A 115,592-nucleotide genomic window follows, 5' to 3' on the forward strand; every position below is an offset into this window, starting at 1 on the left:
ACTTCTCAACTGCAACATAGAAATAGAAAAAAAAAAAAAAAAAAAAAAAAAAAGTTACCAGCCAGAAAAGCAAAAGTGGTCTTTAGAAATGTGTGCTTCTGCAGTGGATATATAAATAGATTAACTATGGGCGACAAAGCAATATGCTACCTAGATTCTTTATGAAAATTATTAGTATTTCTATTCTAATTTATTAATCCTCATATATTACTATCGGAGTTTTCAACATTTTCCATACACATTGCAGAAAGTTCTGCAATACACAATATATTTTCCTCTGCCGTACAACTGTAATTTGGTAGCATGATTTTAAAGGTAGAATGTGCTTAAAACATGGTTTCTAAATACAGTTTTAACAAGACTATGAGTAAAAAAGAAAAACGAAAACCTACAATTGCAGTTCAGCATCCACTAAATGTTAAAAAAGCCGATAAGAGGCATCAGAACTGACCCAATCACAACTTCCCATCTTTATCTTCCACTTCACTTATGAACTTCACGCTTTTTCCCTCGCACTAAAATGACTTCATCTTAGCAAAATGACAATGCCATATGCTGCATGCTGCATATACGGGAGTGCTAGTCATTTGGAACTTGGGTTTGGGTTTTCAACACAGATTGGCGTAAGGCCTAAAGCCCATAATAAGAAGTTTATGGGCTTCTGAAAAATAAATAAATAAATAGATGGTGCTTTAGTAATGTGTGCTTGGATATGTAAAAGGGTTTTTTTGAAAATTAGTCTTTTTTTTTTTTGAAAAATAGTAAAAAAAAATTTTTTTGGAAAAAATTAGTCATTTTAGGACAAAAATATTCTTGACCAAATTGAAAATTATGCAATATGTTTTTTTTTTATCCTTTCATTCTTTTTCTACACACCCGTTCATGTTTTGTGTAAAACATTCTCTAACAGACCACAAACACTCTTTGCATTTTATCTACTCTCATTTTCTTTTTCTTGTATTTTCTAATTTCTAAAATTAAACTCAGCAAAAAATTTTCTCTTTTTTCTTATTAGATGAAACTGAGGAAATATGGGTATGTATTTTTTTTTCTCTTTTTTCTTGTATTTTTTGTTAGTTTTGTATTTTTTAAGATTTTTATTTAATATGGGTATGTAAGAAATTAATTTATGAGCTGTTATATATAAGTTTAAAGATACTTAGGTGACATATGGTTTCAAAATGGTGAAAAATTTGTGTAAAACTAAAAAATGGTGAAAAACAGTAAAAACAGAAGAAATTTGACAAAAAAGATGAACTTCCACCATTTTCCTCCAGTTTGTCAGTTTTTGCAAGTTTTCTGCTAACTTTTTTGCTAGTTTTCACTAGTTTTCCGCCAGTAGGAAAACATTATATTTGGCTAAAAAAAAAACAGAATCGATTTTTTTAATACAGTTAATATGTTTGTTTAGTATTATTCAAATTTTTGTATATTTATTGATTTAGTTTAACATTATTCATTTAATTTTATAGTAAAATGGAAGATAATGATATTGTAATTACGGTTTTATACAATGGAACATTGATACAAAATGATGGTAGTAATTGGGAATATCAAAATGGTAAAAATATAATGGTTTTCATCGGCAAGAAATGCATAAAATCAGAGTTAGAGAATAAGATTTTGAATTCTATTGAAATAGATCGAAATGAAAATTTGTTAAAGCTAAAATGGATATATGGACGATGTGCAGAAAAGTTGGATCCTACAGAAATACGTTATGATAAGGATGTGAAATGCTTTCTTCAAGAAATGAGGAATGGAGAGATGAAAATTATGCGGCCTCCATTGTATGTTGAGGTGATTTCGAAAGTTGAACATGTATCTAGAAATGTTCATCAAATAGCCTTTGCTTCGGATAGTGGGAGTAATCTTCATTCTATTGCTTGTCCTCCAATTGGTGTTTGTCTACCACAAGTTTTCGGTACTAAACCTATTCAGCCTATATCTCAGAAAATTATGGTTCACGAAACTCAGTTTAGAGATCAAGTTGATGTTCGTGGGGCCTAAACATCATTTCACATCTACAAAGGAGTTGATGTTGAAGGTGACTATGCTGAATGGTTTCCTAACGATGAGGAGTATGAGCAGCTGCATAATATTGATCATTATGAGAATTACAATGTAGCAGGGGGTGATGTTGATCATAATGATGTAGATTTTGATCATGAGTTGCCTGACAATGATAATGATATGCAGCCTGAAATAAACAATGAAGGAGTTGATGATGTTAGGGTTCATCGTGCTACAAGTGACCACGTATCATCGAGCAACCGAAATGGTTCTATGGCCATATTTTCGTCAAAGTTCATTGGTTGTGAGAGCATAGTAGTTGGATAATTATTTCGCAACAAACGTGACTTACAGAATAAATTGAGTATCTATTGCATGCATGAAAATAAGGAGTTCAAGGTGACACGGTCAACTACATAACGGTATGAGTTTGTATGCTTGGAAAATACTTGTAAATGGTGACTACATGTAACCACATTTAAAAATGGAGAAATATTTGTTGTGTGAAATTTTGATAATGTACACAGTTGCTCGTTAGATATCGTGCATCGAGAACATAAGTAGGCCAGTAGCCGGATTATCAGGCAATGTATCAAATCTAAATATGAAGGGATTGCACGTGTTACAAATCCAAAGATGATTTTTTGCAGAAATATGGGGTGAATATAAGCTACAACAAAGCATGGAGAGGTAAAGAGTATACACTTAACAGTGTTAGGAGATCTCTAGAGGAGAATTTTGCTAAGTTGCCTACCTACTATTATGAGTTAGTGTCGAAAAATCCTGGGACTCTTATACGTATTAAAACAGACGATAATAACAATTTTGTATATTTCTTTATGACGATTGGAGCAAGCACTAAGGGATTTACATCCCACATAAGACCCATGTTAGCTGTTGATGCAACTACATTGAAAGGAAAATACAAAGGGTACATTTATATTGCATCGGGCATGGATGGCTATAAGCAAATATATCCTTTAGCTTTTGGCATTGGAGATGGAAAGAACGAGCAAGCATATACATGGTTTTTCCAAAACCTCAAGGATGCTATTGGAGATTTTCCGGATTTGGTATCTGTGAGTGATAGACACCCCGCTATTAAAAAGACATTACACAAATTTTTTCCAATGCATATCATGTTCTGTGCACGTAAGATATAAGCAGAAATATTAAAGCAGATGGACATGCGAATGATGAAACAATTATACAATATTTCATGCTCGCAGCTAATGCATATTTGGTTGAAGATTTTGAGTTTTATATGGGGCAAATTGAGGTAAAAAACAGTAGGACTGCCTAGTATATTCGATCATGTGACCCTACAAGATGGGCACGTTCTATTTCTCCATATAGAAGGTACACTATCATGACCACCAATATTGTAGAAAGCTTGAATGATATTTTACTATATGCTAGAGAGATGCCAATAGTAGCATTAATTGAGCACATATGGGATTTACTGCAAATGTGGTTTTATGAGCGACATACTGTAGATGCAAAAGTGATGAAGCATGTGATTGACCATATGGAAAAGCAACTCAAACTCCAAAATTTGGAGTCTATTGGACTACGTGTGAAGGCCGTTAATATGCATGAATTTCTTGTGGAAGGTGGGAGTTTGAGGGGTATAGTTAATCTCACATATGGGATTTACTACAAATGTAGTTTTATGAGCGACATACTGTAGATGCAAAAGTGATGAAGCATGTGATTGACCATATGGAAAAGCAACTCAAACTCCAAAATTTGGAGTCTATTGGACTACGTGTGAAGGTCGTTAATATGCATGAATTTCTTATGGGAGTTTGAGGGGTATAGTTAATCTCCAATAAAAAACATGCTCATGTAAAGTCTTCGATTTTGATAAATATCCTTGTGATCATTGTATTACCGCTTGCAGAGAACGCAAAATTGCTCCTTATGGCATGTGTTCTCATTACTACACCGCAAATGCATATCGTGCAGCGTATGCTGAGTCCATTTATTATTTGTTAGATGAAAAACAGTGGCATGCTACGAATGACGTGGTGCAACGGATACCATCCGAATGTGAAGATGTTATTGGACGTAGATGTAGCCGATGCGATGGTGTTGGACATTATAGGCAAAGATGTACGAATCCATTTTCTTATGCTTCGAATTAGGAAGTTTTAATTTAGTGTTATGGTTTAATATGTTTTGATAATTATTTCATATCTTGGATATTATATTTTCTACTCAATGGTGGAAGATTTATTAGCAATTTTTTTTTTTAGAATTTAATCCCAAATGAAAAGAGGTTTTTTGGAGTTGATTTGAAATCTTTAGTTTATATCTTATTTTATGAAATGCCCAAATAATTTTGATAGAAAAACAGATATATCATTTTTTCTTTTCTTTAAAATGGTTATTGATTTTAAACGTCAATACATTTTTTCTTAAATTCATCTTCGTCTTATATAATATTTGTCTCCACTCTCAATTTTTTACCCCACTATTAACTTAAATAATTTATTAGAAATTGATTTTTCAAGTGGAGGAAATTAGTTTCGATAGGAGTAAATATTATTCAACAATTTCCGCTTGGAGGAAATTTTTTCCAATAGGAGGAAAAATTTTCCAACAGGAGTAAAACAATTTCCGCTTGGAGGAAAACGATTTCTGCGTAGCGAAAAATTATCCAGAAGCTTCAATTGACCTCTATATGGGATTTCCGACTGGAGGAAAATATTTCCGCTTGGAGGAAAAATTTTCCGACAAACTAAAAAATTTACAGAAGCTGCAATTGAACTAGATGTAAGAGGTTTGTGCATAATGGAATTCTAATAAATAAACATGGTACATTTTTTATAAAGTAAATTAGTGATCCTTACATCAAAACACATCATTATCTTCGTTAAATGAATATTACAAGCCATTATTGTCTTTACATTTAAAAGACTAATATAATAAAAAAAAATGCATCTATAGACATGAAAAAAGTAAAGAAAATAAATTATTAGTTACCCAAAATCACAAGACAAATATAGGACAGTGCCTTTAAGACTTCTTTACACCCAAAATCCTCTATCTATCACCTCGAAACTAGGATAAAAAACCCATCATTATCATTATTAAATGAACATCAAAACTCATCATTATCTTTATATTCAAAAGGCTAATGGAAGAAAAAATATGCATGTATGAACATGATGAAGTAAAAAAAACAAAGCAGTAAAAACTCGCATTCCAATTTCCTTTTCTCTTTTTCAGCTTTTCATTTATTTTTCTCCAGTTGTTTGATTAGCAATTTTTCTTCCCTTTTTGCTTCCTTTTGAGCTCTATTAACATAAAAAGAATATTCAATGTAAGAAAATGAGAATAAAATTAAAAAAGAACAAAATCACCACAACCAAAAAAGTTACTACAAATACATACAAGTATGTACGATTCTTCTACAGCTAGCCATTAACCAACAAATGAATCTTTGACCCACATAATACTTTACCAAGCTTTTCTGATGCCTTCATGAGGTCATATTTGTAATTTTGATCACCCTCCAACTTTTGTAATGCCATTATCATTTTTAAAACAAACTACAAACATTAGTGATCTAGTTTAGAAATAAAAACCAAATGAACTATTAGAGATAAAAGCACATAATTGAAAAAAGTACACAATAAATCTTGTTCATTGTAATCACGGCACAACATTGAATAGAAACATTAAGACAAAAGACATGATTGCCAAAACAAGACATAGAACTGATTTATTTGATAAATAGATACAATGAAAAAACCATGCAAAATAACTTTATATTTTTAGCAAATTTTCATTTAGGCAGTAGTTTAGACGAGAGAAATGAGCAACAATTGACAAAAGATAAACTATAGCCGGTATGCTTTATGGGGAATTGACAACTATTTTTACTATTTCCAATTAGAGCATATGTTGGTTAGACAATGCCACCTATTTTTTACGGCTAATTATCTCATGATATAAAAAGTATAATAGACAACAAGAACCATCTATATAGCATAGGAAGTAAACTTACTAGAAACAGCTGTAATCCTCCCATGGATTTTTTTTTGACAAGTGTGCCTATACTATTCAATATTTCACGTGCAAATTCTAGCATCAGCTCTGGTTGATCAACCTAACAAAAACACTTTTTACAAGCATAGAATTTGATATGCTTTTCTATCTCTCTATTATGTAACTTTATTCTTTTATTTTATTTCTGTAAAATTTTAATACACTAATTTAATAAAATATATGATTCCAAATTATAAATATCTCAACATACAGTCATTATTTAATAGAACCAAATTAAGCAAAATGGACGAATCTCCAGTCAGTCTAAATCCATCTATTTTATTCATATGCTTCTAAATGCATTTCCCTTTTTTTTTTTACTATCACCATTTATCAACTTTACATCCAAAGTGTATAGAATATAGCTGAAGAAAATCATAATCCCTAAGCTTGAAGAGAAACACATTCCCAAATCACAAACAATCATCAATCTAATCTGACTTTAATCACAGAAAATCACAACCCAAATCACCAATGTTAGTAGCTAATAACAAATTGAATCAAATTAAGCAACATGGCTCAACCCATAGTGAAGTTATATTATTATTATTTTTTTATTCATATGCTTCAAAATGTATTCCTCTGTTTTTTTTTTCCTAATCACCATTTACCAATTTTACAACCAAAAAGTGTACAAAATATTGCTAAAGAAAATTATAATCCCCAAGCGTGAAGAAAAAATACATCCTCAAAATCAATTAAACAATCTTCAATCCAATCAAACTTTAATCGTTGAAATTCAAAACCCCCAAAATAACAAATAAATATTAGCAGCAAGATAACAAATTGCATCACAAATAGAATCATTATATGTGAAATTCGTACAAATAGGAGGAATAAAAAAGAAATTGACTGTTAAGAGATTATAGTAGAGATTGAAGTTAGAAAAAGCTTTTATGGGTCATAAACAATATTTGAATATTAGTTGGAAAAGAGAGATTCATCAATTTCAATCTTCACAACTTCATCGTATTCATACTTATCTTTTCTAGGTGGAGATGGAGGAATGATAGCCTTGGTGGTCCTCTACCTTTCTTCTTGTTCCTTGGCCTCGCCTAAATTTAATCTCTCAACAAAAAGAATAATAAATTTAATTGGTAGCCTTGATGGCGAACGGGATGGTGTATTTCAAAAGGGAAAGTGAAAGGGAAAGCCTTAGCTGCGTTTTGATATGGAAAGAGAAAGTAGACAAAAAAACCAAAAACAAGAAAAGAAAAGAAGCTCTATCAAAAACACCAGCGAACAGAATGGTGTTTTTTGGAAAGGAAAGTAAAAGGGAAAGCCCTAGCTGCATTTCAAAAGAGAAAGGGAAAGTAGAGAAAAAAAAAATGAAAAACAAGAAAAGAAAAAAAGTTGCATTTTGATAGAGGAAAAAACAAAAAAAATAAGAAAAGAAAAAAACATAATGAAGGGTATTTGGTCTGAATATATTAAAAATTGGCTAGTTTTTAAAACAAATAAAAAATTTTGCTATTTTTTAATTTTTAAAACAATTAAAACCCTATAAAATAGATTGAATATGGGCTACAAAGCAATATGCTACGTAGATTCTTTATAAAAATTAATATTTCTGTTCTAATAATATAGGAGCTTCCAACATCTTACGCGCACATTGCAGAAAGTTCTACAATACACAATATATTTTCCTCTGCAATGCAACTCTTATTTGGTTGCATGATTTTGGAGGTAGCTCAAAACATGGTTTCTAAATATAATTTCTACAAGACTATGAGGATAAAAGGAAAAAGAAACAAAGCTACAATTGCAATTCAGGGTCCCACTAAATGTTAAAAATGCCTATGAAAGGCATTAGAACTGACCCAATCCACAGCTTCCCATCTTTCTCTTCCACTTCACTTATAAACTTCATGCTTTTTCCCTCACAGTCTTCTAAAACTTCTAAAATTTCTCCATTCTCGCTCAATTTGATAGCACTTGCATGAGCCTTTCCTCCTACTAAGAGGGAATGCAATCGCTTGAAGCTAAGAGGAAGCTTCAGCAATGAATTTCCAGCCCAAGTGTTAGATACAACCCATTTTGAAAGAAGTCCCCTTTTGGCATGTAATGCAACCCAAAACTCCCCTTTGGAGTTCCTCCTTATGTTGTCAGGGAATCCCGGAAGCTCGGCAAAAATGTCGACTTTTCCAGCATTTGGACCATGAAGCCAGAGTCTATGGATCCTGCAAGTTGTTGTTTCAGCGACTAGCACAAAGGACCGGTCTTTGCTCAATGCAACACCATTGGCAAAGGCAAGGCCTCTCAGTAAGACTGTCACTTGTTTGCTTGATATATCGAATTTCAGTAATCTTCCTGTCTTGTCTCCACTCAAGATGGATGACATGAATTGCCTGCAATCACACATCAGAGAAGGACAATCTTTCAGAACTTGAATTATTAGTTCTCTTCAAGCATTTTCTCTTTTTGATGACTGTGAATTATATTAATAACGAACAACAAGGAGAAAGCAAAGCAAAGCATTTATAAAGCTGCCAACAAGAGCTACAACACTAAACTGAACTGAAATATTATTAATGATCATTTGAAATTTTGAAAAGAAACGAGCTTACTTTAGTACGGAATAACAGTATATTAGTTGTTAAATGCACTGTGTTTAACAAAACTAATTTGTTATGTCTAAGTGCGAAAAACTTGTTGGCATGTCCTACCATTCATTTGAGTTTCCACCTCAACATATTTTCTACTAAAAAAGAAGACAAGCAAAAGTTTGAGTCACTTAAAGGGAATATTGATGGCAATCAAATTTACCTTCTTTGGAAGTTTGTACTAGAATCTGAGAAGTAAATCACATCCTCTTGCTCATCAATGTCCATATCATTGGTAAAGCGAAGAGGGTGACCTTCGACTTCACTGACCACTTGAGTTGCCAAACCTCCATCAGGGCCTACTACTTGAAGCCCTAAATAGGCATCAGCAATGTAGAGTTCTCCAGTTTTCTTATGAAAGCGTAGCCCTAAAGGCCTCCCACATACATGCTCCAATTCTGGAGCAAAAGGGCGATCACACTCCTTCCTTCAAAATTGTATAGTTTTATCAAGCAAGAAACTAGCTAGTAGAATATAACCAAATAAAATTCTTGCTGTGGAAAAATAAAGCTATTAGCAATTCAATCAATAGTGGTGTGGTGCTATAAATATTAATGGGAATCTCTGCCCTGCCCTGCCCTGCAACTTTTGGAAATTTTTGTCCCAACAGAACAATGATAGTAAAATTAAATCCATCTCATTTACCAACAAAATTTTAAAAAGAATATAGTGTAGTGCTCCAAAATTCATTCTTAATATCTTATTATTATAAATCATGTATAAATTAACCTAGACCACCACCAAATTGATGCGGAGAAAGAAACCAAAAAAATTTTAAAAAAATAAATAAATGTTGTTGTTACCTCTGAGAAGCGGTTGAAGCAAAATCAGTCCAACCACCACCATTTCCCTGCCACTTGAGAATCCGACCATCGGCGACCCCAGTATACGGTCCATCTCCATTCGGGTCGAAAACGATGCTCTCGGGTCCGACCGCCCCACCTACTCTGATAATCTCAGCTCTGTTGAGGTGGTCACGTGAGCCTGGTATGGCCGGCGGCGCATAGATATTGAAGCTCTCTGGATAAGGATAGGTAGCCAACAATATCGCCGCCACTGCCGCCGTGAACAGCAGCTTCGAGTTCATTTTTATGGCCGTTTGATTGATTGATTGATTTCTTTGGAAGCTGAAGCTAACTCTGAAGCTGTACGCGGTCTGTGGGAGAGTTGGACCAGACCTTGTGTTACACGTGCTGTATCTGCCAAAACCGTTGGACTTGGAATGCAAATATATAAACCCAATAATAAAAAATAAATAAATTTAAAAACTTTATTTGGGGGTTTTGTGAGGCCCTGATAAATAACCCAAGTGAGCCCATTTTTCTCATAAGCTTAGCCCATATTTTTTTGAATCTTAGGCTTTGGCCCATAAAGTTCAGTAATTATCAAGGTCGGCCCTCAAGGTTGGACCAGGATGGGCAGTATAGTGTTCAGTCATATTTCTTTATTTTTAATTTTATACATTAGAAATTATATACTAAACAGTTCTGTTAATAATAATTAAAACACCCTTACCGATGGTGGCCAAGGTAATAACAGATAATAGGATCCTCCAATTCTAGTAAGGAGAACATATTCTAAGTTTTATGTATATAATTTAATATTTTACGAATTAATAATTATTATTAATATTCCATGATACAATACCTGATACATATAAATTACTTTTTAAATTTATGCATAACTAAGTTTAACAAACTCGTTATATATATATATATATATATGCACACACAGACAGACACAATCATGGCAAACAATAACACGAGGCATCCACTAAACTCTAAAGCAAAACAATGTGGATCAACCTATATTGACTTATGAGTTTCGACTTTTTTCTGGTCCTGGAGACTTGTGGCTGGGGGTCTGTATTTGGGTTCAAAAAGTGCGATAAAATGGTCTAAGACCATCAAATTCTTGACTCATTTTCACACTTGCTTTTCTTTTTTCGTTCTTTTTTTTTTTTTTGATTTTTTATTATTATTATTATTTTTTTTTATGTAGAGTGATAAATAGTATACAAAACACAAAATATTACCATGATTTAGACAAAAAGAAGAATAAAAAAAAAAAGGAGAAAATTTTCTAACAAACTATGATAGAAAGATAATTCAAACCAACATGCATTTGAGGGGGAGCTTTATTGGATTGGGATAGATCCCATTAAAAAGTTAATATTTTGAGTTGTATTTTTAGGAATCGGAGCAAATGAGACTTTCTTATCAATACTTCAATTAATCATTATCTATATTGCCAATCAAGGAAGCAACACCAGACTTAACACCTTTCAAACCTACTATTTTGGGTTGCAATATTAAGAAAACCATCTACCTTTCTTTTCAAAAGGCATCTTTAAAGTTTGATTATTCTCTTTCCTTTTCTCTATATAGATATGCGATTTATGTGGTAGTAATTAAGCAACTAATACATCACTCCTGCAATGAGGATGACAAATGGGCCTCAAATCATGTACAAACTAACATGTTAATATATATATATATATATATAACCTATTGAATAATAATGACTAAACATATTTTGTAGAGGACAGAGTTAAATTGTAACGTAATTAATCATAAGATGGGTTTGTGTATTGTTTAGACATTGTTATGTAATGCTCCCACGGAAAAATCATGAAATCTCCTACGCCGGTAACACATAGAAATCAAAACAAACTTTATTTTATTAGTTTCTTGATTTTTACTTGATTAATAGGGTGCCCGCAGCCTTATTCCTTGTAGCCCACACTCAAATTTCGACTAAAACTTCTCATGGCCGAAGGAGCTCAGCTTATGGGTTACAAAGCTTAAGCTCACAACAGCTTCCTCTCTCTTTTCTTTTTTTTCATTTTTTTTTAATTGAAAAAAAAAAAATGGGGAGTAGCATAAAGCTTTCAAGCAGTGATGAAGATAAGTGATGAAACTTGTTCACATATCCCTATTAGATGAAGCAGAGATTGGTCTTTCTTCAGTACTTCGCCGTTTAGTAACGCCTAAAAACCTTTCAAAATAAATAAATAAATGGATAAAGTGACATCTAATAAATTTACTTCTATCAAATTCAAGTTTCATCAAAACCATCTAAATAGACAATGTATCTTGATTTAATAAAGTGTAGCAGTCGTCTAATAATTTGTTTATATCTCTACTTCCAAAGTTGTTTTTGTTTCTTTGTAGCTAAATTAAAAAGTTTTAGTACATTTTTTTTTTAAAAAGTCATTTACGTTGATTATTGATTTGGTGATTCATGATTTCATATATATGATTCTAAAGCAAGAAAGGATTTAGGGACCTGTCACATGACCCATTAGGATCCTTTAAGGCCATATTCACTTCCACTAAAATGGCTTTGCACCTCACCATATTCTAAAGAATCTCTCAGTTTCATTTTGGTTCCAATACTCCTATTCATTTTAATCTTCTGTTTAATATTCCACAAAACCCATTAAAGTATCATATAAAATGCTAAATTACATACAAAATGCACAAAATTACCAATCGAAAAAACATACAAAATGCACAAGATATTATTTTGTATGCACTACAAACTTCCTAACTAACATGTAACTCTAGGCTGGCAATGGCAGCAACACTTTTGTTTTCAAAGAATAAAAAATAAAATGAAAATTTGTTCAGCTTTTTACTCGTGAATTATTCAAAACTATTAATGGGTTCATTCAGTCATTAATATTCATCTGTACATTAAGTCTTTGAGGCTGTGAAAATTAAAATTAAATATTTATCATGGGGATTTTATCCAAAATGTAACGAGGAAATTTATCAGAAAATAAATTAGCCTCAGAAAAGTTTGCCTGTATTCCATTGAAATTGTATTAAATCTTTGCATTTTGTTGTTGGAAATTACAGGTGGCCGCAAGCAAGGAAATGAACCCCACAAAAGGCTTCTTTATTTATTTATTTATTTATTTTCAAAATTAAAAAAATAAAAAGGATTAATTTTAGTTTTTTAAATTTTGCATTTGTTTCTTTATAAAAGCAGGGCCTGACCCACAAAACCCGGCAGGAATCATTGATATTGAAAACTTCCAACATATGAAGGATCCTTGTTTTGAATAGCAAATCTATTTTTTTCGTTTTATTTTTATTGGAAGCACAGAGAGAGACTGAGGGGACCAGCTTCTCCATCATCCCACCCGGCCCATTAAAATCACACATTACGCCACCACATTTTGTCACTGTAATTGAATTGATTGGTATTTGTTCTTGGACTTATTTTATTTTATTTTATTTTTTTCACAAACTCTCTCTCTCTCTCTCTCTCTATATTTTTTGGGTGAATACTCTCTCTATAATATTATTATTACTCGGATCATACCTCCCAAATCTCAAAATGGGTCTCTATGTATATGACCACTTCGCATCTGGGTCTGCTATGTTTTCACATCTCCAAAGAATATTTGACCCTCCTTTTACAAACAACACATATATTCCTTTAGATTCACCTTTAAGTAACATATATTCACAAATCATATAATAGTTTGGTCAAAAAAGTGTTTTTTTTTTTTTTTTTGGTAGAATTTGGTTACTGTTTTTATTGGAGAAGCACTAAGCGCAAAAATATTTATAATTGAATTCTTATTAATATATCTAAACAACCTATTAATAACATAAATGCTCGTAAGATAATTTCAAAAATTAATGCTTTTGAAAATATTACATAGAAAAGAGACAAGAATATATGCATGATTAATAAACTGTCAATCAGCAAATACATACAGTCAAATTCTGTTCTTCTTTCTAATTTCTATGGTGGCATGGTGGTAGCTAGACTTTCCAAGTGCCTTTTCTTTTTCATCTTTTCATTTTTCTTTGTTTTATCATTTGGTTTCTCTTTCTTCTACTTTCTTAGTTCGAATATTTTAGATGACCATCTACGATCCCAAAACTGCTACTTTTCTTTACCAACAAAAGGCAAGCAGTGGTTTTTAACAATTTTTTCCGACACCTAAAAAAGGGATTAGTGGGGTTTATCTTAGAGTTTCTTTTTGCACTGTCTTCAAAATTACAAGTAGTTTGGGTTTAGGTTGTTAAAAATTTATATAATTCATCCTTGATTATATATGCCTTTTTACTTGAATTGCATATTCTCAAAAAAGATCTCTAACCCACAAAGCATCTCTTGGAATTGCTGCCTCTCTGGCCCTGTTCAAGTGCACTGGATCTGTTCACATAATGCCATGTATAAAAGACATAAATAAATACACGTTTTTTGTATGCTAAGCAAATGTATACACAATTTTATTTTAAGTTTTGATAGTAATTAAGCAAGCTAAACTAACAGATGAATACAATTTGAAGTATATATTATGCAAAAAATTATATTTTTAAAAATTAGTAGCTCCTATGAAAAGAACATGATTAGGGTTAGGTGTGACTTTTGCAAAGTACCTGCATTATGAAAGATATTTAACTTTTTTAAGTATATATTAAGGTTCAGTTCGTTACCCCAAGTCCCCAATATAATTGTTCTCAACAACCTATAATATATAATTAAATAAAGTCAAATCATAAAATTTAGCATTGAAGGTTGCAACAAATAGCAAATAAGGTGTACATAAATATATATATATATATTACCGATATTGATTGAGGAAAGGTCCATCGTATCTCCTTCATGAGTTAAAGAAGATCTAATTAGATCTATTTTATCATTTCATGGAGGGTTGACCTACCCATGATTTATTCTGGTTCATAAAATGATTTCTATATATTTTCTTCGGTAGGTTGGAATTTATGAATTTCCCAGTCAATTTATTCATCCAATTAGCTAATTAGCATAAGTAACCTTGGTCTCCAATAAATTTTATTTCCAATTATTTGGAAAAGCCCTAAATTTTAACAGATGATATATAGTAATCTGGTACAATTTTTTTTGCCCCCCGTATTTCCCTTATGTTTTATTATATTCTTTGCCCTTGGCCATTTTTTGATTCAGCTTCTAGCTGGCCCACCCAAATTCTTTCAACCATATACACGTTGTAGAATTAATGGAAAGGGTGGATTCGTGCTTATCAAAGGTATCCCTTTATGTTTCCCCAAAAAAAAAAAAAAAAAAAAAAAGGGTATCCCTTTATGTATATATTAAACCAATTTTGACTTCAGTAGTTATTTTAAGAAAAAGTGTTTATCTTGAAAATTCAGGTTTCGAAATGTAATTTCTGACATAATTTTGCATCATACAAATCTAAATGCATATTCTCGTTTTTCATTTTCATCGCATTTTCGAAACCAATTCTTATAATTCCTCTCAATTAAATATCCTAGATAATTTCTTAAAACTTTAAACTCCAAACCATGTTTTGTGAAAAAAATTCAAAATCTAACAACCAATTCATGCTATATAAGTTGTGCATGACCAGAAGCAATCGGTGGGTAAACTTATCAAAACCATGAATCAATTTGTTATATAAGCAAGTATCTAACTAGTTTTGAATGCCATAAGGTTTTGAATATTGAAAGTCCTACTATTAGCTTAATTCCTTAATTTGTGCTTTTGCTTGTAAAATAATAATTCAAAAACAAATAAATGTATGTATATATGTATAAATATATATTGCTTTCCAACTTTGGCAAATGGGTTTAGGGTTAATTTTATAATAAGAATATTCTTATCTTACTTTTGGTGAGCATGATTTGTCCATGATATACACCTAAGACCTAATTTTTATGAGTAATGCAATAAAGAATTTGATCCAATCTTTGAAACTATTTGTATATATATATTCTCAAAGATCTCAAAGTACACCCGTATCTCTAAAAACTAAAACCCTCGGTTGTGGGTTCACTGTATGTGGTGCTAAACTCTCTTTATTTTATGCTTCCATTTTAATTCATGATATGATTGGTTGCACCTGCTCTCTGCTCATTAAACTTTTTAATTATCAGGTTAATTAATCTAACCCTTTCTTAATTAATTTCTTTATTTCTTCATTACTATTTTATTCCCTATTCTGTTCCCTTCATGTTATCATGTGGTCACACATATATAAATAATATATAATTCATTTTAAGCAAAAAGCCGAAAAAAGTCTTTTTTAAAATTCCAGGTACCAAATAATTAATTTAATGGATTAACTCAATTAATCTCTTTGTCACCATTACTTTCTGTATACACACGATGACAATGAAATTGCAAGCACGAGTTGCGTTCCAAATTTATTAAGAAAATGTAATGTATGGAAAAAGGCGTCTTTGTTTGAGAAATTATATATCTATATTATCAATAAATGGGGGTTTGGTGCTATTAGCAAATTTTTTTGTCGGTTATGTATTCCAATTTGATCAATGAATTAATGGTCTAAGGACCACCAAACCTATAGCAATAGTCACATTAATTTATTTTTTTTAGCATGTCCATTTTGTGATTTTGGTTGACATTGACCAAAAAATTGATATTTCCATCGGTACATGCTAGTCAAATGCTAATTAAATTACAACTTTTTTTTTTTTGATAAGTGTAATTAAATTACCACTTCTTGCTTCTTTCGTATGCCAAATTAAATTCATAGATTTTATTGGTCAAATGATTTACGTACCAAAAGATCCATTGAATTTCCATCAATATATGACACATTTTGTGAACAAAAGCTGTAATTGAAGTTTGGTAAATGACTTTTCATTCGATACTTATTATAGCTAAGTTTATGTTGTTTAAACTTTTATCTCGCAATAATTAATTTAAGTACTTTTTTTTTTTTTTTAAGTAATTGAACTTTCTGGTGGATGACTTTGGATGCTTCTTATGATTCCGTCTATGATTTAAAAATATAAACGATAAAAGATAATCAATTAAGTACCATCTTTTATTATGTTATAACTAATTTGAGTATACACATGCATGCACAAGCAATATATACACAAAATTTAATTTTCAGCAAAAGAGTGAGAAATTTAAACTCAGGATCATAATTTGAAAATTCAAATGGTTATGTCTTCATTAATTTTTGGCTTGATTTTAGTCCATCTTATATATTCTAATCAACCAAATAATAGTAAAAGCTGATTCGGTAAGTAGGAGGAGTTTCCCTACTGAAGAGTTTCAGCTAGTAAATATAAAATGTGGAACCAATATCATTTAAAAATAAGGTAATGGTTTTTGTAGTAATAATTGATCATAATGAGTGCCCACTTACCTACGTGATGTGGTACCCAAATTGAACTTTTTAAGCAACTTTATTTAGATATGGAAATGAGGAGAGGAGGGGGTGGTTTGGGGGGACCATGAAAGCATGAGCTAGAAAGCTTTAGACAGGGAAGAAGAGAAGGGACCATAAAATAAAACATATGAATATATTTGTATCCCCCATATTCACACATATATAATCTAGTATATTTATGCCATGCAAAAAAAGCCAATGCTAATCAGTATTCACGCTGTCAATCTCTACTTGACAAGCCATGTGGTGAGTGAAATTTAGAAAGATGTTTCTCTTCCTCTCTCTCCCTTTAAAACTTTGTTCTTTCTGTGCAATATAACCTCTTCAAACCTACTTATCATTTCCCTTCTTTACCCCAAAACAACCGAAAAAAAAAAAAAAATCCAATTGTCTAATAATTTGATATATATTGATCCAACAACCCAAAAAAAGGCATTTTTTCCCCTTTCTTTTTTTTTTTTTTGGCTGAAAATTTTCCCCCTTTATTTACAAAAAAGGAGTACTATTAATTAGCTATTGTTATATGGATTTGCAAATTAATTTCATATCCTATAATTTTATGATCAAAAAAAATTTTAAAAAAGGGGGGAAAAAAAAAAAAAAAAGAGACAGGATCCCGAGATGGATATATTGGTGTTGGAGCAAAATATGTAGTTGTGGGGTCAAATGATGATGAAATATGAAAGGGGAACATGCAAGGTTTCCTATGCCTTGGACAACCACTCTCTACTCTCTATATCCAATCATAATCCCTTTGCTCTTTAAACTTTGAAACCCCCTCTTTGGCCTTCTCAGTCTTCTCTCTTTATAAATTACTTTCACTCCATTCATTCAAGCCTTCAGCTGTATCCATGTATATGGTATAGCTGTGGCCTCTTTTGTTCACCTCTGAGAGTGTTCCAAGGGGTCCTCTCTAATTATTTTTGTGCCCAATTTATGTCCATCTTCACAATTTGCACTCCTAATTGTGGACCAAAAAATATACATTGATTAAAAAGTGCATGCAAATGCCCCTTTCCTTGACTTCCCAGCTAAATTCATTTACATACACATCTTCTGTCCTCTTCCATCTCTATTTCTATTAGCCAAATTTCAATATTAATATTGGAACAATCATCTATAGTATAATGTTGTGAATACTTTTAATCAACTAAATTTCCATCTTACGGATATAGATAGACCCATGTGAATTCAAACTTAAAAATATATTATTTGATATTTTAATCCCAAATTTTCCATTAGAATAAAGGGAATTTGTGTCCAGGAAATTAATACAAATACTTCATCTTCTTTTTCTTTTTTTTTAGTATTTTAATTCAAATAATTCATGTATAACTAAAAGGCAGAAAAGGGGATGGACCTGAGGTCATTTAGGCAAGGAAAATCAATCAGATAATTATACTGCACACAGCAGAACCCAAGACAACTGGGTTCGTCGATACATGCATATATGGTGGACTTTACCCTACACGATCCAGACAGTACGATCCTACCCTAAAGATTTGTTTTCTGAAATAAAATCCAATCAATAAATAAGGTTGATTATAAAAGACATGGAACAAAAATTCCAATGGCAACCAGACTTGCAGTCCCATGATTAATGGTGGAGATGAGCAGCAGGGAATCAACAACATCTTCTTTTGGAAATGGGTATATTAGCAAACCAAAGGGCATCGCAAAACCAAGTTTATTTATTCATTTATTATATATATATATATATGATGTTTTGGAGTTTAGATTATGTGTGACAGGTTGTACAATAAATAAAAGCGTGTCGGGAATCTTTTGAAGCGAAAATAAAAACAACGGTTACCAAATTATATCTGTTATATGGTTGGCATTAGGCAATATGGTGTTGCACTTTAAGAACAGAACCTTCTTCTTTTTGTTTTTTGTTTTTCCTTTTTTTAGGAAGGGGTTCTTATTCTTTTTTTTTTTTTTTTCTCCTTATTAATTTTATATACAGAATTTATTTGTAAAGAATATTGAACAGCTAGCATATGAACATTTATAATTTTTTTTTACAACCCCATAAAAAAGCAAAAAAGAAAAATCAACCTGGGCTTGTTACCAAGTTTTTGCCTTTTTACACGTTTAGAAAATAAAGATAACTTTAGGGAATAACGTGCCAATTTTTCTTCTTTTTTTTTTTCTAAAAAAAAAAAGCAATGCTTTTTGGCATGTCATGCTATTATTAGGAGATTTTTGGGATTTTTTCTGAACGAAAAAGGAAAAGTAAAAGTAAAAACCAAATAAAAAAAAGAAGAAAAATTGTAATCATTCGTAAAAGATATCTTTTTGTAAGAAAAATAATGTGATGAATATATGATGTATATATGTGTACGTATGCATGTGTATGCACATGGAATTATTTTCCACATAATTTTTTTAAAATTTTTTCCATTTAATGTCTTCATACTTCTAAATAAAGCCAAAAATATTAGTGGTGCAAAAGCATGAAAAGAAAAACACTTCTTTCATAATGTACTACATATATATATATATATATATATATATACCTATATTAAATTAGGATAGGAAAGTGGATAAAAGAGTAGAAAGTCTACTATTAATAGTTCATTTGTATTTTAACCCACTTTGGTACAATTTAAATGCCAACCTAGTTAAAGAGGCCAACCTAACTCAACCACATAATTATTATATTTTACATTTAACAAAAAAATAAAAAATAAAAATGATACGATGGCCTAACCAAAGAAACGCACATGGGAGAGGATTTGTTTTTAATTGAAAGAGTTAATAATCATGCCCAATCTGAAACTTTGTACTTATCTCTTTCATGGAATTTATACAATAAATGTTGATGTTGAATCTTCCTATATGTATATATCCTCTAAAAAGTACAACCAAATTAATATGAATTTTGGTCCAAAATTTAATGTTTTGATTTATAAAATCTTGCTCAATCAATATGGTAGTTGTGTTTACGCGTGTTGCTTCAGTAATCAATCAACTGGTTGGGACGTTGCTCATAATTGGAGAATTAGAAAAATTTCAATGGTATGAGATGGGATTAGAAAAAAGGGCCAAAAAGATTAAGTTTACAAAATAAAATACAATAATTATTTAAAAAGTGTAAGAAAAACTATTCATATGATTATCACTGACTATATGGTTTGCTATTATAATAGTAAATAATTGTCGGAAGACTATTGAGTGAGAAAACTAAAATGCATGATCAGAAACATTGACTGGCTTTTTTGCCGATTCTTTTATAAATGGGTCCTGATTACTCAATCAAAGGAAAAAAGAAAAGAGGAAGGAAAAAAATTAGAAGATTTAGGCCACATTGGCCCACTAATTTGTGCTTTTTATTTTGATTTTTAAAAACATTTTTTTCAATCTTTCAATGTGCTTGATTTTTTTCTTGCACAATGGGTATGTAATTTAGGCAATGGCTAGTTTCATTCAGTTTTTTTAAATTTTGATTTAAATATTATTTTATTTCTTGGTTTAAAAATATTAATAATTTTTTATAAATTAAAAAAAAAAACTTCTTTTTTCTTCTTCTTTATTATTTCATTCATAATTTTCAATTAATATAATCTATAGCTTTAAAAGTATTAATTACAAGATTTCAGATGATATAATGAAACCTTTAGGCAAATAGTAGCAAGAAAACAAAGACTTGAGAAGAGGATCATGAGAATCTGATCGTAATGATATTTTGACAAGGAGACACATGCATGATATCGGTTTGGTTGTATTGCTCTTTTTCTAGAGGGTCAATCCCCATTTTGGACGTAGATCTGACACTATTCTGATGATAATTTTGAAGAAACTTCCTAGGTTAAAGACAAAGTGAAAGGAATCATTTTGAAATGTAAATTCAGAATTCATCAGCTTTGAAAATTGTTAAAAAAAATAAAATAAAAATAAAATTCCCAAAACTCCAACCATACACTATTAATCAAGTAAAATCAAACATTTCCCCTAATTATATCATTTCATATATCTGCGAGACATATTGAAAAGTTCTTCAAAAAGAAAAAAAAAAAAGTTTCAGATAAAGATGTATCCTCCTCATCCAATCAATTCCTTTTTCTCATTTTGTTCTATATATATATATATATATATGTATATATATAGTATCTACCTACCCCAAAAGTTCTGTTGGTTTAGATAAGAAAGAAGAATGCCATATGAGAAAGAAAGTTTTTTTTTTTTTTCTTTTTCAGAAAATTTTTTTGGTTAATATAATCCACTTGAACAAGTTTTTAAAAGGCACCAAATGAATGACATAGCCGATAACACAAAGTAGAAGGGGTTTATATTTGAATGAAATGGAAGTGCGTGAAGCCCATACATATAGGTTTTAATAGTACATGAATGTCTGTATGTATGTATTATGTATATGATGATGATGATGAAAATGATGCTGGGCTAGATGATGGTGTAAGAGATAAGATGGGGCATGCATGGGAAGCAAATCTTAAAAGGGAATCAAAAGAAATTGCCCTCTCTTTGCCACCACTCCCCACCTGCTCAAGATATGGTAAGCGCCACATGATTTCACACCAGGGAAAAAGGCTCCGTTGCTGACATCACCTGTATCTCTTGGGGGGATTTTGCTGGGTCCCACTCTTTCTCTCTCTCTCTCTCTCTCTATCTCTCTCTCTCTCTCTCTAATCCCCCACCTTTTGCCCTTTTGCTTTCATCCAAGACTTTCCTCACTTATTTTCACATTTTTTCTCTTTTTTTTCTCCATTCAAAAACTCTCTCATAGTCTTTCTTGTATAAATAAAACCCACCACCCCCGTCAACTAAAAAATATTCATTCAAGATTTGTTTTGTCTATTTTATTCATTTCTTATTACTATTATTTTTCGTTTCTATTGTTTTTTCTTTTATTTTCTCACTTTGCTTGCCCTGTAATTCAAAAATCAAACTTGGAAAAATTTGCCAAGATTTGGGATGAAATCTGGTCGGATCTTGCTTTGTGGGATGTGGATTTTGGTGGGTCTTATTTCAATACAAAGCTCTTCTTTCCTTTCTTTTCTTCTCCTCCTTCGCCTCCACCTTCACCTCCCATAGCAAACACCAACCCAAACCCTGCAGATAAATCAATAGCTTAGCATAAAGCTTGTTCCTTTGCTATCAATCTCTTCGTCAGCCTTCTTGCTCTGGTAATTTGCTCTGTTCTTGTATCTTCAGCTGGTGCAATGGGCATGGCTACGGAGTCCCAGTTCCATGTTTTAGCCGTTGATGACAGTCTCATAGATAGAAAGCTAATTGAGAGGCTCCTCAAAACCTCATCCTATCAAGGTAAAGTCTTGGTTTAAAAAAATATGAAATTTCTGAATTGAAATTTAATTTCTGGGTTGCCATTCAGAAATTTCATTTCTGGGCTGCCATTGTTTTTATGGAATTTTTTTTTCTCATTTTGGGTGCTGTTGTTATTGGGTTTTGATTGCAATGTGCTTTGTTTCTTTCTCTGTAGTTACTACTGTTGATTCTGGTAGTAAGGCTCTTGAGTTCCTTGGTTTGCATGAGGATGACCAAACAAATCCAGATGCACCTTCTGTTTGCCCAAGCAATCATCATCAGGTACTATATGATTTTTATTTTATTTTATTTTTTTGTCTCTCAATGTCTGAGATTCCAACTTTTTTCTTTGCTATTTTCCCCATCATTTTCTCTGGTTTCTGAAAACTATCTTTGGTTCTTTGTGGTTTTACAGGAAGTGGAAGTGAATCTTATTATTACAGATTACTGTATGCCAGGCATGACAGGCTATGATCTGCTCAAGAAAATCAAAGTATGATTTGTATTTTTATTCCTTTGTCTCTTTGCTCTTTCATCATTATATTCCCTTCTCTTTTCTCAGTCTTTCCCCATTGAGATCATGATCCTCCCTGAAACTCATAGGTCTATGACAGAAATATCCAGATTGAGATGGAAAATTTTGCAATCCAAATTGATGCCATCAGAAAATGTTAACCATTTCAGTCCTTGTCTTGATCACTTGCTTTTAAAATATCTAGGAATATTTTCCTTCATATTTTCCATCAGAACAAATTGGGTCCTTAATATTTATATGTTTTTTTTTTTTTTTTTTTTGGTCCTATTATTATCTGATTCCCAGAAACTTGTTTGGAAATTTTTCTTATATTTTTTATTTCCAAATATCTTAATAGGATTCTGTCTGATATTTGCAGGAATCCTCATCTCTGAGAAACATACCAGTTGTGATTATGTCATCTGAGAATGTGCCTTCAAGAATCAGCAGGTAAAGAGTCAGAAAACCTGATTTGGGGCAGAAAATTCTTCTCTGGAAAGTTATAGGAATCTGGTAATTTCTTATTTTGTATGTGGGACTGATTAATTAGTATGGATTGCTAACAGATGCTTGGAAGAAGGGGCGGAAGAATTTTTCTTGAAGCCAGTGCAACTAGCAGATGTGATTAGGCTTAGACCTCATATGATGAAAACCAAATTCAGGGATGAAAAACAAGAGCAACAAGAAAAGCAAAGAATCCCAGAAGAAAAATTAGACAAACAAGACAAAAAATCAGAACTCCAGAAACTACAGCAAGACCAGCAGCGGCAACAACTGCAAAAACATCATCTAGAACAGCAGCTACCACAACAACCTCAACTGCAGCTACAGCAACAGCAGCAACCACCACCACCACCACCACCACCAACACCAACACCACAACAACAACAAGCCAATAGTAACAAGAGGAAGACCATGGAAGAGGGTCTTTCACCTGATAGAACCAGACCCAGATACAGTGGACTCGCTACTGTTGTTTGATTGATCATGAAAATAAATTTTTTTTTCTTTTCCATCTGAACAATGTAATTTTCATAAACTTTTTTTTTTTTTTTTTCCTTCCTTCCTTATATAAATTTCACTGCTGGGTAATACTGGCTGGATAGGAGTGTAGAGGGAGTTTTCTCATGTATACATTTTACATGGAAATCTTTCATTCAAATTTTGTTTTGCTAATTAAATCACCTAGAAAATGGAGGGGGGAGGTAAAGAACATATATCAAATATGTGCGATTTACTGGATGTTGTAGAGCCATAGAGTTGAGATTTAGCGAAAGCTACAAAATTTTAGTGTCTCTTTTTCCTTTATTTCCTTTTTATTCTTTTTGATGGACACTGTCAGTGTTATGTTGAATATCCCTGTTCTCTATCTAATTCTGCAACCAAGGTGATATTTGGAGGCGTTCTGTATGGAGCGCGTTGAATCTTTATAGCCAAACTAATATAGTCTGGGTAGAAATAGCTTCAAAGACACTCAACTACCGGTTTTTTTTTTTTTTTGTCTTCTTCTTTTCTTTTTCTTTTTTTATTTTTTTATTTTTGGATTGAGTTATATTGGACTTATATTTGAAAACTCTGAAATCGAGTTGGGCAGTGTTGCAAACCTTTTATGTGATTATTTCAGACATCCAATGAGAAAATTTCATGTTAGGTGCTTTTGGTATTTGTACAATTTTGTTTTCAACAAAAAAACAGAGAAAGTGCAAACATTAATTTAACTACTATTTTGCATTTTCCATGACATTGTAGCTATGCAAAAAGCCTAAAAACAAAAATCTCTGAGATGAGACATCATGTACTTTTTTCAGAAGAATTGTTTGACATGTTCATAATACATGGTCTTCCTAGAAAAATATGAATAGGAATAGTTGTTTAAACATATTTTTGGAGGTTGTTTTTTCTTTTTGAAATCATATTAGAAAGGGCTGGCAATAAATTTTCTCAAGGCTCAGCATACAAAAAATATAAAGGGGTATTAAAAAAAAATCTTAAATAAGAATGCAACGAAAAATAAAAGCACTTAACATCATTCAGAGGCATTTTCAAGTACCGCTCTAATGCCTGTTGAGCAGGATTCGAGCATGGGGTAGGGCAAAGCCACACAAGGAAAAAAAAAAAAAAAAAAAAAAAAAAGGTCCTGCAACGATGGTTAGAATAATATATTTTGGGCTCTCAGATACTAGAGTTTGGGCTTTGGTTTGACTTAGAGCACGTATAGGCCTACTTAGTTGTTTGAGAAGCCAATACAGCCCAGACGAATCTGGTTTGGTTTAAAAAAGTTTGGATGATTTTACCATTTTGGCAACCAACTTCCTAAATGTAGTTACAAGAAAATACAATATTGGTTTTCCGATCAATCTACTTGGATTGAAACCAACTTTAGTAGAATTTAGATTACATTATGAGACTTATAGAGATAATTCTCGTGGTGTTGAGATTATTACTTTTAATAAAAATATAAGATATATACAATCGGACTTTTTAAAATGATAAAATCCAAAACTCCACAGCCGAACTAAAACTTTTATAACGGTGCTAATAAGTTAACTGACAATGCGCCATTCATATTGATAAAATAATTAATAAGCTTTTATCATTGTAACTCAGTCTCTATCTAGTAAAGCACTAGTTCATGGATTGGAATCTTCAAAAAAAAAAAAAAAAAAAAAAAGTGTCAATGGTAACCGCACATTCTAGCTAAAACAGCATATGCTAAAATAGTAGATCTGCTTTTTTTTTTTTTTTTTTTTGGGTCCCTATTGATAGGTTATTTACTCATGATAAAAAAAGTTTATTGTATTTCTTTTAAAATGTGAAGACATTCCTACAGTTTAATGGGAATTTTTTGAGTTTCCAAAATATTTGGTCTTATCCATCGGACTCAATCGGACCCTTCGATTTAGCACGGTCAATAAAATGAAAAAAAATAAAATAAAATAAAATAAAAAGTCAGAATTTTCCCAATTACTCCTCCATGTCTTTGACCAAAAATTGACCGCAGCACAAATTAAAAAAAAAAAAAGTCCAATAAAAAGGACCGGAAGCAGAAACATTGTCCCAGTCACATGATCTTCCTTAGTGTGGGTCCCACAAGGTATGTTGCCCAAGACACGTGGCGGTCATAAGGGGCTTGGAGAGTCATATGTCAGGCAAACGAACCCCGCTCCCAAAAGACTATGCCGCAAATACTCAAAAACCGAAAAATCCCCCACTATTCCCAAACAAAAGGTGATCAAAGACTGCCACCATCCAAAAGCAACAACCTCTCTCTCTCTCTCTCTCTCTCTCCCCCTCTCCCCCCCCTCTAATTCTAAATAAAGCTCTCCAACTTTTTCTTTCTCATCTCGAAATTTTCTCGGAATTTTGTGGAACTGCAGGTAAAGATCGCCTCTCAATCTTAATTTTAGAACAAGGCGTTTCTTTTAGGTTTTCTTTATGTGAATGATTCTGCATGGGCCTTTTTTTTTTTTTTTTTTTTTTTTTTTTAAATAATCTGTTTCTTTAATTTTGGGACAATTCTAGTTTTCTTGTTGGTGACTTTGATCTTTGATCGAATTTTTATCGATTCAAAACTTTTTGCGGTGCAAGGTTTGGGAGACAGCAATTGCCCCTATAAAAATTTAAATTATTTATTTATTGTTTAAATCGTTTAAACTGTGTAAAATTTAATTTATGTTCTACAGTTATTTAAAACTGAGTTTGAACTTCTTTATTTTCTATGTTGATTTCATTTTTGTGAAAAATATCTTTATCTGCCTCATTTGCCTACTTTACATTTAATTGAGTTGTCGACCCTACAAACCCTAATGCTCTGTTTGTTTCCAGAGAATTTCAAATGAATTGTTGTTGATTCCTTTCCATTGTTTTGACGTCGAAAAGATTAGACTTTTTATTTTGTGTGAGGACTTGAAATTTTTTCTTTCGTTAACGTTTAGTGTTTGATCACTATAACTGATAATTTAACGATTTCAAACTTTATGTTGTGCAACTGTCTCCTCACGAACTAGCAAATTGAGTCGTAGAGTTTTGGTGTTAATGACTTTTTGAACTGACCAAAACCTGAGGTACCTTTTCTTATAGTGTTTTTGGTTTTTCCTGATTAGCTTTTGAGGGATTTGTAATGCTAATTTTCTTCCTGTGGCTTTTCCCATTTAGGTTACAAGTATATGGTTTTTATTCATAGATGATTATAAAAGCTTAGGTGGAGCATCCGGGTGCAACCTCCACGGGTTAGAAGGCCGTCAATTTAGGTCTCTTATGCAAGTGCCTGTCTGGTGGATAATCTCTAAATATGTCGAGTGGATCTGTGAGACGGGTGTCACGTCAAGATATACAACTGGTAAGCTATTACTGCTGATGGACTGTTGGACTTTTTTTGAGTTATCCACCTGTGTTCTTTTTTCTTCATTAGCGGTGGTTTACTTTAAAATATGGTATAGTAACTAGTGAGTGTACAGAACCAGGGGTTATTTCTAAGAAAATAAAACGGAAAATCAAATTCAAATTGGTAGTATTCTGATCTGCTCAATCTTTTTTCTTTTTCCTTCCTGATTTATGCTAAAATCCAGGTGCAGAATCTTATCGAACGATGTCTGCAGCTGTACATGAATCAGAAGGAAGTTGTGGATACTCTACTGGATCAGGCAAAAATAGAGCCTGGTTTCACAGAACTTGGTAACTATGATTGATGACAAACTTGCTTTTTTTTTTTAATCACTTATGATGCAAATTTTGTGTTCAATTAATGATTTCCTATAAGATATCATGACTATTTACCATACCCTTTTCAGTTTATTTATCTGTAATTTCATTAGGAGAACTAGAATACCTAAAGTCTCTTCCCTGATCAATAATTTAGTGATCTTACTGTCTTAATGTGTCATTTGTTTACTTATTTTATTTGTGAAAATGAATTGCTTCCCAGTCTGGCAGAAGCTTGAAGAGGAAAATCGGGACTTCTTTAAGGCTTATTACCTGAGATTGATGGTGAAGCATCAAATAATGGAATTTAACAGCTTGCTTGAGCAGCAAGTGCGACTGATGCGTCAAGTACACTCAACTGGAGTTGCTTCAATACCTGCTTCAAATGGCTCTCACATTTCATCATGTAAGAATGCTTGATCTAGTTGGATTTTCTTTTTATGCCTAACCTATTTTGGGTTTCCTAGGCATAAGTGGGAGTTTGAGGGGCTGGTTGCAGCAGATTTCAAATATTGTTCTCACAAACATGTTATGGAGCTGATAATATTCTGATGTTTCTTTTTAGATTAAAAAGTGTTTGGAAGGTCATTTCTGAGAGACACTTCTGGAGAATAAAACATTTAAATTATTTTAGATGGATTCCTCAGAATGATACTGTAAGCAATGAAGAAGGGATTGGATTTAGTTTTATGTTATAGAAAATTGTTTCCTTCCAATAACTCTACATGTTTTTGCTGAAACGCTTTCTCTCTCAAGTGGAAGTCATTGGTTGTTCTTTTTTAAATGTTTTAGTTATTGCATCTAACTTGGCTGCGGCTAAAGTAAACCTTAGGATTCTCCATTAAACTCTTGCAGTTGATTCAAGTTTGGCAATGTGTTTATGTTTATCATTAAAGATGTGAAGTTACAATCATACCCATGCTACTGTGACTCTTACCAAGACTTCCCTATATTTCTAGGTCGTCTAACAATCAAAAACAAATGTGGTCTTATACATGCTAAAATGAGAGTTACATGATTCAAATGCAAGAAGAAATACATAATGGAGGCTCTAATATTATGTTAAAAGTCACCGTCAATCCTAAAAACTTAGATAATTTGAAATGGGTCCACCTATATGTATGTATGTGTTTATATATCATCAATCTCTCTTCTTATCAGAAAACAACATTTAAAACTCATCCATTTCAAAAGTAATACCAAATTAAACTTGTAAATTTAAATGCCATGAGTATACATGTCCTTTTGAGTTTGATTCTAGTTTAGAATTTTCCCTTTATTTTACATTTATTTTATTTTACTTTAATCAATAATCAATTTTTATTCTCTAAGAGTGAAGCAATGTTGACATTGCCTTCTGTAGTCTCCACCACGGTTACCTTTTTTTTTTTTTTTTGGGTTGCAACATATGCTAACTTAGCGCATATTTCAATTAACATGGCAACGTTGCATATGAAATGTCGGAAGATTTAGGTAGAAATTCACTGAACTTCGTTTGTCACTTTAAAGAAGAAAGAGAAGAGATGGAAGAAAAAGAATTATGTTAAATGTAAAGGCTTCATCAGTTTATGCTGTTTGTCATGTGGTTCAAGACTATAAGAAAAGAACAAGAATGGACAAGAATGTCCGCAACTGAACGCCTCTGTTTGTGAAATGTCTTGTGAAAATGATCCTTCTTTTTTTTTTTTTTTTCTTTAATTACTTCTTGTGAGATTAAAAAGAAGAAAGTAGATGAGCATTTGGAGGATTAATTGGTTGCATTCATTATTGGTTACCGGTTCTTTTGTTTTTATGGTACTGAAAACTTTTCTTGATTTTTCATTGATTAATATTTCCGTAATGTTTATTCAAATTTCAAATTTGTTAAAAGTACTGGTTTTTCTTTGACTTTTTTTCTTTTCCTTTGAAATGCCACTCTTTGTAAAACTGCAACTCTAGTTCTGGGTAGTTTAGGTAGCATTATAGCTAAACTAAGAAATAATTTAATTGCCAAGTGAAATGGGATTCATATGGTTATGAATTAATGATTGGCTTTTCCAGAAGCTTGACGTGTAGAATCATGATGCATCTACATGCTTGCGCTTGCAAATGTAAAACATATATATGGACATTGTCTGAGAAATAAGTTATATGCTGAAGGCTTGACAAATAATATATATATTTTCCCCAGAATACTGGGTTCTGTTTGATAGTAAGTTCGTTAATCAAGGTTATATATCATTTTTCTTTCTATGGCATGTTTGACCTATTTAAATCACTCCTTGCCAACAGTGCACCAAAACTCGGCATGCTATGCCCCCGAACACGTTGGGCCAGCTTTGAAGGCAGAAAATATGCACCATGGTGTTGGTTCCTGCTTAAATACAACATTCACAAATGGTGGGTCCTCGTTGCATCCAAGTATGCACAATGCTGTTGAGATGTCTGCTCATGCTGGTAGGATTGATGCCCCATCAAATGTGCTTTCAAGTCAGAACACCCACATCAGTTTGATGCAAGGAATAAATGGTGGAATTATCAAATCAGAAGTTGGATATTCAGGCAATTCTCCTTATATTTTTGGTGCTGATAACAATGTTATAGAAGCACGGCCAAATGTTGGAGATTCGTCAGTTGCACCTTTCAGCAGTGTGGATTCTAACTCACAATCCCTGAATGAATCACTTCTTGATGCCGACAATGCTTCATACGGATTTTTAGGTCAGATCCCTCGAAATTTCAGTCTCTCAGATCTGACAGCTGATTTTTCTCAGAGTTCAGGTATCTGTGTGTAGGGGAATGTGTTCATGGTATATTGTTTGGGGGGACGACAATTGAAACTTTACGACAAGTCATTGATCAATTGAAATTTATGAAAGTTTCCTCTCTGAATGTGTGCAGAAAATTATACGCTAATTAATTAATCAAGTCATACTAGATTTAACATATCATTTTGGAATATTTCAGATATAATGGAGTATCCTAGGTCACCCTTCTTGGCAACAGATGCTGAAAATTTCCTGGATTCTCGTGAAAGAGAACATCAGGGTGAGATTTTTTTCTTACCTTTTATGCTTTTCATATTGTGTGTATGGGGTAACTAAATTCATATATTATCTCTCATAGTAGATAATAAAAGATTGGACACCATATCAGAAGGCTTGAGTTATGAAGATTTTGGCAGTGAATAATCAATACAGTTATGATGGTAAGTTATATCTAGCTTTGTTCAAGTAAACACTGCTTTTAATGCCTTTCCCACGTCATGTAGGAGCAAATTGCTTATACGTAAGTAGTCACTGAAACTGCCACACCCGTTTTTAATTCTTTTTATATATTTTGTTTTTGTAATTTTTATTTTTTTTATTTTATTTTCCCTGGTTTGTTCCTGTAGGTCTAATTCCACCCTGGAATAGAAGGGTGTGTACAGATAGAATTTTAGAGCTTGTGCTTTGGAATCACAAATGTAATAATGTGTTGAATGTATTGGCTGCTCCATAGAAGTCTGCTGACATCTTCATATAGTGGATAGTGACGAATATTGACAATAGGAGGTTCATTAGAATGGGGAGAGCTAGTTTTCAAAGTGTTTTATGTGAGACCATGAAATTCGTTGTAGTCATCATCAAGCATTTGATGATAATTTTGTGTGTTCAAGTGTGTTTCTGTTTTGAACAAATGTGTTCGCTTTTGCTTTCATAAGGGATGTGTTCTAGACTTCTTACCAAAAAAAATGATGTGTTGTAGACTTTTACCCAAAAAAAAGGGTAGTGTTGTAGACTCGATTAATAGATGCTTTACTTTTGAGACAGGTTGTGAGAGTTTTATTTTTTGGATGGAATTTATGCAGCTCTTTGTTTTTGGTTTTTTATAGTAAGGTTGTGAAATCAAACATAAATATGTTTAGTTCAATGATGGTAAGTGGTTACGCTTGATGATATTTTACGGTTCACATAAAATAATTGAATAAAGAAATTGTTATCTTGACAGCTTGGGTGATTATGAAATGGAAGCTGCGATTATAAGCTTCGTACTTAAGATACTCGTCTAAGAAGATTAGGTAAGATTAGGCAGTGCTTATTACATCCTTGTCAGAGATGATTTTCAGCATGTAAATTATCAAGGAAGTTAAAAAGAATTATGAAGGAGTCGAAGGAAATCACTTCAAGAAGCAAGTGCCGTTCACTTTCTGTGTTAATCTGTTTGACTAAAATAACTCCATGTGTCCCTTCTCCACTCATCCAGAGACAAGGGACGTTAAGCAAGGCAGCCGATAAGTCACAAATACATTGATTAAGAAAAAGATCTTTAAAGGTATTGAAATTATAACCCAAAAGAAAAACAAAATTGCAATTAATATAAGAAATCAGTTGGAATATCAACTTCGCAATGAAGAAGACACTCTAGGTCGAGTAAAAATGCATTTACATTTCTACTTGCTCGTTTCCTTCATACGACTGGATCAAGGCCTCTTTATTTTTCCTAATCAAAAGAAACACTGAGTAAATGCTTTGTTACTTTCAAGATACAAGTCATAAATCTAAAAATCAATTTTATTTTATTATAAATATCAAATCTTAATATTCCAACTAGGCGTCAACAACCTATAACACCATTCGCATTTTAAAATGGAATCAAATATGCGTAGTCATTAAAAATATTATAGAGGAACTTTAGACTTTTTACAGTTGGGAAACACCTTACAATACTATGGACCAACTAGCTTGATTAATTCAAAAAGTATCCTCAGACACTTATTGAGGCCCCGTTCTAAGTGCATTATCTAAATCAGCAATAAGATCATCCACATCCTCAATCCCCACAGAGATACGAACAAGATCTTCAGTTAGACCTCTTGCCTCACGCACATCAGCTGGTATGCTTGCATGAGACATGAAGCAGGGCATGCTTATGAGGGATTTCACGCTCCCTGTCAACATACAACAATAAAATGATAAGTGCTAAACCAGCAAAAACATGAAAACAAATTGCAACTTTGCCTCCAATACAAAGTGGATTACTCAAAACTCCTTGTGGTTCTGTTGCCTTAATGACAATATACATATATATATGCATTCGAGAAAGGTTGCTGCTAGAGATTCTGAACCAGATAAATTACTAGGAAGGCAAAACATTACCAAAACTGACAGTTATGCTGAAGTACTTTGTAGTTTCAACAATATGCTTTGATAGGGCTAGTGATCCCGTCAAAAAGCTCAGCACAGATCCCGCACCCTTTGCCTGAAATAGGGTCAATATAAATAAAAGTATGACAATTTTTTGCAGATGTTACCATGTGTCTAACATGCCATCTGATGCTGTACCTGAGAATAATGTAAGGCACGCCCAGGATGACCAGGAAGACCTGCATAATTAACCTTCTTTACTCGTGGATGGGAGGTGAGAAACTCAGCAACTTTTTGTGCATTTTCCTGCCAAAGGCACCCAAAGCATGAACAACCTCCCTGTATATTTTAAACAATGCAACTAGCCAAAGTAGCATGAAAGAACAGCAGGCCAGAGGCACTGGAAAATCTTTAAAGTTAGCATGATGTCTAGGTTTTGTATTACAAAGATCTAAATCAACTAGGATGTTCAATACATCAAAGTGAAAGGATACTCAGATGTATCAATATGTATGTACAAGTACAAGCAGATATAGCAATCTTGACTCAACAAGATAGTCTTTTGACTTGTATGGTGAACTAAGCAAACCAACACAGAACATAACATATAATTAATTGTGTTTTTGACCTCCATAAATCTCAGCATTTCAAATTTAATGCAATTAGGTGGGAATTTGGAAACGGAGGATGTAGAGAAGAGCATTTGAGGCATGCATGAAGCTGCACCTGTTGCTTCTCAACTCGTAATGCCATTGTCTTGATTCCTCGTAAACAAAGCCAACAGTCAAATGGAGCTAAACCAGAGCCCTCGGCATTTTGTAGAAAGTACAATTCTTTTGCCAAGCTGATAAAATGGAAACAGGGGAGTCAGAGAGAGAGAAGGTGGAAAAGTTACATGAAAAGATTCTACATGAAGTCCATCCTCCATTGCAAGAAAGCAGTAAAATTTACAACCTTTCCCCTTTCACAGCCAATACACCAGCCATTAAATCACTATGTCCAGCAATGAACTTTGTAGCTGAATGCATAACAATGTCTGGAAGAAAGGACAATTAATCAAAACTAGTGACAAGGAAAATATTGTAAATTTGTACAACATAAAATTCAAAGCAAAACAAAACATACCTGCTCCTAATTCCAACGGCCTTGACAATACAGGAGACATTATACTGTTATCCACCATCAGCAGAGCACCATGTGCATGAGCCATCTCTGCTATTTTCTGAAACGAGATGAATATAAAACAAATACTGCCTTCAGAAATTGGCAAATTGATTATCCCAAAATCATTCAGTAAATAAATATAGGCTTTTCTAGGTTGACCAAAGACCTTTTATTTCATTTATATATAAAAAGCAAATTTCTCATCCAGATAATACACGACAGCTTTACAATGTAGATACCCAATTCCAAAACAATAATTTACTCAAACATGGTCTAAATTGATCAAATATCATAACATGGAAAATGACTGAAATAATACTTCCTTCTCCATTGCTTAGGAGCTGTTCCAAAAACAAAAAATAATAAGGTATATAACAAAGATATCCTACACGAATATCAGAAATTATTAGTCGAGGATTGGTGGGACTCTCCAGCCACACAAGCTTTGTCCACGGGCCAATTGCAGATGCAACCTCATCTAAGTCACTTGTATTCACTCTTCTGCACAAAGTAAAAATTACATTGTAAGCATCACTCAAGCTAAATCAAGATCAATAACGAGGTAAACTATACTAACTTCACCACAACTCCTGTCTTTGGGATTACTTTTGACAGCAACCTATCCGAACCACCGTATAGGTCATCTCCAGCAACAATCTCTTCACCTGTATTATCATAAAGTAATAATATGATTTAGGTCAGATTGCCGCTATCAATTGCAACCAGCAACAAACAATAAGAAAACTAGTGTAATATAAATTTGCCATGAAAGAATTTCTGTCCCTTAAGGACTACAGAACCCAAAGAAACTCAGTCCGTTTCACAATATATGAGCGTATACCAGTATAGCATTAGGTGCTCAACAGCCAACATACATAGAATACGGCAATTGACAGGCAACATATTCAACCTAAGATACCTTCATCATACCTCTAATAATTTGTGGACCCCACTTTATATTATTAACAGTTTAATTAGTAGATTAAATTATGAAACAGCAAACTATACAAAAACAGGACAAAAAAAAGTACCAGTCCCAACAAGATGAGCTACAGCAGCCAAAGCGGCCATTCCACTAGTGAAGCAAAGTGCACGATCAGCTTTATCAAGCTTTGCCAAAAGGCTGAAAATACATATAGTTAAAAAAATTTAGACTACGTAGAAGGAATTCATCAATAACAATAACGAACTAGCAGTATTTAAGGTAGTCAAAACTACTTTAATTGCACTGATCAACTAAAATCAGACCTTTCAAGAAGATCCCGTGTTGGATTTCCACTCCTAGTGTAGTCATATGGTCCATTTTCTAATGCTGAAGGCTGAATAAAAGAGGGAAAAAAAAATAATAAATATAAAAAAGGGGCACATCTGTAATGAGGCACCAAAGGTGAAATTATGGAAAGATAAAGATACACAATATCATACGTTATCACTCAATCAAGAAACAATATAACATCAAGGCACGCATACAAGCACACTTCTCGTACAAAAAGTAGGGTAAAAACTATCCCAGGTTTTCTTCAGAAAAATTGTACTCAGCAGGATCTATTTGGTCAAATCACCAATCCAGTTCTTCCTTCCAAACATACAGAGCCTAATCTATTTGGTCAAATCACCAATCCAGTTCTTCCTTCCATACATACAGAGCCTAATCTATTTGGTCAAATCACCTGCTTAAAAGTAGCAGTCTGGTAAAGCGGGGCATTGACTGCTTCATAAGGATCAAAATCGTTCTCAAGATTCATCAGGATCGTTGATACGCTTGGCTCCTTCAGCCCAATTGCTGCAGCAACCAACATGGGCAAATTAACCACCAGAAATTAGAAAGACACAACATCAAAGCAACAACAACAAAGAAACACAAACCGTTTAAGGAGTCCGCAACACTATCAACCAAAGATGATGATGAGCTCAAATCCATCTCTCTGTCTGCCGAACAACTCAATTTCAATTTCTCCCAAAACAGCAACCTATTTCCCTTCATAGACAATGGCTTGGAGAGCCTGAAAGCATTTGCTAAAGACTTCCCAGTCCCCTTAAACAAACACCAATCGCAACAAAAATCAATATACTTAAAACCTCCACCCCTTTGCCTATAAAGTAGGTAAACCAAAAAAAAAAAAAAAAAAAAAAAAAAACTTGTCCTTTTTTTTTTTACCCAAAATGTGAATTTTATCCAAAGATTTTTAAGATAAAGAACATCGAGATGGAATGAATTCTAATTTCTATATGATTATGATTCTCCTGCATTTTCCGAGAATTGAAGAGAAAATGAAATAGACTGAAGAAGAAAAGAATGAGAAATCTACAAAGCTTACGAGGGCGTCGGGATCAGCGGAAGAGGAGAAGAGCCTGAGAGAGGTAGAAGAAGCAGCCATTGGAGGAGGAGTAGTGGAAGAGAAAGGTAGGGTTTTGGCGGTGGAATTGGAATTGGGTGGGAAATGACTCCATTTTGATTAGGGTGGAATCAGAGTCTATATATAATCAAATTTCATATTTTTCTTTTTTATTTATTTTGAAGTGAAAATATATAATCATATTTTGATTTTATTACATGTACATGGCTGAGTCTGTTGGAAAAATGAAAAATCGAATTGTGGCTTCTACTTTTTAGCTTCTCACGACCTTTTTCTCCTACTAGGCTGCTAGTACAGCGTTGTTTAAGGTAATGCGCACGTGTGTTCTTTTCTTGTCTTTTGGTTTTGGTCCTAATGTTGGCCAAATTCATTTTTGTATTATTACCCCCAAAAAAAAAAAACAAATTTGTATTGAAATTACTTTAAAAAAAATAAAAATAAAACAATTTTTTTTTGAGAAAAAATTAACATATAGGTGTCGTTTTGTAAAAACCCAGTTAATAATTGCTTGAAACAGCAATTTCCAACAAAGGTTGTGACATTATTATCAATTAGATAGATTTTTAATTTATGATGTTTGCACATACAAATTAAAATTTATAATCTTACATCATTTTCTCATTCAATATATTAAAAGTAAAAGAAAAACAACAAATTTTTTTTTTTTAGGAAGTAAAACAACAATCTAAAAGTTTTTATTTTTTAGTGGGCTAGTTAAAAATTCAACGCATTGGATTGATCTTAAAAGAATCTGAAGCTGAAAGTAAAATACTAGTTTAGTCGGATTTTAAGTCTAATATGAAGTGAAAGTAAAATTAAAAAGAAAAAAGAAGAGGAAAAAAAAAATAAAAAAAGGCCAAGTTTTCAATTTGTGGGAATTTGATAAAGGAGTCGAAGAAAACAATCGAGGAAAGGAAAAGAGCGGGTAGAGACAGTGAAGAGCTTTGCTGAAGAGGTTTGGAGAGCAGCAACATATGGCGTCTACTTTACAAAAGATCCAAGGGGACGACTCGGTGCTTTTGCGCGTCACTCATTCAAACCTCAAGACCTTCTCCGCCGATGTCCGCTTCTCTCTGCAGGTAAATTCTCAGCTCAGCCCCCCCCATTTTACCAAAATTTGTTTTTTTAGCTTTTGGTTTTTTTTTTTCTTTTTTTTTTTTTTTTGGGTTAATAATTTTGATGTGCATTATTAGACGACAGTGGAGTCTGTGAAAGAGAAGCTGTGGCGTAAATGCGGGACCTCGGTGAATTCAATGAGCCTGGAGCTCTACGACGACACCAAATCCAAAATAGCTGATTTATCCGATAATTCCAGGCCTCTCGGTTTCTATTCCCCCATTGATGGGTTGGTCTATGAAAATTTTCTTCTTGATATTGTTTTTCAAAGATATAAAAATCAAAACTTGAAGGGAAATGAATAATGGGATTTTTGCTTTTTGTTGGGTGAAAGGTATCGGTTACATGTGGTAGATCTGGATCCTTCGTCGGTAACATCTGGTGGATGGCTGGAGGACACTTCACTGGTCGAGAAATACTCAATTTCTGAAGAAGCTTATAAAAAACGCGATGGTAAATATCTCAAAACTTGATACCAGACTTTACTATATTTTGCAGCTGAGGTAGAAACTATTGGAATTGATTATTGTGCTTTAGGTTTGAGTGCTTGTTTTATTATAAAGTTTGTTATTTTGAAATCTCGTCTGGGATTTTCAACAATATTTATCATATTATAGCATCACTGTGTTGGGAATTGATGATCGTCGTTTTCTATGTAATCTCACTCTCTTCAAGATTTTGAAAATCTCTAGTTCACAAAAGAAATCATAAATGTATAGTTTTTTTTTTTTTTTTCAAAGCTTCTGTGTTTTTGTAACTTAAATCACATCACATGGGCATTTCTTTGCTATTATTTTTATTTGCTTGCGTTTTCTTTTTCTTCTGCTTCAGGCACTTACAGAAAATTTAAGGAAAAATTGGCGTCACAAAACCCATCTGCTCTTGGGGCAAAGGTGAGCCTTCTATATCTTAATATTTTAAACTTTGTTTCTTAGCTTGCTTCTGATATTTTTCGCTGACTTTAATAATCAATTATTTCAATGATCTTTCTTGTTTGCTGTAATAAAATGAAATTCAGTGTTTCTGGCTTCTGTTGGTCTATCTAAGTCTTTCCAACCATGTTATCTTCTTCAGTCATCACTTTTCTTTATGGGACTTTGTGGATCTTGTCTTAATTTTGTTATCCGAAATCTGTTTACAGATATCAGAAAATTACATGGAAGACCTCTGTGCAAATATCAAGGTTCGTTGCTGCATTTTCCTTTTTCTTTTATAGCCGTCTGGAAATTGGTGGAGTATCTTGACAAATTCACATACTTTGAAGAATTATAAGAATGCAATAACTAGTTCCTGTTAACGTTAAGCAAAAGATTATTTTTTAGTTATAAAGTTATTCGGTATTTGCATGATGAAGTAATATTGAAAGTTGTGTTATTAAGTTGCCTAGGTATTGTGGTGTAGTGATCATTTTTTAGAGGTAGTTTGGATCTTCTTGAGCATTGAACTGTAATTTATTTGGATCTTTCGCTTTGTTTGACAATCTTTCCAATCATTAATCACTGAAGGTAGGAGATAGATGTGAAGTTGAACCAGGAGAGAAAAGAGGTGTTGTTAAATTTGTGGGTAGAGCAGAATCTCTGGCACCTGGTTTCTGGGTTGGAGTTCAATATGATGAACCGTTGGGAAAACATGATGGCATGTAAGTGGGATCTTAAATTGTTTGCTTGGTTTTTTACTTGTTTCTTCATATCATTGCATCTAAAATCTAGTTCTTTGTTGTGCCAATGTTGTGAATCTTTCTCATGGTGAAAAACTATGAGGCTTAGAAAGTGTTACCTTATTGTGGATGAATCTGCTCATTGTCTGTTCTAAAATATTTGGCTAGTCAAAATTACCTTACTACTTTTAGATTTCCATGCTGTTTTATATGTATTCATCAGTGGAGTTTTCTGTTGTCCTAGGGTGAAAGGAACACGTTATTTTGAATGCCCCCCACTTCATGGTGCAATGGTTAGGCCAGACAAAGTAAAGGTTTGTATGCAACTTTCTTTATGGTTTAACTTTTTAGATTATGATGGCGAAGACCTATGTTAACATTTTGAGCATTTTTCCGTTTTGGTCCCTTTTGATGCTTATCATCAGCAATCTTAAAACTAAATGCTAGCCAGAAATGACCTTTTCTTGCAGTTCGGCTTTTGTGTTTGTTTCGTTTATTAGTAGAGAATAATTTAACAGAAAGCTTGATTTTAATTCTTATTTCCAAAATTACACATTTATTCTGTTTCTTTTATGTTTTAGATTGGTGACTTCCCTGAAAGAGATCTGTTTGAGGAGGATGAAATCTAAGCAGGTCACAGAAAGGATTTTTCATGTTACTCAAACTGCTATATGACCTTCTGGCTTTAGTCATGAACAAGTTCAACAAATATCTTTATTTCCATTTTGTGGCTGGTTTACATCTTCATAACAGAGTGATGCATGAGAAATTGCCGCTTCTCTCTTTTTTTTAACCCTTTTTAAGGGTTGGAGCAATGTTTTGGAAGAACTATGGGATAAAACTTGGGTTTCTCCCTGCCAGCTGTAATAGGTTGTATATGCTTTATATTATCGCTTTGAGAGGGAAAAAAAAAAAATGTTGATGTTTGCAAAATTCCTATCTTCCATTACTTGCAATCTTCCACATCCTAATTATAAATTCATGCCATACGATATACTGGCTTCTTCCTCCTTTTCCTTATTCTGATTGTCAAACGATTAGTATGTATTTAGTCCTTCGTTTAGAATACTTTTTTTAATCTTTGATATGTAGTTTGGGAAACGGAAGCTAAACAAATGAAAAGTCTTGCATATTACCAATAATAATAAGAAGTCTTGCAGAACCAAATGATATCTTATTGTTACCATTGGTTTATGATTCAACTTTCATCCTCTAGACTAAATTTCACTCGGCTTGAATATCCGGCGGTTATATGATGTTTTTGACTTGTGAAAGTAAAGACAAACATAAAAAGGCTGTGTATTAAGTTAGTGCATGTATTGATGGGGGCCAAGGGATTGAGCTTCTGAAATTGAGCTTGTTTGTAAAAATGGGTCTTCATGTATGTTAAAATCAAAAGTTTATTTCACCGCATTTTAATGTTTTGGTTATCCCACAAATCTATGAATTCTGAACGGGTCGAATAAAACTTGCAGCTGCCTGCTACTATTTTGATTCAACAATCCCATTACAAATAAATGCAAGCTAAATCCATTACTTTATATTCGTAGCCCAATCTTTTTGACAGAGCAATGTGTAATGTAGAATGTGCATGGTCGTGGGGCGTATAGCGGATGTAACTTTTAGACAAATGCTATAATTTCACTCCTGAAGTAACATTGAAATTATTAGAGTGAAAAAGTTAAATAGAAATAGACGGTGAACTTAAAAGGGAGGCTAGCTAGCCTTCGAACTCCACGATTTTGACCACTGACGAGTCCCCTATCTTTTGGAAGACGACCACCTGATCATTGGGTTTGAGTAATCCCACAGATTCACCATACTCAAGGGCAAGTTTTAAGCTAGTTTCTTCAGTAGAACCACCCGAAGTAGCCTGCAATAAAAGTTAGATTTCCAATGTAACAAGATATAACAAACATCGTAAAAGGAAAGAATGGAAAAGCAGAGGGAAAGAAAAAAGAGACAGAAAGGAAAAGGTGTGGAAGAAAAAGCAACAGAGAATGATATTCTTTAAACAAATGCTGTAATCCATTCATTTAAGTAAGGAGCCATTTGCAATGAACTTTTTCTTTGGTAATCCATCAAAAAGTGCTTACCACAATTGGACCAGCCAAAATAGGATAAACTCCTCTTACACCCAGTAAGTGCCTAGCCTGCATCATAATAGTAGGAAATTGCTCAATACAAGTGCTTCTTTGAGTATGCTCAAAGTGTTAGAGAGTGATAAACCTGTGATGAACCCGTGAAAATCCATTTCAGTGAATTTGTTTTGAGACGGGGAATGACAACCGCGAAAACTGGCACTGTTGGCCTGTACTTTGCAATCAACCTGCAAAAACAAACTTGTCAATCAAGTTTAGCCTGTAATTTTCTATTTCTAGTATGATTCTCCATTTTTTTGTTTTTTTTTTCCCCTCTGTTGGATGATAAACATGTAGAGCACCTTGCTGCTCCACCGGAGGAAGTGAAAACGACAATGATTGCAGCCTTAACTGTAAGAGCCGCACGTACCTTGTAAAAGATTAAGAAGAATTCAACTGGTTGCTGTTTGTTTGGTAAGAATGAGAAAGGAAATAAGGAGGGTGAAAAATTTTCACATACCGCTGATGAAGCAACAGATTCGGCATGAGACATAGGCTCTTTCATATATTTTAAAATTGTCTTGAAGTGAAAAAGCTGATTATAAACTCTTTCAGCCTACAAAATATTAACAGTTTCCCCGATACGCTTATTGTCTGATAAACATAAAAGAGAGCTAAAAAAATCCTGCCAAAAGTAACATACTTCAGCACATATGCCGCCAACAATTTTGATAGCCTCAACAGGATATAGGCCATGAAGTGTCTCCGCGCCTAGCAGGATACCATCCGTACCTGATTAATGATGCACAATAAAGATGTGTCTTCAGAAACACAGAAAAGCAGAAACACAGTGAAAGCTCATGATACTGAAATGGATGAATTTACAAACCATCAAGAACAGCATTAGCAACATCAGTTGCTTCTGCACGAGTTGGCCGTAGATTCCCAGTCATACTGTCAACTACCCGAGTAATTATGGCAGGCTTTCCAACCATGTTGCACTTATAAACAGCAGATTTCTGGAATAAGAAAACCTACAATGTACAGAGAGGGAGAGAGAGAGATCTCAACATGGTGACCAGCACAACAAAAGTTCTATCTAGATTCCTGAGAAGTTTTCATTTTCTTGGGTAATTGGCCCAGAAAAATAGATATTTGATTTGTATTTCAAGAGTCTTTATCACGTTCACTGCAATATATATATATATATATATAGGCTTTCTAACCTTTTCTGGGGGGAGGTCAATTCCTAAATTCCCACGAGAAAGGATAACGCCGTCGGCTTCTCGAAGAATCTCATCAAAATGTTTCAAACCCTGTATCAAAAACATTGCTCATATATAGAATGATAATTTCATATGCAGTACAAACATTTTTGGAGACACTGAAAGAAATTTAATAATGCATAGTAGGAAAACAATAAGGATTAAATGCTGCAACTAACTAAAACAAAGAAGAGACCACCACCGGCCCGAACTCCTCTGAACTAAATTCAAATTCATGACAATGCAATAGCCCACCTCCACTGTTTCAATTTTGGCAAATATTCTGGTTTCATTCAGGTTCTGTGTTTTAAGGAATGCTCTAAGCTGCAGAAAAGAGTAAAATTAACAGATTAACCCCCAGAAGTTGCAAGAGATGTACAAATCAAAATAAATTGTACAAAAAGAACATAGAATTTCTCTGCTTATACTAGAACTGAACTTGAAGGTGAAAAGTGAGAACAGAATGATATATCCTCAGTTTAGAAGGCAAAACCAGTTACTGTAACAACAGTAACAACAAAAGGAAAAACATGAACTGACCTCTTGCACATCTTCTACATGGCGTGTATATGAAAGAGAAACGAAGTCAATGTTATTCCGTGAGCCCCAACTTGAAATAACCTATTAATTGGTTGGAAAGGAAAGAAGGAAGAAGTCAAATGTTGGCACTTTTCAGAAACAATTAGTAACATTTGGAAAGGGCTTAATAAGTTCAGTAGTATAGAAGCAGCAATAAGTTAATGATGAAGCGTAAGTATAATTACCTGCTTGTCATAGTCAGTTAAAGTGGGCAAATTGACATGGACTTGGGAAACATGCATGGTAAATATAAAGCCTGAAAGAGTGGCACTGTTTTTCACCAGGCAAATAACATCTTGATTTTTTGTCTCCAGAACCTGCAGACTTATGAATGGACTAGATGAGGAATGAGGAACATGATATACTACTAGAGTATTGATACAAGGCCTTAATTCACATAAATCAAGGCAGAGCTTAGGGTACTTATTTTAAGATCTAATTACCTCAAGCCAAACAGAGGTGGTTTCACTCCCTGTGAAGAGGTACTGCCCAAGAAAAATGGTATCACCCTTCTTTACGGTCTGCAATGATAGGGAAATTAATTATATTAGATTATTAATAAGCAAAATTACACTAAGATACCATCTATTTAGCTAGTTTTGCAGAAATGCATTATCTGTATAACTTAGAAAATAAATTTAACAAGATAAAGAGGACGAACCCGAGCAAGGTCGGCATAACTAACTGGTAAGATATCTGCTGATGGTTGTATAGTAGTATCTGAAGTGATAGTCACATGATCATCAGCCTTCAGCTCTATTAGTTTCCCTGTCTCGTTAGAAACTTGAAGTTCTGGGCCAATAGTGTCTAGCATTACCTGAAATATGAATTAATTGGATGTGAAACCATTCAGAAAATTCAGCTTTTACAATGACTTGTGTTCACTCACAGCACAAAGTTTCTTAGCATTTTTCGCAGCTGTCCTTAAATTATCAATGGTTTCCTGGTGGTAGTCCCCATCAAACCCAGAAAAATCAAACCGGGCAACTGGAAAGTTGGAAAAACAAATATCTTTAGCACTTATAAAACATAAAAATTAGAAGAAAAAAAAAAAAAGTAGAAATGGAGATTGTTACCCGACATTCCTGCCTTTAGACATGCCTCAATTGCCTCGACAGAGCGCGAGTTTGGTCCGAGCGTGCCAACTATTTTGGTAAGTGATGGTATAGAGCTCTGCACACAATTTCAAAACCACATGAACACAAGGAAATGGTCAAAAAAGGTATATGCTTTCTAGGGAATAAGCTAGTTATTACTAATCCATTCTGTTCTTCTAATTGTTTGCTGAAGATTATTAGTTAATTAAAATGTTTTCGTTAGAATTATAAGCTATACTTGACTGAAACTTTGCTATTGTTGTTTCACTGACAGATAAATAATCAAAACTTATAAACATTAGAGCCTCCACTATATAATAAGAAAAAAACACTAGAATTGGTAAAAGGTACAAATGATGATTTCCCAAGAAGTATTAATTGTGAATATCTGTTTGTGTTTCTGATTCTTACTAAATGATGAACAGCAACTGAAACTCATTGCAAAGAAGAAAAATCAAGAAAGAAAACTAGAGAAACAGAAGAAGTTACTATTGTGGAAGAAGTTAGGACCGAAGAGAGCTTGAAAGGCTCTTCAACCACCATTTGACCTCCCTGCATAGATAGATAGAAGCTTAATCCTTTCAGGGACAGAGAAGGGATTGGGGGTTTAGTTTGGTACACAAAGATTTTGGCGGGTAAGTAAGAAAAGGAGACTTGAGGTTTGTTTAGATTTATAGAAGAAACTGTGGTGGGCGTTAGGTAACGAAATTACATAAAAACCCCACCCCCTTCTTACAAATAACACCTCAATTTTCATTTTAAAAAAAAAGGTTTTAACACACTTCAGCTACTACTTCACGAACCCTCAAAAGGTGCAACAGTTGAGACATTAACATAATTATATAATTATATATGGTTATGTGTGAATGAGATCATGAGAAACAAATTGGTAAAGAAATACATAATTTGTTTATTTTATGTTGCCTTTTTTTTTTCTTTTTTTTTTTTTTAAAGCTTATGTTTGCATAGCCTAAGGACTCAAATACTATGAAAGGATGAATAATAGATTTGGGATCATGGGATGGCAAAAAGTAATAGACTATGTAGGGATGCCTTAGAAACTTTTTTAAAATTCAATTTGCATATTATTTCTTAAATATTTTACCTTACTGATTTTTTTTCATTCATTTTTTTAAAAATATTGGATACTGCATCCTTTGATAATTATTCATTAAAAAAATATAAATAAAAATATTTATTTATAATAACGCAAGCATGGCTTGAACCTTTGAGAAATGTTACCATTGCTTTTCTCAGTTCGATCCTTTTGACAATAAGATTGTTGTCGTTATTTTCCCAATAATTTCTTTTTAATTTTATATATTGATGGCTATTCTTTGCATTTAACATGTAAATTGTACGACACATTTTATCCATCGAACAAAAGTAAAAAAGCTAACAATTCTTTGAATATCAGGAAGGAACATATTTCCTTGGCGCTACATCTTATTTTGGAAGATACTATGATTTTGTAACTTTTCATTTTAGTGAAATGGCTTCCATTAAAAAAAAGTCAAAAAAGAAAAAAAGAAAAAAAGAAAACATGAATAATATTTAATTTTCTTCCTTTTCCAAAAAAATCAAAAATATAAAAACAGCAATGAAATATTAAAAAAAAATAAGGTTAACATCGTCACGACGAAATTCAGATTCCGACTGGTAACTAATAGTTGCGATATCCCTCGTGGCCAACTAACTAATTAAAAATAGCGTTCTCAATACGAAAGTCAAAGAATCAGCCATCCTCTACTTTTCAAAAGAAATATAAGACTACATTGCACTTTATCTATGGCCACAAATATAGCTACTAATTTTGTGATTTCAACTTTTTTTTTTTTTTTCCCCTTCCATTTACATCCAAGCAAATTTGTTCCTGAAAATATTAAGAAAAAAAATTTATCCATCGTGGAGCAATAGCACAGATTCGTACACAAATTCACCTATCTGGTAAGCCCAACTTTTTCTAGGTCCAATCGCAAAGCAAGCAGCAGTTACATTTATTTACCCCAAAAAAAAAAAAAAAAAAAAATTACAAAATAATATTTGAACAGTCTCGTCTTCAGACTACCTGCATAATCATAAAGATCTGTTTAATGTTTTCTTCAGCATGTTATGAGAAAAATGATCACTTCCATTTATTTTCCAAGCTGAAATAACTTCAAATCCATTAATAAAAATAAAAAATACCCTTGTATATTTATACAAATCTTTGGAAATATACATACTCTTTTTTCCCCTCATTGTACCTCTAAATATTTTTATGTTGCTGCTAAGGCCGTAGGAAGCTAATTTGTTATGGCTCTTAGATATCTTAGAAATATCGGGTAAAAAAAAGCGCATAGTTGTAATAAGGAGACTGCATTCTAAGGTTGAACTTACTTGCTGGCTTGTGATCGCTTATTTACTAGTGCTTCTTCACTTCAACTACAAGCCTAGTCTGTATAAGTCCGCATATCTCCTTATTACTAAGCTGTTTCATTTTTCTTCTTTTACATCAGCTTACTCTCTTTATTATTTTGCTATTTAATTTTTTACCTCCCTTCTAAGCTACGGGTTCGTCTTTGGTTATCTGTATACCGATTGCTATTCCTTTCTTAATATTTCAACTCATTTGCTAATATTTATTATAAGAAAATTATTAAATTATTTCATCCTTTATTTTAGGGCTCTAAAAGAGGCTGAAGCTATTATTTATACAACACACTACCATGCTCGCACAACAAAGAGCACATATATAGACTCACCTTTGCTTTGACCGCATATTTTTTCTTGTGGATGCAGAAATAGAGCTGTTTTGACCTTTCAGGTTGCTTTTCTTAGCTCTTGATTTTGTGGCTCCTGAAACAGTTTCAAACTTTAGTGCACAAATACAATATATTTGAACTAATGATAAGGTTTTGGTGCTTAAACTACCTCTCTTAGATATTGGTGATTGAACTTCTACATCACCTGGTTCTTGCTCTGTCAACTCACTAGAAGCACCTGAATATTCATCTGACTCGACAGATTTGAAATTTGACACATCATTCAAGGGATGAGTCACTTCTTCACCTGAGGGGTCGATGACTTCACCATCTGTACGTAAGAGAAAATGAAGGTTAGACCAAGTACCCCATTTCAACAACATAAGATTACAAATATAGAACCATCAAAATAGCCTCAGTTATGCAAGCCACAAGAATGGCATCTATGAAGATAAAATCTCATCGGCTTTGGGAAAATTTTGTGAAATATAAACAATTTATAAATATAAAGAATTTTTTGACAAAGAAGGAAATTGCTAAGAAGTTTCCCTGAACATGATAATTATATACTAACAAATAGATGCATCTTGTAAAGAACAATGTAGTTCCCCATTTCTCCAATGTTCCTTCCCCAACATTTCTCACCTGAGGCATAAAGAATGAATCATGCTATGATCTCTGTAAACTACACGTAAATCTCTTTAACTAATTTTCCAAAATATAAGGTTTGAAGTTCCAAGTTGTAAACTTAATGGACTAAGAGAGTGGAAACTTGAAAGCAACAAGAGTTCACTATAAACCATAGCCAAAGTTGATTAAATTGACCTTCAGTAACATCAAATTCAGTTCTATCTTCTTTAGAATTCCTAGCGGTGGCAAAACCTTCCACATGACCAATTTTCTGATGGTGAATCTGGGCATTTCTTGCGGTCACTTCTTGTTCCTTTTTTTCAGCATGGAACTTATTTAACTTATCCTCAAACTCCTCAATGCATAATTTGAGTTCTGGCTTTGCAAATTTCTTGCCCTGTTTCAGTTAATGTAAGCAATTAAATTTATATATGACAAGATGCAAGTAGCCAAGTAGAACTGATAATACCTTGTTTATTATGCTCCTAAAATGGTCCATCACAGAATCCTCAGACAGGGCATGTTCAAATGTCTTCAATAACTCCATGAGCTTTTTCATTCCTTTTTCAGTGAATGCCAGCTGAGATAGACAGTAAGAAATATATTCCCACTGTCTAATATCTGCAGTAATATACTTGTACATGTCATTATTAGAAGAGTAGAAACGGAGAATCAATTTAGCAAACGAGAAAATAGGTATATTTAGGGAATGCATACCTGTAACTCCACTAAACCTGTTACAAAGCTTTTCAACAAGAGCTTCCATTTGTTTGTCCTGGAAAATATTCAAGAGAAATCATGTAATATCATCATGAGAGAACAAATGTTTGCCAACTTAAATCGGCTAAGTAATTTATACCTTCTTGATGGAACCAATTAAAAACTGCATGATATTGCAGAAAGACTCTCTCTTTATATTCTGGTTGGATAATTTGCCCAGTATATCTGGAAGCAAATTATATACCGGATTGCTTCCTGTGGAAAATTGCAAGAATAATATTCAATTGACAGAATGAATCATACAAAAGAAAATTGCTATAATCAGAACAGTATTACTAGAAAAGTGTCAGGGTTTACCTTTCTTAGACAGCTCATGAAAAAACAGTTTAGCCAGATTTGAAATCCTGTCATCTTCATCTTCTAATCTCATAGCCATTTCGTTTATGTAACCTTTAACCTGAGAAAGCAACAGCCAGAATCAGACCCTAATTCATTTTAAGTAAAGAGAAGAACAAGCAGTCTTAGGCAGGCCTCCTCAGACCTTCATCATGTCATTCAGTATGAGATGAGAAAGCACCAAAACGGCATTCTTCCTAACAGAAACTGAAGGGTCCTGTAACCTGGAATACATGTTCTCTGTCCATGGTTCTAAAAGATTAGGAAAGCGTACAGCCAAATCTCCAAGTGCAATACTGCAATTGGAACGAACAACTTCTGATTGTGCATTCTCCACAACCGTGAAGAGAAGCTGGAGGTTCGCATCACTGGAAATCAAAAAGAAAATGTGGATATTGGGTTTTCTCTTTTCAGTATACATAACAGAGATTTATATAATTATGAATTAATAGGTAGGTAGAGTGAGCTTATAAGATCTCACCAAAAATTTGCATCAATAATCATAAACCGACATAAAGCAAGCATTCCAGATGCCTGTAGTTCTGGATACTGCAAAAAGTAGAAAACAATCATTTTGTTGAACAAATTTTAATGCAAATCTAAACATTAATGGTGTTGAGGCTTATAAAACTAAATGTATTGACTGTTTCAAATAAAAATCATAAGTCATGACTAATATGATACTCCTAAAGTTGGCAGAAATGCATTCCTATCTTTAAATGGATGTATTTATCTCGGGTGGGTGGGGGGGATTGAGGCAATCACCTTTTGCATCAAACTGAAGTTTCTACAAAGCTTAGACAGGAAAGTTGCACAATGACCAATCAGATTCTTCTCGTTAAAATCACCAGAAATAATTTCTTTTTCTGCTCTTTCAGAGAGTGTATCAAGAATTGCATCTTCAGACGCAGCAAGGCCAAGCTCAGCATTGATACCATTTTCCTGCAAAATTGAATAGAAGAAATCTTTACATATAACAGGAGAAAAATTTAAAACCAATAGAAATGAAAATCATTAGTAACAAAAAAGAAAAATTTAAACAATGACGACTCCATGTTTCATTGTGATAAGGTATACAGGGTAACATCTCACCTTTGGAGTATCACCAGGCATTGTGACGTTACCATTTGTCTGACTTTCAGATTCCATCTTTTCTTGACCAACTTTCTGCCTCCGGATCTTTCGTAGACATGATTCAATATACACGAGTTGGTTCATTGCAATATGACTTACCACAAATAGATATCTACTAAGTTTTCCTACTTGAGTTGTTGTAAGTATTCCAGCATTACCACTATCAATTTCATTCTGCAACTCCTCACCTCCGTTACAATCAAACAAAGAATTGAGAGATTTCTTTACAAGATCAACAGCTAGGACTTCAGGAGTTGGGTGAATTGTATATATGGCAGCAATAGCTCTATCAGCAGCAGCGTACCATATATTTTCAGGGAGCCAGAAACCAGTAATTAAGCTTTGCAAAATACTAAATACTCTGCTCCCATTACTAGACAATAAGTTTTTCTTGTCCTCTTGAGATAATCTCTGAAGAGCAATACATGCTGTTCTGGCAAGCAAAGATTCCACTTTAGCCCAACGACCAAACCCAATATCGATAATATCCTGCAAGTGGGAGCCAAGTACCTCAGGATGAGACTTGGCTGCCATGCAAAGGACATGTAACGCACCACGACTCTGCTCTGCGGTGGTTCCAGTTACATTAAAGCAAAAGAAATCCCATAATGCTGCTACCTGCAAAAGCAATACTTTGTAAGGACTTTTATTCAAGATCATAGCAGAAACAGAATTTATTAGCTACAGTAATATTAAAGATAACTGTAATTACACAATGAATTACTCAGTAACTGTTGAAAATAAAAAAGGATACCAGAAGCATGTTCCATTACCAGAAGCTTTAGCAGAATTCATCAGCTATAAAAAAGAACTCAACAATCGTACTATTTTATGGTTTTACAATTTTAATAATGTTTGTTTGAATTTTGGATTATAATGGCCATTTATACTCTACTAGGTGGAAGTAAGGCAAAGAGCTGATTTGTTTCCTTAACCACCAAAGGAATCGAGCATATTAAAACCCACCTTTGTTAGGGAAGGAAAAAAAAAACACAAAAAAAAAACAAAAAACAAAAAAGCTTTTGACAGGCTCAAACAAATCAACACTAAATGGATCCTCTGCATGTAAATCCAACCTCGAAGACTAAAAGAATTAGTTTGTTGCCAATATTGTTTAAAAAATTCATCAAAGAGAACTTACCACACTGCTTGATATATCACCTTTGGACACCAGTGCACCAACTATGAACTCCAGAGCTGCTAGATCTCCTATATTTGACTCTATTGCAAGATTCAAAAGATTCTTAGCAGTTTCAACAGGGCTTTTCCTTATATAAATCGTAATGAAAGCGTTTTCTACAGCTTCATATATGGACTTGTCTTGAGAAAATACCTACACAAGGCACATATAGAAGACACCGCACCTCTCATGCATTTAAAATCCATAGTTCTTGCTAATTATTGAACGAAGATAAATAAGTTAAAAAAAAAAAAGTTATGCCAAAAAACTGTGACACTAATATTTCTAATTTGTAGGGGGAAGTAATAAAAGTACCAGTGGCAACATCTTACGGAGACATGCTTCTGAGCCATCAATTTGAAATTGTCTGCACCTCATCAATAAGAGAATCGTGTTCTCCACATCAGTGGCAGAAGATGATGCCATCAATTGGACAAGTATTGGCATCGTCGCAGCCATACACTTGGAAAACCTCAAGCCAGCCTCAAGCGATGCGACCAAGGCCCTTGTTTCCTCCAAGTTCCCAACATCTGGCACAGAGCTATCCATCTGAACAACATTTTCTTTTATATTAGGTAGAGAACTATAAGTCATACTCTCCTGCTGTTCCATGGTCACAGTAAAATCATCTTCATCATCAACCTCATCATCTCCATTACAGGTATCACCATCAGATAGTACCCTGTTCACAACACTTTCTGAAGCGATATCTGGTTCAAGCTCTTTTAGCTTTTTCTGGTACTGTTCCAAGGTTGCTTCAAAGGAAGCTATTCGAAGTTGTGGACCAAATGGATTATGCTGCAACATCGTGATAAGTAAATTTATTGCAGATTTTCTAACTATTGCACTCTTATCCTCCAACCTCCCAGCAGCAACTTCTGCAACCTCATTCCACAAGCCAATTGAAACAGAATGTTCTTCGCACAGTTCAGCCCAAACTTGAAGAACCCGACTCCTAGTATATGCTGAAACATCTCGGCACCTCTCAAGTAATATTTCCAACATAGCTTGCTTGGTTCTGAGGCGAACAGTTTTAGAACTTAATTCACCCTCCACGTCCTTAAATGCCTTTGCAACCAGCTTCCCCAATACTCCAACAAGAGCATTCCTTATCTTATAAGAATCCCCACCAAAGTGCTGCACCAGGACTCCAATGTTAGTAGAAAGCAATTTTGGCAGCCGATCAGCAAGTTCCACCATAAAACGACCAACATTTTCGGCCCCAGCACTGTCCTTCACATAGTCTTTTGGACTAGTCCTCCCTATCTCTCTTATGAGAGAACTAGCCAGGCTCCCATCAGCGTACTTTTTCTCAGCACCAGCGATCGCATCAGCAATGTGGGTAACAACAAAATCGTATTTGTGAATTAGGTGCATGATGGAAGCACATGATTGTGCCATGTATTGGTATTTAGTAGCACAAGCACCAATTATACGACATAAAGCATCTTTTGTATCAGAGTCTTTTAAAAGTGCGGCATTCTCAAACAAAGAAAATGTTTTCCTACAAAGACATGAATCAGGAAATTATCATTTTTAAAATTTACACAAGAAAAAAGAGTAGAAGCAAATTGATTGATAAACATTAGTTACCCAACTTACATTGCAACAAAAGAAATATAGTTTTCATCCAGGCTTGGTGAACCAAAGAGCAACGCGAGGTTGACCTCTAACGAATTTGCTATCACGTTGAGTATCCGGCCTCTCTGTGGCTCCCAATTCCATGCGTTAAGGGGATGTTTCTTCCTAGAACTCGCAGTCACCTAAACCAATGATCAAAAGACTTCACTAACCAATAGCAACATTGCCAATACCAAAATCAAAGCAATTAAATATTGCATTTGAACACATATAGAAATAAATAGTATAAATAAATTGGACAGTGATCCAATTACCTTTGAATTGTTGCTGGTATTGATATTAGACTCCTCAGCTAGAACAACACTAAACAGAAAGAATGTGTAGATTTTAAAGGCATTACGATGTGATGCAATCCGGTCAAGCACAGGTGATTCACCATCCTGACCTTCAGAAAGCCTTGTAAGCGAATCAACATTAGGAAGAAGGACACTGAGATTGGACCGCAGACTCTCAACAAGATTGAATTTACAAGATGATGGTAGAACACTGTAACTGCGGATCAAAGAGTAAACGCGATCAAACACATCTTGTTCTTCCACACAAAACAGCTCCTTATCGGACAGATCAAAGGATACACCTGTTAGAAACAAATTGCATAGCACTGTGAGATTGTGAACCATGTGTAGGCGATGATTTTTCTCTATCATAAAATGAACCAATATGAATCCTCTATGTATATATATATATATATATATATATATATTTTTTTTTTTTCCATTTCCAAACTTCAATTTTAGTTCCTAAATTTTTTATTATGAATTCAAAAGATTATTGTCTAATTTTCGTTTTTCCTATATGCTCTCGCTAAGTAACGAAAATTTAGGGTTCAAGAGAAAAATAAATAAATAAATAAAAGTAGAAATAACATTTACTTATAATTTCTAACAGTTTCCATTTAAAATTTTGTTATGTGCAACAAAATAGAGTGCTAGGATTCGACAATGGAGGAAATCTGTGGAAATAGAGAAGGAGAGGCTAACCTTTGACGAACTCTTCGAGTTCGGAGGAACGAAGGGTGGCGATATCAGTGGTGTTGAGAGCGCAAAGGTGGTTGTCTTCGTATTCTTGCTCAAGCGCTTGAAGAGTTTGAGGGAAGACGAAATGGGGAGCCATTGGAGAGGGAGAGAGACGGAGAGAGCTTCTCTTGCTCTCCTTCGCTTTGTTCTTGCGCTCAGATTTCAAACCCAACTGAAATTTTTGAACGTGCGGAGCGGGAACATAATTTTGTACTTTATATATCTCAGCCTGACGATCCAGGGACAAGATAGGCATTGGGCAGTGTTTACAATTTTGTTTTTTTTAATGGCATAAATAAAATTCTAATAAATATTTTTTAAATAGCAAATGTTTTTTAGTTGAATTTATGTGAAATTTAAATTATTTTTTAAAAATTTCACACATATACTTTATACGGCATATAAGATCCATCAATTTTTTTTAATATAATTTTGTCAAACTTTAATGAAGTATCCAATATATAGACGGAAATTATGTTTTCATTTTTTTTTTTTAAGATACCAAATAATGTTATTAAGCTATAACTCAGGCTATTAAAAGTCTTGCAAGAGAACCAAAAATAGAAGGACCAATTTCGTAAAAACCCAAAAAACTGATTTAGTTTTTTTGACATGTAAAATTTATTTTTGATATTATCTCTCAGAAAAAAATTAATATTATCAAGCATTTAAATTATTATTATTATTATTTTGCACGTTGAAGGTGCTCTTATTCTCTAATTTCTCTATATATTTATTGTTATTATTATTTTCTCTGGCGGGATTGAACAGAGCTTAATCACGAGATTACCAAGTCCATTATCGTATGATTGTCTTAGGATTTTACTCAAAGCGAAGGTATGTGAAGTCAAAGAGAAGTCTTCAACTGAGAGAAGCAAAGCCTAGAACCCAGCTCTATTCGAATAACACATCGTAAAATCTTTTCGTCTTTCTTCCAACATAATTTACTTTTGATTCTCTGATTCCTTTCCCTCAAAAAGGCTCTGCTTGAAATGGGTTTGCTTTGAATCCCTAAAGAATTGTTGGGTTCTGATTTTTTTTTTTTTTTTTCTGGGCTCAATTGAAGGACCAACATCAACAAGAAGGGCACCGACAATGGCTATGCCATGGGGCATGACTCTCTGGATGGCGAAGATGGTCTGGATCGCTCTGGCTGGTTGGGTTTCTTCTTGCTTGACCGTTGCTGACGAGGTTGCCGGTTCTCTAAGAACCGGAGATATTGGCCCTTTTCATGTTGGTTGATTCTACCGTCAAATTCTCACCAACCCAAAATGGCCCTGGTTTGTCTCTCAACAACCAACTATTTGTTCTTTTATTATGTTAAATCTCTGTGCTCCTATTACCTCTAGATGGTACTAGTACGTGCTATTGGTGGTTAGAATTGTGAAAAACCTTTTAAGCCTGCCATGTCAGATAATTGAAATTCATCTAATTGTTTACTGTGGTGGGTTGTTGGGTAGTGTCTGATTTGGTGATTGATTGAATATTCATTTCATCTGTCAAATTAAAGTTCTGTTCTGCCGCTTCTCTGGGAAGTTTATGATCAGCAGTGCATTTGACCATCCATGTACGTTAGAATATGAGTTTATGTTGGTTTTTATTTAACGGAACCTTATCATTGAACTGCTTTGATATTACTTTCAAGGCTGCAATGTTAAATTTAATTTTTTCCACAGGTTAAAAATAGATATATATATATATATATATATATATAAATCATTTAGCTATATATGTATGTTGTTTTAAGTTTTCTTTTATGTTTGAACATTCTTAGACTTCAATTACTTCATTGCCTGATTTGCATATTTCCTAGCTGGTGTTTGGAATCAGTAGCTTCTTCAAAAGAACTTATTTGTGGCTGAAAACTTGAATTGTAACTTTTTATTGTCTAAAAATCTAGCATTCTGATGTATGTGCTATGTTCCTATGCATTTCAATGTCATACAACGTGGATGTCTTGGTTAACTGAGTGAAGGTTTTTATATGACTATCGCAAGGAAATTGAGTTTCGGTTCTTTTCAATCAAGTGAGTTTTATATGTTTGGTACTGCTTATGTAAGTAGTGAGTTTCGTATGTATTACTACATTATTGAGGAGGTTACCTGTTGTACAAGAACTATTGTAATTTCCACTTGGAGAGAGGATCTCAAGAATTCATTGGTATCGATATATGTCCTGAGATTTTGCTATCTTACAACTTCATGTCTGGAGTAACTTTAGATAACTTGAGACCTTACCCTCCTTAAACATAGGAACAAACAAAATGTGATGGAGTTTGTTATAGCATGCATATGAATCCTTTTTGTTGATTAAGGAAAAAGTATCGGTCAAATGCTATGCTGTAAGTTCAAATTGACTGTCATTTAAAGAGGGCTGAGGATATGAAGTGTTTTATTCTCAAATTAAATCCATGCGATCTTAAATCTCCTTTTGCTTCTTAAGCTTTAGCCCTTAAAGTATGTTATCATACTTTTGGTCCTTGGGTAGGTTAAGATAGCTACTTTCTCTCGACTGTAACACATAATGAAGAAAAACTTGGTATCTTTTGGCAATTCAATGTCAAAACGATCTTAAAGATGGAAGTATATCATGATGTAAACTGCTTTTACATGATTATGATGTTGTGTTCGGTTGGACTACGTGAATTTAACTCCACATATGGTGCTATGGGAAATTTCTTGATGATTTCATCCTAATATGTTTTATTCTATTTCCTGCTAAAAGTTTTCCACCTACATATTCTTTCCTTGTTACTTATTTGAAAGGATTTTATTTCATTTTTCCAAAATTTATGTTAAATTTTATATAACGTTTGAGATGTCTTTTGTTCTACAGTGGGTGTTGGTGATTTAATTCTATGGTGCAATAGAAGACCGACTATCTTTCTCCTTCTGCAGATTCGGTACATGCCAAATGTAAGATGAAAGAAGGGAGAATGAAAGTGTCACCTCTACATCTTATGGAGTTTGTTATGTAGTCTCATTAGATGTTAATAATATTTATATAATTTTTCATTTTTATTTTTTACACTGATGGAATTTTTTATTTTTTATTTTTGTATCGTAACAATAAATATGTATTGTTTTCTTTTTTTTTTTTTTGGTGAATAAATATGTATTGTTTTCTATGTTATGATTGGATTGGTGGTTTTGATAGCTGTGGTAAAGCTGGCGACTTTGTAAATCCAACGTTCTGAGCATATGAAAATGTTCATTAATGAGTACAAATTTAATGGTCTTTTTTCTTTCTGCAATTGTCTTTTTTCTACTTCTTTCATGATATATATCCGGGAGAAAAAAATATATATATATAGTTTTTGTAAAGTAAAATTAAAGATTAGGAGTAAAGCTTGCATATGTTGGGTTCGGGGCACTCCTATTTGATTTGGCAAAGAAATAAATGCATAACTCAACTCTTAAACTATTGCCCAAGGAAAAAAAAAAAAAAAAAAAAACTCTTTTAACTCTTAAACAAACAATTTAATGGTTAAGGTGGTTTTCCTTCTTACAAAGCCTTTTTCATTCCTTGAGAATGGTTAAATCCCAGTCAAATCAAAACTTGTTTAATCCGATTAAAAGTCCGATAATGATAAAGAAAAAGATATAAAAATTAAAATGGGAAAGGCCGAAATTTCGTTTTGCGAGAAATTTGGTAAACGAGACGAGTCGAAGAAAAAAAAAAAAAAAAAGAAAACAAAAAAAGAGCGGGTAGAAACAGTGAAGAGCTGTTGAAAGCGATAACAATGGCTTCTACTTTGTAAAATACTGAAACATTCTGTTGGAAAAATTCAATTCTAAGAGTGTTTTGTTTTTTTTTCTCGCGAACCAAACAGGGCGCCAAATGCTAGCAGTGTTTCGAGTGTCAATACTCGCTGTAATAAGCGTTAGCAATAAAAGCACAATACCTCTTCTGAGCTTTGCTCAAAATATCGCCCTCATACCATGCAATGTCAAACTATATCAATCTATAAACTGCGAGAAAACACCTAAAATCGCATTACCCGGAAGAGATTATAGCGCCAATTCTGATGTAGCACGGTCCAATTGGCTGATTACGAAGCTAAGCAAAGATGGTAAACTTTTCGAGGCACGCCAGCAGTTTGATAAGATGCCTGATAAAGACGTGGTCACTTGGACGACGGTTATCACTGGGTATATCAGATGTGGAATGATCGAGGAGGCGAGGAGGCTGTTTGATAGGGTGGATGCTAAGAAGAATGTTATCACTTGGACTGCGATGGTAAGCGGGTATATACGGTTGAAGCGGATTAAGGAAGCAGAGAGGTTGTTTCTTGAGATGCCTGTGAAGAACATGGTTTCTTGGAACACAATGATAGATGGGTACGCGCAAAATGGCCGGGTTGATTTGGCACTCGATTTGTTTGAAAGAATGCCAGAGAAGAATGTGGTTTCTTGGAATACAATCATAACGGCGTTGGCTCAATGCCGGAGGATTGAGCATGCACGTAGACTTTTTGATGAAATGCCTGACAGGGATGTGATTTCTTGGACAGCAATGGTCGCGGGCTTGTCTAGAAACGGGAGGATTGATGAAGCCCGGGAACTTTTTGACAGGATTCCAGTGCGGAATGTGGTTTCCTGGAATGCAATGATTACAGGCTACGCACAAAATATGAGATTGGATGAGGCTTTTGAATTGTTTGAGAGGATGCCGGAGAGAGATATGCCTTCATGGAATACTATGATTACTGGTTTTATTCAGAATGGGGATCTAAAGAGGGCATGGGAATTGTTTAATGAAATGCCCCAAAAGAATGCCATCTCTTGGACCACAATGATCACAGGATATATACAAGACGGGCAAAATGAAGAAGCATTGAAAATCTTTTCGAAAATGGTGGCAGCTGGTGGTGTGAGACCGAATCAAGGAACTTTCGTAAGTATTTTGAGTGCTTGTAGCAACTTAGCTGGCCTTGGTGAGGGACAGCAAATCCATCAGATGATAAGTAAAACAGTCTATCAGGGCTCTGCTTTCTTGGTATCAGCACTCATAAACATGTACTCAAAATGTGGAGAGTTGAGCACTGCAAGGAAAATGTTTGATGATGGCTCTACAAGCCACAGAGATTTGATCTCCTGGAATGGCATGATTGCTGCATATGCACATCATGGATGTGGCATGGAGGCAGTTGACTTGTTTAACGAAATGCAGAAATTAGGCGTCAAACCTGATGATGTCACGTATGTGGGGCTTCTCTCTGCATGCAGCCATGCTGGTTTGGTGGAGGAGGGGTTACAATACTTTAATGAGCTTGTTAGAGACAGGTCAATAAGAGTAAGAGAGGATCACTTTACATGCTTTGTTGATCTTTGTGGTCGTGCAGGGAGGCTCAAAGAGGCTTTTGATTTCATTGCACAACTTGAGACTAAGCCATCAGCATCTGTTTGGGGGGCTCTTCTTGCTGGATGTAATGTTCATGGTAACATGAATATTGGGAAGCTGGCTGCACAGAAGCTTTTAGAAGATGAGCCAGAGAACTCTGGCAGTTACTTGCTGTTATCCAACATCTATGCTTCCTCTGGAAAATGGAGGGAAGCTGCTAAAATGAGGTTAAAAATGAAGGAGAAGGGGTTGAAGAAGCAGCCTGGTTGCAGTTGGATAGAAGTGGGGAATAAGATCCATGTTTTTGTAGTTGGTGATAAGTCACACTGTCAATCTAAAATTATTTGTTCTTTACTTAGTGATCTTCATGAACTGATGAAGAAGATTGGACATGTACCAAATAGTGATTTAACAGTGGAAGAAGAATTTTCAATACCATAAGTTTTGAATTTGCAGATATATCGAGGTACAATAGAAGAAGAAAGGACCTGATATTGAAAACAGAGGATTTGTGTGATTTTGGCTCTATTTTTTTTTTTTAATAATTATTTTTTAATATTGGATGGACATAAATATTTTATTACTAAAATCTAATTTAATAATTCTTTTAGAAGCAGATCTGACTTTATGTAACATACACATTTAGTTAAGTCATAATATAGATCTTTTCGACAAGTCATAAAATTTTAAAATCATTAATTAGTGTTGATTTTTCTACCCACCCACCCCTTCTAAGTTCAAGAAAAAAAGTTTTTTATTTTTTATTTTTTTATTTTTAAAAAGACAGTAAAAAGATGTAAAAGTGAGAGATAAGGGAAATAATAAAGCCGTTCTTTTTACTTCCTTTTATTGTTACCTACAAACAGAAACTTTGAAAATATAGCTGTAAGACATTTTGGATTGCTGTGGGTCGATGGATAGAGTAGACTTTCAATAATAAGTGCACCAAATCCGAGTCTTCAAAGAAATGGACAGCATAAATAATATTTTTAAAGATATTTTGGGTATTGATTTAGCCCATACAAAATTTCATTTTTTGATGAAACGAAGGGACCAAACTGCATTATTGAACAAACACATAAAAACTAATCTCATTAATATGTAAGTCATTCAAATCAAGACCATTTAGAACTTATTTTAATTTTCCTTAAAATTATTTGCTTCAGAGAGCATATTTCCTATTGAGAAAACAATAAAGTTAGCAGGAAAATGACATTGGCAGATCATTTCTACATCAGAAACAATGGAATCGAACTGTATGGGCGGATTTTAGGCCTAAAATTGGTCCTACGGTGGTCCTCTTCATTTATCATATGTCCTTCTCAACCTGCTTGTTGAGGATACATATGATGGCAACTCCTTTATGTCTTTGTTTGGATTCAATATTCTCTACTTCTCTTAGCACAATCTTTTTCACTAGCTAGAAGATAAATATATTTTTACAAAACTAACTTGTTTTTCTTTTTAAATTATTATATATTTGAAGAAGTGAAATTTGAACTTAAGGCACCTAGTTAATAGTTACTTTAGAAGGGCTGAAAAGCTGAAAGGAAAACGAAAAGTGTCTTTTTTTTTCATAACTTTGTTAGAGTGAAAAGTATAAATACACATTTTTCGCTCCTGCTTCAAAACATATTAAACTTTTCCTCTTCTTGTTTGGCTTTTAAGGTACTTTAGATTTTCAAATTTGCGTTTTGAATTTGCATTGTCTCAAAAGAAGAGAAGGAAAAAAAAAACAAAAATGAAAAATTTTTGTATGGTCAACATATGGGTTGCTTTACATGATATCTAACAGATTTTACCGTCCTTAAATTCCTCCATTTAAAGTGAAGTTTAATTTAGTTCGAATATATTGTACAGTGATAAGATATTATAAAATATATCCATATTTATATTATATCACTACAAATGGGGCTGGGAGTTAGAACCATCTACTTTTAATTTCCATTAATTAGAAAAAGTAAAGAATACCCATGTTACCACTTGTATTTTCGGTATCAAAAGTTAATGTTTTCTCAGATTTGGTACTTATTACTGGCATATGCATTGAGAGTTTTTCCCACAAAATTAGCAACCTTGACAATTCATCACTTGACAATGCATAAAAATCTAATAAATGATTTCAACTACCACACTACAACTTGCAGTCTATACGTTGACATTGACACAGATTATATCTAAAACTTCATTGGATTAAGCACAATAACTCACATTTCCCAAGCTGCTAGGCATCAATACAGAATGCTTGAAAAGACTGGCTAGTATTTCTTTTGGCTTTCTTTTTGAGTGATGAAATCTGTCGCTTTGTAAAAAATATCCTTATAAATTGGGCTTTTTATTTCAGTTTCGATGTTCATCAATAGATATTAACTTTTGATTAAACAGCTTGGCAGTTTTACTAATCTCTGTCAGTGAAATATACTTACAATGCTCGAAAAATTCAAGACAAATACTATTTTTAAAAATTAAAAGTGAAAATAATTTATTTATCCCAAAAAAAAAAAGTGAAAATAACTCATATGGATATTAATAATATTCAATGGCTTGTAAGTTACAGAAAATTGATGCTAAAAAATTACAACAACTCTCTCAAGATTACATTCACCCAAAAAACTCTCACAAGATTACAGGTGGATGAATGAACAGTGTTATGATGAGTATAATGCATCGTATATCCAATACATACACAAAGATGGGGCATCATTATTTTGGGAAAGAGTTATGGTTTTCTCTGAATCTGATCAAATAAGCTGCACTCATTTTGATTGTCATTTCCTTTTCTTCCTTGTTTTTTATTATGTTTATTATTCTTTGATTGCTTTTAAGTAATGGTAGGGTTGTTCAGATCATCCAGTTTAAGTGGTATTCGGTAAAAGGAATGCTCAGTTGGACCGACCATTATTAAATATAACAAACTATATCAAGCTCTTAGCCAAAAGAATAAATAATATATTGAAAATTAATAATTGCTGTGAAAACTGTTTTCTAATGTGCCCGCTTCTGATATGGAAAACTTTCATTTAGAAATCACTTTATGATGCATATGGAGTTTACCAAATCTAAAATGTTATCCAACAGGGAAAAAAAAAAAAGAAAAAAAAAAGCAAAAACAAAAAATGAGCTGCAAACATGAGCAAAATGATCACCGCCGAGATCTCAAATTAATATTCTGGTACAGAAGAAATTGAGTTTTGAAAGAAAATTAGTCTAATTAAGGTCTTTTTGGTAATTTTGAATATCCAGGTCATAGTTATTATTTCGACTTCGGAATTGCAGGATTTGTTCGTTAAAGTGTTTTTTTTGTTTTTTTGGCTTAAATGTTCGTTAAAGTATTATCAGTGGATGATACGCAGATAATAATGTCATGTCAAGAAGATTTTTTTAACTGTTGTGGATTACTTGGCTTGGAACTTTCCAAGTTTATTGATGTTCGTTTCCATAACATTAACCATGCAGAAACCTCAAACAGCTCAAAATCTAGTAGGAATTGCCCTCCAAAAAAAGTTTATCAAACTTACAAAAAAATTCAGACAGCTTTCCCACCATAGTCTCATTTTTAAGTGCTATAACCTTAAAAAGGGCATTCATTTTCTTCATCTTCCATCTCCAACCTCTTGAAAGCTCTTCCCCACCCAACACAAATAACATTCTCTCTCTCTCTCTCTCTCTCTCTCACTGCCTTTTCATCCAAGCCTCTAAAAAAGGTCCAAAACCCACCTCTACAATCTTCTTCATTCTCTTCATGTTTCTCTCTCGAAAAGCAATCAAATTCCCACAAAAAGGCCACCCAACAAGACACACAGAGCCAAAACCAAAAAGATTTCTGTGAGAGGGAAGGCAGAGAAAAGAAGCTGTCTTCGAGAGAAAGAGAGAAAAGGAGGGGAATATAAAGCAATACCCATTTTTTTCCCAAAGTCATTATTCATTCATGGGCTGCTCTGCTTCAAAACCCACCACCATTCTCGCCAGAAACCCAGAACAGCGTTCTTTTCCTAGTCCCTGTGCTTCTTCTGGTTCTGCTCCAGACTCTTCCAATTCTTCACCTCCGGTTCCCAGAGCTCTTTCTCTCCCAACTCCTCTCGTTCATCATCCACCTCTCAGAAAGGGTGATACTCACCACCTTGTTTCCCTCACCTCCACAACCTATGGTTCTCTCCTCCTTATCGACCGTACGACCACCCCCAAAGTTTCCAACTTGAATAGCGCTCAGGATCTTCCAAAATCCAAACCCTGCAACACACAGAAGAGTTCGATCCCGACGGACCCAGAACACTCATTGTCACCTGACTCTGTCATCAACACCTGGGAACTCATGGACGGCCTCGATGACTTCGATTTCGAGTTTGAAAGCTCTGCTAAGCCCACCTCGAAATCTTCCATCTTGGACCGTGAAATCGGTTTTCCGAATAAACCCAGTTCGTGTAGGTTCACGAGCTTTGATGGGTCAGCGACGAAGAAACGGTTTGACTCGTTTGGAACAGTGAAGTCTTCCTTGGAAATACTAACAGAGGATTCGCCTTCTTTGTCTTCATGTTCTTCTACAACAAAGCCTCTGTGGCAGCACTTATCCGAGGAATCCTTGCTGTCAAAAATGGATCCGGACGTGGTTTTCACTTACAGAAGAGCTTTATCTTCTAGGCAATTGGGCTTCAATCCATATAATCCCGAAGCTGTAAGATCAACCGGGTCTACTCCTTTAAGCTCTTCATTTACAAATAGTTGCTTACAATTACCCGGCACAGAAGATAAGGTTGTTATCTACTTCACTAGTCTGAGAGGCATTCGAAAGACTTATGAAGACTGTTGTTCGGTTCGGATGATACTGAGAGGCTTCAGAGTTCCTGTAGATGAAAGAGACATTTCAATGGATTCAGAGTTCAAGAAAGAGCTGCAAAATGCGCTTCTAGGAAAAGCATTGACTTTGCCGCAGGTTTTCATTAGAGGAAAGTATGTAGGAGGTGCAGAGGAAGTTAAGCAACTCCATGAAGTTGGAGAATTGGCAAACCTTTTGGAAGGTTTTCCCGTTCAGGATCCTAGGTTTGTATGTCCAGGCTGTGGAGATGCAAGATTTATTCCATGCCTGAATTGTAATGGCAGTCGAAAGGTGTTTAAAGAAGAGGAAGGAGAATTGAGGAGGTGCTTGGACTGCAACGAAAATGGGTTGATACGCTGCCCTGGTTGCTGCTTATGATTATAATATATGTATGTCAATATCTGATGCATATATAATTTTTGTATTTTTGTTATGATAAATTCCAAAACAGTGCCTACTTCTGATGCAGCTACAATTAGGAATGCTGTGAATTACTTTGTTTTTATTTTTATTTTTAATTTTTAATTTTTTGTTTTTTGTTTTTTTTAAAATATTTGAAACCAATGATATGTCAATATTTATTCTGGCCTTCTGCTTTTTATGTTCACTGTCTCCCTGGACAATTTTCAATAATGTTAACATTTTTATAATGATGTTTTTGGCAGCTTTCATATTTGAAAATAGTTGATCCTCCAAATCCTTGAGAGGTGAAAACATCATTTGTATACTTGATTAATTTTGACTGGAGTTGAGTTGTGTGGAAGGTCGGTATCGAAATGGATTCAATCTTGCTGCTTTTTGTTTCATGGTTTTGATGCTTATATTATAGATATTAGATGGTCTTCATATTTTATTGAGTTGTACTTCAGCAGGAATTTTCTATTTAGATTGGCAGGTCATCTAGGAGTGCAAAGCACATTTGTTCATAGAGCTTCTATATGGCCTTAAAATGAAAAATGGCCTAAAAAGTAAACTAAAAAGCTGTATCTATAGTTCATTTCCACAGTGGGACCTTATGGAATTCAAGTGCTGAGTATGTGGCTAAACTTGTACGATCAACATCAGATAACTGGACTAAGCCTGACTCTTGTTCATGTTTATTTTAGTATTCTGCCAAACGATCTGAAGGGTGTTGAGACACGATTTTCTATTTGTTTTGCCCTCATTTTCCAGCATATTCTCCTGCAAATTTATGGTTTGTTGGGGATTTTGAAGGTTAAGTTGATGTAATGATGGATTTGTTTAAAGGTAAAATGGCATCTATACAACGAGGTATGTGCTCCTTGAAGTTTGTAGTTTCCGGGGCCTGATTTGTTCGCAAATGTCAGCCTACAAACTTTTACAGTGTTGATATATTAAGAAGAAATATTTTTAAAGTTTGCATTTTCTCTCTAGAATGGAAACAAAGTATTTCTATGGATCAAGAGACATTTTTTATTGCCAAACTTGTTCTGAATGCTGATAGCTCAGCTCTATTCAAGTCAATGAGCTGCAAAAGTTGGGAAAGTAGCTAGAGAGGAGTATATTTGCTCTTAGCTAGTCATGGCATATCATGGCACTGCAAATTGTAAAACAGATTGAATAATCTGAGGATAAACATTGTCTTTAAGATTTACTGGTTGAGTTTTGCTTGTCAATGGATTGTGCTGTCTAACTAACAGGAACAAGTCCTGAAGAGCATTCAAAAGCCACATCCTTGTGGATGATACTCTCAAATCTCAATCAATAAACAAATTCAAACGCCAATGAATTGTGAATGACCAATTCACATCCAAACGCCAATATATCGTAATTTATTTATTTATTTTTGGTAATTGTGGATGACCAATTCTATATCATTATTATTATAAATAGTATATGTGGATTATTGTAATAATATTCTTTAGGAAAAGAAAAGATGTCCGAAGAAAAACGGGGAAAGAAATAGTGTTACATAAACAATCCCTCAAGCATAAAGAAAGAAGAAAAGTAAGAGGATTTCAAGTAAAAAAAATATAGAAATGTGTATTTTATATATATACATATAGAAAAATTTGTATTTTCATATTATTTTGTGAAATTCTTTAGTAGAAGAGTTTAAAAATCAAAATTTGGTGTTATCAATATTTTATATGTTGTTGTTGTTGTTTTTTATGTTATATTTTTCAATCAATATTTAATATATATTTTTTTTGGTTAATTCAGTATTTTATAAAATCAAGAAGAAAACTTTGATATGAATTGTACTATTTTACTTCTTAATCCAAGGCATTAAAAAAAAAGACTCCCCAGAAACGCACTGGCAAAAATAAAATAAAGAAACAAAGAAAAAGGGAATATAGGAGATTAAAAGAATAATGTGTCCAAAGTCCAAAAAGCTGGTTAACTCGCACAAAGCACAGGCAGTGTGTTGAGTTGAGAGAGAGAGAGAGAGAGAGAGAGAGAGAGATGGAGAGGGAAGGGTTAGGGGAGGCAGTAGTAGGGAGGTGCATGAGTAGCTACGTGGACCAAGGTAGCACGGAGAGTCACAGATACTACCTGTCGCGCAGAACTGCGATGGAGATGCTGAGGGACCGAGGATTTTCTGTTCCCGCCTCCGACCTCGCTCTCACCCTCCCTGAATTTCGAGTCATTCACGGCCCCATTGTCGATTACGACCGCCTCCGCTTCTCCGTTACTCATCGCTCTGACCCTTCCAAAAGGGTATTTAATATTTATTGATCCTCTTCTTCCTTTTTCACTCTTTTTTCTTTCTCTTGTTGTTGTTTGGTTAAAGCTTACAAATTTATTGGGGTTCTTGGCCTTTTCATCTTCTAAACCATATGCTTAATATTATATGGTAAAGTAAACTTCTTAATTTCCATTTGAAAACTTTTGTAGATGTGATTCACAACATCTTGGTTCATTCCTGTTGAAAAGGAGTTCTATTTTCTCCTCTTTTTCTTGTTCATGTGAAATTTTGTCTTGTTAGATACTGAGTTATCCATTATCTTGGCTGCAGATCATGGTCATTTTCCGTGGGCATGGTGTGGTGAAAGTTAACGACGTCCGTAGTATTGCATCTCAGATTGTCAACAAAGACAGTTTAACTGGGCTTATTTTGATTTTGCAAAACCAAATGACAAATCCGGCACAGAAAGCTTTGGATCTTCTCCCTTTTAAAGTGGAAATATTTCAGGTTTTTTTTTCCTGGTTTCTCTTATGTATTGCATTATTTTCTTGTGGTTGATAACCATGCTGTTTTTAGAAAATGTTTTGTATAGAACTGTGTCATTTGTTTGTTATCTTGTTGATCCTGTTATTGACTAGCAAATTAAGCTTAAATTTTCTTTCAAGCTGTCAGTGGTCAATCTACCTTGTAAAAATAAACTAGAGAATCATTTCTGTGGGAATTATTATGATTAGTCAATCAAGTGGTTTTCACTGCTAATTCTACTTGTGGATTTCCATGAGGTTGTGATTCTGATATTTCTGATATGTCTATGATTTTCTTTTTGTCAGATTACGGACTTGCTTGTGAATATCACAAAGCATGTGTTGAAGCCAAAACACCGTATACTAACTGATGAAGAGAAGCAGAAACTTCTAAAGAAACACAGCATTCAAGAAACGCAGGTTAGTGGTTTTAACTAGAGACTGCAAATGCTATTAGTATTTTGCAATCTGCTCTCTCTCTCTCTCTCTCTTCCCCCCAAGTGGTTTTAAGTGGAGACTGTTAATGCTACTAGTATCTTGCAAGTGGCTCTCTCTGTGTGTTTCTTTTCCCCCCTCCTCGTTTTGGACTGATATTTCCATGTCCAGCACTTTCTATATGCTAATGCATATTGAAGTCCAGTGGCCATATTTGGAAAAAGTGCTGTCTATCATGGCTATGTGAAGCTCAACATGTGGACCGGCCCCTGCATTAGGTGGCCACCTATTGTGTGTTGCAGCACCAATGGAAGCTGTCCACATGGACAGTGACCTGTTCATGGCTGTGATGGAGAGCATCACTCTATTTGGACTGATCGACTGGCTTCCCATTTTGGTTCAAGTTAAAACTAGAGGGCGTGATGCCTGGTAAACTTTAGGTGTTTGCTTAACTTCATTTCCTTTTCTTGCTTATGTTGTTTGATGTAGATTGGTTTGTCAAAGTATCAAATCTCGTATAATTGCTTATTGGATAACGAGTATAGCACTATAGCATATTGAGACATAAAAAGCTTGTGCATTCAATCTGGTAAATATGTTTCCTTGAACACTAATAACAGTCATTCCTTCTGCAGCTGCCTCGGATGTCGAGAAAAGATGCAATTGCGCGATACTATGGACTGGAAAGGGGGCAGGTGGTGAAAGTTACTTACAGTAGTGAAATTACGAAATCCCACATCACTTATCGATGCGTCTGGTGATGCCTGTCTTGGTGCTTCTTTTAGTTTCATCGTAGTGATTTTTCCTTTTGTTTTTCTTTTTCGGTTTTCTCTGAGATCTATCTCAGTGCGGTTGTACGACTACTTTTACGTTTAATGCAATTGGTAAGCTGGATGAGAGCTTATTTTGAGCGGTAATTGCTTTTATTGCATTGTGCAGATTGTGTTGTGGTATAGAGAATCTTTATAAAACATTAAGAAAACTAAAATTTGTTCTCGTTTTGTTTGCTGAAAGTTATTTCCCTCCACTTGGGAGTCATGAGTTTTATCAGTAAGAAGTTGAATCCATCTCTAGCATCCGGATCCTACGTGGGTTTTAGGCTATTAACTATTATGTAATGACATCTAAAAACACCTTTGAAAAGGGTGTTGTATGCACTTAATATATTGAGAGATGGATTTGTTTTAAATTGTTTAGTGGTACAAGTTTAACATTTCGGAGCATTATAGAAGTTTCATAAATGAAAAAAGGATGCATAATATGGTGAAGTGAAGAGAGTTTAGTTTTGATTGAAAAAAGAAAAGGTATTCTACCTTTTCTTTTTTTTTTTTTTTTGGTTCCATTTTTCTGTATCAATATTAAATTTGAAATCAATTACATATGGTTGGTGTTTATTAACGATTTGTAAAACTTTGAGAATTTATGTGGGTATAAAATTTGGAAAGAGTTTTTTAAAACTTTTAAAATATTAAAGTAGATTGCATAAAATTTGTCATACGATTGGGCTTCACTTTCTTTTTTCTCGAAAAACAAAAACCCAAATATTCAAAAAGATAATAATAATAATAATAATGAAAAAGACAAAAAAGGCCAAAGCCCATATTGCTTTCTCAATATTCAAATGAAACCGAAACGTTTCTACATAATTGAAACGGAGTTAAAAACCCGGATCCCCATAAAAACGAAGGGCAGCGGGTAAACGTCTTCAAGTTTGAACCAAACGGCAGCAAATTACCGAGCTGGCGAGTCATTGAGTCGACTCAGCAGTGGGCAGTTCTTCATTATTGTTGCAACTCCAATGGGCGATTCGTCAGTAACCGAATCGTCGAAGAGCAGCGGCGGAGGAGGAGGAGGAGGAGGAGGATCCGAGGCGTCTCGGATCGGAGATGTAAAGCAATGGCTGGCCCACGAGTTCGGGCAAGCCGGAAAGGAAGTGCCACAATTCGAATACACCCCTCGATCAGTGGCTTATTTACACAACCTTGCCACTCTCTCTCAAGCCAAGACCCAAGCTTCCAAGATCCTGGCCTCCGATTTCCGCCTCAAAGCCGCCGAGTACCGTTCTCAATGTCAGCTCAGTCTCTATCTATTTGTTTTGTATTTTTATTATTTCTGCTTAATTCATGCAAAAAGGTGATTCGATTTTTATTGAATGTAGCGGCGAGAATTAGGGAGATACTGGAGCATGTTGGGCTGGCGCAGGAGGGTTTGCCGTCTAACGTTGTTGGGTCGGTGCAGGTTCTTGCTAATGTCGCCAATTTGTTGAATATAAGAGATACGGAGCTTAGCAGGTCAGATTATGCTTTTGATAATTTTGCTTCTGGCTTTATTTATTTGGGGCATGATTGGTTTCTCTTTTATTGGGATTTTCCAAGTGTTTTTGAGTAGAAGAAAATGGGATTTTTTAGTTTTCTTGTAGCGATGGGTGACATTTCGTTGAGAAAGACTGGTGTAGAGGAAAAGAGGGCCAAAGTTCAGAAAGAGTCTAAGGTTCTGCTTGATTACACCCGAAAGGCTATTGCAAGGTTGACGTATTTGAAAAGGTAAAAACTTTTTTGTTTTTTATTTATTTTTATTTATTTTAATTTTTGACTGTAGATGTTAGAGGAATGAAGTGTATACTTTTTGGTTGTTTGGATTTTGGAGAATTTATCAAAACGTACTTTTGAATGAGATGCCAATTTTTGTTTGGTCCTTGTAAAATCGACTTTGCTAGGACACTTGCTCAACTGGAGGATGATATAGCACCATGTGAGGCCCAAATGGAAAATTGGAAGACAAACTTGGCGGTTATGGCTGCCAAGGAGAGGCAATACCTCCAACAGTGTGCCAACTACAAGGTACTCATCTTGTCTTCATGCTATAACCATTGTTTTAAGTAATTGCCAGTTGACAAGGCTTATCTGATTCTTTCTGATTTCATTAACATATAAGTTTTTGTTTTTCAAAAATAGTAAATTAAGTTTAGCAAATACTTTTCTATTGGTTTCCTCTTTTACTCCATTCTTGCATGGTTTATTTCTTCCGTGATGGTGTAACTTTTGGTTTTCTTCTGAATGACCATCTAAGCATGCAGAAGAAATAAAGTGGTGTCTAGTGCATTAGTTTTTTTATGGTTACACGATGGAACCTTAGTAAACGGACATAAGACACTCTAAAGGGAAAAATAATATGCCATAAGTCACTCAAAAGGGAAAAACAATGCCTTGAAGGTTTTGCCTAATTTATCTTTGCCGAACAAATCCAAGAGTGCAGTGTTGAAGGAGATTATATAGCTTAAGAGTTCTTATGGGTTTGTTAAATCTTAACATTTTGACTATCTATTATCATGAGCTTGTTATGGCTATAACTATACGATGTTATTACCAGCAGTTGAATTGCCAATAATTGTGTCTGATGATTTCATGAATCGTGTTGGCGAATTCCAATTCTAAAGTTCTTTTGTGTAAGTTTGTAATGATGCGACTTGAACTGTGAACTTTCTGGACAGGCTATGCTGAATCGTGTGGGCTATACCCCAGAGATTAGCCATGGGGTGTTGGTTGAAACAGCTGAACATAGAAAGGAGTTAGAGAAGAAAACAAAGCCCATCCTAGATACTTTGAGAAGCTACCAGGACTTGCCTCCGGTAATTTTCTGTTTCAATCAGTGGATCATTGATTATGCTGAATCCCGTAAAGGTCTTGAGTTATTGTAATTTGTGTTTGTGCAGGATAAAGCTTTGGCTGCGTTAGCAATTGAGGATAAGAAAATGCAGTATGCTGCTGCTGAGAAGTATCTTGAGGATGTATTGCATTCGGCTCTTGCCACTTCTGAGTGATGACCTGTAGATAGAGCGATTGAGATGTATTCATGGTTGCTGCATTCTCTCTGTTCTCTATTTTGTTACTGGAAGTATTTGTAAAGGAATATCCATTCTCTACCTGGTTGCTTTTCTGTAAATTGGGTTCCCATTATATTCTTTACTTTCTTCCTTCTGCAAGGGAACAATTAAAATCTAAATTTTATTGTATTCGAAAATCTCAAGTTTGTGTTGAATCGAAATTCTTCCTATATATCGGAAATCCCATGTTTGTGGTGAATCGAAGTTCTTACTATATACACACTGTATTCTAAAGTCTCAAGTTTATGGTAGTTTCGTGTCTTTTAAGCCTTTCTTTTTTTTAATATACATACATATATATATATATATATATATATATCATACAGTATATAATTGAATAATTCTCAGGAAGGTTCAAGTATTACTGTATGTTTTATGGAGGCTGAAACTGTAATAATAGCAAATCTCATATTCGAATCAATGCCTATGACCAGGGAGAATGGGAGTCTAAAAAAACTCAACTATTGCAATTACTAAACGTTACGTCACAAATACAATATTTCTCAAAATCAATACAGTACACCATAGGATTGCAAAAAGATTAAGAAGAGGTACATATTTGAATACGAGACTATAGCCCTTATTTCTTTTTTGGTTCTTCTTTCTTCTTGTTCTTCTTTTGCAATTACAAATGATTGCCATATTGATGATCATTTTATAGTGCCCGCGAACGTAAGTGTTATAAACAAGGCCGCAAGTGTTACCAAACAAGGTACATATACACTTGGCAATCTGCGAGCTGCAACAATTAGACTTCGAAGTAAGAAGTATAATATGGGGATCATGAAGGAAAGTGAAGCAACATACACAGGGAGACCAACTTGAAAGCCACCATGCGAGGAACTATGTTTATACACCACATTTGCTCCGGTAATAAAAGCCAGTACTGATGAAGTAATGAAGATGGTAGTTAATGCCATCACACAGTGAATTGGATGTGCATACTTAACCTGTAATAACTTTGAAAAAAGTGCAACTCCAAAGTGGATAAACATGGAGGCTGCAGCACAACCAAAAGCCACTGAATCAGTTATCAGAAAAATCTTGAAACCAACATACACAGGGAGACCAACTTGAAAGCCACCATGTGAGGAACTATGTTTATACACCACATTTGCTCCGGTAATAAAAGCCAGTACTGATGAAGTAATGAAGATGGTAGTTAATGCCATCACACAGTGAATTGGATGTGCATACTTAACCTGTAATAACTTTGAAAAAAGTGCAACTCCAAAGTGGATAAACATGGAGGCTGCAGCACAACCAAAAGCCACTGAATCAGTTATCAGAAAAATCTTGAAACCCACAGTTTCCCTTAAATTTGCCATGCCATCACTGCCATAACCTCCAGGCATTTGCATGGCTGCTGCAAATGTGATACTCGCAAAGATTGTGGCTACCATCAAGTTGATAGTGGATATATACTGCTCATATGGCTTTTGTTTGGATTTCGGTTTGCCTGTATCATGCTTTTCCTGATGGTTTTCTTGGGCACGAGTACTTCCTGATGAAGATGCCTCATCAATAACCTTTACAGGCGCATTCACTTTCAGGAGCTGCTTGGTTTGTTCATCTGCAGTTTGATTATGATCTGTCTTAGTTTCTCTGATGACTCTTCTTTCCAGACTCTTGAAATGGCCTTCTCTCTTCATCGTTGACATGAGAAACCTTTGCAAGTGTTTAGTTTAATTAGATTGTCGTTTGTATAACTCAAAACGTGTTGAACATGTTATAGCTTGGTAGCTAGATCTAACATGTTTATGTATTATAAGAATCTAAGATGTGGTTTTGTGGCTTACCTTGTCAACTGTACTATACTGGATGCTTGATTCTATAATGTCAGCAGTAGTCATCCCCTTGTTATTAAGAACTGATTTCTGAACGCTTTGGTCACTTGCCAGCATTATCAGAATTGCATGATGTCCATGGAGAGCAGCTAGATGCAGACATGTATTTCCTTCTCCGTCTTGATCATTTATAAGATCGTCAAAATCAAGCATATCTAACAAAGTCTTTAGTGAATCTTTCTTTCCACATTCCACAGCAACATGAAGGCCCGTTCTGTTTTTATTGTCCAATAATTCACAGACATCCGGACGTTGTTTAACGAGCGTTTTTAGTAGGCCAATCCATCCTTTCTTTGCTGCAATGTGAAGTGCGGACATGTCTTCTTGATTGTCTTTTTCATATGCAAGATTAATGTTTGTTGTTAAGAATAGTTTGACGATTTCCACATGGCCCAATTCTGCAGCATAGTGAAGTGGCAGCCATCCAAAATCATCTTGTACTTCTAAAATCCCATGTCCACATTTTTCCAATACCTTTGGTATAACCTCTAAAAGAAGACATACATATAAACTTACTTTCGGATAGTAATTATTATTGTATAGAATTTTTGAATATATATATATATATATATATGAAATACTGACCTTCTTCTAGGATGAGTTCAAATGGTGATCTTTTGATGCGACCACAAAATTTTTTAAACTTGGTAGAACGCTTGGCAAGCTTTATGCATAGCTTATCCAATATCTGCATAACCTTATTTCCTGATTAAGAGCGTGCATAGAGCAAATCAGAAATCCATATATATATATATATATATTTTTTTTTTTTCAAATTAAAACATGACGCATTCAATCCAAAACATAATATATGAATCTATAAGTTTATATATAGGTTGTGCAGCTAGTAAATTTATATAATTAAGGACTCACTCTTGGACAAGCGAATTACAGCCGCATGCATGGTAGTCATGCCATTTCTTCCCTGAAAGAACAAACCCTCATGGTCATGACATTTTTCTAAGATATGGAGAGAAATTGTGTGGAATTTTCTATCCAAAGCCATGAAGAGAGGGGATTCTCCAGCATCATTTCTCAAAGATGCCAAACTAGGATCTTTCTCAACCAATAACTCCACGATGCCATTGTGGCCATTACACTCGGCTTCATGAAGTGCTGTGTTTTTGGCCATATTCATCATCTGCAATGCAGATGGATTCGTTGTTATTAGAAGAGACACCACCTTCGCATGCCCTAACCTTGCTGCGGTGTGCAGTGGAGTATTGAGTTTCTTGTTTGTCTGGAGCGCAAGTGTGGCTTCTGCTTCAAGGATCTCCCTCGCAATCTTCTCATTTTCGGATTTTGCTGGAACATGAAGTATGGTGTTGTGCTGGCACTTTGTCACTTTGAGAACATCAGAATCCTCAAGACCGCTGAAATTGAACTATGATGTACTATCATTAATCTTGCTATTGCTACTATTAGAACTAGTACTACTTCCATAAAAGGCAGCTTTGTAAAGTTTAGCTTCCATAGCTACCAAGCCAAGCAAACATCCTTCCTTTGATAAACTCTGTAATAAATGTTAGATATATATTTTCGAATGAAGTAAGTATTGACACCGATGAGCATATATGAATTTTATATCAAGATCAAATTTTAAGTTAAGAAAACTTTCTTGTATTAACAAAAGCTGAGTATAGTATATGAATTTTATTTTATTATTATTTTTTTATTAATGCAAATAACATCTCTCTACATATATGATTTATAAAAATTATTAGATAGTTTAAGACAATGTAGACAAGCTATGTTAGTGTAATGTCACTTTTGTTGCTGTCATAAGTTGCTTTGTAATGATTAGTTACTGTACTTTCATTTTTTGATAAAAACACTGTTGTATTAGGTAGCCAAAGTATGGCTTATGTTTTGGCAATATGATTACTGCAGTAGTAGGTGAAAATTAGGTGGTTTAATGTTTCTAAAAACTTGTGGTTATATGTTATGTCCCAAATGAACGAGGGTGGTAGAACACACCAGTTTAAGCTTCTTTCTCTTTCGCTTTTGCTGTGTTTTTTGTTCTAAAAATCCAACAAATGGTATCAGAGCTCTAATAATCTTAGTGGGGCTATGAGTGAAATGGCAAAAAATACAGAAACCTTCCTTCGACCTTTCCTTCCTTTTTAAATGGCTTCAACTTATTTTTCTGCTCCATCACCTCCTATATTTTCTAGAGAAAATTATGCCATGTGGTCTATAAAAATGAAAGCTTACCTTCAAGCTTTTGACTTGTGGGAAGTAGTAGAGACCGAAAGAAATCCTCCCCCTTTGACAACAAATCCCACTATCGCTCAAATAAAGCAACATAGTGAGGAGGTTGCTAAAAAGTTTAAGGCTTTATCTGCCTTACATGCTGATCTTTCAGAAGTGATGTTCACCAGAATTATCGCTTGCACTACAGCTAAAGAGGTCTGGGATAAGCTAAAAGAAGAGTTCCAGGGAAGTACAAGAACAAGACAAATGCAGGTATTGAACTTAAGGAGGGAATTCAAAACTTTAAGAATGAAGGATTCTGAGTTGGTAAAACACTTTATTGACAGACTTATGAAGGTAGTAAACCAGATCAGAATTCTTCAAGAGGAGCTAGGAGATAGAAGAGTGGTGGAGAAAGTGCTAGTCAGCTTACCAGAAAAGTTCGAAGCAAAGATCTCATCCTTGGAGGAGTCAAGAGACCTGAATCAGATTTCTTTGTTAGAGCTTGTTAATGCTTTACAAGTAACTGAACAAAGAAGATCTATAAGATAAGAAGAAACCTCAAAAAGTGCTTTTTTAGCATTACAAAAAGGTAAGGCTCCAGCAAACAATAATCAAAGGAAGAAGTAAGGTGGAGGAAGTAATGTCAAAGGAAAACATGGTGCTGGTACAAGCAGAGAAGGTGAAAGAAAGAAGTTTATGAAATGCTCTCATTGCAAAAAGGACAACCATCCTGAAAAATATTGTTGGTTTAGGCCTAATGTTCAATGTAGAGCTTGCAAACAACTTGGACATATTGAAAAAGTTTGCAAAAACAAAGGAGGACCAGTGCAACAAGCACACCAAGTACAAGTTGCTGATGAAGCACGTCAAAGTGAGGAAAGACTGTTTGTTGCTACATGTTATACAGAAAATGATAGCAAAGAAGCTTGGTTGGTGGATAGTGGCTGCACTCAACATATGACTCATGATGCTGATCTCTTCAAGACCTTGGATAGGAAATGGAGATTTTATTCAAGTTCAAAGCAAAGGAGAAGTGGCTGTGGAAACTTCAACAGGTACTAAACTCATTTCAAATGTGTTATATGTACCCGAAATTAATTAAAGCTTGTTAAGTGTGGGACAAATGCTTGAAAATGGATATTCTTTGAATTTTCAAGATAAGTCTTTCATAATATATGATCAACATGGAAGTGAAATTCTAAATGTTGGAATGAAAGATAAAAGTTTTGTGGTAGAGTGGAACAAGAAGGGAAATAATGTTTTTTATGCCAAAACTAGTGATGAATCTAAGGTGTGGCATAAAAGACTTGGTCATTTTAACTATGACTTTTTGAATCTAATGCATGAAAAGAAATTGGTGGAGAATATGCTTGCTGTTAGCAAAAACCTGGAAATGTGTGAAGTGTGTTAGCTTGGTAAGCAACAAAGGCTGCCATTCCCTTCGAAAGGCGCTTGGAGAGCCTCTGAAAAGCTTCAGTTAATTCATAGTGATGTATGTGGACCTATGAGTGAGAATTCTATCAATGGTAGTAGATATTTTCTCACTTTCGTAGACGATTTCTCCAGAATGTGTTGGGTGTATTTTCTGAACAAAAATTTGAAGTTGCTAAGATTTTCACCAGCTTTAACTCCATGGTAGAAAATCAAGCAAAATGTAGCATCAAGGTGATACAATCTGATAATGGAACTGAATATACATCTCAAAAGTTTGAGTTGCAATGCAAAGAAGCTGGAATTCAACATCAGCTGACCTCTCCCTATACTCCTCAGCAAAATGGGTTAGTGAGAGGAAGAACATGACTATTATGGAGATGTGTAGATACTTGTTGTTTGAGAAGCAATTACCAAAGAATTTTTGGGCTGAAGCAGTGAACACCTCAGTGTATTTGCTAAATAGATTACCAACTAAAGCATTGGAGCTTAAAACTCCATATGAGGTGTGGTATGGGATCAAGCCTACTGTGGAGCATTTGAAGATATTCGGGAGCATTTGTTATACACATGTTCCTGAAATTAAGAGAGATAAGTTGGATCAAAAAGCTGATATAGGAATTTTTGTTGGTTACAGTAGCAACACAAAAGGGTACAGAGTATATCATTTGAAAAATAACAAGCTAATTGTTAGTAGGAATGTTAAAGTAGATGAAGCTGCTGTTTGGAATTGGGAAAAAAAATGAAGTTCAAGCCTCAGAAAAGAATTTTATCTAAGAACATGACGAGATTTAGGAGGAGAATGATTCAAATGATGAAGATGCTGTTGGAATCTGAGGTACAAGATCCTTGACTGATCTATATAAGAAAAGCATCCGAGGTACAAGACCTCTGACTGATGCATCCGAGATAAGCATCCGAGGTACAAGACCCTTCACTGATGCATCCGAGAGAAGTGTCCGAGATACAAGGCACCTATCTGATATCCGAGATATAAGATCCACGTTCGATGTCCGAGATACAAGACCCCTGTCCGATGTCTGAGCTATAAGACCCCTATCCGATGTCCGAGATACAAGATCCCTGTACGATGTCCGAGCTATAAGACCCCTGTCCGATGTTCGAGATACAAGATCCCTATCCGATGTATGAGCTATAAGACCTCTGTCCGATGTTTGAGGTACAAGATCCTTGACTGATGAATATGAAAGATGCAACCTAGCATTGTGTGATCCAATTACTTTCAATGACGCAAATCAGTTCGAGACATGGAGAGATGCCATGAAAACGAAAATCAATATGATAAGCAAAAATAAAACTTGGAAATTCGTGAACAAATCCCAAGGCAAAAAGACCATTGGAGTGAAATGGATCTTTAGGACCAAGGTCAATGCTGATGGTACAATAAATAAGCATAAAGTAAGATTGGTAGTTAAAGGTCATGTGCAGCAACTTGGTATTGATTATGGAGATACGTTTGCACTAGTTGCGAGACATGAAACAATCAGATTTCTACCAGCACTTGCCGCTCAAAAAGGTTGGAAAGTTTACCATTTAGATGTGAAATCTGCATTTCTAAATGGTTACCTGCAGGAAGAAGTATATGTTGAACAACCTGAAGGCTTTGTTGTTCAAGGAAAGGAAGACAAGGTTTATAAATTGCATAAGGCTCTTTATGGCTTGAAACAAGCTCCCAGAGATTGGTAAAGCAGAATAGACTCACACCTTGTTGGAAAAGGATTTAAAAGGAGTGAGAATGAGCCTACTTTGTACATGAAGTTAGGTTCAAATGATGAAAAATTGATTGTTTCTCTTTATGTTGATGACTTGTTTGTTACAGGAGGAGATTCACAAAGTGTGTTGGAGTTTAAATTTGAAATGCAAAAGGTGTTTGAAATGTCAGATTTAGGAGTGATGAACTACTTTCTTGGCATGGAGATATATCAATTTAGTCATGGCATTTTCTTATCCCAAAAGAAGTATGCTGTGGAGCTACTCAAAAAGTTTGACATGGAGAAGTGTAATCCAGTTGACACTCCAATGTTTACAATCAAAAATTTAAACTCGAAGATGGTGTTGCCAAGATCGAAGTTTCAACCTATAGAAGCCTTATTGGAAGTTTGCTGTATTTATGTGCTTCTAGACCTGACATTATGTTTTCTGTGAGTTTGCTTTCCAGATTTATGCATACTCCATCACATATGCATTATTCTGCAGCTAAAAGAGTGCTAAGGTACATTAGAGGCACCATAGACTATGGTGTTTGGTTTTTGAAGCAAGAAGAAGGCAAGTTGATGGGCTATGTTGATAGTGATTGGGCTGGAAGCATGGAGGATTCAAAAAGTACTTCAGGGTACTTATTTTCTCTTGGTTCAGGTTCTTTTTCATGGAGCTCACAAAAACAGGGTTCAGTTACTCAATCCACAGCTGAAGCTGAATATATTGCTGCTGCAGCTGCTTCAAATCAAGCTTTATGGCTAAGGAAGTTGCTTGTTGATTTAAATGAGAGGCAAGAAGAAGCTACCACTATATACTGTGATAACAATTCTGCAATTTCCATTACTGAAAATCCAGGTCAACATAGAAGAACAAAGCATATTCCAGTCAAATATCATGCTGTGAGAGAAGCTGAAGGAAATGGTGAAGTGAAGCTGGTTCATTGCAGTTTTGAGGTCCAGCTTGCTTATATTTTGACAAAAGCTTTGCCAAGAAACAGGTTTGAAACATTAAGAAATGATCTTTGTGTTTCCAGCAAAAGTGTCAAGGAGGATGTTAGTGTAATGTCACTTTTGTTGCTGTCATAAGTTGCTTTGTAATGATTAGTTACTGTATTTTCATTTTTTGATAATAACACTGTTGTATTAGGTAGTCAAAGTATAGCTTGTCTTTTGGCAATATGATTACTGCAGTAGTAGGTGAAAATTAGATGGTTTACTGTTTTTGAAAACTTGTGGTTATATGTTATGTCCAAAATGAACGAGGGTGGCAGAACATACCAGTTTAAGCTTCTTTCTCGTTCGTTTTGCTGTGTTTTTTGTTCTAAAAATCCAACAAGCTGTCTTGCTTAATGATATAGCAAATTGAGCTCATTGATTCAGTTAACTTTGCAATTAATTGTCGTCCAAGAAAAAAAAAAAAAGTCATTCAAGACCAACCACAACCACTGATCGAATTCTTTATCAAACGTTGGTATAGACAATAAAAAATTTTCAAACTTTATTGAAAGAACAACTTCCATCTACATCTTTGCTTCAAATAAATAAATAAATAAATAAAATTCCATCTATTTCTCATTCTTTCGTCTGTCATGCTCAGTAAATACTATAAAAAGAGAAGAGTTATATATATATATATATATATATGTTGAGAGGGATCGATTCTTACCAACACTATGGACTTAGTAAACGTTCTTTCATGCAAGCATGGAGTTTAAATCAAGGTTGTCGGCCGTCGTCAACGGTCTCTGAAAACTCCACTGAGGATATTATAGGCTTTTTCTTTCTTCCCAAATGCTAAAACTAAAAGCTCTGCGTCTTCTTCTTCATCCACTCAAACTCACACTCAAACAAAGGCCACTCCTCGTTTTATTAATTCTGAACACTAGCCATTTATATAGGTCCCACCATCCATTAATTAATTAATGGTATAAAATAATATATATTGTAAACATATATGATATATCACTTGGAAAAAAATTATTCAAAATTAGTAACAACTTGTAAAGTCATCATTTGTGGGGTTGTCATCGAAAGTCAAGCATTAATTAATTATATTTTATCTTTGGAATGTAAACTATCATATTATTGAGGGAAAATTATAGACACCCCCCACCTTATCAAGTCTTAACTGCAATTATTCAAAAGACAATATTTTTTCCCCCAAAAAATTAAGCTTTACAAAGACATTAAAAAGTTAAATTTACTTATTTGTTCATAAATAAAAAAAGTTAACTGTTTAAATTGGAAATATGACATTTTCTTGCTTTTTGAGCCACCTTGTTGCTTGAGGATTAAGGTTATATATGAAGACCTCCTTTAGCACAAAGATTTGTTTTATTTTATTTATTTTTTTTCAATTGGCCAGAAGTTGGACGGTTTTATGGCTGAAGAATGAAACATGAGGTGAGACGAATATATAATATAGTTGGTTATAAATATACATTATTATATTGTGATTATAAATAGTGATTACAGGGAGCTGTTAACCAGAAAAAAGAAAAAAAAGTGATTACAGCAAGCTAATGATGATAAGGGTGCCAATTAATGTCATAAAAAAATATACATTTTTGTTGTCTTAAACGTTCACCGCGTTAGATGAGATCATCTAATATCTATAATATCGATATTATAGTTCAAGTATTTATCTATCTACTTATCTATAAGGGATTTCTACATTTATAATTAATATTAAAAAGATTGAAGGGTATTTTGTATAATTTTCATGCCTAATATAATATGACAGCTTCAATATATCATATGATATTTTATCTTTTTTTCCTATAAAAGATAAAATATTGAAGTTCCATCGCGACTAGGAAGAAAAGAATATGTGCTCCTTTTCTAGTGCAGGGATGGAGTCATGTTAGATTTCGATCATGTATTAAAAGGAGATATTAAAAGGAGGGTTACGTACCCTAAAAAAAAATTGGAAATATTTCCAGAAAGTTTTTAGGTCACGCTGCAGGCAGCGGTACTGTGCTGCTTATATGTGTCCAATATTGGCTATTATTATTTTTTGGTCAATTTTTTACAATTACTGATTTGTGTGATAAGAAAGAAAACATTAATTAACGCATACATTTTTCATTTGTGTACTCTCTCTATATATATATATATATATTATATTATTCATGCACACACCTCATTCACCCAAAAAAAAAAAAAAAAAATCCATGCACACACCTTAAAACAGTTCAAAATCTGGTAAAGTTGCACCTCACTTCATGAATTGCTCTTTACTAGGTTACCAAACTTTTAGGGAACAAAAAAATAAAAGAAATACGAAATTTAAACAGCTTTGAGAAATCAAGTGTTTTACTCATTTTAATAAATTTGTTACTGTTAACTCTATAAACAGGGCATTAATTCCCATCTCCTAACCTTTTTGAAAATTTAATCTGAAGCCTCCAAAGTGTACAATAAACCCGCCTCTACAATGTACAAAATTAACGAATTTGAAAATATAAGCGGGTATATGTGAGAATACGAAAGCATACTTTGCAACAACTACTAATGTACCAATACCATAAACATTCTGTTGGTGAATGCATAGAAGCTCGGCCACTTTAAATTGTGAACTTCTGTTGGGGGATTTGAATAGGCTATTTAAGTATAAATCTTTGAGTTTTTGATTTCTTAATTTGTTCAGTTTTTGTTGGCGTAACAATTTCAAATTACTGGAAGCCACATCAAATGTATCTAAATGAAGAAGTTATTAACATGTCGATAAATTTTTATTTTTTAAGTAGCATCTCACTAAAACTTTCCCTTTGAGGCTTCAAAACTCTGGGTAGATGGGGGGTTGGACCTTTTATTTTATTTATTTATTCATTCTTTTGTTAAATGGTTGGACCTTTTACTTGAAGGTGGAATGGGTTTGACCTTTTTATTAATGTATTCGAAGGATTTATAATTAGAACTAGTGAAAAAGAATGTATGGCATGTAGAAACTGAACTTAAAATATTTATCACAAAATTATTTTCAAAAGGAATTTAAGGCTGTTAAATACGTGGCTGGTGATATATCTATGTATCCTATTTGACTAAAGGATGTTATGTAAATTAAACTCCCTTAATTTGGCTAATTAATTGTTAAAAAAGGGATTTCCTTCTCAATTTATTATTTTTTTAAAAAAAAGAGAGCCAAAAATCAAGTCTTTAAGATGTTGAGAGTTTGAGATAATATGTGCAACGGCGTGGGAGGAGGATGATCCAAGGCGTCTCGGATGGTAGAGGTGAAGCAATGGCTGGCCCAAGAGTTCGGCCAACCCGGAAAGGAAGTGCCGCAATTCGAATACACCCTTCAATCAGTGGCTTATTTACACAACGTTACTGAGCTTAGCAGGTCAGATTGTGCTTTTGATTTTTTTGCTTCTGGCTTTATTTATTTGGGGGCATGACTGAGTTTCTCTTTTACAGGGATTTTCTATGGGTTTCCTCTTTACTCCATTCTTGCATAGTTTATTTCTTTCTGTGATGGTGTAACTTTTGGTTTCCTTCTGAATGACCATCTGAGCGAGCAGCAGAAAGAAAGTGCTGTTTAGTGCATTAGTTTCTTTATGGTTACATGATGGAACCTTAGTAGAAGGACATAAGATGCTCTAAAGGGAAAAATAATATGCCATAAGACACTCAAAAGGGAAACATAATGCCTTGAAGGTATTGCCTAATTTATTATCATCGCAGAACAAATCCAAGAGTGCAGTGTTGAAGGAGATTATATAGCTTAAGCAGTTCTTAAGGATTTGTTAAATCTTAACATTTTGACTATCTATTATCATGAGCTTGTTATGCCTATAACTATACGATGTTATTACCAGCAGTTGAATTGCCAATGATTGTGTTCGATGATTTCATGAAAGGTGTTGGCGAATTCCAATGCTAAAGTTCTTTTGTTTAAGTTTGTAATGATGCGACTTGAACTGTGAACTTTCCGGACAGGCTATGCTGAATCGTGTGGGCTATACCCCAGAGATTAGCCATGGGGTGTTGGTTGAAACAGCTGAACATAGAAAGGAGTTAGAGAAGAAAACAAAGCCCATCCTAGATACTTTGAGAAGCTACCAGGACTTGCCTCCGGTAATTTTCTATTTCAGTCAGTGGATCATTGATTATGCTGAATCCCGTAAAGGTCTTGAGTTATTGTAATTTGTGTTTGTGCAGGATAAAGCTTCTGCTGCTTTAGCAATTGAGGATAAGAAATTGCAGTATGCTGTTGCTGAGAAGTATCTTGAGGGTCTACTGCATTCGGCTCTCGCCACGTCTGAGTGATGACCTGTAGATGGAGCAACTGAGATGTATTCATGGTTCCTGCATTCTCTCCGTTCTCTATTTTGTTACTGGACGTATTGGTAAAGGGGCAAATATCCATTCTCGATCTGGTTGCTTTTCTGTAAATTAGGTTCCCATTATATTCTTTACTTTCTTCCCTCTGCAAGGGAACAATTAAAATCTAAATTTTGTTCTATTCGAAAATCTCTAGTTTGTGTTGAATTTAAATTCTTCCTATATACCCGCTATATTCTAAAAAGTCTCAAGTTTATGGTAGTTTTGTGTTTTTTAAGCCTTTCTTTCTAATATATATATATATATATATATTTTACAGTATATAATTGAATAATTCTCAGGAGGAAGGTTCAAGTATTACTGTATGTTTTATGGAGGCTGAAACTGTCCTGTAACTGTAATAATAGCAAATCTCATATTCGAATCAATGCCTATGACCAGGGAGAATGGGAGCCTAAAAAACTCAACAATTGCAATTACTAAATATTACATCACAAATACAATATTTCTCAAAATCAATAAACAGTAAACCATGGGATTGCAAAAAGATTAAGAAGCAGTACATATTTGAATAAGAGACTAGTAATATATGAGAAAAGGTCCAGCCTTATTTTATTTTATTTTTTATTTTTTTGTTGGTTTTTTCTTTCTTCTTCTTTTGCTATCACAAATGATGTCATTTTGATGATTATTTACCGCCACCACTCTTCAGTGATGTAAGCAAGATAGCAAGTGTTACCAAACAAACTACGTATACACTCGGCAATTTGCGAGCCGCAACAATTAGACTTCGAAGTAAGAAGTATAATATGGGGATCATGAAGGAAAGGGAAGCAACATACACAGGGAGACCAACTTGAAAGCCACCACGCGAGGAACTACGTTGAAACACCACATTTGCTCCGGAAATAAAAGCCAGTACTGATGAAGTAATGAAGATGGTAGTTAATGCCATCACACAGTAGACTGGATATGAATACTTAACCTGTAATAACTTTGAAAAAAATGCAACTCCAAAGTGGATAAACATGGAGGCTGCAGCACAACCAAAAGCCACTGAATCAGCTATCAGAAAAATCTTGAAACCTACAGTCTCCCTTAAATTTGCCGTGCCATCACTGCCATAACCTCCAGGCATTTGCATGGCTGCCGCAAATGTGATACTAGAAAAGATTGTGGCTACCAACAAGTTGATTGAGTATATATATTGTTCATATGAATTTTGTTTGGATTCCAGTTTGCCAGTATCATGCTTTTCCTGATGGTTTTCTTGGGCACTAGTACTTGCTGCTGAAGATGCCTCATGCAGATCGTTTACAGGCGCATTCGACTTCAGGAGCTGCTTGGTCTCTTGAGATATATCATATCCTCGTTTGATCTCATCATCTGCAGTTTGATTATGATCTGTTTTAGTTTCTCTGATGACTCTTCTTTCCAGACTCTTGAAATGGCCATCACTCTTGATCGTTGACATGAGAAACCTCTGCAAGTGTTTAGTTTAATTAGATTGTCGTTTGCATAACTCAAAACATGTTGCACATTTTATAGCTTGGTAGCTAGATCTAACATGTTTATGCATTATAAGAATCCAAGAAGTGGTTTTGGGGCTTACCTTGTCAACTGTACTAAACTGCATGCTTGATTTTATAATGTCAGCAGCAGTCATCCCTTTGTTATTAAGAACTGATTTCTGAACTCTTTTTTCACTTGCCAGCATTATCAGAATTGCATGATGTCCATGAAGAGCAGCTAGATGCAGACATGTATTTCCTTCTCTGTCTTGATCATTTATAAGATCCTTAAAATCCAGCATATCTAACAAAGTCTTTGTTGCATTTTTCTTTCCACATTCCACAGCAACATGAAGAGCCGTTCTGTTTTTTTTGTCCAATAATTCACAGATATCTGGACGTTCCTTAACGAGCGCTTTTAGTAGGCCAATCCATCCTTTCCTTGCTGCAATGTGAAGTGCGGACATGCCTTCTTGACTGTCTTTTTCATATGCAAGATTAATGTTTGTTGTTAAAAATAGTTTGACAATTTCCACATGGCCCAATTCTGCAGCATAGTGAAGTGGCAGCCATCCAAAATCATCTCGTACTTCTAAAATCCCATGTCCACATTTTTCCAATACCTTTGGTAAAACCTCTAAGAAAAGATATACATATAAACTTACATTTGGATCTTAATTATTATTTTATATAGTTTTTGAATATATATATATATATATATATGTATATGATATACTTACCTTCTTCTAGGATGAGTTCAAATGGTGATCCTTTGATGAAGTCACAATATTTTTTAAACTTGGGACAACGCTTGGCAAGCTTTTTGCACAGCTTATCCAATATTTGCACAACCTTATTTCCTGATTTAAAGCATGCACAGAGCAAATCAGGAATCCATATATACATATATTTTTGAAATTAAAACATGACGCATTCAATCCAGAACATAATATATGAATCTATAAGTTTATATATAGGTTGTGCAGCTAGTAAATGTATGTAATAACGGACTCACTCTTGGACAAGCGAATTACAGCCGCATGCATGGCAGTCATGCCATTTCTTCCCTGAAAGAACAAACCCTCATGGTCATGACATTTTTTTAAGATAAGGAGAGAAATTGTGTGGAATTTTCTATCCAAAGCCATGAAGAGAGGGGATTCTCCAGCATCATTTCTCAAAGATGCCAAACTAGGATCTTTCTCAACTAATAACTCCACGATGCCATGGTGGCCATTGCACACGGCTTCATGAAGTGCTGTGTTTTTGGCCATATTCACCATCTGCAATGCAGATGGATCCGTTGTCATTAGAAGAGACACCACCTCCGCATGCCCCAACCTTGCTGCGATGTGCAGTGGAGTATCGAGTTTCTTGTTTGTCTGGAGCGCAAGTGTGGCTTCTGCTTCAAGGATCTTCCTCGCAATCTTCTCATTTCCGGATTTTGCTGCAACATGAAGTATGGTGTTGTGCTGGTACTTTGTCACTTTGAGAACATCGGAATCCTCACCACCGCTGAAATTGAACTCCGACGTACTATCATTAATCTTGGTGCTGCTACTATTAGAACTTGTACTACTTCCATAAAGGGCAGCTCTGTAAAGTTTAGCTTCCATAGCTACCAAGCCAAGCAAATGTCCTTCCTCTGATAAACTCAGTAATAAATGTTAGATATATATTTTCGAATGAAGTAAGTATTAAAACCGATGAGCATATATAAATTTTATATCAAGCACAATATTTTAAGTTACGAAAACTTTTGTGTATTAACAAAAGCTGAGTATAGTATATGAATTTTATTTTATTATTGTTATTTTTTATTAGTACAAATAATATCTCTCTACATATATATATATACGATTTAGAAAAATTATTAGATAGTTTAAAACATTGTAGACAAGCTGTCTTGCTCAATGGCATAGCAAAATTAAGCTCATTGACTCAGTTAACTTCGTGTCTATTAAACAATCGTCCAAGAAAAAAAAAGAGTCATTCTAGGCCAACCACAACCACTGATTTAATTATTTATCAAAAGTTGTTATAGACAATAAATTTTTTTTTTTTCAAACTTTATTGAAAGGACAACTTCCATCTATATCTTTGCTTCGGAAAAAAAAAAAAAAAAAATTCCATCTTTGTCTCATTCTTTCGTCTTTCATGCTCAGTAAATTCTATAAAAAGAGAACTATATATATATATATATATATACATTGAGAAGGATCGGTTCTTACCAACACTATGGATTTAGTAAAATCTTTTTCAAGCAAACATGGAGTTTAAACTCAAGGCTGTCGGCCGTCGTCAACGATGTCTGAAAACTCCACTGAGGATGTTAAAGGCTTTTTCTTTCTTCCCGAATGCTAAAACTAAAAGCTCTCCATCCTCTTCTTCATCCCCTCAAGCCCACACTCAAACAAAGGCCACCCCTCGTTTTATTAATTCTGAGCGCTAGCCATTTATATAGGTCTCACCATTGATTAATTAATGGTATAAAATAATATATATCATAACATATCATATATCACATGGGAAAAAATATTCCAAATTAGTGACAATTTGTAAAGTCATCATTGGTGGGGTACTCATCGAAAGTCAAACATAAATTAATTATATTTTATCTTTGGAAGATAAACAATTATTAAGGGAAAATTATACACACCCCACACCTTTCTGATCAAGTCTTAACTGCAACTATTCAAAAGGCAATGTTTTTTTCCCTCAAAAAATTAAGTTTTACAAAAGCATTAAAAAATTAAATCTACTTATTTGTTCAGAAATAAAAAAAAAAGTTAACTGTTTTAATTGGAAACATGACATTTTCTTGCTTTTGACCCGCCTTGTTGCCTGCGGATTAAGGTTATATATGATGACACCTCCTTTAGCCCAAACATTTAAGTTGGACCAATTTTTTTTTTTTTTTTTTCAATTGGTCAGAATTTGGACGGTTTTATGGCTGAAAAAATGAAACATGAGGTGAGACGAATATATAATATAGTTGGCTATTATATGGTGATTATAACTAGTGATTACAGGAAGCTGTTTACCCACCCAAAAAAAAAAAAAAAAGTGACTACAGCAAGCTAGTGATGATAAGGGTACCAACTGATGTCATTGAAAAATATTTTTTGTTGTCTTAAGGATTTACCGCGTTTGATGATATCATCTAATAAGTAGAATATCAATATCATAGTTTAAGAATTTATCTATCTACTTATGTCTAATTTTAATAATAGTTTAAAGGATTGAATTTCTGCATTTATAATTAATATTAAATAGTTGGAGGGAATTTCGTACAATTTTGGTGCCTAATATAATATGACAGCTTCAATGTCATATGATATTTTATATTTGTTTTCTTTAGAATATGAAATATTGAAGTCCAATTACGACTAAGAAAAAACTTATTGTAATCACCCCTCTGATGCAGGGGTGGAGCCTGTATGCGTGGACTCCGGAAATATTTCCCACGGTCTCGCTATAGGCAGGTGGTACCGTGTTGCTTATACGTGTCCAATATTGACTATTATTAATCAACGCATACATATTTCATTTATGTACCATATATTATATTAACCATGCACACACCTCAAACAGTTCAAGACCTGGTAAAATTGCACCTCACTTCATGAATTGCTCTTTATTAGGTTACCTAACTTTTAGGGAACAAAAAAAAAAAAAAAAAAAAGGAAATAACAAAATTTAAACAGCTTTTGAAATCAAGTTTTTTTTACTCATTTTAATTAATTAGTTACTATTAACTCTCTATAAACAGGGTATTGATTCCCATCTCCTAACCTCGTTGAAACTTTAATCTGAAGCCTCCAAAGTGTACAATAAACCCGCCTCTACAATCTACAAATTAACGAATTTGAAAAGATAAGTGGGTAAATATAAGAATAAGAAAGCATACTTTGCAACAATTACTAATGTACCAATACTGTAAACATTCTGTAGGTTAATGCATAGAAGCTCGGCCTCTTTATATTGTGAAAATCTGTTGGGATTTGGATCGGCTATTTAAGTATAAAACTTTGAGTTTTTGATTTGTTTTTTGATGATTTCATTCTTTGTTCAGTTTTTGTTGGTGGAATAATTTCAAATTACTAGAAGCCAGATTAAATGTATACATATGAAGAAGTTAGTACCATGTCGATAAATTATTATTATTATTATTTTTGGTTAAGTACTTGAAGATGGAATGGGTTTGACCTTTTTATTAATGTATTCGAAGGATTTATAATTAAAACTAATGAAAAAGAATGTATGGCACACAGAAATTAAACTTAAATATTTATCACAAAATTATTTTCAAAAGGAATTTAAGGTGGCTAAATAGATGCTGGTGATATATCCTATATCCTATTTGAGTAACGAATGTTATGTAAATTAAGCTCCATTAATTTGGCTAGTTTAATTGTTAAAAAAGCATTTCATTCTCAATTTATTTTTAAAAAAAATCAAGTCTTTAAAATGTTGAGAGTTTGAGATCATATAATTTTTAATATTTTAATGATAATTAAAAAAAAAAAAAAGTCTTGATGTGCAATTGTTTTTGGTATGATTCTGCATGATTTATAAAAGAAATAAGAAATTAAGAAAGCTAAAAATAATTAATGTCTTAGGAAAGATGGCTCTTTTTTTTTTTTTTTGGGGCTTCCTATATGAATCTTCCTTGTTTAGGTTCTTAAAAATGATTCAAAATCATTTTGATACCTATTATTTCCAAAATAATATGTTAATATTAAATATTTACTTTAAATGTGACTGTTTACACTTTTCCTCTTTCCCAAATTACCTGTTTTTTTATTTATTTATTCTTTTTTATTGATATTTTTCTACCCATTTCTTCTAGAGAGTTGAACTCTTTTCTTTCCGAAAATAATTATTACCCGCATAAGCCCTTTCTTTCCATTTCAAGTTGCCAAAAAATAAAAAAAATAAAAAAATTCCTTTTTTCATATAATTTCCCGTAAAAGATATAAATCAGGAAAGGGAAAAAGACGAAGCGTCGGACGTCGCTGATTCGACTCTGCGTCCGCCATTGATGAACTTTATGTTTGGAGAATTGAGAAAAGCAAAGAAACAAGGCATCACCCATGGCTTCCAACATCAATTCTAAGCCAGGTCACCCTCTTGACTGCAAATTTCTCTCATTTAGTGCCTTTTTTTTCTTCGCTGTGCTCTGTTTTATTGCTGTCCCAGAATCCAAACTTTGGTGGCAATATGGCAATTTTCCCATTTTTAATCCTTTATTTTTCATCAATTAACATACTTTAAGTCATTTCAATTATTACCCAGTTGAATGTTCCGTTCACTCGAGGTTTCTTGTTCTTCTATGGTTTGAATTACATGGTTCTTTATTATTATTATTATAATTAACTTGGTAGAAACAGTTAGAATTTAGGGGGAAAAAGGTTCTTTTAAAGGTTGATGAAGAACAGCTATCAATATATGATAAAATTTAGGTAGCACTATATGATGAAAAATAAATACGTTATTTGAAGTATCTTAAGCAATCATGCTTCGAGTTGTTAATTATGATGAGGTTTTTATTTTTATATTTTATTTTGGCTCCTCTTTCAAATTACTGGTTTTTATCAATGTAAGCTTCATTGCAGATTAGTGGGGAAAGATTTTTTCTGTATTTTTGTTGTCATTAACAGCAATAGAAAAATCATGTAGGGGTGCACACTCTTAGTGATGTTGAAGAAACTGGAGATATGGAGCTTGGGACTCAAGTTGGCGAAGATGATAACTTGATGGGGAAAGTGGTCAACAGTGAGGACGAGGCTTATGCGTTATACAATGCTTATGCATTGAGAGTTGGCTTCAGTATTCGGAAAGGGAAGGTCAGATATTTTACTGGTTCAAAGAAGATACGCTCTCGTGAATATTTTTGTTCTAAAGAAGGTTTCAAATTAGACGAAGATCTTGAGGAGAAAAAAGTGAGAAGATTAGATACTAGAACTGGTTGCAAAGCGTTTGTCCGTTTTTCAAATGAAGATGGTCTTTGGAAGGTGGTTGCATTTAACCCACAACATAATCATGAGCTTGCAATGCCATCAGAAAAGCATTTGTTAAAATCTGCTCGACGTATGCCAATATCTAAGGCGCATGTTCCAGGAGTAGAAGGCTTTGGAGACATAGGATTTGTAAATCGAGATTGTTATACCTATATGAATAGACAAAAGACATTAATGAGTGCTGGGGATTCCCAGAACTTATTAAACCTTTTCAAATCTAAACAGGCTGAAGATTCTCTGTTTTTCTATACTGTTCAAGTAGATCAGGAAAACCGCATAACTAATTTCTTTTGGAGAGATGGAAGATCGAGACTCGATTATGATTGTTTTGGTGATGTTTTAGCATTTGACACTACTTGTCGGACAAACAAATATAACCTAATATGTGCACCCTTTGTTGGTGTTAATCATCACTGGCAAAATGTGATGTTTGGTTGTGCATTCATGTTAGATGAGACTACAACTTCATTTGAATGGTTGTTTAAGTCATTTTTAGAATCAATGGGGAATAGACCACCAAAGACTATTTTGACGGATCATAATCAAGCAATTTCAAATGCTATTGAGATTGTTTTTCCTAATACCAGACATTGTTTATGTCGATGGCACATATTGAAGAGTGTTGCATCACAAGTGGGGGATTTAAGTGAAAATTCAGAGTTCAAATACCTGTTTAACAAGTGCCTTACGGGTTGTGAAGAAGCTGCAGACTTTCAACAATCTTGGGATAATTTGATTCAGAAATACAATATTGGGAATCACAAATGGTTTAATACACTATATGAAGTTCGAGCCAAGTGGAGCACTGCATTTACTAAGGATGTCTTTACAGGTGGAATAAGTTCTTCCCAAAGAAGTGAAAGTACTGGCAATGTCCTTGTTGGTTTAGCCAATGACATAACAAGTCTTTCTAAATTTGTGATTGCTTATGAAAAATTAGTGGCTAGTATGCGATCCTCTGAGTTTAATGAAGATTTTCGCTGTAAACAAGGTGCACAATCAAAAGTGTTGAAGAAAAGTGGCATCTTGGGCCAGGCATCTAATGTTTACACTAACAAAATTTATAAACTGTTTGAGGAGGAGTTACTTGGTAGTATTGGAACAACATGGACTGAACTTGTCTCTCGCGATACTCTTCATACTTTTGAGGTTCGTGAGGAAGGGAGTCAAAGAGTGTGTACTGTGAAATTCAATTCACACAGTGCTGAAATTTTTTGTTCTTGCAAAAAATTTGAGTCATTGGGTATTTTGTGTTGTCATGCTTTACGAGTTTTTGGTATAAAGAATTTGACTAGGATTCCTAATCAATATGTTTTGAAACGCTGGACAAAAGAGGCAAAAGGAGGGATGATGGGTTATGAACAAAGTGCACCTCACTCCATGAATAGGAAGGATGAGCTAGTTTGGCGTAATAGTATGATACGCTTTGTTTGCAATTCTATATATAAGGCTCAAGGTATGGATACAGCTAGGAAACTTTGTATAAAGAAGTTACTTGAGTTTGACAGAGAGATCGATGAAGAAGTTGCCAGGTTAAAGTTGGGTGAAGAAAGAAATTTAGGGACTGATATAGCTAATGAAGGGAATGATGCTTGTACACCAGTGTTATGTCCCTCACATATGGAAGATTTATCAAGCACTAGACACAAGGGCCATTGTGAGAAGCGCAAAACAAATCCATCAAAGGAAGCAATATCTGCAGGTATGGATATATATATATATATATATATTTTGTGATTACTGAAATATCTCTTGTGTATCAATATCTAATGTGTTTTTTTTTTTTTTTTCTATCTGTCACATAATATCGTATTGTGAAACATTTGTAGGAAAAAGCAAACAATCAAGTCACCCAATTCTTCTTCCTTCCATTGACATCAATAGTAGGTCACAGAGTAATAGTTTATGTGATCAACATCATATGTACCCCAATGCACCATTGTCTACGCATACTCAGGTATTCAATGTTACTGATTTTTCAATCAATTTATAATGAAAATAATATCTGTTAATGATATTACTACATGTTCTGTTAGGGTATGGGTTATCCAAACATTCCATTTACAACCATGTCGCAAGATGCCAATATAATGACTTGTATGAGTCAGGTTGACATCTCTGTAACAAGGTCTTGATCTTGCCATTTTGCTTCTCAATTTTTGTGTTTCATGTTATTAGGAATCATCTACAAATGTACTGTCAGTGTCATACGATTTTTCTCAATCAGGTTCAGTATCAAGGACAGAAGTGAGCAATTCCTTCCAATGCTTTGTTCTTTTCTCTTCTTTGTTACATGCATATTAACTTGGTGTCTTAATTATGACAACCCAGATAATGGAACCCACCGTAAATACAAATTGTGAGATTTTCCCTAGCATGGGGCAATTTATGCTTGAAAGTGAGAACACAGGGGGAGATGAAGAAAGTGGAATAGTTCCTAAATAGTGGCATTACTTTTAATGTAAATGTTTTTATACCTGATCATTGGATAAATAGTAAGATGTGATTTTGATAAAAATTATTGAGATGATAGTGTTATGGGCTTTTTTTTTTTTTGTTTTTCTTTTTTGGTCTTAGGAGGAGGGGGGGAAGGAATAATGGGTTTTTATTTTGAGGAAAGTGCTCTTGGCACTTCCAAAAGCATTGCCAGAGCACTGGTGCTACTTAACTTTTCAGGGTTTGGCTGCATCCTTTAGTGGGAAGCACTTGGTTGGTTTAGTGAAACTTTTGAAATGGTGAAATGTTCAATATCTCGCACCTCATCTCTCTTTCTAAACCAAAGCCTGCTCTCTCTACCAGCATAAAGCCTACTCCTTACCCTAGTCTTCCTCCTCTTCACAATTCTCTACTTTATGCAACTACACGATATTTTTCCTTTGACCTGTACATCTGTCTCGCTTTATCTCTCTTGCTTTGTGCCTTGAAAATCTTCAGCATCCTAATATCAAGGTACTCACTCTCTCTCTCTCTCTCTCTCTATATATATATATATATATATTCACTGTAGATTGTTATTCTATTTCGAAAACTAATGCTGGGGTATTTTCAAGGGATAATGAGCTGATGAATGCCTATGTTTTGTTTTTTGGGTTTTAATTCAAGTTTAAAATATTTCTTTTTAGTTGATCTAATTTCATTTCTGTTGTGTACTCCAGTAGAGCGGGGCTGTGCAATTTTTGGTGCAATGACAATCTCATGTGACACATTGGGTAGGCAATTCCAAACCATCCTTACAAGACTGAACTTATCATGGGCCCTGCAAAAACTTACCTAGATATCTTGCAACAAGGGGCCAAGTCCAATAACCTATATCCTGCAGGTAAAATTCCACACCTTTCAAAGGGATGTATTGGTTTTTATGTTTTTTTTTTTTTTAAGTGTTTAAATGTGAGTTAGCACTTGATAGTAGAATTCATATAAGTTTGGTTGTGGTTCATTTGGTCATGCTTTGCTTGATTTGCAGTGCCTATCATTGGAGTGCTCTCATATCTCAAAGTAACCGGATTGTGGTGTGCAATGTTACAGGTATGTGATGATTCAGTTAGAAGTGGAAAAACAGCGGTAGTACTGAATCATACGCGGAGAACTGGCAAAGTGGCAAGGAATGAATGGTTGAATACCAACAAACTGCTATTTGCATCCCCTGATGGAGACTTTTGTGTATCATAAAAACCTCTCATCTGATTTCTTTAAAATAAAAATAAAAAAAAAACAAAGAAACATGTTAGTGGAACAACCTTTCAAAGATATTGGGCTTTGTTATAAGGTCAACGTATGTAAACATCTTATTATGCGTTTATATTTAGACTTTTTTGTATTGAGTTCGTTTGCCAAATGGCGTTGATTCTTTCGATTGAACATGTTGATTTTAGCATATATGCATTTTTTGAATAGGTATCAGATAAAACTACATTAACAATTTGAGGAGACAAATAAACTTGGTTGAAATTGCTTTTATTGACAAGTTTTTCCATACATAAATTACAAACATCTAGTAATGGCAAGCTGTTGTGAAGTGATAAGCATGAAAACATAAAATAGAATGATGGACAATAAATTAATCACACTCAAAATTGGAAAAAAGAAAAAGAAAAAGAAAAAATGTAACAGGGTATAAAGTTAAAACACTGTCTATCGACAATCTCATCATTTCCATTATTTATCAACATTCTTTGCCATTAAGCATCCCAGGTGAAACTTAAAAAGCTGTGTCAGATTTCCTTATTTATTCAGTTCCTGCGTGCCAATGCTGCAGCAATTCCTCCAGCTATTAGTCCAACGGCAGTAGCAGTAATACCTATTCCAATAACACCATCTGTTTTCCACCAAAACAAGATTCGTTTTATGCTTCTTCCTTCAGTGTGCTACAACTATTGTCAATAAATAACTAGCGGAGGCAATTCTAGATATATTATTACCTTTGGCAATACGATCCTCGACTGTCTTTTTCAGTGTCAAAGCCTGCCTCCAATCAGGGGCAATCTACAAAATTTAGAGATATCAGCGAAAGAAAGAAGAAAGAAGGAGAGTATACTGAATGAGCAATTGAAATTCCCTTTATAATTTAAACACAAACCTCTAAGCATTGCTCCAAAAGCTGCCGACTCTTTGGATATTCACCGGTTCGGAAATAGCCAACAGCCAGAAGATACAACTTCTCTCGCTGTTGCAAAGTAGAGGTATTGTTGGCCAAGGATGCTGCACATATTGATATTGTTCAGTGCTTTTAGACGATTATAATGGAAAAAATTCACAGGAAAATCTAGAGAGTGGAAACTTTATTCCCACAATGTCCATATTTGTAAATTAAGAAGCATAAGGAGCAAGGTAGAGAGAACTCCTTTAATTAAGCGAAAAACAGAGATGCAAATGAATCCTAAAGATTTTTTTAAAAAAAAAAAAAAAAAAAGGATGGAAACTAATACAGATTTCATTTAGGGAAGGGAAGGGAAAATCATAAGAAAAATTAACAAGAAGAAGAGGTCAACATTTATAATGCAGAACATTTCATCTAGACAAAGGGAGAGGGAGTGGGAGAGAGGCTTGTAGGTACGCCTTTCATCAAGTGACAGGGCAAGGCATTAATCCAAATATGAATAATAACTAATCAATTTATTTGACCTTCAAGCATGGCTATTCCACGCTGCACATCTTCTGCTTGCCTTGAGTGTACAAGTGCCCATGACAACCTCATAATGCTTTCGCTCTTGCGTTCCTCTGAATCACCTTTACCACTCTCTGCAACCTCTCTCTCACAACCCTGGCAAGCAATAAACATCCAAATTCTCTGTTTAAACTCACAATTTTGTTGTTCACTACATTAACAACATGGGTATTTACTTTCAGATCATCAAAATCAGTATAATAGCATTTGCTTTTCCAGTGGTATAGCTGCCAATAGCTTTAACGTTTGGATCCATAATGGTTATTTTAAAAAAAAAAAAAAAAAAAAGTCAATGATTTTTTTTTTCAATAATGCAACAAGAACGGGATACTATCAGAAAATTAGTAATCCTTTCCAATCTGAAGCTGATAGATCAAGGATCAGGAACAAGGGCTCATATATATTCCTATAATATCCTGTTACTAATAATAACATAGAGAATCCAGAGTCCTGACCACCAAATACAAATTGCCAAAAAGTTAAAAAGAGAGTAAGAAACTCGTACCTGGATGATGTCGCCATCGCACCAAGGGATCTGATCGCCGCCGCCGAAGAAGGAACTGAAGGACTCAAAGAACTTGCCGACCTTCGCTTCCATTTTCCCGGTTCAACCTCCCAAAACTGCTCTACTTTTCTATATTTTTATTTATTTATTTATAGGTTTCGGACTTTGTTTGTTTGGCCAGAAAGAAAGAATTTTAGAGGAGGGTTTTCTTTTTCCTTTTCTATTTTTCTGGTTTGGAGGCAAAGTTAATGGCTTGCTTGCGCGGAAGGTAAATCGGTATTTTCTCGGAAATTTCCACATAATACAAAATGGATTATATGGCGTAATAAAATCGTTTTATGATGTCATATTTATCACATGAATAAATATCTTCTTCTTCTTTTTTATTTTAATTTTTAAAATTTTTAAAATTTTTTTATAGGACAAAAATGTCATATACAAAGAAAGTCTATTTTAAATGTAAAAACATAATTGGTTTTAGATATTTTCAAACGTCTAACATTAATCTACTCTCATTATTATTTTTCTCCAAAAGGATAAAAATAATATTGACCCCAAAAAAAAAAAAAAAAGGATTTCAGGAAGAAATTTCACACCATTTGATTAAGTCTGTTATGATTATTAAAAGAAAAAAAAAAAAAAGGTCTAAAGGAAAAAAAATTGGCCACATAAATATTAAAATGATATCCATGTCTACTTCATAAATTTTAAATTCTAAAGCTATGGTTTTAAATTTGAAAGGCAATTGAAAGACATATAATTCAATAAATTATAGTTTATTGGACAAAGTTATAATCAATACAAGAAAATGTTACCTGTAACCTTAACTAATTTTTAAAAAAACAAAAAAAATTTCAATGATAAAAAAAAAAATAAAAAAAAATATAACATTATATTTAATTCCCTAGATGTTCCCAACTTTTCCAATCCTTAAAAACACAGGAAACTTGACAACCTTCTTCTGTTTGTGGTCACAACCACCTTCAACATTCCAAGCTCTCTCAAATTCCTCAACCACATCCTTCCTCAGAAGCTCCACACCCCTATCCTTAGCCGTCTGATAAGCTGACCACGACCTTATGTACATAAAAAAGTCATCCAAGTCCATCACCTTCTCTGTCGCGAACTCAAATGGCCCTGTATCATCAACACCTCCATCCACACCCTCAAATGGAAAGTAAATGCTCCTATACTCATCATCCACAAATCCCCGAGCTGGGTCCCAATAAGGTTTGGAGTCGATGGAGTATAATTGATCCATGACTCGATCAACTGAGTTGTTAACTCTTGGAACTGTATAACACCATGCAGCAATGACACCATGGGGTTTCTTGAGGCCCCACTTGACCTGTTCATAGAAAGTTGGGGTTGGGAACCAATGAAGGGCCTGAGCTATGGTAACCAAATCCAGGCTTCCTTGTGGGGTCAGTTTTTCAACTTGGGCCATTGACATGACTGGAGGTGTATGTTCATAACGGATGTTTGGGAGCTTTGGAGCTAATTCGAGCTGTTTCAAGCTTGTGTCCGTGGCTATAACATTCGTGTAGATCCCAGCAAGCTGAAATTTTTGTTTGGAAAAAAGTTAATATATGTATATATATATATATATGTATGTATAATGTTACTAAATTAAAAACCCAAAAAGCAAAACATGTTGCCATTGACATTGAATCAAAGCGCATGCTGGGAATTGAATTTGTTGTGGGGTAAGAGAGAAACATACGGATTGGGCGGCCTGGCCACTTCCGGTGCCAACGTCCCATACAAGATTGTGGGAGGGTGTTTTGGAGGCGATGAATTCAAACAAGTGTTTTGGGTAATCTGGGCGAGTCTCTGCATACTGCTTTGCTTGCTTGATGAACAGCGCTGCCATTACTCTTTCTTTCTGTGTTTCTCTCTGTCTATATGGTATATATTGAGATAATTCGGTTCCTCTTTATAATTGGAGAAATATTGTTCGAATTTTGGGTATATATGGTGTAGGTTAACAGAGCGAAGTAACCTATGTCTTTCCATTTTCATAGGTAAAGCTTTTGCCGTGGTGGACTGAAATAATACCATATATATATATATATATATATGTATATATATGTTGCGATAAATATTAATATGAAAAGTCCCACGTTTAGTTTGGACTTGTACAAACCAACTTTTGTCCTTCATCTATAGATATATTAGTCTTGTGAAGACCAAAGTTGAAAATAATAACTGGGCAAAAAGGTCAAGTCAATGCATGTGAATAACGCGCTACACGCCAATTCTTGTATAGCAAATTTTATTTTGATTTCTTTTTTAAGTCTTCAACAGAATATTAATATAATATCTGATCAATTAAAGATTGCTTGGTTTTTTTATCAAACGGTGCTCGATTCCTACGACCTCAGCAGGGCCATTTTTATACGGAAGGAAACTGATCTGTGTTTTCCATTTCTTGTACTGTCTAAAATGGTAACCAATACTCCTCCTATACATCCACCATCAACCCAAAAAGCTCATGCATCAATAGATTTGATCATGGTTGGACACTTAGAAATATCTCCAAGGGGTGTTCTTCCAGCACCCAATAAAACTTGCTGGCACAGCTTCATTTATGAGCTTGCCTTTTTTTTTTTTTTTGGTAGTAGAACTAGCTTTTTGGCTTGGCAGTAATTGTTTGATATTATTATATAAACTAACCAGGGAGGTCCAACTGATGTGTGGCTTGAGCTGCTGTGGGTTTTGCATCTAAAAGCTATGAGTATCACATTCCTGGACGGCAGTTCCAAAAACTTCAACCCCTTTAGTTTGTTACCACAAAGAAAAATTCAAACGCTTTTGCGTACACTTCTGCCGCCTTTCATTTGGGCTAAATGCAGAGCACATAATATATATATATGTATATATATATATATATATGTATGTATATTTTGCTAATACAGGGTACACAATATTTGGTTCAATCAAAGCTTGATTGGCTCGGCTACCACAACGACAATGAGTGACAAACTTGGCCCGAGACTGAGGCTACCAAACCCCGCATAGACCAGCCCTTAAAACCACGACACATGTCCCTTTGGAGATTATTTATCAAAACCAAAAAAAAAAAAAAAAATATTTGTCCTTTTTCGGGATTGGTTAAAGTAGCATTAAAATAAAAATTGCAAGACAGCGTAGATGGTGTCCTTTTTGTGCTTACTTTATTTGTCCTTCTCTTATCATTGACATTTCAAAAAGCTTGCATTGGTTTTTTTGTTTCTGATACGTGGAGGCTACATGGGTTTATTTGATTAAAAAAGAAAAAAAAAGAAAAAAAAAGTAATAGCATATGAAAATGTTGCTTCTGCTGTCCACATGCGCAGCTCACTTAGTTAAAGAATATTTTTTCGCATTGTTGACCCTCATCAGAGGCCTATAGAAAACAATATCCTAGCAGCAAGTATTAAAAAATTTGTGATGATTATTGGGTAAAAAATTGAATGACCTGCCATCAAAACCATGATAAGATTATAGAAATAATGTTCTCTTATTCTATACTTTAATATTTGGTAATGTATGCACCATTTGTTTGTCGCTATATGATCTATGGGAAGGGATACGATTCTTCTATTCCGAGTGTATAGACAGGTAAACAAAAAGTAAGAAAACACTAGAGCTGCCGCTAAAAGCGTTCGTTCGGGGCACGGAGATAGTATAATGGCAGATGAGGCAGAACCAAAACCAGTTGACAAGGACAACTTCAAGTTGGGTTTCATAGGCGCTGGCAACTTGTCAGGAAGTATTGCAACCGGATTGGTGAAGCTGGGGATACTTCCGGCTTCAAGAATTTTTACTGCCCATCGAAACCCTCAGAGCAGGGTGGCTTTTACTTCCATTGGAATCAAGGTTTTCCAGCAAAATCGTCAGGTATTATTGCTAAGTTTTGCATATAATTGCACATTTAGCTAAGTTCATGGGTTCTCAAGCTGAACCCCACTTCAAAGATCTTTGAAGACTTGGCTTTTCTTTGCAAGTTCCAGCAATTAATTTGGATTTTTGTCTCGATTTCCACAACTCTTAGTCTCTTCCCCAATTCTAAAAGTGGGAGATTTGGGCAATTGTAGTTTCCTACAAAACAACTACCTTTTTCCAAGCCAATAGCTAAATTCAAAGCCGGTGAAGATCATGCTGGGTTGATCCTATTTTACCCTCAGATTTGAATAAAGTTTTAAATGTTATAGTATTATAGATTCGCTTTAATATTGATTGCTGTCTCTGAATCACATTGGTTTTAATCTTTCATTTAATAACATGATGTACAGGTAGTTGAAGAATGCGATGTGATAATTCTTGGGGTGAAACCTCAAATACGTAAGCCTATCTTTCGTTTTATTCTGTTTTAGTTTTGCCTCATGCCAGTACAAGTTCATCTTATTAGCTTCTCCACGCTACTATTACCACTATAAATAATGTTGACTTTACTGATATTCTTCGGAAGATAATGGAGATTTTGTTCAGTTTCTTATAACATTTAACTAGATCCAATACAAACTGGATACTAGCCAAGCAATATGGAGTTGCACTTTTCAAATTACTTTTGCCCATTTTACTTATAATTCAACTGCTGGGATTTCAGTTGAGGGTGTGATGTTGGAATTGGGCCCACTGCTTTCACCAGATAAACTCCTGGTATCGCTTGCTGTAGGCCACAAATTGAAAGTTCTACAGGTTTGTGTAGATGACTGCGACGTATACTTGTTGAACAAGGATTTTATATGAATATTTGTTAAAGTAGCATTGCTCAAATCTTATTCAGAAATGGGCTGGTCATGGTCGATTTATCAGAGTGCTCCCAAGCACAGCTTGTGCTATTGGAGAGGCGGCAATAGGTCACAGCTCTTTCCCTTACCTGACACTTATTATCACTTTTACAAACAATCTTACTTTATTGTCTTTCAAAATAATGCTAAAAATTTTAACTTACATGTATTAAGTAAGTTTATCATGACAATATAACATTGCAGTTCAAGGCTCTCAAGCTTGTATATCTGTATTGTTGCTTTAATGTGGCAATTTGAAACTCATGGCATAACACTGTAATTTCTTGAATAAAGCTATGCATTTGGGAGAAGATGCAACAGAAGAAGATGGAGAGCTAATATCTAATCTTTTTGGAGCTGTTGGCAAGGTATGGAAATTGGATGAAAAATTGTCTGATGCTGCTGGTACTATCAGGTATATGTCCTCCTCAAGACAACAAACAGATCTTCTTATGTTAACATTCATCATCTGCACAAATGAATTTAAAATGACTTTTACTATAGATTAGTTGTACAAAGAAACCAATGGCTTATTTCGGAAATTTTGCAGCGGGGCAGGTACAGCATTTGTATATATAGCAATTGAAGCTATGGCTGATGGAGGTGTAGCTGCAGGCTTACCAAGAGATATTGCTTTAGGCTTTGCTGCTCAGGCTGTAAGTTTAATTTGCAATCGTTCTTATTGAAATTGTAGTCAAAATTTTCATTCTACCAAAAGGTTTGAGGAAATTATAGAAATCTAATATCTGTTTTTGTTAAAACAAAAGTTCTATGGCGCAGCAGCCATGGTAATGAAAGCAGGAAAGCATCCAGGTCAACTGAAAGACCAAGTGGCTTCACCAGGAGGAACCACCATTGCAGGAATTCATGAGCTTGAGAAAGGTGCATTCAGGGCCAGCTTGATGAGTGCTGTTGTTGCTTCTACTAAGCGTAGCCAAGAGATGAGCCAGTAGAGTTACTTCCATGGCTGTTACAGGTTTTCAACCTTTCAAATAGTTCAATGATTTTCATAATGTATTTATGTTTGTCTACATTTGGGGTGAAATCAGTTTGAATCAAATCCTATGAGAGGACTCTTTTGGTTTGTATATTTGAATGCTACTTTTAAATAAAAGGAAATGATCTCCCTTCCAAGTATTGGAATTATGATTTTCCCAAATGAAACAATTTCTGAAGCAAATGCCGTTGAGTGCCTTGCAGTTTTGCACGGTTTGACTCTGCAATAAGTTTTGGCTACTCTTGGATTCGTGTGAGAGTCTGATAATGTCCTACTGATAATATAAAAATAATGCTGTTAATTGGACCTCCTTTCGGCTTTGGGAATATGAATAGATCGTTGCACAGACAGTTCGGATGGTAGTACTAATATAGTGGCTGATTGATTCCAAAAAAAAAAAAAAAATAAAAATTATGAAAGGTTACTCATCATTTATATTTTACAAACTATATGAACAATACCAAGAATAAAATATTTGATATTGTGTATAAATATATATTTTGAAAGCACAGATGTTGAATTATATGAAAGAGAAAAATGATTTATTTTGTTAATATTTGTCCCAATAAAAACTGAGGGCATGCGAGGAAGTGACACATGCCCACCCAACCCACAAAAGCCCACCGGTTATCAGTATTAACAACTTCAACCTGGGTGGCCTGGTGGGATTGGACGATGATCCGGTTGCCCATTTGAATAAAGTTGCGGGCTTCAACAGACTACTTGTGCGATTGCGCCATCGGGTGAAAAGTGAAAAGAAACAAGAGGAGGTTTTTCTGTTTCTTCTGCGTCTACCGGGGGCTGCGTGCGACATCGTATTAGCAGCACACAGAGAGAGAGAGAGAGAGAGAGAGAGAGAGAGAGAGAGAGTCCACCATCACCACCATGGAGGTGTTGACGATCCCCACCGACACATACAAGCTTGGATTTATCGGAGCAGGAAAAATGGCGGAGAGCATCGCCAGAGGAGTCGTGCAATCCGGCGTCTTGCCTGCTTCTCGTATCCGTACCTCCCATTCCAATCCTGCTCGTCGTAAAGTCTTCGAGTCCTTCGGCGTTCAACTTCTTCCTCGAAACCACGACGTATCATTCACTTCCACCTTTGCTTTGTATTGTTTTCTGCTTACCCTGTTTGTTTGCCGCAAGGATATAGGAAACTGAGAAAAAAAAAAAAATTAAAAAAAAAAAAAAAACACAATTGGAAAGTACAGATTTTTATTTTTATTTTCATTTTTCTTTTAAGATTTTTCGAATTTCGTTAAAGTCGTTCGGTCTATTGTTTGGTCTTTACAGATCTAAAATTAAATCATTTTCCTTATGATTTATCTGCAATCTAAAGGAGTTATTTTATTTTTTAACCTGATTTTCTTTTTGCGATGAATCACACATTATATATATATATATATATACACGCATTGTATTTGTATGTAATATGAATAGTGTTAGTTAGTAGAACCTTATTTATTACTTATGGTGCCAGGTAGTTGAAGACAGTGATGTGGTGATTTTCTCTGTAAAACCTCAAGTGGGTATAGCTCCGTTCACAGTCTGCTTCTGACTCCTGTCTTTTATCTTTATATCTTTGCATTGCATGTATAGCTGATGATTGACTTGTTGGATGGAAATTTAAAGGCAAATGAACAATTTCTCTCTCTCTCTCCCCCCCTCCCTCTTTTGTTTGTTTGTTTGTTTGTTTGGTTCTTTTGAATGGTATGGAAATGAAATGGGAGAGCCATTTCTTTATGACTGGGAAAGGACGAGACCAAAAGTCTCTGGGGGAACATTTATGAGCACCTATCTATCTAATCTACTTGTTCATGCATGGCCAGCGGATATTTTGTTGAAATTTACCACCTTGTGGTGAATCTAGTTGGGTCAAAGATGCTGATCTTGACATTTTAAAAGCCAAAGTTGGAGTCAGACAATTCCTTTCCATATTGAAACATTTTTACTGTCATAGAAATGTTGAATGGTAAAGTCTGTCGAAGGAAGGTTGTTACTCTAAAGAAAATGCTTCTACTTGGCTATTTGAAAAAATTACCTTAGTTTACAAGTATATGATGGATTTTTATGTTTCTTTTTTCTCTCAAATCAAATTTAGAAAATTTGGCAATAACCATATGCCTATTTTTGAGATTCTTTAGTATATAATCTATTTGGGGCTTCGATTGTTGCAGTTAAAGATGTAGTCTTGCAGTTGAAGCCACTGCTTTCCAAAAAGAAGCTTCTGGTTTCAGTTGCTGCTGGAATCAAATTGAAAGATCTGCAGGTCTGAGAACTTGGACCCTTCTTATGTTGTGTGGAAAACTGAACCTTTTTGGATAGAAAATTTGTTTTTGCTAGAGCACTACTAAGTAGAATAGTAAAAGCCTGCCTACATGCCATGTACCATTTATAATTTAGTTACTTCACCCTTTGTTCCCTTATATTGCTAAGTTGTGGTTCTGCATCCTCGGTTGAATGTAACAGTTAGTGCTAGTAGCACTGGCTAATTGAGTCTACTAGTCTAGTTGTTACACCCTGTCAGTTTTCATCAATGAAAACGTGAAAGATGGTGCAAAGTTGAAGTTCCTATCTTTGCCCCTTTCTTTTATTTTATCTTATTTTTCCTTCTGAAATATGCACGCTCTTGGTCAACATCTCTAACTTTATGCTTTATGACCTTATGAAAATTTTATTTTTCTTTCAATTCAGTAGCTATTATATTTGTGTCTACTATTTCTTCCTGTTTATTTTTCCCATGCTTTATTTTATTTATTTCCTATGTCCATGATCTTATTTTTCATATATCATGCATGCATATTTAATTTCTGGTTTTAGCATATACTGGAGAACTTAATCCTTAATTTTTATGCTTTTTTATCGTTCAATTTACATTAGGAATGGGCCGGCAACAATCGATTTATAAGGGTAATGCCAAACACTCCTGCTGCTGTGGGTGAGGCAGCATCAGGTAGGACATCCATTCCTGCCTTGTAATGTATGCCTGTTAGTATTCAAGTTCAATTGACACTTCATGCATGAGAAACTTTCCTTGGTTGAAGGATTTTACCTTATTTTACAAATATATTTTCTTTATGATAAGTTACTGTCGGCTGTAGTGCTTATGTTTCAAATTAGAACTGTGGTGCTTATGTTTCAAACTAAAACTTCATTCTATACTACATTTTACATGTAAAATGGAACCTTCTGTCTGAGCTTCTAGATGATGTTTGCATGACATGTGGCATCAGTAAAGTGACCAAATGTTAAGTCTTTTTGTTTTCCCAGTCTTTTGCCCAAATTCTATCTGCATTAGATTTGTCAATTGATATAAGCAGTTCTGGCAGTAGAAAAGATCACTTCACGTATCAACTTGATTCTCTGATTCTTGTTTGCATACCTGTTTTGGGTGTGTCAAATTTGTAGGAATTACATGGAAATGGTCAAGGTCTCTAATATCTTTTTTTCTATAGTTATGAGCTTGGGTGCAGCTGCGACAGAAGAAGATGGAGACCTAATAGCCAAATTATTTGGATCAGTTGGCAAGATATGGAAAGCTGATGATAAATTATTTGATGCAATCACTGGCTTGAGGTATGTGTTTTTTTTTGTCATAATAGAAGAGAATTATACCGATTGACAGCCAGCGAACGAGATATTGTCCATCTTTTATGGCTAATACATTGATTTTGGCTTTTCTTCTTTTAATCTATCCTTTAAGGAGATTCATAACTTGGTAGAATGAGTGTCTCTCACAAACATGTGCAGTGCAGATATTTAAATTGGCTTAACTATAGTTTATTTAATAAAATATCTTTTCATTTTCCTTTTTTTCTTTTTTCTTTTTCTTTGTTTTGAAACCATACAGTGGTAGTGGCCCCGCGTATATATATTTGGCAATAGAGGCTTTGGCAGATGGAGGAGTGGCAGCAGGACTGCCACGAGAACTTGCGTTGGGTCTAGCATCTCAAACTGTAAGTCAATCCATGTGTAGAGAAAATATTATTTGATAAAAGCCATTTATCTTAGTTAGGTCCATTTCCTATTATATCAAGCTTTTGGGACTGATCTACCTTAATTAGAGCATTGATTGTCTGGAACTATCGTTTTGATCCTGGTAAACCCTGAGATTTTGAGATTGTGTTAACAGCTGGAAAGGTTATTTCATTTTTACTTATTTTATTTTCTAGGTACTAGGGGCAGCAACTATGGCCAGTAAAACTGGGAAGCACCCTGGTCAACTCAAAGATGATGTTACATCTCCTGGTGGGACTACCATTTCTGGAATTCACGAATTAGAGAAGGGTGGATTTCGTGGAGTATTAATGAATGCAGTCGTCGCTGCTGCTAGGCGCAGCCGGGAGCTTTCATCATAGAGCTTGTTGTAGTTATTTATCTCCAAATCCATGTTGGTGGTAATGGCAATGCGCTTGCAAATGTCACCCTTTCAAACTCAAAATATTTCTTCCAGAAGCTCTTTGTCTGTTTTTCTCTTAGTTTATAGTCGGAATTGATTTATCAGGAGGAAGAAGATTGTCACTCAAGTTATCTTCTAAAAGTTTTTGGAAATTTTAATACTATACTGTATTTCTTTTCTTTGGTAGTTTCTCACATTTTGTAGGGATAAATCATAAAAATAACCGTGATTCTCATACATGGTAAAATTTCTGTATAATCAAGGCAAGGAAATTACTAGCACGAGGAATTCTCACAGCAGTTAAAAGCGTCTAACCACAATTACCACATAAACTGCTTGAGCTTGTGTTTTTACGTTTTTCCCGAAAGATCCTAGAATTACCCTAGGAAAGTAATAATGTCTTAGTATCTAGGTGGAAGGGTTTCACATTATTCAGTTGCTTTGCTTGATATCAAACATGACTGAATGTTTCTGACACACGAATGGACAGCTGTAAGATATGTAGTCCTAAGAAATGAATACAACTTTTATTAGACAAATAATCATCTAATGAAGTAAAGTGGGCCATTATAAAATGAATTTACTACTGGTGAGAATCATTTTTTTGGTAGAACTACTGGTGAGAATCTTGTTTAACTAAGCAGTTATTAAGATTATTAAAGCGACAATTCTCTTGCTACTATTTCATATTTATAATTTTGTCAAGCAATTCCAATTCTGCTTCTGATGTGTAGTCAAGTTAAAAAACATTACTGGGTCCGTTCAAAAGTGGTTGAAACTTGACTTATAATAGGCCTGATTACTATAAATACGTGAGTGGTAATGTCAGATTCAAACACAGTTTATTCTCATCGAGACCAGCTAAAAAGTATTTGATAACTAGATTTCTGATATAAAAAATGGCGGCTCGTGATGAGAGTTTGCTTTTCACAGAAGAGCTATCTGCAAAAAGAACAATAATCAGAGAAAATCCAGAAGGTAGTAGCCGCCAGACCAATGATCCTGAGCTACTCAGTATTGTCATCCAACAGGTTGGTAGTAGCTGTGCAACTTCTTCATCTTCTGTAGTCTCTTCTACGGATGAATGGTTGAAATCCATAGGCAATGCTGTATTAACTGATTCATCATCATCAGCCGGAAACAACAACAAGAAGCAGCAGGTGCCCAAGATAGCAAAGGTTCCGGACGTGCTTCGTAATATAGAATCAAACAAGGATTGCTATGATCCTATGGTGGTTTCCATAGGACCTTATCATCATGGGAAGCCTCATCTCCAGGAGATTGAGGAGCTCAAGATTAAATGGGCAAATCAATTTGTGGCGGACATTGATGATAAGGCACAGAGTGATCACCTCGAGAAAGTCAAGAAACTGTACAAGGAAGTCGAGAAGGTGGCGGATAAAGCAAGGGAATACTACTACATCGACATGGAAGACAATGAGAAATTCACAAGAATGATGTTCCTTGATGGTTGCTTCATTCTACAGTACTTGGTTTTATTGAAGGATGCAGACAAGCGTACCAAAATGGGGATGAAAACCCATCAGGCAGCTTATGTCCAGCGAGACTTGTTCCTGTTGGAGAACCAACTCCCTTACATTGTCCTGGAGGCGCTGATGAGCATAAGGTTTAAGAAGGCTGGTGAAGGAAAGAAGATGATCGATGAGTTCATCCAGCTCACTCAGTCTCTTCCCCCTAAACCAACATCATGGTTGAACCGTAACTTCCGATTCGGAAGCAGCAGCAGACCAAAAAGTCAAGCGTCTGCCAAATCCAGGGGAGACATCAAAGCAGCCGACCACACAGAAGAAGGAAGCAACAAACCTCATCAAGATGTGCATCTTCTCGATCTATTGAGGACAAAATTAGTGGAGCCAGATAGTTTAAATGCAGACAGGAAAAAGAAGTTACGAGAATTTATTCAAAGTGTAGATGCCAAGTCCAAAACATATCAATGGTTTTCATACGGTTCTGCCAAGGAACTGAAGAATGTGGGAATCAGATTCAAGGCCAACGAAAGCGGTAGCTTTAGTGATGTTCATTTTGCCTCTGGCTTCTTGCTGTCTGGAAACCTGACACTTCCTCCATTAACAGTTGACGACTCCACAAAATCCATGCTGCTCAACTTGGTGGCGTTCGAGATGAGCCCCGATGGCCCTGATGATTTCGGTGTAACATCTTATATATGTTTGATGGACTCACTGCTGGATAATGTTGAAGATGTGTTCGAAATGAGATCTCATGACATACTTATGAACTATCTAGGCAGCGACCAGCAAGTAGCCGATCTGTTTAACGACATATCCAAGAACTTGATTGCACACCCTGATGCTTATTATGATGTTAAATTCAGGATTGAAGAGCATTACAAGAACAGGGTCAAGATTTGGATGGCTGAATGGCTTCACACCCATTTTAGTAGCCCTTGGACTGTTCTTGCTTTCCTTGGTGCAATTTTTGCCATCGCTCTTAGTTTCATTCAGACCTATCTAGCAATAAAACCAGTCAAAAGCGGTCCATAATGCCATGGATGGTATACTATATATATATATATATATATATGTGTGTGTGTGTGTGTGTGTGTGTTTGGATTTTTATATAAAAATATGTGTGTGTGTGTGTGTGTGTGTGCACAGAGCTAGCTAGCTAGCTAGCCTGATGCATTGGTGGTTTGCTAATTAAGACGTAAATCTTGGAAAATGATATGAAATAATGGTTATTTATAAGCTCCATCCATCTGATTTTCGCTTTTTGTTTCATTTTTGTTGCTTTTAAGTGAGTTCTTTTCTCTCAGACGTAGCATAATGTTAGATTAATATGCCATAAAATGGTTATTTTTTTCTCTTCATATATACCTTTATTTATATAGATATATATTGGAAATGGAAGGATTTAAGCTTGGGTTATTGTCTTATGAAACTTTGTCATTGAAAGAAAATTTTTTTTTTCATCTATTTATACATATATATATATATATATATATACGTTCCTCTTTCAAAAAATTATTTTTAGATATTTTCATCTATTTTTATTTCTCAAAAAAACTATTAATTTTGGTCTTATATTAGTTACAACTGAATAAAATATCTATTTTCATTTTTCAATCAATAACTTTACATATAATAGTATAAATATATTTTTATTAATTAATTTTAATGATATTTACCATACATTATTATATGGGTTTGCCGTAATCATATTCAACCATATTTAACTATGATTTGGATGTCAAGAACAAATAATTTTTTTTTCTAATTAATATGCTCTATTCTTATCGAATATATATATATTCATCTGATATTTATATATATTTTTGAATAAATTTATCATTAAAATTTATGACCATTAATTTCGATAAAAATAATTTTTTTTAAAAAAAATTATTTAAATAATATATATAAATATATATATATATATAAAATTTATTATATACCTATGATTATATCATAAGTGATTTTTTAAATGTTGAATTTTGTACGATGGCATATCTTACATGCCTTCCGCACCATGGAATGGTTATTTTTTGCCATCTTTTTTATAATATAAAATTATAATTTTCTGTTTCTGGCTTAGCAACATAGTACGCCACAAAGTGTGCAAGAACTGAAAAGACGGTGTATACGTTTGGATTACATATAGAGCAGTACCTCAAGGGCATGTTTGGGACCGCATATTAGCCTGCACAATGATTGTGGAGTACTAAAATATGGTGGTTCCCAAAAACTTCCTTCGCGGTTCCTCTCTCTTTCCTCTTTGAGTATCTTCAATGAGAAAAGTGGCCAGAGAGGGAATTTTCTTTAATTACTTCTGACAAAAGGTACAATTAGGACGTCCTTATTTCTGTCAAAAAGTGCAATTAGCAGTCCTTATTATTTTTAAATCGGAATTACAATCAAATTAAAGAATGTCTTTAATCATAATTGTTGTTTCCCACGTATTTCACATGGATGGTACATTTCTTCTCATCTTCTTCTTCTTCTTCTTCTTTTTTCTTTTTTGGTAAGTTAAAAAAAAAAAAAAAAGGAAAAAAAAAGAATAGAGCTTTGCTTTTAGTTTAATTTGAAGGGACTGATACTTGTCGTCAGAAGTAAGACATATATTCAATTCTCACGACATTTTCTTTACTTTTTATTTTTTATTTTTTTAATGTAATGAAAAAGACCATTCAGCCAAAAGGATGTTAAATTGGTAGCAATCAGAGAAAGGAGATCAATCTCTGCGGATTTATTCCAAAAGCTTTCATTCTGCATATTAACTGTGTATATATTCTCTTTTTCTTTGTAATTTCCAGTTGTCACATGAACTTCCCCCCCCCCCCCCCCCCCCCCTCTTTTTGTTTTTTTTTTCCTTTCTTTTTGTTAATTACTTAATTGCTACATCACAAATTAGTTAAAATTTGCACATCTTTTCATTAGAATTATGCCAAACTTTGCATATAAGTTAAGCAAATCACTGTCCAAGTGCATTCAACATTTTTTTTAATAGCAGTTTCTACTTTTGATACCAATCTTTAATTTCTTCTTCAATTATATGTTCAAAATGTAGTAATCACACGTATGAATAGTTTTTTTTTTCTTTTTTAAATATATAATCAGTTTCTAAAATGTTTATATATATATATATATATGGGGTTTTGATCTGTCGGAAAATGGCAAAAGCTTGTTACTTTGGCATTTAAGCTTCAGTTGTGAAAAAAATGTCTCTGAAAATGAATTTGTGGTTTCCATAGAAGAGCTTTCTACAAGGAAAGTTGTCAAGAGAGTGGACAACACTCAATCAAGTGTGAAGTCCAGCCGCACCACCACTGCACCGACAGTGTGAAGACTGCACAGTCACCATCTTTGACAATGGCCATTGCTGCATTTAACACTGAACTCCAACTTGCTCAACAATTGTGGGCTACTGTCAGAAGCTGTTAAAGATTGTGGCCATGCAACCGACCTTGTAAGCCTATAAATAGGTTCATCCCGTTGCATGCAAGAAAAGCCAAGAGAGCAAGCTCAATATCATCCCAAGTGAGGAGTATTGAGAGTAAACTCCGAGAGAGAGTGTGTTTAAGTTTCAGAAAGAGCTTGAGAAAATAATGAGCAATTCCAGAGAGAATTTGACAGTGTAGAGAGAGGTTTCACGTGAGAATCTCTACGAGAGAAGTTTTTATTTTTGTATTCTATTTCCAAGAGAGTAATAGAATTCTTTTTATTTTTCTTCTCATATTTCTTCTCTAAAGTGATCAGAGAACCACAACAAGTGGTATCAGAGCTCCAGGTCGAGAGCTTGGGTTCAAAATTTGAAGAAACATAGCCTCTGTTCTTCAAGTTGGTGTTTCGAAAAGTTGCTCAAATAATTAATTTGACAATACCAGGTTAAAGTAGTCGATGTGACGAGAACAACCAAGTTCGTCGAAGAGAAACGAAGAGTCTCACGCGCCTGCACACGCCGCCTGAAATTTTCTGCAGCAGATCACGCGCCGTACGCGCCGTTTGGAGGTTGAAGACGACCACGTCAGCAGACACATCAGCACACCAAGCCACGTCATCTGCCACGTCGTCAGCCACTCCAGTTGACACATCATCTGCTACGTGTTGACACGTCAACATAATCTGCCACGTCATCAGAATTTTCTAAAATTACGGAATAGCCCCTGAGTTGTTGGAAATTACAGATTAACCCCTGTAGTTTCTGTATTTACAGGATGACCCATAATTTTTATGAAACTATAATTTTGCCCCAAAATTTCTGGTAATTATATTTTGACCCCGGAAGAGTCAAGTCCACCATTTTCGGCCGTTCCGGACGCAACGGTTAGCTCCATTTTGCCAAATTGGGCTCCATTTTTGGTCAAGCCATAATGTCAATGGAAGAATCATCTTTGGGAGCTATGGTTAAGCTCACTGCCACAAATTATACACTTTGGAGACCTCGGATGGAAGATCTCCTCAATTGTAAGGATCTGTTTGATCCTATAGAAGCTAAAGGAGAAAACCCCGATCCCAGCAAAGAAGCAGAATGGAAGCAATTAAACAAGAAAACGATAGGTCAGATCAGGCAATGGATCGACCACAGTGTCTTCCATCATGTAGCGAAGGAAACAGATGCATATGCCCTCTAGACAAAATTGGAGGACATGTACCAAACCAAGACTGCTCGGAACAAGGCCCTGTTACTTAAGTGATTGGTAAATCTAAAATTACAGAGTGGAACTTCTGTAGCCGAGGATACCAGTGAGTTCCAGAGCTTGGTAAATCAACTATCTGCTGTGGATTACCAACTAGGGGATGAGGATCAGGCCCTCTTACTTCTAAGCTCTTTTCCAGATAGTTGGGAGACATTGGTAGTCTCTCTCAGTAATTCGGGCCCGAATGGCAAACTTACTATGTCTATGGTTAAGGATGCCCTATTTAATGAAGAGGCCAGGAGAAAGGACATTGGCATAGATCAGTCACATGCCCTCGTCACAGAGAGAGGAAGATCGCAAAGAGGTGGACGAGATAGGGGGAGAGGCAGGAGCAAGAGCAGAGGCAGATCTACAGACGGCAGAAAATCATTATATAAGTGCTATCATTGTGGCTTGGAGGGTCACATGAAGAAGAACTGCAGAAAGTTGTTGAGAGAGTAGAGACTCCAAGGTAATCAGGCGAAGAAGGATGGAGAGACACTAGTCGCTGTTACAGGAGAAGTGGCGCTTTGCTCCACCGAAGAAGAAACATGCCTTCATATATCAACCCAAGATGTTGAGTGGGTATTCGATACTGCAGCATCCTACCATGTCACTCCACACAGAGATTTCTTCAAAACGTACAAAGCAGGAGACTTTGGTACGGTAAAGATGGGAAATTCCAGTTTCGCAAAAATTATGGGAACTGGTGATATTCAGGTAAAAACGAATGTTGGTTGTATAATCACTTTGAAGGATGTCCGTCATGTTCCAGATCTTCGGCTTAATCTACTTTTGGGAGCAGTCTTAGACAAGTAAGGCTATGACAACTACTTCAACAAAGGCACATGGAAAATGACGAAAGGTGCCATAGTTGTCGCCCGAGGACATATTTATGGAACACTGTACAAGACTCATGTGAAGATATGTGCAGATAGCCTCAATATTGCAGAAGGAGAGGCGTCTCAAAATCTGTGGTACCAGAGACTCGGTCACATGAGTGAAAAAGGATTGTCCACTTTGGCAAGGAAGAAGCTTATCACTGTTTGCAAGGATACTGTGCTAGATCCTTGTAATTACTGCTTGTTTGGTAAGCAACATAGAGTCTCCTTCAGTTCCTTTGCATCGAAAAGATCAGAGTTGCTTAGTCTGGTGCACTTTGATGTTTGTGGTCCTATGGAGGTGGAATCATTAGGTGGCAACAAGTATTTCCTAACCTTCATTGATGATGCTTCGCGGAAGGTGTGGGTATATTTCTTGAAGACAAAGGACCAGGTATTAGATTAATTCAAATTGTTTCATACCATGGTAGAGCGTGAAACAGGAAAGAAGCTGAAATGTCTCCGCTCAGATAATGGAGGCGAGTATACTTCCAAGGAGTTCGATGCCTACTGCAGAAGACACGGCATTCGACATGAGAAGACGGTCCCTCGCACCCCACAACATAATGGAATAGCTGAAAGAATGAACCGAACCATTATGGAAAAGGTCAGAAGTATGATCAGTATGGCTAAGCTGCCAAAGCCATTTTGGGGAGAAGCTGTTCGTGCCGCCTGCTATTTAATCAACAGATCACCATCAGTACCGTTGAATTTTGAAATTCCGGAGAAAAATGGTCGGGTAAGATTCCCTCCTACTCTCATTTAAGAGTGTTTGGTTGTTTAGCTTATGTACATGTATCCAAGGAGCTCAGACAGAAGCTCGATGCAAGATCTACTCTATGCATCTTTATAGGATATGGAGATGAAGAATTCGGATACAGGTTATGAGACCCGAAAACAAAGAAGGTTATTAGAAGCAGGGATGTAGTAGTCCATGAAAACCAGACAATGGAAGACATTGAAAAGCCCAGAATGTCTCTTAATTGTAGTTCTAGTGCCGAGAATTTTGGTCCTAATCCAGCACCAGCACAAATAGCCACAGAGGATAATGAGGTGCATGAAGATATACCAGAAGCAGACTAGGAGGAAGAAGGGGATATTGAGCAGGGGGAGACTCAATCCTCTCAAGCAGCTGCAGGGCCATCACAGCGGTCAGATGATGGTACATCTCCTGAAACCAGTGGTTTACAAGTTCGGAGATCTGAGCGAGGCCGAATTCCATCAAAGAGATTTCCAAAATCTGAGTATATTTTGCTTACTGAAGAGGGGGAGCCAGAGAGTTTCCAAGAAGCTGTTTCTCATCAAGAGAAGGAAAAGTGGCTGCAAGCAATGCAAGATAAGATGGAATCCTTGCAGAAAAATCATACTTATGAGTTGGTTGAGCTTCCAATAGGAAAGAAGGCACTAAAGAATAAATGGGTGTTTAAGCTCAAAAAAGATGGCAGCGCAAGGGTGGTGAAACACAAAGCCCGATTGGTGGTCAAAGGATTTCTTCAGAAGAAAGGAATTGACTTTGATGAGACTTTTTCACCAGTGGTAAAAACGACTTCAATTCGAGTCATTTTTGGTTTAGTAGCAAGTCTAAACTTAGAGCTTGAACAAATGGATGTGAAGACAACATTTCTTCATGGTGATTTACATGAGGAAATCTACATGGAGTAGCCAGAAGGATTTAAGGTTTCAGGGAAAGAAAACCTCATATGCAAGCTGAAGAAGAGCTTGTATGGCCTCAAGCAAGCACCAAGACAATGGTACAAGAAGTTTGACTCGTTTATGGTGAGTCAAGGCTATAAAAGGACTGCAACAGACCAGTGTGTTTATATTCAAAA

The 115,592-nt window shown here is 34.6% G+C and overlaps 20 protein-coding genes across 52 annotated transcripts; 13 read left to right on the plus strand and 7 right to left on the minus strand.

The window, feature by feature from the left end:
- Positions 1 to 7,578: 7,578 nt before the first annotated feature.
- LOC107408946 (protein STRICTOSIDINE SYNTHASE-LIKE 10) lies at positions 7,579 to 9,874 on the minus strand. The gene is made up of 3 exons (XM_016016381.3): positions 9,476 to 9,874; positions 8,836 to 9,099; positions 7,579 to 8,417 (listed from the first exon to the last, which is right to left on the minus strand). Exons 1-3 carry the CDS (start codon positions 9,757 to 9,759, stop codon positions 7,850 to 7,852), a joined length of 1,116 nt encoding a protein of 371 aa, XP_015871867.1. The 5' UTR covers positions 9,760 to 9,874; the 3' UTR covers positions 7,579 to 7,849.
- An 11,688-nt stretch (positions 9,875 to 21,562) lies between these two features.
- On the plus strand, positions 21,563 to 23,953 carry LOC107433771 (two-component response regulator ARR9). Its single transcript, XM_016045118.4, has 5 exons — positions 21,563 to 22,131; positions 22,307 to 22,413; positions 22,547 to 22,624; positions 23,025 to 23,095; positions 23,212 to 23,953. The coding sequence occupies exons 1-5, from the start codon at positions 22,029 to 22,031 to the stop codon at positions 23,624 to 23,626; spliced, it is 774 nt and encodes a 257-aa protein (XP_015900604.3). The 5' UTR covers positions 21,563 to 22,028; the 3' UTR covers positions 23,627 to 23,953.
- Positions 23,954 to 25,843: 1,890 nt separating this feature from the next.
- On the plus strand, positions 25,844 to 31,136 carry LOC107433788 (uncharacterized). 9 transcript variants are annotated; one of them, XM_048465892.2, is made up of 9 exons: positions 25,852 to 26,022; positions 26,653 to 26,709; positions 26,801 to 26,984; positions 27,214 to 27,319; positions 27,570 to 27,752; positions 29,618 to 30,106; positions 30,293 to 30,373; positions 30,452 to 30,533; positions 30,720 to 31,136. In XM_048465892.2, exons 3-8 carry the CDS (start codon positions 26,937 to 26,939, stop codon positions 30,514 to 30,516), a joined length of 972 nt encoding a protein of 323 aa, XP_048321849.2. In that variant the 5' UTR covers positions 25,852 to 26,022; positions 26,653 to 26,709; positions 26,801 to 26,936; the 3' UTR covers positions 30,517 to 30,533; positions 30,720 to 31,136. The 9 variants fall into 9 exon arrangements, 8 of the variants coding, with proteins under 8 accessions (XP_048321851.2, XP_048321845.2, XP_048321850.2 ...); XM_060812857.1 differs by having other exon boundaries at positions 29,618 to 30,046; XM_060812856.1 differs by having other exon boundaries at positions 25,854 to 26,022; positions 30,455 to 30,533.
- Positions 31,137 to 31,601: 465 nt separating this feature from the next.
- On the minus strand, positions 31,602 to 36,213 carry LOC107433787 (cystathionine beta-lyase, chloroplastic). Of its 3 annotated transcripts, XR_001582831.4 has the most exons (14): positions 35,925 to 36,213; positions 35,482 to 35,650; positions 35,286 to 35,398; positions 34,864 to 34,934; positions 34,647 to 34,738; positions 34,193 to 34,280; positions 34,005 to 34,116; positions 33,577 to 33,673; positions 33,406 to 33,487; positions 33,178 to 33,295; positions 32,650 to 32,757; positions 32,464 to 32,566; positions 32,025 to 32,255; positions 31,602 to 31,807 (listed from the first exon to the last, which is right to left on the minus strand). XR_001582831.4 is itself a non-coding variant. In XM_016045136.4 (13 exons), exons 1-13 carry the CDS (start codon positions 35,991 to 35,993, stop codon positions 32,080 to 32,082), a joined length of 1,398 nt encoding a protein of 465 aa, XP_015900622.1. In that variant the 5' UTR covers positions 35,994 to 36,213; the 3' UTR covers positions 31,861 to 32,079. The 3 variants fall into 3 exon arrangements, 2 of the variants coding, with proteins under 2 accessions (XP_015900622.1, XP_015900623.1); XM_016045136.4 differs by lacking the exon at positions 31,602 to 31,807 and having other exon boundaries at positions 31,861 to 32,255; XM_016045137.4 differs by lacking the exon at positions 31,602 to 31,807 and having other exon boundaries at positions 31,861 to 32,255; positions 35,934 to 36,211.
- A 511-nt stretch (positions 36,214 to 36,724) lies between these two features.
- On the plus strand, positions 36,725 to 39,765 carry LOC107433794 (tubulin-folding cofactor B). Its single transcript, XM_016045153.4, has 8 exons — positions 36,725 to 37,051; positions 37,166 to 37,317; positions 37,423 to 37,541; positions 37,920 to 37,981; positions 38,230 to 38,271; positions 38,594 to 38,727; positions 38,990 to 39,059; positions 39,327 to 39,765. The coding sequence occupies exons 1-8, from the start codon at positions 36,947 to 36,949 to the stop codon at positions 39,372 to 39,374; spliced, it is 732 nt and encodes a 243-aa protein (XP_015900639.3). The 5' UTR covers positions 36,725 to 36,946; the 3' UTR covers positions 39,375 to 39,765.
- Positions 39,766 to 40,201: 436 nt separating this feature from the next.
- LOC107433793 (pyruvate kinase 1, cytosolic) lies at positions 40,202 to 44,416 on the minus strand. Of its 4 annotated transcripts, none has more exons than XM_060812853.1 (16): positions 44,257 to 44,416; positions 43,747 to 43,843; positions 43,560 to 43,657; positions 43,332 to 43,487; positions 43,114 to 43,191; positions 42,856 to 42,987; positions 42,632 to 42,712; positions 42,347 to 42,415; positions 42,053 to 42,142; positions 41,716 to 41,860; positions 41,530 to 41,618; positions 41,347 to 41,442; positions 41,189 to 41,256; positions 40,975 to 41,074; positions 40,842 to 40,898; positions 40,202 to 40,618 (listed from the first exon to the last, which is right to left on the minus strand). In XM_060812853.1, exons 1-16 carry the CDS (start codon positions 44,323 to 44,325, stop codon positions 40,466 to 40,468), a joined length of 1,578 nt encoding a protein of 525 aa, XP_060668836.1. In that variant the 5' UTR covers positions 44,326 to 44,416; the 3' UTR covers positions 40,202 to 40,465. The 4 variants fall into 4 exon arrangements, 3 of the variants coding, with proteins under 3 accessions (XP_060668836.1, XP_060668837.1, XP_060668838.1); XM_060812854.1 differs by having other exon boundaries at positions 44,278 to 44,411; XM_060812855.1 differs by having other exon boundaries at positions 44,179 to 44,294.
- A 1,048-nt stretch (positions 44,417 to 45,464) lies between these two features.
- LOC107433770 (condensin-1 complex subunit CAP-D2) lies at positions 45,465 to 53,492 on the minus strand. Of its 4 annotated transcripts, none has more exons than XM_048465468.2 (17): positions 53,193 to 53,485; positions 52,467 to 52,789; positions 52,174 to 52,334; positions 50,887 to 52,075; positions 50,533 to 50,724; positions 49,350 to 50,009; positions 49,023 to 49,199; positions 48,739 to 48,806; positions 48,403 to 48,625; positions 48,219 to 48,318; positions 48,001 to 48,116; positions 47,859 to 47,916; positions 47,611 to 47,762; positions 47,337 to 47,538; positions 46,681 to 46,842; positions 46,512 to 46,605; positions 45,465 to 45,640 (listed from the first exon to the last, which is right to left on the minus strand). In XM_048465468.2, the coding sequence occupies exons 1-17, from the start codon at positions 53,482 to 53,484 to the stop codon at positions 45,619 to 45,621; spliced, it is 4,191 nt and encodes a 1,396-aa protein (XP_048321425.2). In that variant the 5' UTR covers position 53,485; the 3' UTR covers positions 45,465 to 45,618. The 4 variants fall into 4 exon arrangements, 3 of the variants coding, with proteins under 3 accessions (XP_048321425.2, XP_048321426.2, XP_048321427.2); XM_048465469.2 differs by having other exon boundaries at positions 45,465 to 45,835; positions 53,193 to 53,483; XR_007238404.2 differs by lacking the exon at positions 45,465 to 45,640 and adding an exon at positions 47,086 to 47,156 and having other exon boundaries at positions 53,193 to 53,492.
- Positions 53,493 to 53,831: 339 nt separating this feature from the next.
- LOC107406972 (uncharacterized) lies at positions 53,832 to 56,385 on the plus strand. 4 transcript variants are annotated; one of them, XR_009634856.1, is made up of 4 exons: positions 53,832 to 54,140; positions 54,311 to 54,508; positions 54,689 to 54,795; positions 56,064 to 56,385. XR_009634856.1 is itself a non-coding variant. In XM_048465472.2 (3 exons), the coding sequence occupies exons 1-2, from the start codon at positions 54,034 to 54,036 to the stop codon at positions 54,468 to 54,470; spliced, it is 267 nt and encodes an 88-aa protein (XP_048321429.2). In that variant the 5' UTR covers positions 53,913 to 54,033; the 3' UTR covers positions 54,471 to 54,508; positions 56,064 to 56,360. The 4 variants fall into 4 exon arrangements, 3 of the variants coding, with proteins under 3 accessions (XP_048321429.2, XP_048321430.2, XP_060668649.1); XM_048465472.2 differs by lacking the exon at positions 54,689 to 54,795 and having other exon boundaries at positions 53,913 to 54,140; positions 56,064 to 56,360; XM_048465473.2 differs by lacking the exon at positions 54,689 to 54,795 and having other exon boundaries at positions 53,914 to 54,140; positions 54,314 to 54,508; positions 56,064 to 56,360.
- Positions 56,386 to 56,712: 327 nt separating this feature from the next.
- LOC107409580 (pentatricopeptide repeat-containing protein At2g35030, mitochondrial) lies at positions 56,713 to 59,074 on the plus strand. Its single transcript, XM_016017010.4, has one exon. The coding sequence runs from the start codon at positions 57,069 to 57,071 to the stop codon at positions 59,010 to 59,012; it is 1,944 nt and encodes a 647-aa protein (XP_015872496.3). The 5' UTR covers positions 56,713 to 57,068; the 3' UTR covers positions 59,013 to 59,074.
- A 2,841-nt stretch (positions 59,075 to 61,915) lies between these two features.
- LOC107406971 (uncharacterized protein At3g28850) lies at positions 61,916 to 64,907 on the plus strand. The gene is made up of 2 exons (XM_048466197.2): positions 61,916 to 63,773; positions 64,050 to 64,907. The coding sequence occupies exon 1, from the start codon at positions 62,500 to 62,502 to the stop codon at positions 63,760 to 63,762; it is 1,263 nt and encodes a 420-aa protein (XP_048322154.1). The 5' UTR covers positions 61,916 to 62,499; the 3' UTR covers positions 63,763 to 63,773; positions 64,050 to 64,907.
- Positions 64,908 to 65,696: 789 nt separating this feature from the next.
- On the plus strand, positions 65,697 to 67,910 carry LOC107406978 (DNA-directed RNA polymerase V subunit 5A). 3 transcript variants are annotated; one of them, XR_007238227.2, is made up of 5 exons: positions 65,697 to 66,066; positions 66,365 to 66,541; positions 66,865 to 66,978; positions 67,165 to 67,433; positions 67,629 to 67,910. XR_007238227.2 is itself a non-coding variant. In XM_016014194.4 (4 exons), exons 1-4 carry the CDS (start codon positions 65,812 to 65,814, stop codon positions 67,752 to 67,754), a joined length of 672 nt encoding a protein of 223 aa, XP_015869680.1. In that variant the 5' UTR covers positions 65,699 to 65,811; the 3' UTR covers positions 67,755 to 67,910. The 3 variants fall into 3 exon arrangements, 1 of the variants encoding a protein (XP_015869680.1); XR_007238226.2 differs by having other exon boundaries at positions 67,165 to 67,422; XM_016014194.4 differs by lacking the exon at positions 67,165 to 67,433 and having other exon boundaries at positions 65,699 to 66,066.
- Positions 67,911 to 68,686: 776 nt separating this feature from the next.
- On the plus strand, positions 68,687 to 71,075 carry LOC107433772 (AUGMIN subunit 1). The gene is made up of 6 exons (XM_016045119.4): positions 68,687 to 69,062; positions 69,152 to 69,284; positions 69,402 to 69,536; positions 69,710 to 69,833; positions 70,484 to 70,621; positions 70,706 to 71,075. Exons 1-6 carry the CDS (start codon positions 68,792 to 68,794, stop codon positions 70,811 to 70,813), a joined length of 909 nt encoding a protein of 302 aa, XP_015900605.1. The 5' UTR covers positions 68,687 to 68,791; the 3' UTR covers positions 70,814 to 71,075.
- Positions 71,076 to 82,218: 11,143 nt separating this feature from the next.
- Positions 82,219 to 83,578, plus strand: LOC125419633 (AUGMIN subunit 1). 2 transcript variants are annotated; one of them, XM_048465965.2, is made up of 3 exons: positions 82,219 to 82,413; positions 82,488 to 83,147; positions 83,232 to 83,578. In XM_048465965.2, exons 2-3 carry the CDS (start codon positions 83,013 to 83,015, stop codon positions 83,337 to 83,339), a joined length of 243 nt encoding a protein of 80 aa, XP_048321922.1. In that variant the 5' UTR covers positions 82,219 to 82,413; positions 82,488 to 83,012; the 3' UTR covers positions 83,340 to 83,578. The 2 variants fall into 2 exon arrangements, with proteins under 2 accessions (XP_048321922.1, XP_060668971.1); XM_060812988.1 differs by having other exon boundaries at positions 83,010 to 83,147.
- Positions 83,579 to 84,125: 547 nt separating this feature from the next.
- LOC107433748 (ankyrin repeat-containing protein NPR4) lies at positions 84,126 to 86,481 on the minus strand. Its single transcript, XM_060812681.1, has 3 exons — positions 85,881 to 86,481; positions 85,606 to 85,725; positions 84,126 to 85,502 (listed from the first exon to the last, which is right to left on the minus strand). Exons 1-3 carry the CDS (start codon positions 86,479 to 86,481, stop codon positions 84,853 to 84,855), a joined length of 1,371 nt encoding a protein of 456 aa, XP_060668664.1. The 3' UTR covers positions 84,126 to 84,852.
- Positions 86,482 to 89,765: 3,284 nt separating this feature from the next.
- On the plus strand, positions 89,766 to 94,709 carry LOC107431673 (protein FAR1-RELATED SEQUENCE 5). 9 transcript variants are annotated; one of them, XM_016042648.4, is made up of 7 exons: positions 89,766 to 89,989; positions 90,548 to 92,590; positions 92,718 to 92,845; positions 93,067 to 93,135; positions 93,220 to 93,837; positions 94,044 to 94,207; positions 94,352 to 94,709. In XM_016042648.4, the coding sequence occupies exons 1-5, from the start codon at positions 89,962 to 89,964 to the stop codon at positions 93,331 to 93,333; spliced, it is 2,382 nt and encodes a 793-aa protein (XP_015898134.2). In that variant the 5' UTR covers positions 89,766 to 89,961; the 3' UTR covers positions 93,334 to 93,837; positions 94,044 to 94,207; positions 94,352 to 94,709. The 9 variants fall into 9 exon arrangements, with proteins under 9 accessions (XP_015898134.2, XP_015898136.2, XP_024922293.1 ...); XM_016042650.4 differs by having other exon boundaries at positions 94,414 to 94,709; XM_025066525.3 differs by having other exon boundaries at positions 94,047 to 94,207.
- A 117-nt stretch (positions 94,710 to 94,826) lies between these two features.
- LOC107433791 (mitochondrial fission 1 protein A) lies at positions 94,827 to 96,797 on the minus strand. The gene is made up of 5 exons (XM_016045149.4): positions 96,558 to 96,797; positions 96,010 to 96,148; positions 95,465 to 95,586; positions 95,307 to 95,370; positions 94,827 to 95,203 (listed from the first exon to the last, which is right to left on the minus strand). The coding sequence occupies exons 1-5, from the start codon at positions 96,648 to 96,650 to the stop codon at positions 95,118 to 95,120; spliced, it is 504 nt and encodes a 167-aa protein (XP_015900635.3). The 5' UTR covers positions 96,651 to 96,797; the 3' UTR covers positions 94,827 to 95,117.
- A 511-nt stretch (positions 96,798 to 97,308) lies between these two features.
- Positions 97,309 to 98,485, minus strand: LOC107433775 (uncharacterized). Its single transcript, XM_048465531.2, has 2 exons — positions 98,281 to 98,485; positions 97,309 to 98,115 (listed from the first exon to the last, which is right to left on the minus strand). Exons 1-2 carry the CDS (start codon positions 98,428 to 98,430, stop codon positions 97,462 to 97,464), a joined length of 804 nt encoding a protein of 267 aa, XP_048321488.2. The 5' UTR covers positions 98,431 to 98,485; the 3' UTR covers positions 97,309 to 97,461.
- Positions 98,486 to 99,948: 1,463 nt separating this feature from the next.
- LOC107433769 (pyrroline-5-carboxylate reductase) lies at positions 99,949 to 102,469 on the plus strand. Its single transcript, XM_016045116.4, has 7 exons — positions 99,949 to 100,439; positions 100,835 to 100,883; positions 101,149 to 101,240; positions 101,329 to 101,401; positions 101,627 to 101,747; positions 101,883 to 101,988; positions 102,100 to 102,469. The coding sequence occupies exons 1-7, from the start codon at positions 100,230 to 100,232 to the stop codon at positions 102,283 to 102,285; spliced, it is 837 nt and encodes a 278-aa protein (XP_015900602.3). The 5' UTR covers positions 99,949 to 100,229; the 3' UTR covers positions 102,286 to 102,469.
- A 414-nt stretch (positions 102,470 to 102,883) lies between these two features.
- Positions 102,884 to 106,907, plus strand: LOC107433796 (pyrroline-5-carboxylate reductase). Of its 3 annotated transcripts, XM_016045155.4 has the most exons (7): positions 102,889 to 103,412; positions 103,810 to 103,858; positions 104,507 to 104,598; positions 105,210 to 105,282; positions 105,785 to 105,905; positions 106,180 to 106,285; positions 106,502 to 106,907. In XM_016045155.4, exons 1-7 carry the CDS (start codon positions 103,215 to 103,217, stop codon positions 106,685 to 106,687), a joined length of 825 nt encoding a protein of 274 aa, XP_015900641.3. In that variant the 5' UTR covers positions 102,889 to 103,214; the 3' UTR covers positions 106,688 to 106,907. The 3 variants fall into 3 exon arrangements, with proteins under 3 accessions (XP_015900642.3, XP_060669009.1, XP_015900641.3); XM_016045156.4 differs by lacking the exon at positions 104,507 to 104,598 and having other exon boundaries at positions 102,884 to 103,412; positions 103,810 to 103,854; XM_060813026.1 differs by lacking the exons at positions 103,810 to 103,858; positions 104,507 to 104,598 and having other exon boundaries at positions 102,885 to 103,412.
- A 139-nt stretch (positions 106,908 to 107,046) lies between these two features.
- LOC107433795 (UPF0481 protein At3g47200-like) lies at positions 107,047 to 109,478 on the plus strand. Its single transcript, XM_016045154.4, has one exon. The coding sequence runs from the start codon at positions 107,628 to 107,630 to the stop codon at positions 109,248 to 109,250; it is 1,623 nt and encodes a 540-aa protein (XP_015900640.3). The 5' UTR covers positions 107,047 to 107,627; the 3' UTR covers positions 109,251 to 109,478.
- Positions 109,479 to 115,592: the final 6,114 nt, after the last annotated feature.

Source organism: Ziziphus jujuba, chromosome 11 (genome assembly GCF_031755915.1).
Source record: "Ziziphus jujuba cultivar Dongzao chromosome 11, ASM3175591v1".
NCBI lineage: Eukaryota > Viridiplantae > Streptophyta > Magnoliopsida > Rosales > Rhamnaceae > Ziziphus > Ziziphus jujuba.

What these genes read in the sequence shown, in the direction of transcription:
- LOC107408946 (XM_016016381.3), bottom strand. Translation starts at nt 9,759, where the DNA reads ATGAACTCGAAGCTGCTGTTCACGGCGGCAGTGGCGGCGATATTGTTG. An exon ending in GCTTCAACCGCTTCTCAGAG is followed by an intron (nt 9,100 to 9,475) that starts GTAACAACAACA and finishes ACAATTTTGAAG; the next exon opens with GAAGGAGTGTGATCGCCCTT. An exon ending in AGTACAAACTTCCAAAGAAG is followed by an intron (nt 8,418 to 8,835) that starts GTAAATTTGATT and finishes GTGTGATTGCAG; the next exon opens with GCAATTCATGTCATCCATCT.
- LOC107433771 (XM_016045118.4), top strand. Translation starts at nt 22,029, where the DNA reads ATGGGCATGGCTACGGAGTCCCAGTTCCATGTTTTAGCCGTTGATGAC. An exon ending in CAAAACCTCATCCTATCAAG is followed by an intron (nt 22,132 to 22,306) that starts GTAAAGTCTTGG and finishes CTTTCTCTGTAG; the next exon opens with TTACTACTGTTGATTCTGGT. An exon ending in GCCCAAGCAATCATCATCAG is followed by an intron (nt 22,414 to 22,546) that starts GTACTATATGAT and finishes GTGGTTTTACAG; the next exon opens with GAAGTGGAAGTGAATCTTAT.
- LOC107433788 (XM_048465892.2), top strand. Translation starts at nt 26,937, where the DNA reads ATGTCGAGTGGATCTGTGAGACGGGTGTCACGTCAAGATATACAACTG. An exon ending in GCCTGGTTTCACAGAACTTG is followed by an intron (nt 27,320 to 27,569) that starts GTAACTATGATT and finishes ATTGCTTCCCAG; the next exon opens with TCTGGCAGAAGCTTGAAGAG. An exon ending in TGGCTCTCACATTTCATCAT is followed by an intron (nt 27,753 to 29,617) that starts GTAAGAATGCTT and finishes CCTTGCCAACAG; the next exon opens with TGCACCAAAACTCGGCATGC.
- LOC107433787 (XM_016045136.4), bottom strand. Translation starts at nt 35,993, where the DNA reads ATGGCTGCTTCTTCTACCTCTCTCAGGCTCTTCTCCTCTTCCGCTGAT. An exon ending in TGTTGCGGACTCCTTAAACG is followed by an intron (nt 35,399 to 35,481) that starts GTTTGTGTTTCT and finishes TGGTTGCTGCAG; the next exon opens with CAATTGGGCTGAAGGAGCCA. An exon ending in CAGCATAACTGTCAGTTTTG is followed by an intron (nt 32,256 to 32,463) that starts GTAATGTTTTGC and finishes GTATGTTGACAG; the next exon opens with GGAGCGTGAAATCCCTCATA.
- LOC107433794 (XM_016045153.4), top strand. Translation starts at nt 36,947, where the DNA reads ATGGCGTCTACTTTACAAAAGATCCAAGGGGACGACTCGGTGCTTTTG. An exon ending in ATGTCCGCTTCTCTCTGCAG is followed by an intron (nt 37,052 to 37,165) that starts GTAAATTCTCAG and finishes GTGCATTATTAG; the next exon opens with ACGACAGTGGAGTCTGTGAA. An exon ending in CATCTGCTCTTGGGGCAAAG is followed by an intron (nt 37,982 to 38,229) that starts GTGAGCCTTCTA and finishes ATCTGTTTACAG; the next exon opens with ATATCAGAAAATTACATGGA.
- LOC107433793 (XM_060812853.1), bottom strand. Translation starts at nt 44,325, where the DNA reads ATGCAGGGAGGTCAAATGGTGGTTGAAGAGCCTTTCAAGCTCTCTTCG. An exon ending in GTTATGCCGACCTTGCTCGG is followed by an intron (nt 43,192 to 43,331) that starts GTTCGTCCTCTT and finishes CTATCATTGCAG; the next exon opens with ACCGTAAAGAAGGGTGATAC. An exon ending in TTGACCTCCCCCCAGAAAAG is followed by an intron (nt 41,861 to 42,052) that starts GTTAGAAAGCCT and finishes TGTACATTGTAG; the next exon opens with GTTTTCTTATTCCAGAAATC.
- LOC107433770 (XM_048465468.2), bottom strand. Translation starts at nt 53,484, where the DNA reads ATGCCTATCTTGTCCCTGGATCGTCAGGCTGAGATATATAAAGTACAA. An exon ending in ACTCGAAGAGTTCGTCAAAG is followed by an intron (nt 52,790 to 53,192) that starts GTTAGCCTCTCC and finishes TGTTTCTAACAG; the next exon opens with GTGTATCCTTTGATCTGTCC. An exon ending in TCCGTAAGATGTTGCCACTG is followed by an intron (nt 50,725 to 50,886) that starts GTACTTTTATTA and finishes TGCCTTGTGTAG; the next exon opens with GTATTTTCTCAAGACAAGTC.
- LOC107406972 (XM_048465472.2), top strand. Translation starts at nt 54,034, where the DNA reads ATGATTGTCTTAGGATTTTACTCAAAGCGAAGGTATGTGAAGTCAAAG. An exon ending in CTCTATTCGAATAACACATC is followed by an intron (nt 54,141 to 54,310) that starts GTAAAATCTTTT and finishes AACATCAACAAG; the next exon opens with AAGGGCACCGACAATGGCTA.
- LOC107409580 (XM_016017010.4), top strand. Translation starts at nt 57,069, where the DNA reads ATGCTAGCAGTGTTTCGAGTGTCAATACTCGCTGTAATAAGCGTTAGC.
- LOC107406971 (XM_048466197.2), top strand. Translation starts at nt 62,500, where the DNA reads ATGGGCTGCTCTGCTTCAAAACCCACCACCATTCTCGCCAGAAACCCA.
- LOC107406978 (XM_016014194.4), top strand. Translation starts at nt 65,812, where the DNA reads ATGGAGAGGGAAGGGTTAGGGGAGGCAGTAGTAGGGAGGTGCATGAGT. An exon ending in GCTCTGACCCTTCCAAAAGG is followed by an intron (nt 66,067 to 66,364) that starts GTATTTAATATT and finishes TCTTGGCTGCAG; the next exon opens with ATCATGGTCATTTTCCGTGG. An exon ending in ACAGCATTCAAGAAACGCAG is followed by an intron (nt 66,979 to 67,628) that starts GTTAGTGGTTTT and finishes TTCCTTCTGCAG; the next exon opens with CTGCCTCGGATGTCGAGAAA.
- LOC107433772 (XM_016045119.4), top strand. Translation starts at nt 68,792, where the DNA reads ATGGGCGATTCGTCAGTAACCGAATCGTCGAAGAGCAGCGGCGGAGGA. An exon ending in AGAGATACGGAGCTTAGCAG is followed by an intron (nt 69,285 to 69,401) that starts GTCAGATTATGC and finishes GGGATTTTTTAG; the next exon opens with TTTTCTTGTAGCGATGGGTG. An exon ending in AACAGTGTGCCAACTACAAG is followed by an intron (nt 69,834 to 70,483) that starts GTACTCATCTTG and finishes CTTTCTGGACAG; the next exon opens with GCTATGCTGAATCGTGTGGG.
- LOC125419633 (XM_048465965.2), top strand. Translation starts at nt 83,013, where the DNA reads ATGCTGAATCGTGTGGGCTATACCCCAGAGATTAGCCATGGGGTGTTG. An exon ending in GCTACCAGGACTTGCCTCCG is followed by an intron (nt 83,148 to 83,231) that starts GTAATTTTCTAT and finishes GTGTTTGTGCAG; the next exon opens with GATAAAGCTTCTGCTGCTTT.
- LOC107433748 (XM_060812681.1), bottom strand. Translation starts at nt 86,481, where the DNA reads ATGGAAGCTAAACTTTACAGAGCTGCCCTTTATGGAAGTAGTACAAGT. An exon ending in TGTAATTCGCTTGTCCAAGA is followed by an intron (nt 85,726 to 85,880) that starts GTGAGTCCGTTA and finishes GCTTTAAATCAG; the next exon opens with GAAATAAGGTTGTGCAAATA. An exon ending in TGAACTCATCCTAGAAGAAG is followed by an intron (nt 85,503 to 85,605) that starts GTAAGTATATCA and finishes ATCTTTTCTTAG; the next exon opens with AGGTTTTACCAAAGGTATTG.
- LOC107431673 (XM_016042648.4), top strand. Translation starts at nt 89,962, where the DNA reads ATGGCTTCCAACATCAATTCTAAGCCAG. An exon ending in AAAGGAAGCAATATCTGCAG is followed by an intron (nt 92,591 to 92,717) that starts GTATGGATATAT and finishes AAACATTTGTAG; the next exon opens with GAAAAAGCAAACAATCAAGT. An exon ending in CATTGTCTACGCATACTCAG is followed by an intron (nt 92,846 to 93,066) that starts GTATTCAATGTT and finishes TCATGTTATTAG; the next exon opens with GAATCATCTACAAATGTACT.
- LOC107433791 (XM_016045149.4), bottom strand. Translation starts at nt 96,650, where the DNA reads ATGGAAGCGAAGGTCGGCAAGTTCTTTGAGTCCTTCAGTTCCTTCTTC. An exon ending in GCGATGGCGACATCATCCAG is followed by an intron (nt 96,149 to 96,557) that starts GTACGAGTTTCT and finishes ATTGCTTGCCAG; the next exon opens with GGTTGTGAGAGAGAGGTTGC. An exon ending in TTTTGGAGCAATGCTTAGAG is followed by an intron (nt 95,371 to 95,464) that starts GTTTGTGTTTAA and finishes TAAATTTTGTAG; the next exon opens with ATTGCCCCTGATTGGAGGCA.
- LOC107433775 (XM_048465531.2), bottom strand. Translation starts at nt 98,430, where the DNA reads ATGGCAGCGCTGTTCATCAAGCAAGCAAAGCAGTATGCAGAGACTCGC. An exon ending in GTGGCCAGGCCGCCCAATCC is followed by an intron (nt 98,116 to 98,280) that starts GTATGTTTCTCT and finishes CAAAAATTTCAG; the next exon opens with CTTGCTGGGATCTACACGAA.
- LOC107433769 (XM_016045116.4), top strand. Translation starts at nt 100,230, where the DNA reads ATGGCAGATGAGGCAGAACCAAAACCAGTTGACAAGGACAACTTCAAG. An exon ending in TGGGGTGAAACCTCAAATAC is followed by an intron (nt 100,884 to 101,148) that starts GTAAGCCTATCT and finishes CTGGGATTTCAG; the next exon opens with TTGAGGGTGTGATGTTGGAA. An exon ending in TATTGGAGAGGCGGCAATAG is followed by an intron (nt 101,402 to 101,626) that starts GTCACAGCTCTT and finishes TCTTGAATAAAG; the next exon opens with CTATGCATTTGGGAGAAGAT.
- LOC107433796 (XM_016045155.4), top strand. Translation starts at nt 103,215, where the DNA reads ATGGAGGTGTTGACGATCCCCACCGACACATACAAGCTTGGATTTATC. An exon ending in CTCTGTAAAACCTCAAGTGG is followed by an intron (nt 103,859 to 104,506) that starts GTATAGCTCCGT and finishes CGATTGTTGCAG; the next exon opens with TTAAAGATGTAGTCTTGCAG. An exon ending in TGTGGGTGAGGCAGCATCAG is followed by an intron (nt 105,283 to 105,784) that starts GTAGGACATCCA and finishes TTTTTTCTATAG; the next exon opens with TTATGAGCTTGGGTGCAGCT.
- LOC107433795 (XM_016045154.4), top strand. Translation starts at nt 107,628, where the DNA reads ATGGCGGCTCGTGATGAGAGTTTGCTTTTCACAGAAGAGCTATCTGCA.